The sequence below is a fragment of the Aricia agestis genome, chromosome 10 (assembly GCF_905147365.1).
Source record: "Aricia agestis chromosome 10, ilAriAges1.1, whole genome shotgun sequence".
NCBI lineage: Eukaryota > Metazoa > Arthropoda > Insecta > Lepidoptera > Lycaenidae > Aricia > Aricia agestis.
In genome coordinates, this window is record NC_056415.1 from 16,014,010 (window position 1) to 16,155,859 (window position 141,850).

At 38.2% G+C, this 141,850-nt stretch overlaps 4 protein-coding genes and 1 long non-coding RNA gene across 7 annotated transcripts; 3 read left to right on the plus strand and 2 right to left on the minus strand.

Annotated features, from left to right (window-relative positions):
* The first annotated feature begins 7,593 nt into the window (after positions 1-7,593).
* Positions 7,594-21,949, plus strand: LOC121730873 (LMBR1 domain-containing protein 2 homolog). 2 transcript variants are annotated; one of them, XM_042120078.1, is made up of 10 exons: positions 7,594-7,854; positions 8,033-8,211; positions 8,828-9,203; positions 10,321-10,491; positions 10,715-10,892; positions 12,190-12,371; positions 19,071-19,310; positions 19,526-19,724; positions 20,216-20,305; positions 20,798-21,949. In XM_042120078.1, exons 1-10 carry the CDS (start codon positions 7,681-7,683, stop codon positions 20,992-20,994), a joined length of 1,986 nt encoding a protein of 661 aa, XP_041976012.1. In that variant the 5' UTR covers positions 7,594-7,680; the 3' UTR covers positions 20,995-21,949. The 2 variants fall into 2 exon arrangements, with proteins under 2 accessions (XP_041976012.1, XP_041976013.1); XM_042120079.1 differs by having other exon boundaries at positions 20,831-21,949.
* Positions 21,950-25,200: 3,251 nt separating this feature from the next.
* On the minus strand, positions 25,201-66,734 carry LOC121730871 (proteasome-associated protein ECM29 homolog). The gene is made up of 37 exons (XM_042120073.1): positions 66,606-66,734; positions 66,407-66,525; positions 65,767-65,895; positions 65,331-65,449; positions 64,441-64,566; positions 63,895-64,006; positions 63,378-63,517; positions 60,388-60,484; positions 59,643-59,732; positions 58,650-58,735; positions 57,925-58,037; positions 56,854-57,012; positions 50,321-50,447; positions 49,664-49,780; positions 48,488-48,779; positions 47,290-47,464; positions 46,553-46,924; positions 45,856-46,196; positions 45,490-45,597; positions 45,242-45,355; positions 44,784-44,898; positions 44,313-44,496; positions 43,937-44,055; positions 43,582-43,751; positions 42,616-42,722; positions 40,603-40,732; positions 40,209-40,330; positions 39,537-39,753; positions 37,661-37,915; positions 34,780-34,969; positions 33,382-33,530; positions 32,874-33,016; positions 27,828-28,020; positions 27,201-27,333; positions 26,547-26,756; positions 25,663-25,734; positions 25,201-25,375 (listed from the first exon to the last, which is right to left on the minus strand). The coding sequence occupies exons 1-37, from the start codon at positions 66,655-66,657 to the stop codon at positions 25,248-25,250; spliced, it is 5,625 nt and encodes a 1,874-aa protein (XP_041976007.1). The 5' UTR covers positions 66,658-66,734; the 3' UTR covers positions 25,201-25,247.
* On the plus strand, positions 25,436-40,951 carry LOC121730883. Its single transcript, XR_006036158.1, has 3 exons — positions 25,436-25,447; positions 29,351-29,352; positions 40,867-40,951. It is a non-coding gene; the product is annotated as an uncharacterized LOC121730883 (long non-coding RNA).
* A 7,498-nt stretch (positions 66,735-74,232) lies between the features above and the next one.
* LOC121730875 (proton-coupled folate transporter-like) lies at positions 74,233-100,159 on the plus strand. 2 transcript variants are annotated; one of them, XM_042120081.1, is made up of 7 exons: positions 74,233-75,208; positions 75,475-75,634; positions 77,313-77,414; positions 84,974-85,111; positions 93,663-93,746; positions 97,014-97,170; positions 99,993-100,159. In XM_042120081.1, exons 1-7 carry the CDS (start codon positions 74,417-74,419, stop codon positions 100,069-100,071), a joined length of 1,512 nt encoding a protein of 503 aa, XP_041976015.1. In that variant the 5' UTR covers positions 74,233-74,416; the 3' UTR covers positions 100,072-100,159. The 2 variants fall into 2 exon arrangements, with proteins under 2 accessions (XP_041976015.1, XP_041976016.1); XM_042120082.1 differs by lacking the exon at positions 77,313-77,414.
* Positions 100,160-102,807: 2,648 nt separating this feature from the next.
* Positions 102,808-111,290, minus strand: LOC121731231 (cytochrome P450 4C1-like). Its single transcript, XM_042120587.1, has 8 exons — positions 111,219-111,290; positions 109,847-110,035; positions 107,694-107,887; positions 106,847-106,901; positions 106,006-106,201; positions 105,055-105,206; positions 104,193-104,378; positions 102,808-102,974 (listed from the first exon to the last, which is right to left on the minus strand). The coding sequence occupies exons 2-8, from the start codon at positions 109,953-109,955 to the stop codon at positions 102,808-102,810; spliced, it is 1,059 nt and encodes a 352-aa protein (XP_041976521.1). The 5' UTR covers positions 109,956-110,035; positions 111,219-111,290.
* Positions 111,291-141,850: the final 30,560 nt, after the last annotated feature.

Consider the following 141,850-nt stretch of genomic DNA (forward strand, 5'->3'; position numbering starts at 1 on the left):
ACGGTTCTCTGTGATTGGTTGGCTGTCAAAATTTGGACCAATCACAGAGCCGAACCGCGTCTTGAGACTAGGTCGCATCTTAAGTACTGACTAATGACTATTTATACCAGCCTTACACTCAAATTTACATAATAAAGCCGTTGACATATTTAATTGTCTTTTCTATAATTACACAAAATTGTGTACCAAATACATGCCTAAAGTATGCATGTATTCGGCTCACATATTTTTGTAGACTCGTGGACAAATTTTTTGACACAGTTATTCTTCCTTAGTTTTTATTATTCATAGCATCAAACTGCATATTATTTTTGTCCAGTACTTTACAAAGGTACTATCAGAGGAATTTATAGGCAAATGGCGGACCTACGTCGTTTGGTCGGATTATGTCAACCTCAACTGACAGATCTAACATTGACTTAACGTCTGACCAACTTATGTTGGTCCGTCATCTGCATAATATGAATAACTTTCCCTGATAGTACATTGGACGCTAGCCATGTCCCGACAGATGTAGGTATGTGTTGTTTAGTTAGTGTAGAGATTAAGCAACGTAATGCGTGAAAGCCGAGTTGGAATTAACTCTACTTACGGCCATTCCCAATATTTGATCTATCTCTGGTTTTGCCCTACTAGAGATAGGAATAGCTCACAATTGACATAAAATATATGTCTCTAATGTCTAATGTGAGCTATTCCTATCTCTAGTAGGGCAAAACCAGAGATAGATCAAATATTGGGAACGGCCGTTAGAGGATAAAATACTTAGGACAAATCCGATTTAAGCTGTAAATCAGCGATCGTGCCAATAAAATCTATCAGTATCTAGAATGCCGTCTATAAGTCATAAGTACGTCTCTTCTCTAGTCTATTGCGTAGCATTTTTACTGTGCTGTATTCCGTACGGCGTACCATTTTAAGGTTGCTGGGTTACTCCCTTCGGCGAACCGAAACGAATTCTCATAATTTGTTTCCTTCGTCCTGCAATAAAAAAACATCGTGTGAAGGTTTTTCCTTTGAGAGAAAAGCCTATGTTTACTGTCTATGCTGGTGCTGCCTCTAGCGTGAAAACATTGCAGTTATAAGTATAAGTACCTGGATGATCGAGCTTTGCTCGGTATAGCAAACACTCATTGACTTCGTGTTACTTAAAACGCCATCTGCTGGTCGTTAAAACAATTAGTTGCTCACAAAATGGTATAATTATTCGCCAATAGATGTCAGGAAGAGTCATATTTTTCAGTTTATCGATTATCGATAAAACACGAATAAAAAGACATTTTCTGAAAATGATTCCTAGCTGGATCGATTTATCGCCCCCGAAACCCCCTATATACTAAATTTCATGAAAATCGTTGGAGCCGAATCCGAGATTCCAATTATATACTTATATAATTGGAATCTCGGATTCGTCTCCATATATATATATATATATATATATATATATATATATATATATATATATATATATATATATATATATATATATATATATATATATATATATATATATATATATATATATATATATAGCAGCCGGCGACCGTCATAAAACAAAAGGGGGGCTCGCGGGGCGCAGCCCCACGCCAAAACAAAAAATTAATCCAGAATTTTTTGCTTATTCTCTGAGTGCTTACCAAAATTTAATGAAATATAGGTCACTCATTGCAGCATTGTTTTATTTTGCAATCATGGTCACCCTATAACTTACGTAGGAGTACGATGCGGCTAAACGTGGGCCGCCTTATTGAAGAACGTATCGCAATTACAATCCGGCTAAACGTCGACACGCCGCATTACAAAACGGCGCCGGTTTTTAAAACGGCTAGCCGTAATGTAATACGGCTAAATATACAATCCGCCTGCGACATATATACAAGAATTGCTCGTTTAAAGATATAAGATATCTAATAATTACTTATTATTATTATTTTACAAATTAATTAGATATATTTTATTAAAGGAGCCGCAAGCGTTATTATTGAGTCCTTTTTGTGAAACATCGCACCTGTCTCCTTGTCTTGGGAGGTCATTAGTATTGTGAGACCTAAATCACTGTGGATTTATACTATCATTCGAGGAAAAACCCCAAAAAAATCCCTCAGGAATCTCCACCATATTACCTAGTAATAAAGACGAGAATTGTATTCAACGATACCTCGAGATCATCAATCTTAGTTCAACGCCACAATGGTTTTTCTTCTGTTAAGATGTTCCCAAAATACTCGATAAGACAACAAATATTCTTCTGATGCGTTTTAAATCCAAGGATAACTGTGAGCAGACTCACCTTGGATTTAAAACGCGACAGCTTAGATAGGTCAATATTAATTAAAATCCAATAAATATTAACATTTTAAATATAACTAGAAGAAAACTAACTAATTAATAAATAGAAAGATGAAAAGTATGGAAACTATTTATATTATGCATAGAATATTTTTATTGTAACGCATAAAAATTTTGTTCCCATGCAATAAGACCTACCGTACCTAGTTAATATACTAGCTAACTAGTTAGGGCTCGCGTTGTCACATCTTGACTGACTGATGATAATCTATAATATAAAAATGAGTCGCAGAATGTGTTGCTAAGCGCAAAACTCGAGAACGGCTGAACGGATTGGGCTAATTTTAGTCTTAAAATATTCGTAGAAGTTCAGGGAAGGTTTTTAAGTGACACGAAGTTCACCGGGACAGCTAGTTATAAATAAAATTAACTATGTTAAAACTTAAAGCAGAAATCAATAGGCGTGATATATTTTCCGTAAAGTGTATACTTACCACAAAATTAAATTAAGAAATTTAAAAAAAAACCTTGCCAAAAACTTTAAAAATTAATTAAATAATATTCACCGACTTTAAGTTTAAATAATTCCAAAGAGTAAAGTAATATTTTAGTAGATTTTAGTCCATAAAATTGTTGTCACGGTGTGTCGGGGGACCGCCAAGTAAACTACGACAACAGCGACTTTTGGATTTTGTATCGCCGAGTCACTGATTCTTTCGATTCGGGTCGCTGTGAATTGACTCTTAATTAAAGTATAATGTAATGTGAATTCAAACATCTACATTAGCGGTCCCCCGACACACCTTGACAACATATAAATTCATAAGAGTAAAGTAATATTTTAGTCGATAAGGACTAAAATATTACTTTACTCTTATGAATTTTTTAAACTTAAAGTCAGTAAATATTATTTCATTAATTTTTAAAGTTTTTTGGCGGGGTTTTTTTAAATTTCTTAATTTAATTTAATTTTATGCTTTTTAAACTTGTGCAGATAATTATGTCCTCTTGGATGAGGCCGTCAATATGAGCCCAAACATGAAACCTTCACTTTGGGTTCATACAGAGCTCGGCTTCTATAGAATCCAGGTGACGCTGCAGCAGCAGCATGAAAATATTTACTTTTTATCTACGTCTTACTTGTTGTCGCAATTATAATGAGCCCAAACACGAAACCTCTGCTCTAAATTGGTGAGGAGTTGGGTATCCTATTGATTACCAGGTGATGCTGCAGCACCAGGTCAACTTTCTAATAATGTGTATAATATATTCATAAGTGTCATGAACCAGAATGCAAAATATAAAACCCATCAAACGACTGCAAGTTGCTAATCGGCCTATCACGAACCAGATAAACCGTGATATTTCAGCAATGAGCAGGCTGATGATGATGTACTATAGCTAAGAACACTTTCGATCATGTCAGCTTGCAAACAAAAATAACTAGATCAAAATCGGTCCACCCGTTTGGATGCTACGATGCCACAGACAGACAGACAGACCGACAGACAGACACGTCGAACTTATAACGACTTTTTGGTCGGGGGTTAAAAATGTAAAGGTTGTGGGATATACTATAGGGCTCGCTTTAGTCGCCCTGATTATTATAAAAATATTAACATGACTTAAAATATTAAGTTTCCCGTGCTCACATTTAAGTTGTTTTAAGAGCAGACTTTTATATATTATTAATTATTATGGAACAAGCATAAATCATTGTAATGTCATAATGTAATTCGTGTTAGACCGATAGAAGTATTGCAAATATGTAAATTTAATGAAAATAAAGATTTTTTGATTTTTTGATTTGATTTGATTTTGATATATCAAGTAAGTATTCTTAGCAAGTAGTAGGCATTTAAAACTAAAGCTAGTCTTGAAGCCTAACAATTATTTCGATTAGAAAGCCACTCAAAACTGTCTGGAAAGTTTCTTTGGAAAATATTCTTCGAGAAACCGACGTTTGGACAATGCAAAGCCGTCTGCCTCGTTATTTTCCGAGTATCAAGTTTAGAACAACAGGTAGAGTTGCATAGTCAGTAGTAAAATATTATACTTAGTTATGTGGTTGTTTAAATTATTTTTTATCCTACTACAGAGACTAGGTAATTTTTCTGTCTACGTTTGTATGTTTATTGTAATGCAAAAGTACTTGTAAGTAGTTACAATTTTACTGAACAAGGTTTCAATATCACCTCAACTGATCTAGAAAGACCGTTAGGGTGTTTAAATACGCGCCGCAGCGGCAGCGGCACCGTGTGTAAGATGTTTTTTTGGGCTACGGTCTTTTTGTGTCTTGAGTGAGTTGAGTGCACTCAGAGACGAATAATAATTCTGTAATTAATTGAAGATTTTGACACCAAGTATCTCCACACGAATATAAAAATTATAAGAGCTGTTTCATCTAGGTTCTAGTGTTTGTAATTTACAAGATCGAGTTTCGCCGCGCAAATTCTTATCGAGCTTTGAGTGCACAAAGTTTTCACTTGTAGATTGCAAAACTTGGCAGAGTAAAATTATGAAAATATGATATTATAGTCCATTTAAAACTACTTAAAAACACTTGTTTGCACGGAATTTCAGTTTTTCTTTCCAGATTTTATGCGCGTAAATAAAATTGTGTTGGCACTAATATAAAATATTTTATTATTATTTTTAAGAGTCCTGGTGCCATCGAAATTCTAAATTCTCATACAAACGTAATACCAAGATCATTTCCCATACGAGAATATTTGCCATATTTAAGTTATTATTCAGTAATTATATAACTCAAATATGGTAAATATTCTCTGGAATGGTAAATATTCTATGGAATGGGAAATGATCTTGGTATTACGTTTGTATGAGAATTTCGATGGCACCCGGACTCTTAGGTGGCATTCGTTAACCCGGCGACAGCCTGGTAGAAACTGCATGGTGGGTCACAAATCACAATTACCCAGGTTTTAAACCGTTGTTAATTTTTACCATTGCAACGACATTTAAAGCAAAATCTTTAACTTAAAGAATAGTTCTTAGTTTATAATATTTTGAAGAGACACGATAAAAATAGGTATTAAGTACCTACCTACCTATTTAATATTAGGTATAATGATGGTTTTTTTCCATTTAAAAAGACAGTGTAAAATCTAGGTACTTACTTACAGCAAAAAAATTAATATCTCGAAAAAGTGACACTTTGTATTTTACTTTTTAGATTAACAAACGTTAGATATTTTAAAATATTAGATAAGTATACGTAAAAATGATAAAGAATTTTAGGTTTAGTCACTATTTGAGAGGCATGGGTGGTATTCCTGTCTTTTATAGCAGGAAATATTATTCTTATTCTGGCATCGTTTACAAAAACTAGAAACTTTGGCAGGGAGCTCTTCTGATGTTTCTCCTGTAAACTACCTTATTCCTTTGCACATAGTATATCTTATTAGATGAACTACGTACGTACCATGTACGAGCCCTCAAGTGGTTATTTATTTTAAGATCAAACCCAAAAATAACGTAATATAATAATAAATAGGAATATATTACGTTTTGTCACCTCTCACGGAACTCTCTTAGAGCGTCCGTCGCCTAATATTAGGGTAGACCTTTGATTCGCACTTTTAGAGGGTGCAGGTTCGATCCCGGGTGGAGACCAATGAGACATTTTCTGATCTCAATTACATATTACGGACGCTCGTACGGTGAAGGAAAACATCGTGAGGAAACCCGCACATAGTTGGTCCCAGACGTATTGACTAGTTTTTTCCTCTGGACTAGGCCGACTATGTTGCGAGAATGCCGTATGTGCTTGGGCAACCATACGGACATTTAAAAATCTTGTCCCAGGCACTACAGTAGTTGAGGAGTGGTTACTTTGCTCTGAAAATAGGTACTGTATAAATCATCCACAAGTCACAACGGATGAAAAGGCCTAGTTTTTTTTGTCACCTCTTACTTCTTAGTACAATATACTTATTATATTAAACGAAATAATCAAATAGGTACCGTAATTTACTCAACGTCACATTAGCATGAAATGCCATCATGGAATGTATAGTTTGGTCATATTTACTCTTTTGTATGTTTAGGTCGACCTCCAACTAGGTGGGACGACGATCTCCGTTTAGTTGCAGGCCCATGTTGGATGCGAGTAGCAGGAGATCGGTCATCTTGGCGTTCATTGAGAGAGGCCTATGTCCAGCAGTGGACGACTTTATGCTGATATGATGATGTTTGACCACGTTTATCATCCAGTCCAGACGCACATCGTCTAAGCTGACTTAAGAAACAAGAGGGGCAGGGCTTTAACTGCAGCTACCTACTGAGAAGCGTGGCAACGTTACGCTATTATTTTCTTAAATACCTACATGAAACATCGCAGGTCATTATGACCCAACCTGATAGTCGCTGAGTTAAGTAATATTTTTTGGTTCCAAGGTTCCGAGTTGATTATCTTTATACTCTTTTGTATGTTTAGGTCGACCTCCAACTAGGTGGGACGACGATCTCCGTTTAGTTGCAGGCCCATGTTGGATGCGAGTAGCAGGAGATCGGTCATCTTGGCGTTCATTGAGAGAGGCCTATGTCCAGCAGTGGACGACTTTATGCTGATATGATGATGTTTGACCACGTTTATCATCCAGTCCAGACGCACATCGTCTAAGCTGACTTAAGAAACAAGAGGGGCAGGGCTTTAACTGCAGCTACCTACTGAGAAGCGTGGCAACGTTACGCTATTATTTTCTTAAATACCTACATGAAACATCGCAGGTCATTATGACCCAACCTGATAGTCGCTGAGTTAAGTAATATTTTTTGGTTCCAAGGTTCCGAGTTGATTATCAAGTATCTGGTCCAAAAATAATAAAATCCAAATCGTAAATAAGACCAGCATTGGTGTTTGTAGGTGCAGGTTTTGTATTGTTGTTGGATAATAATTTTATACATTGTCGGTTTTTGCCAGCAACTTTGAAATATAAAAAAAAGTCTTTGTCATTTTTGATACGTCAATGTCAATGTCAATTACGCCTGTCAAAATGATTCATAAAATCCAAATTGATTTTTGTGGTGATGCAGATGGTGAATTGTGAATAATTGCAACTTTATTGTACATAATTAATCTTCCGTTGTCATACACAAAGAGATATAAACAATGTCGTCATACCAGCCACGTTGTCCCTAAGATGTCTGAGAGCATTCCGAAGGAGAACATTGCGATTGAGTTTGATCCTATATTGCCAGAATCTGGTGTGTTGTTCTTCGAAGAATGTCCTTCGGAGTATGAGATTGATCGTCCAATAATACTCCCATTGAAGTCCTCAACACAAATTCGTTTTGAGCAGCTCCAAATAGAAGCAGAAAGAGTGTGGAAGGAGAAACAAAAATCTTCAAAGAAAAACAAATAACAAGATGGTTTACACGTTGTTTGCTATTGAGATAGTGGCGGCTGTCATATTGGCTGGAACGCTCCTGTATCGCTATGGAGACTGTTATAGAAACCACATCTTAGTGACAGTATCAGTATTAATAGCATGGTGCTTTTCATTTGTGATTATGTTTATTTTGCCTTTAGATGTGTCTTCGGTAAGTCTCACTTATCTTAGCTAAACATACTATACGAATATTTGCTCAAACAACTCAATATATCTTTCCGTTTATAGTGATATCTTTACAAATAACAATAATTGTAATTAAAGACTTGTAGACTTGCTAGTTATGCTGAATCAATATGCCCTTCCTCTAAAACAATCATTGTTTTCAGACCTTCTATAGACAATGCTTACAAAGTATTAACACCACAACAGTAGCAGCAGTCCAGAATAATGAATCAAGTACAATTGCACCGTCTAATCAATGCCAAAAACCCTGGAGCTATGTACCAGACTCAGTTTTCCCAAATTTATGGAGGATAGTGTATTGGACATCACAATGTCTCACTTGGTAAGTTTTGTTACTTTATTTACGTCTTTTAAAATGCCTTAAGCATATTTTGTAATCATTCATTGTACTCGTCTTTAAATTAATTGTTGGTAAGTAAATAAAAATAATATAATTTTAATACTTCTTATTATTTTATAATAAATAAAATAATTTAATACTGGGTGGGTTGCACTAGAGGCGTGGTTAAAGTTAAAGTTATGGGCAAAGTTATGGTTATAGTTAAGGCTAATTTAACTTTGACCACAGAATTTGACAGATGACAGACACAGACAGCTGGTCCGACAAGGCTTGAAATGAATGTGGGCAGGGGCGCTGCTGGTAAAGGAGAACTGTCAAAAATTGCGTTTTTGTATGATGACAGTGTTAGTACCTTTTTTCGCCACATGCATTTAAAGCCTTGTCAAGCTCTATGGTTATGGTTAAATATGGTGTCCATTTTTTACTTTAACCAAAGATTTGACATTTTTCATTGCAGTTAAAGTTACAGTTATAGTTAAAGTAAGTTGGTGCAACCCACCCTTAGTGTTACAAAATTAAATTCATATTGTTTTTTAAAATTTCATTTATTAAAAATGTAAAGCTGGTACAGAGTGTTTTAACTGTATTTTATTTTTAGGCTCATAATGCCAATGATGCAGTCCTATAGTAAAGCAGGGGATTTCACCGTGAAAGGAAAGTTGAAGTCTGCTGTAATCGACAACGCAATATACTATGGATCATATTTGTCCATATGTATAATTTTGTTAATATACATAACGCTAAAAGGTGTGTCCCTCGACGGGCCCAAAATCAAGGCTATTGCGTCCTCCGCAAGTAACACTTGGGGACTGTTCCTTCTCATATTGCTACTGGGATATTCTCTGGTAGAAGTACCGAGAAACCTTTGGAACAACTCAAAGAAGAATTACACTTTAACATACAGCTATTTTAAGATCGCTAAACTGAGTACGGACAAGTGTGAAGCCGAAGAAACTGTGGACGATATATTGGAGGTAATTGGATTATCTTTTCTTTGATGTTATTGTGATAAATATTATAGCCATCTTGTTTATCTCTTTGCCCTAAATGTGCTATCATTGATGATAAAGTCCATAAATTACGTAAGGTGGGAGAGGAGGTTCACATACTCAATAGACCATTTTTTTAATGAGGGGAAGATAAAATTACATACGATTTGAGGCAAAATCTTATGATATTTTAGCAAAAAGTGGAGGGTACAAAAAATCGCACCACATATTTTATGGATGCCCCCTAATGTTTTGTTATTTTGTATGATAGAATGTTAATTGATTATATAAATACTAACTTTACTGATAAGTATACCTATTATGTGGTTAGGCTTATAGTATGCATGTCTTTTTTTTTTTTTTCTTTCTCTGTCATTATTGTTGTGTGCTTTGTTCTATTGTAGTGTACTGTGAACTTTGTTGAATAAATGTTTATTATTATTATTATTATTATTAACATACAACTGCTTCTATTGCTCAGAACAAAACTTTCCATGTAACATAATATATTGTAACAACACATACAAATTACTTTTAAGTTGATAACATCACAGATCATATCAAATTGGTTATCATGTTTTGTTGTTTAACCGACGTCCAAAAAGGAGGAGGTTATAATGTTTGATAACTATCAGCATACACAGGAAGCAATTATCTAGCTATTAGATATGTATTAGGATGTAGATTATGTGATAGGGCCAGGGATCAACTACCCTGATGGCATTTTAAACACTTCATGGTGGTCTTGACTCAATCACTAAAGTTTATTTTCTATGTTAAAGGATGCACATAATGCCAGTTGATACAACTGGCTGTAAAGCTCTGATGAATGTCGGTCTGCTCCTGTCCCTAAATCACGAATCGTAGTAAAATCGTTGTTACAAATTAGTTTAAAAAAATATTTCACACATTGCCTTTTTACCTTTGCTATAAAGTTTCTTCTAATATATACAAAGCCAAATATAATGGTGACAAATTATGACAATGACAAATTATATTGATGATGATTATGTACTGTATGGGGTCCATATTAAATAAATAAATAAATAACCTACTAGGCTAACCTGCAGAGTATAATACATTTTAACAACTTAACTTTTAGAGTCTCAACTCAATAGCAGCGGCGGTGGGTCCCGGACACCCTCTACACAGACACGTGGACATCATCCTACAGAAACTGCCAGTGCAGCTGCGAGACAAGCTCAACCAGAAACAGCCCCCGGAGAGACCCACAGCGCCCAGCTTGAAGAGCTTGGTCAATTTGCATAAAAAGGTATATTATACTAGAAATTAGTATAAGTATATTCCTGCGATAAAAATAACTGTTAATAGTCTGTCTGTGACAAATTACAATAAAATTGGTCCAGTAGTTTTGGACCCTATTCTATGCAAACCAAAAAAATCCTCTTTGTAGTTCATATAAGTACATTAGTGTATGTGCGCAATACACTAGACATTTTCAGGTCCTTAAGTTGATAGTAATATCAAACTTTCAGACCATAAAATCCCTCCACGTACTCCAACGCACCCAGACACAATGGGGTCTGATGCTGGAGAGGATCTACCATCTGGAGGACGTGGCGAGCAACGCGCGGTCGCCCGAGCACCGCTTCCAGCGCACCTTCAACGCCCCCCGACCGCCGCTGATGAGGGTGCTGTACCCGCCGATTTTTGGTGAGACCGTAGTGGCGTACGCTTAAATGCTCCCCATACAGGTGCGTTATTATCGGTCGGCAATAACGCATGCGTTATGATGATAAACAAAAACTGAAACATCCACCTGCAGCTTTTTCTCTATTAGGTATGTCATTTTGTTATAGGTACCTACATCGATTTATTTGAAAGCGACCTCGGTGACCTTCAGTCTAGACGTGACTAATATGCTTAGGCGTTCACAGATCCTAATCATAATTACATACCCCGCATATTTGTTGCTTCGTTACAGAATATTTTTTCCTGAGGCCGTCGTAGCCAAAAAAGATACCTCTGAGCGCGCTATATCCATACTTCTATAGTTGAGAGCGCACCTGACCGTAACTTGACTACATACTTAAACCTAGATCTCAAAGTCTGTAAGGTCTAGAAAACTGATTTTTTGACACAAGTAACTTCAGTTCATGAAGAGTAAATGCTCAAGACGAAAACACGATTACTGAAAAAATGCTCGATAGTTTCTTTTTTACAAAAAACCTTGTTTTAGACATTTTTGCTTGGATCTTCGAAGTTTGCTGTCTTTTTCTTTAATATTTTTTAATATCTAAAAAGGCATTGATAAAACCTAAATTTGCTCAAAACACTTGCTCAAATTAAATTGAGTCAAAAAAACGAAACGCCCTAGATATATTCTTTGTCTTTAATTCAGTGCAAAAATTATCTGAAAATTCCAAATAATTTAGACATAGTATGTCAATTTCGTTAAAAGAAGAGATAACTTTGGGATTTTTTTCTATCGAGTGAAGTTCATGATATTGTGTAATGGAATATAAATTCCACTGTGTTAGATTCTTAACTAACACATATATTTTTTTCAGAATTTAAATTACTGTATTATTGTGTCTACTGTCACTTTTAAATCTTGAAAATCGTCCGTTTCTGGGAATACAGGGCCTTAATATTATAAATGCGAAAGTGTGTTTGTCTGCCTGTTACCTTGTCACGCTTATACTACTAAAACGATTTTAATGAGATTTGGTATGGGGATACTTTGAGTGTTTCGCAAATTTTTGTGTTTAAGTTTTCAAATTACATGTAGAAAAATGATACTTTTTAATAATAATAATATTTTTTATTATTATCATTATTTTTGTCGATCGTCCTGAGATCGCCTTTGGTTCTTATAAACTAGAAATATGTAGGTACGATGTCATTTTTTGTGGCACACCAACTACGGGCCACGGTACAGCAGTGTGCCGCGGCACACCTCTGCGGGACACTGGCCTATCGAATTAACCTATTCTTTAACCCGTTTCAGAATGGTACTGGGAGTGCCTCATCAAGCCGTACTTCCTGCGTTCGATGGCCGTGCTGACGTGTATAATGTCGGTGGCGGTGGTGTGGTCGGAGGTGACCTTCTTCGTCAAATCCCCCGTCCTGTCGATATTCGCGAACGTACTGATTGCGGCGAGGAACACGTATAACTATACGGCTATTGTGGTGAGTTTGTATTATTTTATGTATAGTTTATTTGTTCGCTGTTTCTATCAGAGATTAAAATCATGATAAGAGCCTGTTTCGCCACTTCCTGGTAAGTGCCGGATAGGTTATTCACAAGTTATCTGACAGTTAGAGTATTTAGTACTGAGTGATTATAAAAGAAAAAATGTGTGTATTTTTTTTTTAAAAAGATCAATATATATATATTGTTACGTGCTAGGGTTCGAGGATTTGGAGAGAAAGACCTGGTGACTCTCTTGAAGACTTTATTAACACTGCACTAAACACTAGGTCACAACACTTAGCACTAAGTCCAAACACTAATCACTAGGTCCAATCACTAAGCACTATCACTGTCCTAGGTCGTAGCCAAGTCGCAGGTTTCACTGGTTCACTCACTATTGATCACTTGATGTCGCCTTGAAGATCGCTCTGATTGAACTGAATTGCCGGGCCTGCCTTGCGGCTCTTTTTATATGGCGAGACGAATTCCAGAAATTTCCCGATTCACGTAAACAAGTAAACAACCGTGGGAAATTTCTAGTAGCCTCGGGCATGTGCCACAATAAAACTGCCGTCCTTGCGATAAGTGCAGTAAGTTGAATTTAATTTAGACCTTAGGGACTCAGTCATAAGGTCTAAATTCAAACACGCTAACAAATAAAGGGTAAACACGTAAACAAACATTGGACCTTTTTAGAAGGTTCGAGTATGTACTTGCGCACCACGTGTCCGTATACCATGTACCGTAACACTACTCCCCTCTTAGAGATGCTCGTCCCGAGCATCATTGTTACTGCCATGGTATCGCGCCAGACGGTCTATGTGTACCACTTTGAATGTCCCTCTTGGTTGCTTTTGAATCCTGTAAGTCACATCGTTCAATCGGGTAACCACTTTGTATGGGCCGTCCCACTTGGTCTGCAACTTTGGAGATTTGCCTTTTCGGCGAGTTGGGTTATGCAGCCACACCAGTGACCCTTCTTCGAAGCCGCTTGTATTCGATTTCCGGTCGTATCTGGTCTTCATGTTCTCACTTGACTGTAACCCATTTTCCCGAACCATGGCGTGTATATAGCGCATCTTTTCCCTTAAATCGCAGACATAATCTGGTACGGTCGTTGCTTCTTCCGGTGATCCTCCTGTCAAGAGGTCTACTGGTACTCGCAGTTCTCTACCGTAATTGACATACGCCGGGGTAGCTTTTATGCTCTCATGCTCGGCGGTACGGTACGACAGAAGGAAGAGCGGTATATACTTGTCCCAGTCCTTTTGTTTTTCATCTACCAATTTCGCCAAATGCCTCTCAAGGGTCTGGTTAAATCTCTCAACCATTCCATCAGACTGTGGATGGTACGCGGTGGTCCTCGTTTTATGCATTCCCAAAATTCTGCACACTTCCTGGAAGACCTGCGATTCGAAATTCCTGCCCTGATCGGAATGGATTTCTAGAGGCACACCAAAGCGAGATATTACTTCTTCGACTAGCTTAGAAGCAACTGTTGTAGCTTCCTGGTTTGGTATGGCGAACACTTCGGGCCATTTGGTGAAGTAATCCATGACAACCATGAAATACTTGTTTCCTGATTCCGTTACAGGAAATGGCCCAGCTACGTCAACTGCGATTCGTTCCCACGGTGCGCCAACGTTATACAAGCGCAGGCTCCCACGGCTCCTTGTCTGTGGTCCCTTCACTGCAGCGCAAGTAGTGCATTTGCGGCACCAATCCTGTACATCGTCTCGACAATGCAACCAGTAGAATCGTTCTCGCACTTTTGTTAACGTCCTCTTTACTCCTAGATGACCTCCTGATACGCCATCATGCATTTCACGGAGAACATCCGGTACTCTCGTTCTTGGGACAACTATCTGAAGATGGAACTCTCTGCCGTTGGTCTTCTCCCATTTCCGGTAGAGTATTCCGTTTTGAAGTATCAGACTGTCCCATTGCGCCCAGTACGCCTTAGTGACAGCGCCAGTGGGTGCTACCTCACTCCAGATTGGTTTTTCATCACGCCGTTTCTTCCATGTGATGATGTGCCGAAGATCGTCATCTGTTTCTTGAGCCTCCCTCATAGCATCATTCTCCCATGGGCCCAAAGGACTTGTTTTCGTTAACTTTAATGTTACTTCATTAGATTCCTGCTTAACACAATGTTTGCAGTCTTCTGAACACGGCCTTCGTGAGAGTGCGTCGGCATTCCCATGCGACTTTCCGCTGCGGTGTTCCGTCTTGAAGTCATACTCCTGGAGTTGTTCTATCCATCGAGCTACTTGGCCTTCTGGGTTCTTGAATTGTAGTAGCCACTTCAAGGCTGCGTGATCAGTTCGCAGTAGAAACTGTCTGCCGATGAGATACTTGCTGAAATGTTGTAGCGTCTTTACGACAGCCAAGAGTTCTCTTCTTGTCACACAGTAGTTTCTCTCTGGCTTAGATAAAGATTTGCTGAAATATGCAATTACAACTTCTCTTTCACCCTGTTTTTGAGATAACACCCCTCCAATGGCCGTGTTGCTTGCGTCCGTGTCGACTATAAACTGACCTTCAGGTTGTGGATACCCCAGGATTGGTGTTTCACACAGATGTTTCTTTAGTTTCTGAAAAGAATCTTCGGAAGTCTCGTCCCAAATAAACTGTCGTTTATCTTCTGTCAGCCGATGTAATGGCTTGGCTATCTCAGAGAATCCCTTAACAAAACGCCTGTAGTAGGAGCATAGGCCGAGAAATGCCCGCACTTCGGTTTTGTTCTTAGGGGTTGGCCAATTTTGGACTGCTTCTAGTTTCTCCGGGTCCGTCTGAATTCCATCACTGGAGATAACATGGCCGAGATAGTTCACCTTACTCCTAAATAAACGACACTTCTTCGGATTCAACTTTAACTTGGCCCCCTCTATTTTGGCGAAAACTCGTTCTAAGTTTCGCAAATGGTCCTCGAAGTCGCGGCCAACAATGATGACGTCGTCCAAATAGACTAAGCAAGCCTCTCCAACTAAGCCTGCCAGTACACACTCCATGAGTCGCTCAAATGTGGCAGGTGCGTTGCACAATCCAAAGGGCATGACGTTAAACTGCCATAGACCTTTACCGGTGGAGAACGCTGTCTTCTCCTTGTCTTTTGGATGAATTTCCACCTGCCAGTATCCAGATTTCAGGTCCAGGGTCGAGAACCATTTCATGCCACTCAAGGTATCCAGAGTGTCGTCGATTCGAGGTAATGGATAGCTGTCCTTCTTAGTGACATCATTGAGACGTCTGTAGTCCACACAAAATCTTGTGCTGCCATCTTTCTTCTTCACTAATACAACCGGTGAGCACCACGGACTTGCAGATGGTTCAATTATCTTATTCCTTCTCATGTCCTCCAAAAGGCCTTCAACTTCTTTTTCCTTTGCAATGGGTATTCGTCTTGCTCGTTGACGAATTGGGTTCTCGCTTCCGGTATCTATCCTGTGCTGAACCATCGACGTTCTTCCAAGGTCGCCTTCCTGACTGGAGAAGATTTTCGCGTGGCGTTGTAAAAACTTCTTAGCTTTCATGCTCTGCGAATAAGTCAGATTACTCTTGCAGTCATCGAGTAGCTCAGTCACTATTCCATAGTTGCTGGTGTTTGCTGAGTCTGAGCCTGTGATCGAACTACATTTTCTCATCCAGACAACTTCCTCGCACTTTCCAATGACGTCACCTTTGTTCAAGCAGATCTCGCGATCACCAAGATTCAAAACCCTGACCACAGCGTTACTGCTACCACTAACAAGGGTTCTCGCCGTCATTAGTTTTTGCGCTGATATCTTGGTAGGTAAGTCTTCGATCAACACGCATCTATTTAACTTCTTTTTTCCAGCTGGCGGTAGTTTCACCAGCACTCTAGCTTCCGCTCGTCCAGGTATTATGACTTTCTTTACACATTCAACTTTCCCGCAAGCGCCTCCAAGGATGAAAATTTCTTCTTCGCCACACTTGAACACTCCGTCGGCCACATTAATTCTGCAGTTGTGCTTCTTCATGAAATCCAAACCCAAGATGCAATCATCCATAATCTCAGCCACGATAACGTCATGAGGGTATGAGGATCCCCCTACATTAATCGTAACTGATATTTCTCCCAGGACGGGTATTGGCTGACCGGAGGCAGTAAGGAGCCGACAGTTAATTCTCCTCTCATGTCTTCTTGCGGCTTTTACCAGATTTGGGTTCACTATCGTTCTAGAGGCTCCTGTGTCTAGAGTCATTTTGCAATCCGTCCTGTTAATAGTCCCCTGAATCACAAGACTGTTCCCGCTGCATGCTTGGGAGATAACAGTTATCGGGGCTTTCTCCGTGTCAGCCAGCACTCGCCCCTTAGTCCTGGCTTTTATTCGTTTCCCTGATCCCGGGCAGGGAACGAGGCCCCTTGCTTTTGCAGCTCCTCCATTTGTTCCAGACGTTCCTCGAGCATTTTCATCCTTGCCATTTGGGTCTCTTTCTGCGGGCAGTTAAGCTGAAGATGGCCCCTCTCGCCGCACTTGTAGCACATGGCTCCAGAACTTCTCTTCGTAGGAGCCTTAACCTCCTTGACTTCCTCAGAGACCTCGCGGATCTTATATGTCTGCCGTATGTCACGCCGAACAGCCTCGACCTCTAAAGCATGCGCCAATGCTTCCTTAAGCGAGGTGTGGTGACGTAGCCTCACTGCAGCTCTGACCTCCAGGTCCCTGATTCCGTCGACAAATGCTTGCACAATATTCGTGTCGACCATCTTGGCGTCAGCTCCTGGGTGTGCCTTCTTGACGAGTTTTTCAATTTCCAACGCCCATTGTTGTAGTCCTTCTCCTGGGCGTTGGACTCTGTCACGCAGTTGGGCACGGAACACGTGCTCCAGGTGTCGCTCCCCGTATCTGGATTCAAGTGCCTCCATCAGGTCTTGAAACCCATTTCCTGTATGCGCTTCTAGGACCGACAAAGCTTGCCCTCTGAGCGCAACAGTGAGAGCGGTCAGGCGTTGTTCATCATTCCATCCGTTGGCAGAAGCAACAGTCTGGAATTGCTGACGATAAGCATTCCAAGAAGTAGTGCCGTCGTATGGTGGCACTTTAACTCTTGGTCCATGTGCCACTCCAGAATTTCCACTACACGTCGCGACTCCTGTGGTTTCCAGGCGCACTACTTTTTTCTGTAGTTCAGTGAGGCCGGTTTTCACATTTTCCACATCCACTCCCAACCCGGTAACGCGTTCGTCCATTACGTCGACGTCTTTACGAAGCTTAGTCACCGTGTCACTAACATCCTTTATAGCCAAAAGCGCTTTTTCTTGGAGGTCCTTTTGTTGCTCTTGTGACTCCTGCAAAGCGCCGAGTTTGCGTTCTTGTAACTCTTGCAAAGCGCCGAGCTTGCGATCATGTGACTCTTGTGACTCTTGCAACGCGCTGAGCTTACGGTCTTGTGCCTCTTGCAAAGCACCGAGCTTGCGGTCTTGTGCCTCTTGCAAAGCACCGAGGTTGCGGTCTTGTGCCTCTTGCAAAGCACCGAGCTTGCGGTCTTGTGCCTCTTGCAAAGCCTGAATCAACTCAATTATGCTTTCCAATTGAAGAGCCATTTGAGGGGCTGCAGAAGCTACGGGCGAGTCAAGGTGGGTAGAGCCAGTGGTCGTGTCTCGGTGGGCTGGGCCAGTGGGCGTGGCCAGAGTGGGCGTGGCCTGGTGGGCGGAGCCAGTGGGCGTGGCCACGCCCAAAGTGGGCGGAGCCTGGGGGGCGTGGCCTGTGGGCGGGTCCCGGTGGGCGGAGCCAGTGGGCGGGGCGTCACCCAAAGTGGGCGGAGCCTGGTGGGCGTGGTCAGTGGGCGGAGCCTGGTGGGTGGGGCCAGTGGGTGGGGCCTGTCCCTCAGTGGGCGGAGCTTGGCCCCCAGTGGGTGTGGTCTCCGCAACTCCTCTCTCGGAGTCAATGGCAGCAGCTCGCTGCGCCCTTGTCCTGACACTCCCCTTGAAGTCCTCTCTCGGAGTCAATGGCATCTCCAAATCCCACTTCTGACACCAGTTGTTACGTGCTAGGGTTCGAGGATTTGGAGAGAAAGACCTGGTGACTCTCTTGAAGACTTTATTAACACTGCACTAAACACTAGGTCACAACACTTAGCACTAAGTCCAAACACTAATCACTAGGTCCAATCACTAAGCACTATCACTGTCCTAGGTCGTAGCCAAGTCGCAGGTTTCACTGGTTCACTCACTATTGATCACTTGATGTCGCCTTGAAGATCGCTCTGATTGAACTGAATTGCCGGGCCTGCCTTGCGGCTCTTTTTATATGGCGAGACGAATTCCAGAAATTTCCCGATTCACGTAAACAAGTAAACAACCGTGGGAAATTTCTAGTAGCCTCGGGAATGTGCCACAATAAAACTGCCGTCCTTGCGATAAGTGCAGTAAGTTGAATTTAATTTAGACCTTAGGGACTCAGTCATAAGGTCTAAATTCAAACACGCTAACAAATAAAGGGTAAACACGTAAACAAACATTGGACCTTTTTAGAAGGTTCGAGTATGTACTTGCGCACCACGTGTCCGTATACCATGTACCGTAACAATATATATATATATATATATATCGAAATTTCGCTGAAAGTATTAATTGCACCCTGTACACTTTAATATTTTAATGTGAACTAAAATTGTCTCTTATTGTTCTTTGATAGACACACCATTATTTTAAACTTTTCAATTTCCAGACAATCTCCACCCTGACCATCGGCTACATGTTCTACTGCGCGTACTCCACCGTCCTCCGCATCCGGGTGTTAAACCTGTACTACCTGGCCCCTCACCACCAGACCAACGAGTACAGCCTCATCTTCAGCGGCATGATGGTCTGTCGGCTCACCCCGGCCATGTGCCTCAACTTCCTAAGTTTGGTGCACATGGACTCCCATATTATTAAGGAGAGGATCATGGAGACTTATTATACGCAGGTGAGTTATAGAATATGTAGAGATGACGTTGATCAATTTAATCACGCCTGATTCACAGTATGTGATTCGACAACTTTTCTGACAAGAGAAAATGTATCGTACTTGTCAATTGTTGAGTCTCAGCAGTAAAATAAAATAGCTTGCTATGAAGTTATTGATACAACAGCGATCTTAGTTTCTGCTCTCACTCATAATATATTATCAATTATCTCCAGATAATGGGCCACATGGACGTGCTCGGCATCATAGCGGAGGGCTTTAACCTGTACTTCCCGATGCTGGTGGTGCTGCTGTGCGCCGCTACCGCGCTGTCGCTCGGCAGCCGCCTGCTCTCCATGTGCGGCTTCCAGCAGTTCGCCGATGACGAGCTGGCTCTGGACCTCGTGGACGAGGGGAGAGAGATCGCCAAGAGAGGTGGGCGGTCATCCACGTTGAGTTGATGTTGTTCTTTGACAAAGGATGGTGGTGAAATTTATAGTATCAGAGAATTTGATTCATATAATGGCGGACCTATTAGGTCGGGTTCTGTCAAGCCCAGCGATTTCACGATTTACATTCTACCTATTTAAGTCTGTCACACAAAAATTATTTCTTGCCGTACGCCTGTACGGCTACGTGAGCGCGATAGCAATATTATACTTTAGCAATCTTATAACTATTTGTGGATCTCGCAGATATTAATTTATTTTAATATATAAACGGATACCGCAACAAATTAATAAAGGTCGATGCGCAATGCTACGTTGTGCGGCTCTGTCATTGCATCGACGCGTCACATTGCAATGTGAACTAAAAGATGCGATTGTCTAAAGGAAGCCTTTGTCCAGTTGGACCCTGTAGGAACTACATTGTCTGACAGTGTATGTTATTTAACTATCATTATTAAATCCCTTGTAACATTACAGAGAAGCGTAAACGTCAACGTGCGGAGGAGTCGCTGGCGCGGCGACGCGACTACAACGAGCGGTTCGCGCCGCACCGCGCCGACGACGGAGGTAACACCACACACAACATACATGATATATTTTGAGTACCAGCTACCTTATCACGTAAAAATAGAGATCAACAATCCCCTAGCAATAGTCGCGCGAGCGATTGCTGGGTGTCATGAATGTCACAAACAATGGTGTCATCAGTCATGTATAGTGATCGATTGCAATCGTATTGTTTTGGCTGATACGTGATACGATATTGCGATGTTGGAGCAATTATCGCGCAATAATTGCTATCGCATTGCTCTCGCAAGATACGGGGGCCGGTTGGTTCTCGAACTGGTGATGGTCAATAACTTAATTCAAATTCACTAACTAATCAAGGCCTATAATATGATCTTTTTCATATTTAATTTTAATATTTGTAAATGACTCGAGGGTAACTTATGTCTACATTAAACATTCAAATCTGTACTTTTCTTTCCCATCAATGTAATTAATATTTCCGTTACTAACCGTCAACTACAAGTTATTATGCATGGCGTCATTTTTCAGCCCGCACCGGGCTACTCAACGATGTGGACTCAGATCACTACGTGGCCAGCCCGCACAGAACCGCGCCCGCCCGGCTGACGGTCGACGACGGGGGTCTAGATAGATTTGGCGAGTCCACCCTGCCGTCTATACGGAGCGAGTTCGAGCGACGCGGCAAGATGACGATGCCGCCGAGAGGGCTCTTCGATGACGTATAAGCGTTTAGTTATCGCTAGTAACGATGGCGAAATTCGAAATGTCGCTAATTTTGAAGAAAAATTGTGACTTTAGTATCGCGATGTTTGACAAACATGACTTTTTGAAATGAACATCGCCTGCAGGGCCGGATTTATATTTTTTATGAGTGAAGGCCACTTTATTTCCGCTGGCCTATAGGGTTTATTTTTAAATCCAGGACTGTGCATAACTATAATGTTCGGGAAATCGATTAGATTCTGCCAGAGACCTTTATGTCAATTATTATCGTCCTTTCGTTGTCGAACTTCGTCGTCGTAATTATCGAATTCAACTTGGCGAAAGCTATTATTGTAAAATTTTATATATGTAAATTTTGTAAAAATGTATGCGAACGGTGTGTAGTGTGCGACTGAAATAACACATAATGTTTTATTCTGTAACTATTTACATGTTTTTATTATTTTGTCGTTTATGGCTCTGTTTCTTTTAACTATAAACAAAAAAAAAACTATATATAGTTATTCGGTAATATTTAAATTGCTAACATTATAACTGACAATAATGTTAAATTTTGTTTACTTACATGTAGATTCGGAAAGGCTTTAGAAATGTTATACTTTAGTTTTTATGCTAACTGGGATTAAAAAGCTGAATTTGTTTTATAAAATGGACTAGAAAACAAGCGGATGCATCGTTTGATGGTAAGCGGCCCATAGACAAAAATGCGTTTCCCAGTCCTTAAAATTATTATTGTCTTGCAAGCTTCATTCTACTCCAGTTTTCTGTAAGACTTTTATATTTAACCGGTCGAACCAATTCACTGTCTTGCAAATTTTTATACTAATCCAGTTTTCTGTAAGACCTTAACATTTAACCGGTCGAGCCAATTACCAACTAGTATATCCATATTATGTAATACCGAAAATGTATTGTGCATAATATTATTTTCCTAGTCAAACTAAATTGCAATATAAATATTATAACCTACTCTATAATAATTATTGGTCGGTTTTCTTAAGTTTTAATTAACTTGCCATAAATTATTTTACTTTGAACATCATCATATTTCCTTGTGATTATTTACCATTTGTTCATTTTTCATTCGTTTCATTATTATTAACTTTAAACGTTAAACGTAAGAGTTGAACATATTAAATTGTTTTTATGGTATGTTTATAGCTTTTAAAATTATTTAGTTATCTTTGAAAACATTGTGTGGATTATTTTTAATATTTTTGGATTGTTAACCAGTTATTTATACTAATGTGTATATTTATATAAGTAATCGTCATGTTGCTTATTTAACTAAGAGTACAATTCGTCCATTGAATTACATAATATCATTTAGTTGCAATACAGTCACAACTGAAGATCTCTTCATAGGTGCTTTGAAATTGAAAGCCAACATGAAATTAATGGCCTTTTTATTTCATAACCTTTAGTGCCTAAATAGTCATTTATACCACAACTTAAACAAATGCAATAGAACCACGTAGCTAATTTCTTTCATGATCATCTTACAATCTTAAGATGTTTTAGCACTTACCATTTCAATTTACAATAAAATGTTGTTAAACTTATGTTTAAGTACTTATATAAACTGGAATATTATAATTTTAAATTCTTGTGGTGTTTTACTAGATTGTAATATAGGCGCAGCTCAATTTAAGAGAGATCGGAATACTAAAAACGTCATACACGGCGAAGATACGAATGTTTTAAATCTTAAGATAAAATATTTCGTATGAACCGAAACACTTTAAAGTTAAAGCAGCTACACTTAACCTGCGGCCCGTCGAGATCTTATCAGTCATGGCTCGCATGAAGTTTTGAATTTCATGCCCACCGGCAAAATATTTCAAACTCTAGTCTAGCTAATTTTGAACAACTTTATTTTTTTAACCCTAAAACTTTTGGTTGCGGCGTCGAGCAACAAGACGTGTTTGGGGCCCGTATCAAAAAATATTAGTACCACTGCCAATGATATTCTACTTATACAGATATGTTACGTCCATACTATTTTCCAGCTTAAATCTCTTCCGAACAATTTTCAAATTCAAAACTGCAAACATTGACAAATTTGATAGATAAGTGAAACAAAAGATACGAAAAACCATTTACATAAAAGAGACAGTTCTATTTTTAAACGTCGAATCGTATCGCTGTCTCTTTCTTCGCCTGAGCTATGACGAAAATTCTATTTTTTTCAGATTGTTCGAAAAAACAATTGAAAATGTAAATAATCGAGGTATTTATTGCAATCAAGACATGTGGTAAGAGATTCCATGTGCTTTGTTTTCTTTCGAGTCATAATTGGTACATTTTCGAAACACGCACGACGTCATTTTCAATTTATTTAGGTAAGACAAGACGCGGCACGTTCGTGACAGCGCTCGATGCGCGAATCTTCACAACGCGCGCGGTAGTAACATAATATCTGCTTTGAGTTTTTCATCATTGACCACTGCTTTAAAGATATCATAAGGTTAAAAATCTTATCGTACCTTCGCTGTTTATGTGTTTTATTGTTCCTTTTATAAGCAAATGGCCTCTAACGTAGCATTTAATTATTCTGAGATTGTAGCAAATGTTTAGTAGTTAATTTAGTACAAATTGTGTTTTAAGATATAGAAAAATAGATGTATCTTGCGGTCTAAAGATAATTTAGTTGCTAAATTGTAAGAGCTTAGTAACGCTTCGAAATAAACAATAAAATGATATAGAAGACCTACCTACCTGTAGATAATATTCAAGAACAGTAAAACCATGTTATGAATGTTTTTCAGGACTTGTGATTTTTCGTTGATATTTTATCATTTTCTTAGCAAAGCAAAGAATATTTCTTACCGAGAACGTTCTTACACATTGATTTTACACTAGGTACTTTGTAGTAAATGTATAGAAACCTTTTTGTTTGTCACACCAAGTACTCTCGCGGAAAAAGCATTTTACCACGTTTAGACCTTATGACCATAGAAATTAGGTTCAAAATGGAACAAGCGGTTGACGCTAGTACGTAGTATAATTTATAATGTTATGACTAGCTAAGTAGTTAATACCTTGTTTGTACACTTTAAAATATTTATTTTGTTTTTTAAAACGTTCTAAATGTATTCTTGCCTATCTCAATGTCAATATTTTATGTTTTGTATTCAAAAACACTTTTATGTTTAAATAAACTTTGAAGAAATGCACTCTGTTTAAACATCTTCAAATTTTGTTTAGGTTTGTTTTGTTTTGTAGCCGCAATCAATCAAGTGTTCATACCATAACGTTAATATACCTAGCGGAATAGAGAAACAAATGCCTCCAGTCGGCACGTGCCGCACGTTGACAATTTAATCTCATAGAAATCATGTTCAATCATGTTTGTGTAAGTGTATACGTACACATATTTTTACACACAGATGAAACTAATTCGATTTCGTTTGACAGCTCGAGATTGTTGCTCTATTCCGCTAGGTATATTAACTTTATGGTTGATACGAATGTGTGGAATGGAAAAATACTTTTGCACTATTACACTAGACTAGTATACATATTTTATTATTGGCAACGGCTTTGTTTACTGTAACATTTGGCGTGCTTCAATATTATAATCACGTTATCATCATTCATCACCATTTCATCGCTTTTAATTTGTGTATATGAAGAATTTTAACACTTTTCTACCTAGAGTACTAGAACATTTGAAATGTAAATTGTTTTGTTTCATTCCAATAATTTATAAAATGTAATTAAAGCAATGTGATATATTTAGTGTTTAATTCAAACTTTTTTATTCTTCAGACTAACATTTGACTAGATGTGGCAGAGGTTGATGACATTCGCAGAGTTTTAATATTATTTTATCAGATTTTTTAAAACTTTCTTCCTGTCTAAACTCCCAAAGCTATAAATCTATATATCTAAGCTGTAATATAATCAGATAGCTGTAATATTTAACCCATCAATCCCCAAGCGGCACCCCGGCTGGCACACAACAATTGAAAACTATTGTTTTAATATTATTTTACCAGATTTTTTAAAACTTTCTTCCTGTCTAATCTCCCAAAGCTATAATATAATCAGATAGCTGAAATATTTAACCCATCAATCCCCAAGCGGCACCCGGCTGTCGCATAACAATTGAAAAACTATTGTGTCTGCGGTGTCCACGATCGAGGTAATAATATCATTATTATGATTCTCGCTATGGCCGATGAAGATTGCAAGTAAAAAACAAGTTAGTTACAAGTCTATATTAATAAATATGCTACAAAATGGTTACAGTTCATTTAAAATACTCTTTGACGCTTTCTATCTTCACCCTGAGTTCATGAGATGAGTCCTTCGAGAGGTCTTGGGAGTACTTCTGGTAAATGTCGCGCAGTTGGTTGTAGTCTTGCAGTTTGTTCATTTCTGTAAAATATAAACTTTAGATGCATGAATATAACTTAAACTAGTTATTCTTTTGTTAAGCGTAATATAATAGTTAGGTCTATTTCCTTTACGAAATAGCAAGGAAGACATTAAATACCAAAACGCCAAGCTCACATTTATAACTAAAACATAAAGTTTTATGTTTTAGTTATAAATATTTTTAAAAATAGGAATAAGATCTAGCTAAAGCACTTTCCTCCTTTTAAAACCACCCAATACTATTTTATTGAAACGCAGTGCTGAAATAAATAGGAATTATAACATACCTATCAGAGATTTGGCAAGTATTTCCAGTAGATTGAGCGCTACTTTCCTGTGTCTCACTTGATTACTGTTAACTGCAAACAAAACAATATTTTACAAAATAAAATAAGATGACAAACTAATGAAGAAACAGACAAAGATTTTTTTTAAGACAGTTTTCATCAATTCTATTGCAACATTAATGTAGCTTCTTAATTCGTTTGATCTAGTCCGTATAATTAATAATCCGCCAAGTGCGAGTCGGATTCGCGCACGAAGGGTTCCGTACCGTTATAGAAGAAAAATAGGCAAAAAATTGTATTTTTCTATGGGAGCCCCCCTTAATTTATTTTATTTTAATATTATTCTTAAATATTGAAGTAGACATATAATTAAGATCTTTGTAGAAATATCAAGTGCCTACCTGTTGCTAATATTGATATCGAACAAAAAAGGCCAAAAAAATCACGTTTGTTGTATGGGAGCCACCTTTAAATATTAATTTTATTTTGTTTTTAGTATTTGTTGTTATAGCGGCAACAGATATACATAATCTGTAAAAAAATCAGAACTCTAGCTATAGATGTTTTTGAGATACAGCCTGGAGAAAGACAGACGGACAGACAGACATCGAAGTCTCATAAATAGGGTCCCGTTTTCACCCTTTGGGTCCTTTCCCAACCCTAATACAAACTATGGAAAGGAGTAAAAAAAAAGAGTAAGAACCAGTCCACACGGCGCGTTGCGTCAGCGTTGCGTCGACGCAGCGCTGCCGTTGCGTTGTTTTACATACATCAAACGGCAGCGTTGCGTCGACGCAACGCGCCGTGTGGGCTGGCTCTAAGTGGGTAAAACACAGACACACCGACATTAATACTATTAGTATGTCGGAACGTGCAGTACTCACGCAGCGTGTAGTCCACTATAGCGGCGACGTGGTCGACCAGCGGCGCAAGGGGCGGGGCCGGCACGGGTGGCTCCGCCTCCATGGGCGTGGCGAGCGTCGCCAGCCGCGGCAGCACGCGCTCCGCCGCGCACAGTATAGCGAGCTGCAGCGGCCGCGAGCTGTTCGGTAGCGCGGTGCGGCAGTGAGAGAATAGCGTGTCTTGGTACTTCTCTGTGAAGAAAAGTAACTCAAATAAAATCCGTGATTTTTTTATGAAATAAGGGGGCAAACGAGCAAACGGGTCACCTGATGGAAAGCAACTTCCGTCGCCCATGAGTGTCCATGGGCATCAGAAGAGCTGCAAGTGCGTTGCCCATTCATGCCGAAGCATGGCTCTCCCACGTCTAAAAAATCGTGACACATGATAGCTATATCGTGACATATGACAGCAGTTTGACACGATAGACACTACAGTTCGACAAGGCTTTAAATGAATATGTCAATGATGTCAATGGGCACTGATGGTGAAGGAGAACTGTCAAAAATGACGTTTTTGTATGATAGAAGCGTTAGTTCCTTTTCTCACCACGCTCATAAACAGCCTTGTCGAACTGTAAGGCGGTACCTGGTGGCAAATGGAATATCAAACACCCTCATTGATTCGACGGGGCGTACCCTGTGTATCGCGGTTGGCTGGCCACGCCTTCCCGAGCAGCTCGTACGCGGCCTCCCGCAGCGCCGCGCGCTGCGTCCGCCGCTTCCGCGCGCTGTCGTTGTCCTCTTCATCTGAATCTTTGTCGTTCTCGTCCTGAAGACAAGATATTGGTTAATTGTGAAGTAAACATATTTTGTTAATAAAAAATATTTTTATGAAGATGAAGGCGATTATATTTAAAGTCTATAATAACTAGAAACGCAAATTATACAATATCTTAATCACTCATTGTTGCAATTACTTTATGCTTTCAAAGTCATTAAAATCGGATTAGTAGTTTGAGTAATAATATCAATTTTAGCCGAGTGAAAAAAGTTTATACTTTGATTTGTGTATTTGCTTAGCAGTTTTCCCCTTGTCGACTTTGGAAAAGTCGCTCGAAAGATAAAAACAATACATAGTATAGCTTATTCATTATTAGTAAGGGGGGTTAATATGTGATCGACCGTCACATAGTAAAATATCAGTTTTTCTCAGTCTCAGTGACAGCATGCTGGTGGTAGTGCGGGTCTCAGTTAGTAGGCAGTTGGTGATCTCTCCCTAGATCCTTAAGGATGTTTCGTCATTTACTAACCCATAAAACTAACCTTGGACAGTATATCCTTCACGATATCGTACACGCGGTCGAAGCGGTCCAGGTTGAGTGCAGCGAGTGTGTCGCCGAGCGCCGCGACCGCGTGCTGCCTGTATTGCGGGTCGCCTTTGCGGGCCTCAGTTAACAGGCAGTTGACGATGTCTTCTCCTAGTGCCGGAGATATTGGCGTCTCGCCGGGCTTCACCCTATAATAGTTAGGTTTTTTCTTAATATTAAAGTAATAACCGCGCACTATAAAACTTTGGAACAAACTGTCACCAGCAGTAAAAAAACCTGACTGCACGGTCAAGTAGAAATGCGAAAGAATAGAAACGCTGACAGATTTCCTTTGCTATTCCATAATTTTGTCTACTTTATACAGTAAAGTATGAACCTTTCTATGGTGGCCATGCTAAGCCTGCTGGTGGAAAATTGCGTCAATGATCCATCCTCTGTTCCGCTCCGCTGGCATAGGATGGGAGTACGAAGGCGTCGTTACGCGCACCTCCAAACTTCTGTCTAATCTGGGGCTCCGGGTCAGGATGGGAACCTGACCGGCTTAGCTAGTCCCTTATTTTGGAGGAAGTCCGGTCGTGGAGGGAGTCCTGTGTTGTTGTAGGACATATCCAGGACATCCCTCCGTATACGGCTGAAGACAAACCGCAGGTGGTTTTAGTGGGTAATAGTCTCACATACCCCCGGGGTGCTTCAGCTTAACTGAGGCACATACCCGACCCGGGGCACCCATGATGGGTTGCCCTGCCCATCAAAAAAAGGCCCACTCTGCTTTCACTACACTTGATTAAGCTTCATTTATGACACGATGAGTTTTCTCAAATCGACACTCGCGCATCAACGAAAAGGCGTTAAGAACGGCGATAGGGAGCGCCGGCGAAGGTATCATAGAGGGGCGGAAGGGAGATGAAATGGCGTTACTTATCTCTGTACATAACTCAACTATATTCGGTGGTTGTAAGTATAGTTTTAAGATTAAAAGTATGTGTTTAAAATGTTATAACTTTTTCATACCTATGAAATAAGTATGAAATAAATCGTCGTATCTATAAAAGTACACAACATTTCCCACAGCGAAATTGTCGTATCCTTGGGAATGTTGTATTTTAGGCGACAGAAATGTCGTAACTCATTGAAATCAAACTCAAGCGTTAAAAAAACTGTGTCGTACCTTTTTCTAATTTCTCACGCATTGCCGTATCTATCTTTTATCCAATGCAGTTTTTCGTCTAGTTACGACAATTTTTTTTAAGGTCTGTGCTGAAAGGGTATAAATCCATGGTCGTATTTTTACTAGAATTTATCGTAGAAAGACGAGATATAGACCATTCGACGCAGAATTTATTTTTATACAACAATCAATTAAAAAGTGATTTTGGCCAAAATTCAAGTTACGCCACTTCCGCTTTCACCCGTCGATATAATAATCACTTAGTTTCGTTCCACCTTGTGCACAATATAACAATGACCTCAGAACGAAGTCACTTACAAAAATACCACATTGCAATTATAAAGAAGAAGAAGTGACGACCGCAATAAAACATTACAACTAATATAACTGCACACGCAACACCGCTAGCGCGATGTAGCGAACGCACAGCGCCATCTGTGTTTGCGAGTTAGCAACACTACCGGGAAATGGAAGTATTTGTTGGAAGTAATAACTTTTAATTTAATGAAGAGTTTGACAAATAATATATGAGGCTTACGGCCAAAGGGCATTGAGTAACTTTGTATGGACCTGTGGCGTCATTTTTTTTTCCAGCGGCCATCTCTTCATCGCCAGAATCGTTACTTCAACTATCATTGCTAGTCTGTAGTTCATCATGGTTTTCATCAAGAATCGATTTTCGAGACGCGACTGTGTCAATTCTTCTTCTTCGCAGCTTGATATGATGAACATAATAATATGTCGATTCGTTGTTGAAGTGATGACTGATGACTTTGAGGGCAAAGAAAGTTGATGTGACTGTCTGACGGCAATTTTTTAGGGATCCGTAGTCAACAAGGAACCCTTATAGTTTCGGTCTGTCCCTCTGTCTGTCCGCGGTTTTTCTCTGAGACTATAAGGCCTACAAAGCTGCAATTCGACATGAATGTACATCTTAATGACACCGACAAAATGGTATATAAAATCTTTTTAAAAAAATGGTGCCTCCCATACACATCAAGCGGGGGTGATTTATTTTTTCCGCGTCCACCCCACCGTGTCTACCATAATATATTTCCCCTATCCAACAAGTTTTTTTAAAAATATGATGAGTATTCACAGACCATTTTCCTATTTAGGGATCCGTTTGTGAAATAATATGAAGTTTTAAAGTGGAAAAAATCCGGTGTCCTCCCTTCTACCAGCTAAACGATTGCTTCTAGAAATGTGCAAAAATTCACGGGGGACGAAACATGCTGAATTTAAAAGGAAAACTATCACGGCTAAGAAGACTTTTTGTTTTGTTGAGTTTTTGAGTTAAAGTCGATCAACTAAAAAAAATATTCGGCGAAGTATAAACTATAAAGGAACTTTTCAAATTTGAACGTGACTGAGATAATGTTGTTAGTTATAGTGTAAAACACATTAAAATGTATGTATTCATTGACCATACAAAAAATATCAAAAACTAGCGGTACTACGGAACTCTATAATATTGCGCGTGGCACGACACGCACTTGATTGGTTCTTTTTATACTTTTCCCCTTTTCGCCGAAAGCCTCCTGTCCTCTTAATATCTCCTGCTTTCTTCACGCTTGCAGAACGCTGTCCTGTATATACTTAATACTCTTAAAATAAAATGTTTACAGCCTAAGTTCCCTTATGAAGGAGGAAACTGGACTTTCACTAGAGTATACACTATTGAGTATCTAGTCATTTATTCTATTAAGTATATACTTAAAAACGTGCCTAACAAATCCATCTAAAAACCTTTTTGATTACTTTTAGAGTAATTGTTCTACAAATAATTTCAATTCCTAAAAAGTATTTGTGATAATAAGTCTATAGAATAATTGAACTACAGCAGCGCTTTTAACAGAGCAAATATAGTCTATAACAAATCAATTTGCTCTTAACTCAGTGTAATGAACTTATAAAGGTTTTAAAACAAGGAACACTAGATATTTTTTTCTATTAGAAACTTAGTTCTTATTCAAAACCATGTATAGAATGTCAATGTCTATGATGTCTATAAAAAAGCCATGATTAGTACTCCTAAAGAATAAATAGATTTAAGGCGTCTGAAGTGTGCTACTTGGGTATATTAGTAATAAAAATTGTTCTGAGTAATATCAGAGCTGAGCTATGATTATTTTGAGTATATTTATTTTTGCGCCTTATGTTCACAAAATCAATAGTTATTAACGTTACTTTATGGAGCTATCCTTAACAAACAGGTGTAGAAAGGGTATATTAATCTGTTGGATATATATATTTCTTACTAGCTATTGCCCACGACTTCGTCCGCGTCAAATATGAATAAATTTTCACACAGGGTTTAACTCTCGTCCGACTAAAATATAGCCAGACTTCAGACTATATTTCATTAGACAGTGGTTTTCAAAGGGCCGGATGCAATATTAGGCAATTATAATTATTGTTCTTGTGTATTAATGTGTTGTGACTTGTGGGTGGTAAAATGACTCTAGGGTGTTGTTCCCATAGTATAATGTCGATTATTTCCACTATTTAGCGAATTTTGTCCATAGTGCAGTATGAGTTATGACGCCGGACGCCACCTTTCGGCAGAATTTTCAGTCTAGCTTTTAATCTACTTCCCAGCTCATTATAGAAGTACAGCTGCAGGAATGTTTTATAGAATATTAACTACCGTATTTACTTATAAAAAAATCAAAACGGCCCTCTGTAAGAATTTCGAGAAAAAGTGGATTTGCATTTTTTTGCAAAATAAAATAAATATGTAGTTAAAAAACTCATTAACGGCGCATTTTCACTGGTCGATAGGGTCCGCATGCGGGGTGCGGGAAATTTCTGACACGCATGCCACGACCAATGAAAGTGCACAATCAGTTGTTATAGACTCCCCGTATGCTGTATACCGTACGAGTTAACGACTAATGAAAATGCGCCCTAAATGACGGCGCGTAGCTGTTGTATGTTGGTCTTTTAAAATGTACGAATGACTAAAAATAAAAATAAACGATGAAATGAAATGTACTTGTATCTATATATACAGGTTGTAACAAAACTTAGTGATAATACTTTAGTTAGAGTATATTATACTATGTGTCCCTTGTATAAGAGTTCACTGTGAAAGAAGTGTTGAAACAGGCCCTTAGTTTTGTTATACCCTGTATACTAACATTATCAAGCTGTAGTGTTTGTGTGTTTGCACTGCTTGTTCGATTTGAATTTTTTTGTGTTGGATAGTCCATATATCGAGAAAGGCTTTAAGCTAATAAATAATGCCGTTTTTTGCAACGATATCAAAATATTAATTCTATGGTTTTTTGTATTTTCCTGAGTATTCATGTTATGATTGAATTTACTTTTAGTTGAAAATACTAACTTAAAATGCCTAATATCTCGGCTCCGATATAGTCCCCCATAATTTACTCCCCTTGATATGTTCTTTTATATTATGCCGGTTTCGTGAGTGACTGCGAGATTTGAAAATTACGCCAATATTACCCAAACCCCTTTTAAATAATTACATTTACAGTTTGTGCGTTTTATGATGATATGCGTGACACATTATAATTGACAATAGTAGGGAAGTTACCTAACAAAAATTAATCGATAATTTAAAAATATCGAATCACTTCGTAAAGGAATTGCAATCGAAATTATCGATTTCGTACTGACATTTCAGTGGTGCCGGCGATTTAAGATGGCCGCCCTTTTTTATCGATTTGATTTCGATTCAACAGAGTCAATCTCTATTGACATATTACAAGTTCCGTTTCATGCATCTGACATTTTTCAAATGTTTTCGTAACAATAATTTTATACTCCTAGGACGACATAGGACGCTGCCGCCGGTAGGCCATGATGGCCCATACAGCCTATACATAAATCCAGAGTTGTACTCACGTGCACAGCGCTGCTAGCGCGGCCAGCACGTGCCGCTTGCCGTCGTAAGTGCGTCCGTGCGCCGCAGCAAGACACGCGCGCGCGAGCCCGTCCCGCGCCGTGCCCGCGCCCGCCGAGCACACGGTACGCACCGCGTTCGCTGCCTGCGTACGAATAATTGATTTATTTATATATTTATTTATTTATATATTTACTAGATGACGTCTGAAACTCCGTTGCGCCGAAACTCGTTTGTCACGCAGGAACCGTACATTTTTAAGTGATAAAAAGTATCCATAGGATCTTTCCCGGGACTCAAATTTTAGCCAAATCGGTTCAGCAGTTTGGGCGTAAAGAGGTAACAGACAAAAACACATCGTATCTACAATATTAACACCATGGTGACAAATAGAATATTAAAAACCCTCATTGTTGAAAATATTGTGAGTTAATCCCCTGTATATATTGTCCCTGTCCGGGCACAGGTGATATACATAATATATTGCTTTCTTATTTGAGAAGAACATACCTGTATCTTCTTAGTCCAGCTGTTGGATGCAAGTGCTGTCTCAATGTACTGTTGGATGGCTGTCAGGTGCTGCTGCACGCCTGTCTCGCGCGCCGGGCTGATGTCCGTCCACAGCTCCTCAAACATCTCCACTGTGGCCGCCTCAGCTTCTGTTGACAGAAAAGAATAGATTAAATGAAAAAGCAAGGTAAAACAATTTCTACAAGGTAGGAAAAAAGGTTAGATTTTTAAGGTTTTATTATTTTTCCATACATTTCTAAAACATATTAAACAATATACTAAAACACAACAATTTCCCCAAGTTTGCCATATTACTTTCCAGAAATGATCCCTTACCAGCAACACTATAAATTGATGCAATAATACAGAATGCTTTTTTGTGATGTTTTCTTACCTTCTACCCTCGTTAACTTTTTTCTCCCATGGTTTAGAGATTTTTCGTCATACAATAAAATGTTCAACTTTTCAAGCCCTTTCATTTTGTATATGTCTCAAAGTGCTACATTAGTGGGTACGAAGTGCCCCTCCTTCAAAATTGGTTGAGCGGTTTGGGCCATAAGGTTAATATACCTAGCGGAATAGAGAAACAAAGGCCTGAGCAAGAGAATGACACTATCAGTAACACTGCGTGGCAAAAAGAGACGTGTGATACATGACAGCAGCACTCTTTTTCTGACGTCCAGTCGGCACGTGCCGCACGTTGACAATTTCATCTCATAGAAATCAAGTTCAATCATGCTTGAACACAGATGAAATCAATTTCGGTTTCGTTTGACAGCTCGAGATTGTTGCTCTATTCCGCTAGGTATATTTACTTTATGGTCTACACATGATAATTCATGTAAAAAACACTCTAGGCCGAAACTTCTAGGCCGAAAGTCGCATAAAATAAAAATATGTATTTACATATAAATCTGGGCCCTACTTATTATAAACAATTTCTACAAGGTAACAAACAATATGCGGTAAATCCAGGAAAGGTTAGATTTTTAAGGGTTTTTTTTTTTATTTTTCCATACATTTCTTAAAAATATTAAACAATATACTAAAACACAACAATTTCCCCAAGTTTGCCATATATAATTACTTTCCAGAAATTATCCCTTACCAGCAACACTATAAATTGATGCAATAATACAGGGTGCTTTTTTGTAATTTTTTCTCACCGAAACCCTCCTTAACTTTTTTCTCCCATTGTTTACAGATTTTCCGTCATACAATAAAATGTTCAACTTTTCAAGCCCTTTCATTTGGTATATTATGTCTCAAAGTGCTAAATCAGTGGGTACGAAGTGTCCTTCTTTCAGCAAAATTGGTTGAGCGGTTTGGGCGTGAAGAGTTGTGGGCGCCATCTAGTTAATAATATTAGTATGGATGTTTTGTGTGTATGTTACTTACCGTCGTCTTTAGGCGCGTGCATGGCCAGAAACACGACAGGCGCTAGTATAGCCTCATTGTCTTTGATAATTTCTATCTTGGCCTTAGCGACCGCTTTCAGTGTGAGCGCTATAGCGGACCGGGACGCGTCGTCTTCCTTGGTTTCGTATAGTGTCCTTAACTTGTCCATTAGTTTCGTGGCTGTTAGCGGCTAAAAATATGACAAAATCGTTGATTGTCTTCATATTTGTGTCGTAATGATTTGATACTTTATAGTAGCTTAAGACCCAATTTCACCAACCTCTGTTTGTTAAATCCTAACAAGGCATTACTTAACGGACCTAGGAAAATTAAATAGACTGTTAAAATACTTATGTCCCACAGTAAAAATGCAACAGCGGATTAGTAAATGCTAAGTGAACAACGAGTGAATCGCTCTAACGCACTAAGTGAACATCGAAATCGCAGACATTTCTTACGCTATAATAGTTCTTCTTAATTTACCAGGTTAATAATTATTATCTGTCAAAGCTGAAAACATGAATCATAATACAAACTTTTATTTACATATTTCGGTTTGGTAATGTTGATACAAGTTAATATATTTGCAATGTCAAGGAAAATCCGGCTGAATTTTTGGCAAAGTGAAAATAAATAATTATTCATAACTATGAAAATAATTAATAATAAGGACGTGGCGGAAAGACTCAAAAGTCAAAACAGATTCTTTTATTGATATTGCATATTATTGTCTTTGAAAGTTGTTATTTTGACTCATATAACATCCTGTTAAATATTTAACGGACCTCCATAGCAGGAATTAAATTTAACGCCGTATTAGGTGATTTAACATGACATTAGGGCATGGTGGAACGCTCGATAGCTCTAACAGGCCATTAACTGATTTAACGAGCCATTATTTATTTAACATTGCTTGATGAAACTGGGTCTAAGACTCAATTTCACTAACGACAGTTAAAGTTCGAATTATTATCACGCTTCCTCTTTCGTTTTTCTTATTAATGAAAGAGACATGATATTTTTACAAACTGTTAACACTAACAGACGTTGGTAAAATTGGGCCTTAACTTGTTAAACACTAACGAAAACTTTTAATTGCCATGTGGCTGTTTAATTTGTATCTTACTGTTTTCTTTAAAATGCTTCAGCCTTCAAGTTTTTTTAGGGTTCCGTACCCAAAGGGTAAAAACGGGAGACTTCGTTGTCTGTCCGTCTGTCTGTCTATATATATATATATATATATATATATATATATATATATATATATATATATATATATAGTTCTGAAATTTTCACAGATTGTGTATATCTGTTGCCACCGTAACAACAAATACTAAAAACAAAATAAATTTAACATATAGGGGGGATCCCATACAACGAACGTGATTTTTTTGGCCTTTTTTGCTCGATATCCATAATGACAACAGGCAGACAGTTGAAATTTTCTCAGAATCCTCAATTATATATGTGTAGTTTAATAATTTATAATAAAATAAAAATTTGAGGGGGGCTCCCATACAAAAACACAACTTTTTTTTTTTTATGAAATAAGGGGGCAAACGAGCAAACGGGTCACCTGATGGAAAGCAACTTCCGTAGCCCATGGACACTCGCAGCATCAGAAGAGCTGCAGGTGCGTTGCCGGCCTTTGAAGAGGGAATAGGGTAATAGGGGAGGGTAGGGATGGGAAGGGAAGGGAATAGGGAAGGGTAGGAAAGGGAATAGGGTAGGGGATTGGGCCTCCGTTAAACTCACTCACTCGGCGAAACACAGCGCAAGCGCTGTTTCACGCCGGTTTTCTGTGAGAACGTGGTATTTCTCCGGTCGAGCCGAAGCATGGCTCTCCCACGTATATTTTTCCTTTTGGCCTATTTTTCTCCATATATCGGTACGGAACCCTTCGTGCGCGAGTCCGACTCGCATTTGGTCGATTTTTATATAAATATGATTTTCCCTGTGTAAATCAAAGATGCACAGTGTAAATCGACATAATTCTTGCACAATATTTTGTCGTTGTCTGTCAAAAAAACCTTTGTAATTTGTTTTGTAACATGTTCTGTCCTATTCTTCTGTCTTTTAAGTAACAAATTTTTGCACATAACAAGTACCAAAACATGTTACACAATATCTTTGAAAGCCTGCTTGATTTGTAATTTTTATACAAGGTGCAAAAATTTTTAATGTTAAAAGTTGGAACATTATTATTTTTCGATCAGCAACTTATTAACTTATTTTTATAATATTAAGGTGCGTCCACATTTGTATCATTTGCGCGATCAGATCTCCTTCGCGATCATCGCGCCGTATCAAGTATGCGTATCATAGTGTGGACGCCTATTAGATCATTCTGCCGATCATGCGCGTATTTGATACGACACGTATCAGATACGCGGTTAATAGCGATCGGGGCGTATCATGATACGCGTATCATTTTGATACGCTTCGATGATACGCGACGGAGATCTGATCGCGCAAATGATACAAATTTATACGTGGGAGAGCCATGCTTCGGCACGAATGGGCCGGCTAGACCGGATAAATACCACGTTCTCACAGAAAACCGGCGTGAAACAGCGCTTGCGCTTTGTTTCGCCGAGTGAGTGAGTTTACCGGAGGCCCAATCCCCTAACCCCTACCCTATTCCCTTCCCTACCCTCAACTATTCCCTTCCCTTCCCTTCCCTACCCTCCCCTATTGCCCTATTACCTCTTAAAAGGCCGGCAACGCACTTGCAGCTCTTCTGATGCTGCGAGTGTCCATGGGCGACGGAAGTTGCTTTCCATCAGGTGACCCGTTTGCTCGTTTGCCCCCTTATTTCATTAAAAAAAAAATGTGGACGAAGCCTTAATTGTGATCAGCAGAATAAAAATTATAATCTTACCTTAGCATAAGCAGTAATTTGTCCCAGAGCCTCTGCATAGTTTTTCCGCACCGTGGCGTTTCTATCAAAGACGCTGTTCAGTAATACAGGTAAAATCCTCCCCGCTATAGATACTAGGTCTGTTTTTAGGTAATGAGCAGCTAGCACTAGGAAATGCGCGCAGGCGACCTTAGTGCCTAGCTGAGGTGATTTGATGAGATCCAGAATTGTTGGCAACATTTCTTTCATCGCTTCGATGTCTATATACGGCATGCACTGAAAATAAAATAAGTTTTATTATTAAGAGCCATAATTAAATCAGAAAAAATTATATTAGCTCGTCTGTCAAACGCCCAAAATGGGCGGCCTCTAAAAAGTATTTTCGAAAATGGTTTGACAGTTCGTGACAGATGAAAGGATAAGCTTAATATCTTACGGCCGTTCCCAATATTTGATCTATCTCTGGTTTTGCCCTACTAGAGATAGGAATAGCTGACATTAGACATTAGAGACATAATATATTTTATGTCAATTGTGAGCTATTCCTATCTCTAGTAGGGCAAAACCAGAGATAGATCAAATATTAGGGACGGCCGTTAGACCACGATTTCGCTAGGGTGAATACAATATCTTACACGGGCACAAAACATTTTTCTGGATTAAAGTAGCCGTTAGTTATCCATCCTAAACTACGACCAAACCGAATTTAATGACGAATAGTCATAAAATTAAGTGTACGAATAGTAAAAACTATAAACTACAAAAAACTACAGTTCGTCAAAATGATAGTTTGTAAGATATTCCAGTTTCCCCTTGCGTAGTGTCCTAAGCGCTAGTTTCCTTTTATTCATATCTCTCAATCTTATCCTCAAAGACAGTGTCTGTTTTTTATCATTTCTCTTAATCTCTTACCTTGACGAAAGTATCGGTAGTATGATGATGTTCACACTACCAGCTCTCAAGCCATCGACCGCAGTTCGTACTGTACTCAGCCGGGCCGGTCTCTCCAGCTAATGTTTATAATATCTCTCAATATAAACCTTGACGACAATATATTTTATTTTATTTTATTAGGGTGGCTTACAGCTAGCTATAACACAGTATTGTATATGTGATAGTTTTCGAAAAGCCAATTACAAGCCTCCACAAGGAGCTCGTTAATGTAAATTAATAACAAAAAAGAGAAAGCAAGGTTAGTAAATACTTAAATACTAGATTGTAACTAAACTATTGTTGAAGGTGGTTAGTAGTAACAACATGCAAAATAATTTACAATAGGGGCAAACTGGCGTTGCATCTCAATGTCGATGATAACATTAGTACGAAGATCCAACGATTTGTAACTATAATAAATAATAATATTGTAATAAAAATAACAACAACAGCAATGGCCAGTTACGACTACACATAGCTGCAACAGTCACTGTTGATTTTTCAGAAAAACGGTATTAATAGATGCTAGGCTGCTAGTGAAAAGATCAAAGATTAGGATCTGATTAAGGTAATCTAATATGGTGATCTAATATAGGTAGTATGATGATGCTTGACAACCCCAGCTCGCGGGTCGGCGACTGCGGCACGCACGTCAGCTGACGGAGCCAGCGCTCTACTCAGCCGGGCCAGTTTTGCTGGCTCCAGCTCGCCAGCTGCGCCGTGTAATGCTGGCACCAGGCGCGACTATGTTTCGACCATTAGCTCACATTGACGACAGACAGTATCCGTAGTGTGATGATGTTTCACAACCCCCGCTCGCAGGTCATCGACCGCAGATCGTACGTCAGCTGACGGGGCCAGCGCTGTACTCAGCCGGGCCAGTCTTGCTGGTTCCAATTCGCCCGCCGCGCCCAATAGCGCTGGCGACTACAAGCTAATGTTTATAATTTCTCACAATATTTACCTTGACGACGGTATCAGTAGTATGGTGATGTTTCACAACCCCAGCTCTCAAGTCATCAACGGCAGCTCGCACGTCAGCTGACGGCGCCAGCGCTGTACTCAGCCGGGCTAGTCTTGCTGGCTCCAGCTCGCCCGCCGCGCCGAGTAATGCTGGTACAAGCCGCGCCGCCGCCCGCGCCGCACCGCCGACGGATACGATACGTGATACCGTCCATAAACTAATGAATGGAAGACATACCATTAATGAATAGATTTAGACTGGTTTCTATCCTAAAGGTGTGACCGCATTAGACGTACCTACACTGAATTGGAGAGACGCGACACGTCACGACCAATTATTATTCGTATGTAATATGGTTGGTATAAGGCGAGACACACTACGCGGCAGCAACGCTACGCGACACAAAACTTCAGTACCGAAAGTGTCACATCGCTTCGCTCAGTGTAGTGCCTATTTCGGTCTCGCCTAAATCATATAAGACTGTTTATGACGTGAGGATAAAATTAAAAAACTTACACCAACATAATATTATCACATATGAAACAGCTGTTTAATATCCAGGCTCTTAGGTTAAACGGTGACGCATGTAAATGCGTACATGTAAGCAAAATTACACGCCCGTAACGGATATATTTTTCAAGATAAGCAAAATGCATCCAATTTTATTCTCACCTTACACTTCGCACTTCTTTAACGACGTTGGTAATGCCGTTGTCTAGTAAAACAGGCATAATGGCCTCTATGATCTCTTTGCCGTCCTTCCCTGAATTTGTATCACACGCTTGGACGCAGAGCTGTAAATGTAAACATAATTTAAATGCGAAAAATGGTTTTACTCATATGCAACGGTTGACTGTTGCAGTTTTCTTTTCTCAGAACATACAGCCTCATACATTAAGTCCAAGTAATCACAGTCCTCGCCTTTTAAAAGTGGTTATTTTACTGCGATTCTAGTGTCAATATTAGACATTGTCGTTTTGCTGTTTGCCAGCTGCGGTAACGAGTCGTGCAGGCTCCTCCCCCCTCCCCCTCTATACAACACATCAGTTCAGTGTGTCGAGCTCACCTTGGCGAGCACATGCGCGGTGTTGGTGGCGGCGAGTCGCGTTCCCTCGTGCACGTCGTCCATCACACGGAACAGCTCCGCCCACATCGTCGCCAGCTGCGGTAACGAGTCGTGTAGACTCTTCGCTCCCCTATAAACGTGGATATATAGACACATAAATTTGAAAATAATTTTGTAGGCAAACAACCGCTTATTCAGTATCAAAAAGTAACATTTTCCAATCCAATTTATCTATATAAACAAAAATATCATGTTTTGCTGGAGTGTGCTCAGACTGCAGAGCTAAGATCAAGGCTCTTAGGTGACTTTGGCTGCCTGCACAATGGACGGATCAATAGTGTACTTTCGGAGTCATTGTCCCCAGAGGCAATAAAATTATATAGTTATTTGGATCTGTCCCTTATGTAGGAAACACTGTATTCACCTATGAGGCTGACATTAACACTGAGTCTTAAAAGCCTCTGTAAAATAAGATTTAAAAAAATATATTTTGTTAGTCTCACTTAAACTCGAGAAGGGCTGAACCGATTTGACTGATTCGAGTTTTGAAATATTCATGGAACTCCAGGGAAGGTTTATATTAAGAGGAAAGTAATAAGAAGTTCACCGAGTCATCTAGTTATAAAATACTAGCTGTTGCCCGCGACTTCGTCCGCGTGGACTTCAGTTTATAGCGCGCGGTGTCAATAAAATTGGTGTCAAAAGCTTTTTAAAACCCTGGTACCCCTTCAATCAAAATACCCAAAACAGCCGTGTAGTGTGCACATAATATGTTTTTTTTTTTGAATTAAACTTTTTTATACCTTTTAAAGCTTATTTAGCTTTACACAACTTAACTGCATAATGCATTACACAACTTTAGCTTTGCCCAATAGCCAATACCCATAGGCCATTAAACTATTTAGGGCGGATTCGACCAAACTGGAGTAAAATTTTACTCGAGTATAACTGTCTCCTAATCTAAGAGTAAGCTGGTTTTGCGTTTTTCCAACTTCTAATCCAAGAATGAGGTAACGGGAGTAAATAATTAAACGGGCTATTTTGGTGGAATAAATATTAAACTGAGAATAGTTGCTGAGAACTGAGAATAACAGGGTTCACCTGTCACGGTCGGTGTCATTGTGAACTATAATTGACATTTTATTTCATACTCTTTGATGCTCTTTGAGTAACTTGGTAAAATGCAAACGATTATACCCTAGAGTAAATTAAAGGAGTAAAATTATTCTCATGATAGTTATACTCTTGTAACTTCAAGTTTGGTCGAATCGGGCCTTAGTATTTATTATTGGTAGACAGTTGTTTCTGATTTCTATGTTGGTGGTGAGTTATTTAATAACATGTATAACAATCGAAAGAATCGAAAATATTAACTCAACATGGTACCACCTCTTATAGGAATACATATGAGCAAGCGATAGCGCGATCTAGGCGACTCTTGGCGCCATCTATTCCAGTTTTTGGAACTAACTTAATTTGAACAAATTTACGCATAAACAACCCCTTACAACCCCTTTTTCCTGTAAGAAGTAGCCTATGTCCTTTCTCAGGCTTTAGACTATCTGTGTACAACATTTCATTACAATCGGTTCAGTAGTTTTGGTGCTGTTGTTTTTGAATTTGATATCTAATCTAAGTTGGTAGGTGAGTTCTTAGTTAATGACGTGTAAAACAATCGAAAGAATCGAAAAACTTAGTTAGATATGGTACCACCTCTTATAGAAATACGCATGAGCAAGCAATAGCGCGATCTAGGGGACTCTTGGTGCCATCTAATTTAAGTTTTTGGAACTAACTTAATTTGACCAAATTTACGCATTTTCACCCCCTTACAACCCCCTTTTCCAGTTAAAAGTAGCCTATGTCCTTTCTCAGGCTTTAGACTATCTGTGTACAACATTTCATTACAATCGGTTCAGTAGTTTTGGCGTGAAAGCGAGACAGACAGACAGACAGAGATACTTTCGCATTTATAATATTAGTATGGATTTATAATCAACGAAGATGCCTTACTTCAGGAGATCAGCTAGCGCATTACAACACGACATGCGCACGCGCCACTGGTTGGCTGTCAGGTTCGCGACCAAATCGTTCAGGATCTCCTTGTGATATTTGTGGACCTGGTACAAGATATTTCATTATAAATTGTATTGCATTACGATTGTAACATACATTACTTTCTGTGTTGCTTTAACTTTTTATTATAAACTTACATATCATGTGTACGCGGAAGTTCGCATATGCGTGTGCGTGGTTGCGTGGAGCGTTTATTTTTAGGACCAAAAACGAAAAAAAACACCAAAAGCGTTACGCTTATTATGCCACGCCGGTGATTGTATGTGTGTATGCATTCTGTTGCGTGCATGTAAATGTATACGCCCATATGTGCAGTTGTGTTCATATACGTCCATGTCAAAGCGACGTACTTATTCATGTGAGTATGCATGTATATTGAGTGCTTGCGTGTCCATATGTGCGTATACGTGCCGTCTGCTGCGTACTAGGCACTAGCGCGTGTCAGCCGGGCTAGCACGGCCACCAGTAGAAATGCGAAATTATGGACAAACTGTGGACATAAACTTATGGTCCGTTCCGATTTTTACCGCGGCTAATCGCGACCGACAAAAATTCAATTAAAATGCCACTTTATGACCGACTATAATATTTGTCATAAAGTAAGATATATTATTTGAATTTTTAGGACTATAGTCTGTCATAAAGTGGCATTTTAATTGAATTTTTCGGAACGAAAAAAGATCGGAACTTCACCTTAAGTTTATCTCCACAGTTTGTCTATACTTTCGCATTTTACTGGTGGCCGTGTTAGCTCGGCAGATCAAGGTCATGGAGTTATATTGTATGTGCGGCGTGCGGTAGGGTCGGTAATTTAGCGGACAGCTATACGTCAATTTATAGGATCTTGCGTGCTAGTTCATGTAAGTATGCGTATATGTTGCGTGCTTTTGTGCGTATACATACCGTCTGCTGCGTATTAGGCACTAGCGCGTGCCATATCGCAGTCATAGAGTTGTGTATGCGCGGCGTGGGATCGAACCGGTAGCGATAGAGGCGAGGCACTATAGCGGGTAACTGAGCGGTCAGCGACGCCCCCGCCTGCGAGGCTATGGATTGGAAACCGAATGCCGCACCTGGAATTACGAATATTGTCTTAACGTGTTGTCCGCAAGTTACGATACTTTGCAGGAAATGCTTGATATACAAGCACAAAACGTTGTATTGCTTATTTACTTTTGTTTAACTTTTTATTAGAACAGGGGTAAAATAATATATTTCGTAAGTACCAAATTATGTTCTAATGACGTCATAGCCTCACCTCTCTTTGAATTCCAAACTGAGTTGTGATGCGCCAAATGCATGAATTTATATAGCAGGTCTGGCTGGTTCAGATCTGATGCTAACGAACATAGTTCTTTATAAGTAGATAAGTTGCCCCTGTAATAAAAGTTATAAACAATAAATACAATACAAATACAATGATAAGGCGTCATTCATAATTGTTACTTAATTTAGACGTACGTGTCACAAGAAATGGAGGAACACAATATCAATAAATCCGTGAAAGAGTTGAAGAGACAAGTACAATAAATACACAATGTAACGTGTACAATAAGTACATATTCGTTATTGGCCCATCGGTGATAATGGCCCGCGACCTAGCTACGTTTTTAAGTAGTAAAGCTAATATTTACCCAGTTGGTGCTGTCCCCAGCTGTCCCTCTTCGAATATCTTCGTATCCTCAGTCACTTTGGCTACAGATCGTTTACCACTGGTCAGCTGTTCTATGATCTGATCTACTAGCGCTTGTTTCGAGCTAGCGGCGGAGTTTTGGTACACTAAACTTAGGCCTTTGCTAGCTACGTCTTGGACTATATCTGTGAAAGAAATTAATAGTTTGTAGGGTGATAAAGATAGTTTGATAAAAAGTTGAAATATAGCAAACATTGATCTCCTTCTCATTCTACATGAGAATGAGATGGACAGCAATATTTAACCACTTGCATCACGTTATGTGAGATATTATGCTTTTATAAAATTAAGCACGTATTTTATGTTTACCTTAATCAATTAAATACAGAGAAATCAATATTGACACAGAATATACCATTAATATAATATCAGCTTATCATAGGAAAGTTTGTTTTTCTACAAAATAACTTACCACTATTTTCAGATAGGTAGTCCATAAAGGTATCTTGCAACAGCTGTAAAGACTTCTTAATCGGTTCTCTTTCGGGGCAGTTTTTAAGCAACGCAAGCAGCCATATACTTGTTGCCTGAAAAATTGGTAAGATCAATAAACTTATTATAAATCGAATAAACGCAAATATCAACAATAAATGGAAGTTTGTGCGCTCACTTAAATATACACGCGTTTTAAGCGCAGAGGTAAAGTTTTTTTTGTGTTTATATAGATAAGCGATAAATAAGGGTGCGATGGAAAAGTATTTGTAAGAACTTTTTTCGGTCGGAAAAATGATCGCGCGGCAAAAATCCGTAGTGCGCGCTAGCTCTTAGAGTAAATGAGATAAGTAGCGATCGGTCAATATAGGAATATCCGTGTTCTCCGTATGACTTATGGACCCTATTGTAGGTATAAGTGTATACGCAGCGACAAACCTGTCTAGAGTGTGGATGGGGATGTTTGCCGATCTGCAATAACTGCTCCAGCAGCCACTGTAGCAATTCGTCGTTTTCCTTCAACGCCTCTGCGTCTTTCACTTTGGCCTTATCCTGGAAAATTTTCATTTACGGTAATCGTGTTATAAATCTCCATTGTTTTGTCATATTTTAATTTCTCTTTCAAAGTATTGAATTTAAATTATTAATCTCGCTGATTGCAAAAATGTAGCTAAACGATACTTTACCTCTAACGGTAACTCTGTCCACAAATCTCTGTTTTCATTGGAATTGACGCCTTCAACACACAGAACTAAAGATTCGCCGATTTGCAAGTGAATCTCAAACTCTTTGCTCTGGAAAATAAAAATTGAAAACATCAAAAAACCAGTATGTACTATTATATTATTATCGTAACAGAAATTGTTCATCTTTTCATATCGATTATAAAATATATTATTATGTTATATCATGATAATTTTCTTCTCCTCTTGCTAATATGTATATTTTTATTATGATTTTAATAAACAAATCACATTTTGTCTTCCGCGTACGGCACTTTTTTGGTTTCCTATAATAGACAATCGAAACAAAATACCACGATTGTTACTAACATTTTTGGCCATCTGCAAGAAGCCTTTAACAATCTGCTTCGCGAAACTCAACCTTTCTCCGCAGCACATCAATCCCAGCGTATACAACGCTCTCTCCTTCAGCTTAGACGGCAGTTTAGCGTTGCTAACTATCCTGAACAGTTTGTCTGCGACTCCGAACTTGGTGATTTCGTCCTCTAAGTTCTCTTGTTTGTTGATATCAAAGGGATTCTCCTGGTCTAGGAGTGATTTCTGCTTGGATGATACGTCAGGTAGAGGTAAAGCGTGGCATCGAACTAGCAATGATATTGCCGAGCACGACGTGTTGACTAGTAACGTTTGAGAGTTGGACAGGAAATTCGCTGAAAATTAAGGAAAAATAAATTGTTGAATCATTAAAAATGTTTAGCTAAGGCAGTACAAAACATGTTTATACAGGATGTAACAAAAATAAGTGATAATACTTTAGGTTGTGTACGTGTTCCTTGTAGTAGTGTAAAAATTGGTATTTCGCGCTGCTACTTTCACAGTGAACTCTCTACAAGGAACACGTACACACCCTAAAGTATTATCACTTATTTTTGTTACATCCTGTATATTTCACAATAACATTAATAGATTCAAGAAAGCGACGAAAAATATTTAGATTCATACTCCATTTATTTTTATCTTTCTCCTCTCTCTCTCAAACAACCATTTTAATAATATAACAACTTACCTAAACATAGCACACCATCTCTATACGGCTGCCAATCATTCGCTTCGAATTTACCAAACTTCCCCTGCTTTGCTAACACGATACACCTCTCACAGAGATGCGCAAACGCAGATATATATCCGCATTGGCTCTCCAAATTCTTATTACTTCGTCCCTGTACCACGAACTCGGTAATCTCGCGATCTATCGAATTCTTATCGCTCGTATGTACGGTGAGTATCGCGTACACTGTCGCTGCGATGTCTCGAATGTCCTCCTTGGTGGAAGTCGTAAAGAGGTTGCGTAGGAACGGCAGTAGGGACGTATACTTGGCGGCCATCTTGTCGGGTACGCAGCCGATTATGTCCAGGAAACACGTTAGCGGCATCACACCTGAAAATAAAATATAATAATTATATTTAATCACTATCAACTGAAAAATATATCTCTATAGCATTCGAAATTTCTTCTTCACTTACTGCTTTACTGCTATATAAATGAGGATAGCTGTTAGGAAATGAGCTATTTAGACTGTGGAACGGCATCCATGCTTATTGCTTATATTATACAAAATGCGAAAGTGTAACAGTATGTCTGTTTGTTACGACTTCACACTTAAACTGCTGGTCTGTATTAGATGAAATTTCGTATAGAGTAAGATTGTGGCCCGGGAAGAACACATAGTATCGTTTATATTCCGGAAAACGTACGGTTCCTCGCGATATACCATGTTGCAGGCAACATATTGTTATTCATACCTGGACTGGCACTCAACAGTGTCGTAATCATCGTCATATATCTGTCCAACGCCTCGGTCTCTAGCAAGCTCTCCCGCAGGTATTTCGCTAGTAAGGGTGAGGTTGCATTGGGATGGTCGGAACAGTCCTTGAGATTCGCGTCCCGGTTGAGACACATACGTAGATAGCGAAGCATCTGAAAGCATTAATTTATGTAACTAAACTACGATTTATACTTATTACTTGTTCGTCATAAACTCATAAGTCATGAACTCATGACTTATAAGTATTGTTAAAAATATTTGTCATATTTATTGTATATTTATTACTCGGCAAAAAAGTGTAGAGTATGGGACACGAACATTATCGAGTAGAGAGACGAGACAGAGCATTTGGCCAATCAAATTGACCGAGAGCACTGTCCCGCTACTGCCTCGCCTCTTTAAGGTCGCAGCACACATATCAACTCGGAAAAAGATCGGCACCGTATCGCCTCGAGCCGTTCAATATTGTTTGTATGAAACTCTCTACTGCAACGCACACTAAGCGGAACCGTAACGTGATTACGTTACGGTTCCGCTTAGTGTGCGTTGCAGTAGGAAGTTTCAACTCTGATGCGTTTATCGCTTGGAAATCCCGGTTCGGAGCTCCGGAGGATCCGAACCGGGATGCGACGCGTGGACGGTTCGTCATCCACCCGCTCACGGCTCGTCGTCCACCCGCTCACGGCTCGTCGTCCACCCGCTTACAGCTCGTCGTCCACCTGCTTACGGCTCGTCGTCCACCCGCTCACGGCTCGTCGTCCACCCGCTTACGGCTCGTCGTCCACCCGCTTACGGCTCGTCGTCCCCGTGCTCTCTCCGTACTCAAGCTTACGTTTCTTCGTCCACTCTTGCCCCTTTCCCCTTCCCCGAGTAGTAAGCGAGGCGTCGCCTAGCCGTAGTCGAGTTGACGTGCAGGCGCTACTGATACGCTTTGGATACGTGCATACGTTAGGTTGACGCCTGGTTGACGGCGAGGCGAAAGGCGATACGGTGACGATCCCTTTCCGAGTTGATAATATGTGTGCTGTGACCCTTACTCAGTAGGTGTAATCAAGGCCTTATTCATATTTCCACACACAGAATTTAAAGGTGGACCAAACGTTTAAGCAGTCTATCTTTATCTTCCCAGCATATTAGAAATATGAGTGAGAGAGGTAAGTGTTCGTAGCACTTACCTCTTGATAAGTCTGTGGATGGAACTGCAACACTTGGTTGCTGATAACGAATCTATGTTTGGCGTTGGAGCCTTTCTTCCGTTTCTGCATCTGTTCCCAAATGTAGTTTATCATCTCCTTGAATTGTGGCACGGTGAGAGTATCTTTTTCGTCCTTGTCTCTCTTATTGTTATCGTCTTCTATGATTGTTGTCGTCTCTTTCGGACTGACGTTGTTGACTGCGTCCTCAATCTCATTTGGTCGTGACGTACCGTACAAACATTTTAATGCTTCAGATGAAATGTCGTCTTGGCTATAAAAAAGAAATAATTATTTTAAATGATAACGACATACAAAAGTAAAATTTTAGAAAAGAGTGCGTGACAACGCAGTATCGCATTGGGTGCACGTAAAACGCGGTTGTATATGATGCTGGCAATTCACATGGCTATTTGTATTTGCTATTGGCTATTTGATGTAATTGGTAATATTATTGACGAATACGCAACCAGCAAATAAAGGCAAATACGACCTTCCACACATAGCTATCAAATAGCAAACTTACAAACATTCGATTCAGAATTTATAAATCAGGTTTGTGTTCACCAATACAATGTCCGATGTCAGTTATAGATTTCGAATATTTATTACAAAAAATTGGACCACTAATCTCCAAACAGGATACAAAATGTTGTTTTCCGCTGTTTTCCGCTCACGATACAATACTGAAAACGACTGAAAATTTGCAAAGATATTACGCTGAGTATTCATGGTATTCTGTCTTTGTCATCATATTGTGACGTTTTCAATATGCCAGGTCTAGTTTTATAGCTATTATTATTGTATAGCTTCCCTCTGTCATTACATACACCTGTCTCCGCTGGCCAGCAGCAGCAGGTATCGAGCGTATCCAGGCGGGAACACGGCGGCGGCGTACCGCGTCGCCACGTAGCGTATCATAGACTCCTCGCTGTGCATAATATAGCTAGTAGTACAACATAATCCCTCTCTGTCACTACATATATACATACCTGTCTCCGCTGGCCAGCAGCAGCAGGTATCGAGCGGGCACGTAGCCAGGCGGGAACACGGCGGCGGCGTACCGCGTCGCCACGTAGCGTATCATAGACTCCTCGCTGTGCATAATATAGCTAGTAGTACAACATAATCCCTCTCTGTCACTACATATATACATACCTGTCTCCGCTGGCCAGCAGCAGCAGGTATCGAGCGGGCACGTAGCCAGGCGGGAACACGGCGGCGGCGTACCGCGTCGCCACGTAGCGTATCATAGACTCCTCGCTGTGCATGTAGCTGGAAAGGTAAAAGCATTACTATTAGATAAAAATGATTTTTTTTTATTTACCACTTTTGTTTCAGGCTACAAATGCCCATATGCCTTAAAGAAAATGTACGCAAAACGAGTCCGCAAGTGCCATCATACTTGCGTGCATGTACGTTTATGCGTCTATACTCGTTTACGTATAAAAAGCATAAGCGTTTGTAGTTGTTTGTGTTATATGAACTTTGTGTCATCGAAGATTGATAGTAATCGTAGAATGCCTTACTAAATAATAAAAAGCAGCTATTTGCTTAGAAGTTTCTAAGTAATTTAACACCGGCGAAACTAACCTAAAGTACATATGGTCACTCAACGCACTTTATTTATATTTCTTATCCACGGCATTTCAAGAGTCTAGTTATTAAAAATAAGGGAGATCGCACAAAAAGTCTGTCGTCTGCGATCTCCCTAAATGGCTACTAAACAACACCCCCTCGAGTCTTGAGTTAACCCTAAAAATACAGTGTTCCCGAGGGAAACTGTATTAACCCGCAAAAGCTATAACAACTCACTGGTCGAGCAGCGCGAATAACGCTAGCGCCTGCGGCTCGTCGAAGGGGCTTGTCTTCATCTTCTTACATTCAGAGCTCTCGTCCACCTCCATAGCCTGAGATGACCCCGACTCGCTTATAGCATTATCTATACACGAAACATAAGGATATCTTTAATATATTGTAGGTAAATATAAACCTAACGTCTATTTAGATGCGTCGTCATGGTGAGAAGTCACATCTCAAAGCTAAAGGTACAATTCCGTGCATCGCGACAGTCGGCCGCGCGCGGCCTACGACTGTCGTCGGCCGCTCGCGACAATAGTCATTGTATGAAAATGTACAATGACTATTGTCGCGAGCGGCCGACGACAGTCGTAGGTGGCGCGCGGCTTACGACTGTCGCGATGCACGGAATTGTACATTTACACTCACTCGACTGAGTCAAAGTAAGGACGTTTACCCATTCCACCGCGCGTAACGTATCACAGTTATCACACATTATAAGATTGGTATCTTTGATACGACATCGTAAGTCTCAAGAATCAACCTCTAAAATAAAAATAAACGATTATTTTAGAGGTTGATTCCCTTATCTAGACAACTAACAATATATACTAATATTATAAGTACGCTGTCAGTCAGTACGCTGGCAACCCCGGCATAGTGTGCATTACGCTCCACAATCTACTATTCTAATTAATATTAAAAAAGTGCAATAGTTCATTTTACGTAACGCTAAAGTGAAGATAGAAGTGACAACGACGTGTGATTTTGTTTTTCACCACTAATTTCAACTAGAAAAGTTGTGAGCAACAGTTATAAAATATTACTTGTAATATTTTTGTACCCTTCGTGTCTTCAACCTGTGTTGCTGTCATTCAGCAAATGTCAAAAATTACCCACATCTGTCAAGATCTCTTGTGTCAAAATCAAGTGACAGGCAGTAAAACGACTGTGACATTTTAATAGTGTTGCCTGGTGCAAAGAATTTCTTCTAAAATTGGTAAAAAATAATTTTAGTGGGTATATATTGTTAAATTGTTTAATTCTTAATCTACATTTAAATAAAATAAATAAAAAGACAAATCAATTAATTAAACGAAAATGAAGTATGTGATTCTTCTTTCACTGATGGGGTTTTCTGCCATGGCTGCAGGCGTAACATGGATTTCTCCTGTGCCGCTATATCGGAATCAGGCTACCGCAAACTCGGGGCTGAGAGAAGATCTCTATGGAGATGTCCTCAGTGTAAGCTGTCGTCGAGTCCGCACCCTAAGTCACCCGCGGCGGCTGAAAATGTCACTCTTGAAATGATCTTGTTGGAGTTACGCGAAGTGAAGTCTCAGCTCAGCAAATTGCCCGAACTTCTCCAAGATATAAAGTTGATAAAAACTGACATCTCTGACCTGAAAGCTTCATGTGATTTCAATAGTTCAAGAATAGAGAACTTGGAGACCAAGGTTTTAAGTATTGAAAAACAAGTCCTAGAACCCCAGAAGATGGAGTCATGCTTCTCGAGAGACTTGGCACTACTCAAAAAAGACAACATAAATCGGGAGCAATGGTCCCGGATGAATAATGTGGAGATAAAGGGAGTGCCGACTAAGCAGAATGAAAATCTTTTTAACATTCTCGATTCCTTATCTAAAGTTGTGGGATACTCGATCCCTAAAACTCAAATCAACTACATAGCTCGGGTTCCATCACATGGCTCAAAGCAAAAGTCAATCATCGTGAGCTTCATTAATAGGTACATTAAAGAGTTCATTGCTGCATCGCGAGCTCGTAAGCAAATTAATCTCCGAGATGTTGGGCTTGGTGAAGAGGACAGACGTATTTATATAAATGATCATCTAGTTCCCGATATTAAGAAGCTGTTAACTAGAGTTAAAGAATTTTCTAAGCAAAAGGAATACCAATATGTCTGGGTAAAGTTTTGCAAAATTCACATCCGGAAAAATGATAAAAGCCCGGTCCATGTTATCTCGAACGAGGTGGATTTAAGCAAAATAGCTTAGTATGCATTTCGCATTGTATATTTAGGTTTCCTTTATTATTTAATAAGTTAACGCTTAACTGCTTTGTCATTTATTGCTTGGACTCATGCATTTGTACCTTTATTGCTTCTTTTCATTTTTTACACGCATTATATTATTACATCTTGCTTTTGAAAAATGTAGTAAGCTACCTTAAAAGGTGTTGGTGGAGGCATTATTTATATTACCCACACTCCCACTCGCTTGGGCGCATGATTTATTTGATTAGCGCATATTATTCTGATATATTTTTTCAATGCATTGCTTTATTAATAACAATGCATGTTATTTTTGATTCGTATAATATTTGTTTGCTTTTTTGTTAATAATATTTTTATCTACTATTATAGATCTCTGGAATACTATAATATTTCTTTAATTCACAATTGCTCAATACAGAAATGTAACGATTTTATTGCCATTTATTTGACTTTATTAATTATTATTATTATTTTAAAGGGACAATATTATGTTTTTATCGGAATCTCTACTATACATTTCCTCAGCTTTACTATCATATTATTACTATATCATTATTGATAATAATTTACAAATGAATTCTAAAATAAGCATCTATTATCAGAACGCGCGCGGACTGCGTACAAAAACGGACTGCTTCAAAAGAAATGTATACCTCAATTCATACGATATAATTTCAATTACAGAGACCTGGCTACTTGATGGCATACATGATCAAGAACTTTTTGATAGTAGATACGTTGTCTGGCGGCGTGACAGAAATTATTCCTCAATCAACCAAACTTTGGGTGGCGGTGTTCTTTTGGCGGTCAGGCGAGAGTTCACCGCGATAGGAAGACCAGAATGGCATACGTCGGCTGAAGACCTCTGGGTTACAATCTCTCCAACAAAGGGGTCCATATTTAAGGCTCACATTTGTACAATCTACTTGTGTAAACAAAATGAGGGATACAGCGCTGGGGAGCAGCTGGATAATTTCTCAAATATTTTTTTTGATATAGTCAACTCATGTCCTAATGATAACTTCATCGTATTAGGAGATTTCAACCTCCCGTTTATTGAGTGGCATCCTCAGGGAACTCATTTCACATCAAGCGGTTCATCACTCACTAGGAGCCATATTAATTTTATTGATACCCTTGCTCAATGTAACCTTTCGCAACGCTGTCAGGTTCGCAATCATAGCAATCGGTTTTTGGATTTAATTTTCTCGAACTGTGACGTTGCTGTTCATGCCTGTGATGATCCACTGGTACCTGAGGACATACGCCACCACCGGTCGCTTTGTATTTACCTCGAGCAGAGCTCAGTTAGTGATTTGGACACAAAAAGAAGAGAAAAATACTATTACAGAAGAGGTAATTTTGATGCAATTAACAATGATTTATGCTCAATAAACTGGCAGGAACACCTAAATAATAACCCTCTGAAAGATGCTGTCGATTATTTTTATGAAAAACTATATGACCTTCGAGGTTTGCACATACCGTATAAAGTTACTACTGCAAATAGTTATCCCCCATGGTACAGCCCAGCTCTTAGGAAGGTCTTAAAAGAAAAACATAAATACCACCGCAAATATAAGATTTATGGCAATAATAGTGATTACCTCTCTTCCTCACACCTAAGAAAAAGAGCCAAATCCCTAGAGCGCTCTTGTTATGAGCAATATATAAATAAAACTGAAAATTCCCTTGTTAGTAACCCTAAGGTTTTTTGGTCATACATCAAAAATAATTCCAAAACCTCATCATCTTTTCCCTCCTCGATGAACTATGATGGAGAGATAGCTACCTCAGGAGATGAAATTTGTGATCTTTTTGCTTCGTATTTCCAGGCAAATTTTCTTAACTCCAATTCCCCAAGTAATAATTTTCATTTTGAAGCACCATCTAATCACGATTCAATTGGAAATATTCGTGTAGACCCCAAAAATGTATGTATACTTTTAAAATCAGTAAATTTGAATAAGGGCGCCGGGCCTGATAACATACCTCCCCTATATATAGTCAAGTGTGCAACGGGTTTGGTAACTCCCTTGTCAATATTGTTCTCGCGGTCTCTGAGTGAAGGTTGTGTCCCAAATATTTGGAAGTCTGCGTTTATCACGCCGGTGCATAAGGCTGGTGACAAGGCTTGTGTAAAAAACTATAGACCAATATCTAAGCTGTGTATCTTTGCAAAAATCTTTGAACGCATTGTGTATAACGCGATATACCCAGCACTAAGATATTGGTTTACCTCTGAGCAACATGGCTTTCTGAAGTCTAGGTCCACAACATCTAATCTATTACTTGCTTATGATTATATTAGCTCAAATATGGATTTTGGCGCTCAAGTAGATGTAATTTTCACTGACTTTTCAAAGGCCTTTGATCGCATTGATCACTCCATTCTTCTCCAAAAGCTACTTCATGCGGGAATCCACGGAAATCTATACCGATGGTTCACTTCATACATCAGCAATAGGTCACAAGCTGTTGCTATCAATGGCTACTTGTCAAGATGGTCATTGGTACCATCTGGAGTCCCACAAAGTTCACTTTTGGGACCTTTGCTATTTGCAATATTCGTAAATGATGTCTACACTTGTTTCCACTATTCGAAGTTTCTTCTGTATGCGGATGACAAAAAAATAATGAAGAATGTCAGCTCAACCCTAGACTGTCACCTATTACAAGAAGACCTGAACAGGTTCAGTGATTACTGCATTATGAATAAGCTGGACCTAAATGTATCAAAATGTTATGCAGTAACATTCAGCCGTAAATCTAATCTAATAAGTTACAATTATAAGTTGAAAAACAAAGAAATAGTACTTAAAAATTCTATGAAAGATCTCGGAATCATAGTGGACTCAAAATTATTATTTGATGAACATGTAAATTATATAGTAAATAAAGCCTCTAAAGCTCTTGGATTTGTGATCAGATCCAGTTCAAATTTTAAATCTATTAAGGCTATTAAAATATTATACTGCTCCTATGTACGAAGTATCCTTGAGTATGGGTCGGAGGTTTGGACTCCTTCCTATGACATTTATAAAAATAGAATAGAGTCAATCCAGAGACGCTTCCTAAGGTTTCTTCAATTTAAGTCCTATCTAAACCTTCCTAACAAGATGTAATAAATTTCATTTCCTGCCCTTATATCATCGCAGAGACATTTCCGATTTGGTTTATTTAAGTAAAATTATGAACGACATTATTGATGCTCCAGATCTATTATCTAAATTCAATTTCAATGTCCCCAGAAGATACTTTCGCAATTACGTACCGTTCCATGTCCCACCCTATAAAACATTCTACCGCCGCAACTCATTTGTCTGTAGAGCTAGCGCACGTTTTAATAATTTTTATTTAGATAATAATATTGACGACATTTTTAAAATAAAAACATCTGAAATCTGTAAGCTTTTATCAAATGCCTAGTTTAAAAATAAAAAATGAAAATTGTTACATACTTTGTATTGAGTAATAATTTCAATTACCTGTTATTGTGTTTTGTGAGTGCTGTGGTGTATTATTTCTTAAGTTTTGTAATATTCTTACTGATATTGACTGTTGTTTCTTAATTTGTTTACCTATACTTTTCATGTGGAGTCACTTGACTCATAGCTTATGTTATACTTTACGTCTTACCTTTACTTGCGAAAACTTTATAATTGGCTTTATGTTTTCTATTATAATTGTACTCTTACTGTATTTTCTGCAAGCTGTAAGTTTTCCGAATAAAATAAAATAAAGCGGAAGAGTTTGTTAGTTTGTTTGTTTGAACGCGCTAATCTCAGGTCCGATTTGAAAAATTATTTCAATGTTATATAGCCCATTTATCGAGGAAGGCTATAGGCTATATATTTTTTCACGCTAATACTAATAGGAGAATAAAGGAAGGAGAAGAAATGAAGGAAAGTTTGCAAAAAACGGGAGGAAATTATTTGAAAGGGCTTATTTGAACGCGCTAATCTCAGGAACTACTGGTCCGTTTTGAAAAATTATTTTAGTGTTAAGTAGCCCATTTATCGAGGAAGGCTATAAGCTATATTTTATCACGTTAAGACTAATAAGAGCGAAGAAATAGAGGAAAATGTGGAAAAAACGGGGGAAATTATTTGAAAGGGCTTATTTGAACGCACTAATCTCAGGAATTACTGGTCCAATTTGAAAAATTATTTCGGTGTTAGAAAGCCTATTTATAGAGAAAGGGTATATTTTATCACGCTAAGACTCATAGGAGCTAAAAAATAGAGGAAAATGTGAAAAAAACGGAAGAAATTATTTAATGTTATTTAGCACACACGAAGAATAGACCACGTGAAAGGACATAGGTTTCTTATTTGCGGAAAAATGTACGGTTACCGTAACATCCCTAAATTACACGGGCAAAGCCGCGCGGAACATCTAGTTAAATATACATTAGTAGTCCTTTATTTTATTATTTTTTTGGTAAAACCTCTAAATTTAATTTATTTTTATAATTTAAAAATATGACCTTTGTAAATGGTTGTAACATATAAGCAGTTACGGGACATCTTACCCGTGCTAGCAGATATCTTGTAAGCCACAGCCATCTCTAGCAGGGCGTCTCGCAGCGCCGTTCTCATCTCGGGCACCGCTTCTGGTATTTTCTTCACCAGTTCTTCCAGTAATGCGAACTGGCCCTTGAAGGATTCAGGACACTTCATCGCCAGCCTTCCTGTTTATACATAAATGTAAAAAAACTAAATATTTGCTTTGAAATAGAGACATATGGTCACGTTATAGAGACGCATATCAAATTATTGATCGTTTGCGTGTGAAAGAGACAAGAGCTTATACGTCAATGGTTGAAGTAAAATACTGAACTGTGACGTCATAATTTACGTCATAAATTCATAAGAATATGTTTTCAACTAATAGAATCGCTTCATATTTTAACTGATCTCACTCAACGCTGCGATTCTATTGGACCTTAAAAATTCCTCACAACGCCTCAACTTCGGTAAAAACGCAGCCTTAAGGCGATCGCACATTTCTCAGCACGCACGCGCCGTAAGCGCCGCATTTTAGAATTCGTTGTATGAAAGGATGTAAAACCTCGCACATTCGTCCGCACCATACGCGCCGCATTTTATGTACTATGTGATATGTTCGACGCATACGGCGCGTACGGTGGTGACAATAGTGTTAATATACCTAGCGGAATAGAAAAACAAAGACCTGATCAAGAGAGATGTCACTATCAGTAACACTGCGTGGTAAAAAGAGACGTGTGATACATGACAGCAGCACTCTTTTTTTGACGTCCAGTCGGCACGTGCCGCACGTTGACAATTTAATCCCATAGAAATCATGTTCAATCATGCTTGTGTAAGTGTATACTATACACTTACACAAGCATGATTGAACATGTGTTCGTATACACTGTATACGAACACATATTTTTACACACAGATGAAATCAATTTCGGTTTCGTTTGACAGCTCGAGATTGTTGCTCTATTCCGCTAGGTATTTATGGTGCTTTAGTCAGCACCATAAAGAGGCACTTTATGGTGCTGACAAATGTGAGATCAACTTTGAGTCAATGGCTCAGTAATAAATTTCCTCCCTCAAACCATCGGACTCACCTAAACACATGTACGCCTTGGGCTGGTGTTCCGCGTGCTCCTCCGACCTGATGACCTTCAGTAAGCCCTGCAGGAACACCGCAGCCACTTTCCGCAGTGATGCTTCCACGCCGCTGTTGACAGATATAGGTCAGTCCCACAAGGATCTTTTGACACTTGAAATAATATGACACTTGAAATTGTCATTTAGTCACAATGTCACAATTATATGCAGTAACGCACACGACGCACAGCGCAGACGTGTGCATTACTGCATATAATTGCATAAGTTCTATTTCCACAGACTAAAAAGTGCGTCACAGATAGTCTGTAGTCTGCGTGCGCCCTGAGTTGATACGGCACTAGGCAACACTACGATGCAGCGAAGCGACGCGACTATACACTCCATAGCATAATGGCTCATACGATTTCATTAAAAAAAACGTATGTGTGGGTATGTGCGAGTGCGCGCATGCGTATGTGTTTACGTACGTGCGTGCGTGCGTGCTTGCGTGCATGCGTGTGTGTGTGTGAAAGTGCTATAAGATTTCATACAAAAAAATGTATGTGTGTGTATGTGCGAGTGCGCGCGTGCGTACGTGTTTGCGTACGTGCATGCGTGTGTGTGTGAAAGTGCTATAAGAATTTTAGTTAAAACGAACACACATCAGTGCTAGTGCTACAACTGTTTCTTCCGAAACACTCTTATCGCGAGATAAAAACATCTCGTGTAGACGAGAACTCACTTGTTGATGACATTGAGCAGGAACATGAGCGACATGTTGCGGAGCCGCGAGTTCGTGTTCGGATCAAACAGCGACGAGAATACCACCTGAAAACAAACAAAACTTAAGACTTAAATATTTCAAGCTATTGCATAGCTTTTATCGCGTGCTTTGAGCGCGGCGACCGAATCAAGAAATTCCGTAACGAAAATAAACCTGCACCGGTCGCTGTGGCGTTGCCGTGCATCGTCTAACGTCGTTTCAGTTCGGCAGATTTCGGCATGGTGTTAGTGTGTGTACGACCAGACGTATGCGAATTATAATTGCATAACTTGTTAAAAAATGCTATGCAATAGCTTTACCGCGGCAGTCCCCGAGTGCCACAAGTATTTTTTTTTTAATTCTAAAGGTTCGTTGTCTACGCCAATCTTCAGTATGCCAGACAAAGATAAGTAGACCTTGTAGTGTTTAAATAATTTTTAAAACGTTATTTTAAGGCATCCATTACACGCTCATACTAGCGACAGTCAAGTCCGTCAATCTTGGACAATGAAAAGGATCAAGGTATTAGACTTTCACTCAATTCTCTTCAGTTTTATGTCAGTCAAAGCCAAAATTTTCAAAGGAATACGTTTCTAATTCTTTTCCTATTTTGTCAGATGTGACACTTACTCAAAAGTCATGATTGATGTTTGCATGACGAAAAACCAAAATATCCAAATAACGATCAATCAATTTCATGCAACCATCAGTCACTGCATTTCACGACAGGTTATGCATCAGTCACAGTCATGACTGTGGTAAAACTGACAGTTTTACCACAGTCATGATAGTGTAATGTTTGCATAATGAGGGCTTAATGTGTCACAGTTGACAGTAATGGGATTGATAAGATAGTGTTATTGGTGAATTGATTCCGATGTTCACTTATTGTAAGACAAACAAAACGCTAATAGACTATAAAGGTGTAACCATTTGCGAAAAAAAAAATATTGAGAAATATTTTTAACTTACTTGTACACAGTGCGGGAACATTATAGCGGGGCCGGTCGCTTTGTTCAAGTACTGTATCAGCTTCAGCCGAAGTCTCGTGCACGCTGGCACCTGGAACACATTACGCTAAAATTATTACATTCAATCATTCGATACCTATTTTTGTGGGAGAGCCATGCTTCGGCACGAATGGGCCGGCTCGACCGGAGAAATACCACGTTCTCACAGAAAACCGGCGTGAAACAGCGCTTGCGCTGTGTTTCGCCGAGTGAGTGAGTTTACCGGAGGCCCAATCCCCTACCCTATTCCCTTTTCTACCCTCCACTATTCCCTTCCCTTCCCATCCCTACCCTATTCCCTCTTAAAAGGCCGGCAACGCACCTGCAGCTCTTCTGATGCTGCGAGTGTCCATGGGCGACGGAAGTTGCTTTCCATCTGGTGACCCGTTTGCTCGTTTGCCCCCTTATTCCATAAAAAAATTTTTTTTCATTCCGTCAGGTAAAGGCCGTACACAATTTTTAGATCGCTCTGTAAAATAGAAGGATGCATAGTTAGATCCTAAGGGACGTTTACATTCATACACATGCGCCTATTACCCACTTTTGACGAGCAATCGTAAGCTTGTGCGTGGCCTATACGTGCGATGACAATATTTCGCGCCTATTACTCCAGCAGATTTGCCTTGAACTTGAATCCTGCACGCGGCCTATACACGATAGCTATATTGTATGCAAGTGAATAAGCATACCTAGTCTTTCTATCTCACCTTACGATCATCAGGTTGCACCTTCATGCCGCCCCACGTGCCGAGGTAGAGCGCGTACAGCGGCGACACAACGGCCGGCTGCGACCAGTCTACTGAACTGAAATAACATACTTACATTATAAACTTATAAACTTAACTAAATAACGCCCGCAATTCCGTTACGCTAAAATTCGTTTATCACGCGGGAACCGCACATTTTTCCGGGACAAAAAGTATTCTATGGATGTGACATTGAAACTCCTTTAGGTGCGTTGAGAGTGTTGAGACTTGAGAATGAAAGGAAAAACTTTTTACTTAGATAAAAAATAGTATAACTAAACATGTATCCGTACATTTCCCTGTAAAATTTTAATAGTAATCGAACTATCCAAATTATTTTTTGATTGAGTCCCTGTAAGTCCTATAAAACTCAAAACATTTAATAGCAAAATTTTCATAAATATTATATTTGCATGTTCCCTATTAGTATTGCAGCGACATTCGAGGTGTCGGAATAATTCCTATAAACAATTACTGTTGACTCTAAAACGGGGACTGTTAGGTTAGGTTATCCACGTTAACCGCGGCACTCGGCAGCCGTTACCAACAGCTGTATGATGACGCGAATGTCGTTTTGAGTACTATCAGAGAAGTTGATTCATAGAGAGATGGCAGACCTACGTAAATTGGTCGCACACGACCAATTTCACAGATCACGACTTACATATTAGAAGTGCTCCAAAAGTGATAATGCGCATAGGAATTTTCGCCATTGTTCGGCAAAGATCGTTTTTCCCAAGCGTCGGAAGAAACATTTTAGTGCGCATGTCCAAATAATGTAATGCCATGGCAACTTATTGGTGGTACCGTACCGACTATACGATATTTACTTCTATTTCTTTTGAACAAGGTGCAAAATGCAAGTGCATTGTTTGGGGCTCTTACGTTTCATAGATTCGAATGTTTTCGTGATTACAACAATCCGGGAGATGACAACTTTAAAAAAAATTGTTGTTGTTGCGCTTCATTTGTTTACAATAATACCCGTAAATTAATATTTTATTCACTATTATGCCATAGAATGAGTTTAAAGTTATTTTAAAATTTAAATACTGAATTCAAAATATGTCACAAAAACGCGGCATTATAGTCACGTGATCACGTGTGAGTTGTGACGTCATCGTTCATGAAATAAAACAACCATAGACAGAGCAAAAGTGAGCAAGTGCTTATCCTAACAACTGTCAATTTTGTTTGATACTGAACGATGACGTCACTGCTTCAGATTGGCGTTTCCAATCACGTGAGTTACAATTAATAAATCCATTTTTTTTTTCAATGTAAAATAAAATAAATCAATAATTATTTTTTCGTTTTTTGTATTGTTTTAGAGTTTTTATCAATAAATCTATAAAATTCAATAATTATTTTAAAATTTTAAACTCTCGGATTAGCGAAGATTTGTATGCGCATTACTAATTTGGGAGTACTGTACATTGAATTGACATAATTCAACCAAATGACGTAAGTCCGTCAACTGCCTATTATAGTTTGTCCGTTTTATGATGATATGCGTGACACATTATAATTGACAATAGTAGGTAAGTTACCTAACAAAAATTAATCGATGGAATTGCAATCAAAATTATAGATTTCGTACTGACATTTCAGTGGTGCCGGGCGCCGGCGATTTAAGGCGAGGATAAACAATTTGTTATTCCGAGACTTCCGGTTTACTTAGTTCCAATATAATAACGAAGTTTTAAAAAATATGAGGTATAAAGCACAATATTTAAAATACCTTAAACCATAAACATTTTAATAAAACTTAATACTTTGGCTGTAATTAATTTACAAACTCACCTCCGATAAAAATCTATTTCATCGAAATATAAGTATTAACTAGGATAATGGGCATTGTCCAAAAAAAATCACATGTACTTTTTATATTTTTTTTCGTTAAAATAGGGTATTTTAAGAATATAAATTAAATAATTTTGAAATGCATTGGCTAGTTTTTTCTCAATAAATTTTTAAAGTTTCGCTCTGACGTCATCATCGGCGGCTAGTTGACCTCTGTAATGTTTTAAATTTCCTTTTAATCTTATTTATAATGGCTGGTTCGTCAAATGCAAGTTCTCATTAAGTGAAAGCTGATACGAGAAGCTTACCAAAAGTTCGAAACATAATGTTGGTCGAATTTATTGCTAATTTAACGCCATTGAAGGTCAAACTAAGGTTAAACATATTTGTTCAAAAATATAAGTAACTAATGGGTATTTTTTTCTTTTATATACAGAAAAACGATCACTGACCTTATTCCTCGAAATGTTTTTGTAATGAGCAAAATTAAAAAAAAATGGACAATCCCCATTATGCATTTTATTTGAATAAATTTTTAGTAAATCTATTTTCTAACAAAATTCTTTAACCGAACAATTTTGTTTCTTAATGTTTATTTCCAAAGATATTTAAAAAAAACATGAAAAATAGAGAAGATCCGCTCGAGTGACTACAGTTTTATGCTAAGCTAAAATGAATCTTATTGCGATGCGTTTACGCTTGGTCTTTGGTTGTGTGCAAAGTTATCGTTTTGGATTGAGATTAATCCCCGCCTTAAGATGGCCGCCCTTTTTATCGATTTGATTTCGATTCAACAGAGTCAATCTCTATTGACATAAGTTCCGTTTCATGCATCTAACTTTTTTCAAATGTTTTCGTTACAATAATTTTATACTCCTATTTCACAGTTAATATTTATAATTTTATATTAATAAGTTAGCATTTAGCAACTTTTCATTTACAATTATATGAAACATTTGTTTTTGTAGATGAATATAATTTATTACATTTAGTTTTTTTTGTTTTCTTGTAAAAAAACCCGTAGCAAGGAATATGAAAACTGTCACCCATATCATCTTAAAACGCACTATCTATGATCAATTTCTTCGACTTTCGACAACGCATGGTGTCACTGAGATCGAAACGAGATTCTAAGCAAGCATAATTACCTGTTAACTCTAATAAGCGGGCTGTTGGCGTGATTGGCGACGCTGAACCTCGAGTCTGCAGCCGCTACGACCAGCGGCAGTAAAGTGTCGCCCGCGGTGAAGATGTCGTTGCTTATGAAGTTCACGATGGATAGCTTTATCTGAAATGTGTGTTTGAATGAGTTGTATATAATACTTTAGGGTGTTTATGTTTTCTGTGTAGAAACCGCTGTGAAATTTCTACACTAAAATAAAAAATAAAATACTTTTGTGTGGGAAAAGATATAACGCTAGTGCGCTTGCCCATACAAGTCACAAAAAATGCTTTTTTTATCGCTGCTACCTTCAGAGTGAACAATAATCTAGAGTGTTTATTTTTTAAATAAATACATTCTTCCACTAAATCTACACACTAATCTTACATACTTTCAAAAAAGTGAAAAAATCCAAAAAAATTTTCACTTTTAGATTTTTGTTATTAAAATAGTCTTCAATAGCATTTATAATATTGCTTACAAATTATAGTCAGAGAACTTACCTCTTCCAATTGATTTGCATTAATCTGGTTCTTGTCCACTATCCTCTTGTAGGACTTGAGACTCATACCAGGGGGCACTTGGAAATCACTATCTCCCGAACTTGGTAATGCTCTAAAATGTTGAACGATTTTTAAAGCGGTCATACTTAATGTGATATAAAAATTAAAATGTGAAAGGTTTAGTTCAATTTTACATATTTTCGTTAAAAATAAGGGACTAAATATTTTGTGCATGTAATACCATCTAAGATGGACAACAATGTAAATGATTATAATTAATTAGCTAGAAGCCGAGATTTGTGAAGGCTGGCGTCGTTTTTCTATGTGGTAATAATCATTAAGGCATTTTTTATTTTAATAGTAACCAAAACCTTGACTGACCGATGATAACACACTACATATAAATAAAAATTACTATGTTAAAGCACAATTCAATAGGCATGATAGTTTTTCCATAAAGTGTAGGTACCACAAGGGTGCTCAGGTTGTGGGATATAGTAGGGCTCTCTTCGCTCGCCCTGATAATAATTACTATGAACAACTTACCTATAAGGCAGTAGAAGCACATCAGTTGCGAACTTCAATATCATGGCCGACAGTTTGGGCTTGGCTTTCAAGCTTAGAGAATCTCCTTTAATCTCTCTGAGCAGCGGCATCACTAACATCAATATCCTGAAAATAAAATTTGATTTAAACAGTTATTTGGAAAAGGGATAAAATTATCCTTTGTGAAGTCATCACTCATCACCCGTGCCCAGTGCCCAGTGCATGGCAATCAGTTTATGTTATAACTATACATATTTTTCGCCTAAACTCTGACGCCCGCAACTCTGTTGCACCCAAATTCGTTCAACCCGTACGGAACCATAATCCCATAAATTTTTCCGGGATTATGGTTCCGTACGGGTACAGTATTCTATGTCCTTTCCCGGGACTCAAAATGTCTCCATACAAATTTCAGCAAAATCGGTTCAGCGGTTTGGGCGTGGGCGTGGGTATTAGTATTAGTATGGATATAATATTAATCACAAAATAGTACATTATACTAGGTTTCACAAGAATTTTAAAACCAAAATTGACATGCATAAAAATATTTGTATGCTTGCAGTATACAGTGTAACAAAACTAAGTGATAATACTTTAGGGTGTGTATGTAATCCTTTGTAAAGAGTTCACTGTGAATTGTGAAAGTAGCAGCGCTGAAAGACCAAACTTTTTTTCACTTTTGTATGGGCAAGCTCCCCAGCATCATGAGTTTCCCCATACAAAAGTGAAACAAATATTTGGTCTTTCAACACTGCTACTTTCACAGTGAACTCGAGCTACAAGGAACACATAGTCGTACAGACTCTAAAGTTTTATCACTTAGTGTTGTTACACCCTGTATATTTTTAGAAGAGTTTTTAGTGCATATTTTAAATTTTTACTCAACATACCCATCTTGATGTCCCTGAGGTTTGTTCTCAATGGCCTCCAACAGTGAAGGAGCCAGCGCCAGCTGACGGTCGCGGGGAAGACGAGGGAAACCCATTGTGATGTATATTATTGTGAAGTTCTAGAACCAAATAAATAAAATCTATATTGGCCAGATATAGAGGATTTTAGCAACTTAAGTCAGTGGCATATTTCTTGTCTTTAACTTGTGCTCGTAATGAACAACAACAGTGAAAGATTGATTTACTATACTGTTTCCAAAACAGAACACTAAAAGAAAATATAAAATTGAATCTATACCCTTAACCTTTATTTGTAATTTGAGGCAATATAATTACATTATTTTTAACTTGGCCATTTCTAAAAACGCAAACTTGTGTCTGAGGCCAAGATCCACTATGGGTCACTGAGCCATCATAGTAAGTACTTATTACTTACGATAATAAAACTGTTGGCTGCCGGGTCCTTGTATAGCTGTAGCAGTGTATCCACGGGCAGCTGGACATCGGACCTGCACTTCACTCTCTTGTTCACATGCACTAACAGCTCCATAACCTTGGTTCTAATCTGTAATAACCATTACATATAACTGATGGTATAAATTATGTTGTAAGGGTCATTATGACGTAGGAATGTGTAGAGTGCACAGTTCACACTCATACAATGCTTCTTTAGAGTTTAAAGTCAGTATGTCTTATATATGTCAATATATTGTACTAGCTACTAAGTATTACACTGTGTAGAGTTTTAATATAGAATTATCTGAGCCTATGAACTTTTATTATAGTCACCTTAGGACATACTCAACAATATATTGTAAACTGTCTTCAAACCTATGGTGCATAAAAAAATAAGTCACAGAACTTCATAGTTCATATTAAATGATGTCAATATGTAGATGTGATTTTGTGTATAAGCCTTGTCTACAGCCAGGGTCATGTCCAGGAAGAATTTGTTTTTAAGGTATATTGCTTCATTATGATTTGACTATGAGGATAGTCTAATGCAAATTGCAAAAAAATTTATGGTTTCAGTAACAGGCGGCCCAATATGCAACAAAAACAATATGCCAACACACCTGTTCATGAGGAGAGGATAATTTTAGTATAACTGGTGGAAGAAATTTATTCAAGCAGTTTTCGAGTTGATCATCACTGTCGGCGTTTCCTAAGCGTAAGAACACTCTATCTAGGAGAACTGTAAAACAAAATAAATCCATATTCAAGCATCAGCGGCACATAAACATTAAAAGTTATATATTTTATCTCTGTACTTACGAGAATCATTAGAGTAATCATTACTATTGTCTGATATGTCCATCTCAGACATTTTTGGATATTTATTATGTTCTTTTCTTTATTAATTCAAAAGTTTCATGCACAGAAATCGTTGTACACAAATCTAGAATGACAGACAAGATTTCATATTTTGCGAATGACATTGACATTAGAGTATTGTCAATATGTTTTTTTTACGTAACTGAACATGATATGCTATGATATTATATTATTATGACCAAATCTCTTAAGAATATTATTTATTAATCTGTATTATATAATAATGTATATAATAAAAATGGAAGATCTACCAATTTTTACTTCAGTCTACCTATCTATAAGCACTACTAATATTATATAAAATTCTGTGCTATAAGTACCGTACCTACCTATTTTTTAACTACCTACTACTATAAAAGACGATGGGCAAAAATGTATGGAACCTGGGACCATCCACCAATGGCATTTGCCAGCCAACCTTTTCCCAATTGATACAAAATAGTCATTAACTTTATTTACCGATTCCTTAGGATAACGAGAATTTAGTAGGTAAGATGCATGCTGTTTACATTTACTTGTATAAGTTAAGTTTTTTATAGTATCCCACAATTTCTTATTGTTGTTTTTAGCATTATCTAGTAAGTTTGTTTCATAGTCTCTCTTTATCTTTTTTAATAAATTATTGCAGAAATTTCTGTATCTTGTGTAGGTAATTTTAACCCTTAGCTGGTATCGCGGGTCAAATTCGACCCAGACGCAAACATTTTTTGTTATTACTCTTCTAATGTTTATGGTACAAGTGCGCGCTTCTACGTATTATCAGTACGTCGCAAGCTGCGGCGGGGGGCGGACGTGCAGCGCGACCACCATCATAGGAGCTGAGGTATGGAGCCGGCCGGGTCACATTTGACCCACGACACCAAATACGTAACTTTTTTCACTGAGTGTAATTTTTAAACTTTTTGGTTTTAGTGAATATTTCAACAACAATGGAAGGATTTTTGAACGATAAACAAATTGAGGAGTTGTTGCACGACGTGAGTGATGATTCGGAGTCAGAAAATATTCAAGGGAGCTCAAATATAGGTCTACTTTGTGACGATGAAGTTATCAGCGATCGAGACAGTCCTGAACCTGTTACTTGCTCAGAAGACAGTGTCATTGAAGAAAGCTCTGATAGTGAAAACGAAAGGGAGAGCACTAGAAACGGATATACGAGAAGTGAAGAGGAAGAACAAGGAGAGGAAGAGGAAGAAAGCACAGGTGATGACGGTGAGGAACGGACACGTCATTATCGAGGTAAAAATCGTTATAAATGGTCTAAAACAGCGCCAAGTAGATCCCGAACGAGGAGGCATAACATAATTACACACCTTCCTGGCTTAGTAGGGCCAGCTCGTGAAAAAAGAAATATGTCAGAGTTGGAGTCATGGAAGTTGTTAGTAACAAATGAGAAGGTTGAAATTATAATCCTACATACAAACAAAAAAATTTCGGAGTTTAGGGAAACTCATTCAAGTACTGGAGCTCATACAAATTATATAGAAAAGACTGAAATAAACGCTTTTTTGGGTCTTACCATTTTAGCCGGAGTTTTCAAATCTGGCCACGAAGATCTTGAAGGGTTATGGAACTCAGATGGTACAGGAAGAGACATTTTCAGAGCAACTATGTCCCTAAAAAGATATCTTTTTATTTCATCAGCTTTACGATTTGATGACGTTGAAACGAGAATCGCAAGAAAAGCGAACGATAGAGCTGCACTAATATCTGAAATATTCAATTTGTTTATAAATAACTGTCAAAAATGTTATAGTTGCTCTGAATATATAACTATAGATGAAATGTTGTGTCCGTTTCGAGGGAGATGCTTATTTAGAGTATATATTAAATCAAAACCTGCCAAATATGGAATCAAAATTTTATGCCTTTGCGATTCTAAAACTCATTATTTATACAATGCTTTTATATATACTGGAAAATCAGAATCTAGAAGAACTGATCTATCTATACCTACACGCACAGTTTTGGACCTAGTCGAACCTTTGAAGAATTCTAACAGGAATATTACAGCTGATAATTGGTTTTCCTCGATCGGATTAGTTGATAAACTTAGAGAAGTGGGGTTAACGTACGTTGGAACATTGCGTAAAAATAAACGCGAAATCCCACCTGAATTCTTGCCCCACAAAACACGTCCTGTAGGTTCCAGTTTGTTCGGTTTCACGAATGATAAAACTCTTTGCTCCTTTGTCCCTAAAAAGAGCCAAAGTGTAATCATGATTTCATCTATGCACCACGATGAATCCGTCGACACTGAAAGTGGCAAACCAGAAATAATTCAATTTTATAATGGTACCAAAGGGGGTGTGGATTCATTGGACCAAAAATGTGCAAATTACTCGGTAGCTAGAAGAACTCAGAGATGGCCATGTGTAATTTTTTGGGCAATATTGAATATTTCGGCAGCTAATGGATTTGTACTTTGGAAAGCCTCGAACCCTGAAAAACGTATGAAAAGGAACAAGTATATGAAAAAAATTGGTTTAGATCTGGCAACACCATTTATATTGCAACGGAAAACAGGATACGCTAATTTTTCCACGGATCTAAAAAGAAGGATTGACACAATTTTGGAACAAATTCAAGACCAGCCGGAAAATCAATCCCAAAGTCAAGAATCAGTTGCATCGACTTCTTCACTCGCTTCAAATTCAATCCGGAAAAGGGCCAGATGCTACCTATGTGATTGGAAAAACGACCGTAAACATTCTCTAAAATGTTATAAATGTTTACATTTTATTTGTAAGACACATTCCGTCCAAAATATACTGTGTACTACTTGCCGAAAAGTATAAGACTGAAATATGACGTCGTATTATTGGTTAGTTTTAAGCTGTTAGTTTTTGATTGTCATTTTTTAAATTGTTAGCTGATCTCAAGAGAATTATACTTTTTTGTTATTTAGAGGATATAGAAAGTGCCATTCATTTATTTTTGTTTAAGTTTTTCTAGATTTTTTTTTTTTTTTCATTTAAAATAGACTCTTACCAAGAAGTGCCAAAAACTAAGGTCAGTTACAAATTCATATGAAACTAAAAAACTATTTTATATTCTAAAATTACACTAAGATATTTTTGTAAAAAATAAGTGTTTTATTTGATATAATCCCTATTTACATAAATAAAACAAAAATGTATACATACTACAGCAGATTTTTTGGTATGGGTAAAATTTGACCCACGATGCCAGTAGTGTTGCCAAAAGTAGCGACACCAGCCAAGGGTTAAGAATGTTGTTGTTTGGATTTTGTCTCAATCTATCATGGAGCCTATCACGGTGTCTAATTAATTCTAATTAAATTTTATAAGAGTACTTACTTACTTAATTTTATTTCTAAACTAGCTGTTACCCGCGACTTCATTCGCGTCAACAAAACGTGATAAGTTGGATAACAAAGACAGAAAATTTTCTACTCTATTACAAAGACAGCAGCAGCCTGTCTGTATGTCCGTCTCTAGGCTGTATCTCAAGAACCGCGCCAGCTAGATAGTTGACATTTTCATAAACTACGTTTTTCTATTGCCACTAAAACTTCATTATAAAGAAAGTAACATAAATATTTGAGGGAAGCTTCAATACAATCAATGCCTTTATTCACGGATTTTTATGCACTTTTCACCAATCGACATAATGATTCCTCGGGAGGTTCAGGCATATTTTGTGCAATATTTTTTACTTAAATGCATGTGCATTTGAGTAAAAAATATTAACATTTGTCAGAGGTGTCGATGCTGCCTAAGTCCTATGAGATGTGACATAACAAAATAATACAGGGAGGAAATATTCCCCTTTTCTAGATCTACAAAAAAAAAACGATCGCTATAGAATATTATTTCTTTCTTTGTAGGTGAACTTGCTATGATTATTATAGACTAGCTGTTGCCCGCGACTTCGTCCGCGTTAATATAGTAGATCACGTCCCAAGTATTATTTATTGTACAAAAATATTCAATGTACAGCATTGACTTTCCTACGATTTTATTATATATAGATGTTCCGCGCGGCTTCGCTTCCGTAATTTAGGAATTTCACGCGACCGTACATTTTTCCGCAAAAAAATAGCCTATGTCCCTTAACGTGGTATATTCTTCATGTTTGCCAAATAACATAAAAATTGCTCCAGTAGTTCTTAAGAATCTTAAGATAATAAGCAATTTCATATAATTTCCCCCGTTTCTCCACATTTTCCTCTATTTCTTCGCTGCTATTAGTCGTAGAACAATAAAATTTAACCTATGGCCTTCCTCGATCAATGGGCTATCTAACACTGAAATAATTTTTCAAATCGGACCAGTAGTTCCTGAGATTAGCGCGTTGAAATAAGCCCTTTCAAATAATTTCTTCCCGTTTTCTCCACATTTTCCTCTATTTCTTCGTTTCTATTAATCTTAGCGTAATAAAATATAGCTTATAGCCTTCCTCGGTAAATGGGCTATCTAACACTGAAAGAATTTTTCAAATCGGACCAGTAGTTCCTGAGATTAGCGCGTTCAAACAAACAAACAAACTAACAAACTCTGCAAAATTATAATATTATAGTATAGATGAGAAATTTTAAATCTTATTTAGCCCCCCAATTACACAACTTTACCCATAAACTATTTATCATTGATAGGTTTAAGGTTACGTCACTGTATATAATATAAAGTACTGACTTATTAAATAACGTATATTAGAATTAACAATCGAAAAAATCGAAAGTCGAGTGAATAATGATACCACCTCTTATAGAAAGATGTTGGGCAAGCGTTAGCGCGATGTAAGAGACGCACGGCGCCATCTAGTATGAATTTTTGGAACTAACTTAATTTGAACAAATTTTCGTATTTTCACCCCCTTACAACCCTTTTTTCCAGTAAAAAAATAGCCTATGTCCTTTCTCAAGCTTTAGACTATCTGTATACAAAATTTCATTACAATCGGTTCGGTAGTTTTGGCGTGAAAGCGAGACAGACAGACAGACAGACAGACAGAGATACTTTCGCATTTATAATATTAGTAAGTATAGATTTCAGAAAATTGATTATTGTATAATGCGGTAAATTGCACATAGAACTTACGCTGCCGCTGAACTTAGCTGGTACCGACTAAAAAAATATGAAGATTGATCAAAGACATAGTTCAGGTGTCTACGTGTGTCCCAAAAAAGATCCAGGAGTTCCAATCAGATCACCACTTTCGTAAGCATGGTACCAAATTCAGGTTATACCCTATACAGCAACAAAAGAATTTTGAAAATCAGTCAACAAACGGAGGAATAATAATAAAGGCACGCGTTTTGAAGTAAAATACTATGGGAAATGCCGTTAATAAGGTAATAATGTGACGATGCATGGCATAATTATAGTGATGATGATGATGAATAATATAATTGATACATCATATTAGGTAATATGCTTTTAGTTGTTGACACAACACCGAAATTCCCGAACATATTATATCAGTCTATAAGTATTCAATAGTTCTAAACAGCACCTTCGGAACCAGTACTTCAGTGCAAAATCTTATTTTTTGGTAGTGTATGCTTATAGTCCTTCTCAAAAAATTAAAATCACGCTATGTTTCCATATAAATTTCAAGGAGTCCCCTCGATTTCTCATGGATTACATTATCACTCACCACTTTTATGAACATGGTATCTAATTTGGACCATATCTTATGCAACAACAGAAGAATTTTGAAAATCGGTCCACAAACGGCGGAGTAAAAATACATAGGTAAAACATAAAAAAAGTAAAAAATATCCTCCTCCTTTTTGGAAGTCGGTTAAAAAGTAGCCTGAGTTACTCCTTGTTAGGTACATCAGCTATCTGCCAATAAAAGTCCCGTTAAAATCGGTCCAGCCATTTCGGAGATTAGCGGGAACAAACAGACAGACATACAGACAGACAAAAATTCTAAAAATTGTTATTTTGGTGTATGTACCGTCTAAATATTCATATTATGCATGTAGTAAAAAACGGTTATTTCAATATTACAAACAGACACTCCAATTTTATTTATATGTACCTATAGATATACAATAATTATGATTATACGAGTACTTTAGTTACAATAAAAATACAACTACTTATAAATTAATTAATTAATATATATTTTATACGTGGGAGAGCCATGCTTCGGCACGAATGGGTCGGCTCGACCGGAGAAATACCACGTTCTCACAGAAAACCGGCGTGAAACAGCGCTAGCGCTGTGTTTCGCCGAGTGAGTGAGTTTACCGGAGGCCCAATCCCCTACCCTATTCCCTTCCCTACCCTATCCAATTCCCTTCCCATCCCTACCCTCCCCTATTACCCTATTCCCTCTTAAAAGGCCGGCAACGCACTTGCAGCTCTTCTGATGCTGCGAGTGTCCATGGGCGACGGAAGTTGCTTTCCATCAGGTGACCCGTTTGCTCGTTTGCCCCCTTATTTCATAAAAAAAAAATATAAACATTAAACACTATAATTTATAAGTAAAAAATCAAATCTAAATCGGAGGCTGCGGGCAAAGTACCTACCAATTAGGCTGGCGCGGGCGGCATTACCTCGCTGAACGCTAATTTTATACTTAATTATTTTTTTTATTTTTTTATTTATAATTATAATTATTAAAATAAGTATAAGATGAGGAACACAATTTTATGGCTATGTTTGATTTTATGGTTGTGGCTATATCTGGTTGATTCTTATTCTCATTTTTAATTAATCAAAGGCAAAACCATGAAAACTCGACTAACAGAACAAACTTATTCATATCCATGTCAGAAATACATATACTAAAAAAGACCTTAAAATCATTTTTTACGAGTATCTAACATACAGAGTGTTCATAATGTTTTCAAACTTAAATAACATTATTAGTACTTCAGAATTCTCTAATTAAATAACTCCTGTCGCAAGTTGGTAAGTACTAATGATTTAAGATTTTATAAGTTAATTCTAATATTATGTAATAATTCTTGAAAGCTTATGAAACAAAAAATACATTTAAGGCGGGGATTGATCTCAATCAAAAACGATAACCTTGCACACAACCAAAGACCAAGCGTATACGCATCGCAATAAGATTCATTTTAGCTTAGCATAAAACTATAGGTTCTCGGGCGAATCTTCTCTATTTTTCATGTTTTTTTTTAAATATCTTTGGAAATAAATATTGAGAAACAAAATTGTTCGGTTAAAGAATTTTTAATATAGATTTACTAACAATTTATTCAAATAAAATGTACAATTATCCTAGTTAATACTTATATTTCGATGAAATAGAGTTTTTTCGGAGGTAAGTTTGTATATTAATTACAGCCAAAGTATTACGTTTTATTAAAATTTTTATGGTTTAAGGTATTTTGAATATTGTGCTTTATATCTCATATTTTTAATACTTCGTTATTATATTGGAACTAGGTAAACCGGGAGTCACGGAATAACAAATTGGGGTTTATCCCCGCCTTAAGTACGGAAAGAAATAATTATTCCTATATATTTTATGACACCCTGTGCTTAAAAGCGACAATATCATGCTAATAGAATGGAATACATTATACACTCTGTTATAACTTAGTTATATTATATTTATTTGTGCCAATAGGAATGCCATAACACGTCATTTTCTGTAGTAACGGTTTGCCATTTGATAGCTGTATAATGGGTAGAGCAAATGTGTCCGTGTTTGTGATGAAATTATAATAAGTAAATGTAAGTAGGTACTAATAAGGATAAGAAATTAGAAGTATGCAATAACAAGAGTGACAGTGGAAATAGGAAATGGAAAACACGACGCAAACCAGCGAAGACATCGAGCAGTCCGTTCCTCTCAAAGATGGGAAAGAAAAACCCCTCTCGGTGTGCCAAAAGTTAAAAGTCGCCAAGGATAATGTGACAGTCGAGCCGGTTCTGTTCTCCTTCATGATAGCCAGCATGATATCGGTGGTGGGCTTCGCGAACTTGAACCTGGATAAAGCCTGCCGAGTGAACCTGGGTTACAATGACAGCGTCTGCACGGCTCTGATGCTGAGGCAGCGGGAAAAACTCGGTGATGCCGAAGTTAGTGTGCAGAAGCTGGTAGCGTCAGTGGAGGCATGGCGGGGAGTCATAGCCACTGTGTTCCCCATCATCACCATGATATTCCTCGGGGCCTGGAGCGACAAGATGGGCAAGCGCAAAGTGTGCATGCTGCTCCCGATTGGAGGGGAACTCGCGAGTTCTGTCATGAATATCATCAGCACCTACTTCTTCCACATCCCGGTGGAGTTGACGACATTCTTTTCGGCTATCTGCATCGCGATCGGCGGTTCCTGGCACGTTATGTACCTCGGAACGTACAGCTACGTGGCTGATATCACCTCGGAGAGTTCAAGGACGTTCAGGATAGGGTTGCTTACGTTGTGTCTGTCTGTGTCCATCCCCATTGGAATGGGGGTGAGCGGCTTTATTCTCCGACACACGGGATACTATGGAGTGTTTGGCATAACGACGACCTTGCATATATTGAATTTCCTCTACGTTTGGTTCCGTATCAAAGAGAACGGACGAGAAAATAATTCAAATAAGTCCAAGGTAATTCGGCAAACTTGTTTTATACCCTGAACATAAAATTAGCATAAAATTATAATACCATCATATACCATCGTTGATCCATATAAAGTACGATATTTTTAATACTAAAATATTATTGTATGATAGTGATTATTATAAAGCATCACTAAAATTGAAACCCCCACCACTATATTGAAAAATTTAATCTTTAGGAGCGAAGAGAGTTTTTGTGGGTATCACTCTGTAATAATTATTCTGTTTCACCATCAGAATATTTTCTTTTACAGAAAAGTGGGTCAGGCTGCGTGAGATTTCTTACAGAATTTTTTAACTGGCAAAGTGTTAAAGATTTGTTGCAATTACTTTTGAAAAGGCGTCCGAACAATCGACGAATGAAGTTAGGTCTGGTCATCATAGCATCGTGCTTGCTCAACGGACCAATCTGGGGTAAGTTCGTGTCTAAAATTAGTAGCATTACTAGATAAATTTGTTGCTACATTTTTAAAACTCCTTAAAAGGTGAACTGATCCAAAAAATCAAACATCGTCCTTCTCTCTTCACACTCACGCCCGTCTTTCATATGCCAGGTGAAAAAGGACGACGCGGAATCATCGCCAAGTTAGTTTTACTTGAATAAAAGACGTGATTATGAATAAAGTATTTTGAGCAAATCTAGGTTATATCAATGCCTTTTTAGATATTAAAAAATATTAAAGAAAAGACAGCAAACTTCGCAGATCCAAGCAAAAATGTGTCTAAAACAAGTTTTTTTGTAAAAAAGAAACTATCGAGCATTTTTTTCAGTAATCGTGTTTTTGTCTTGAGCAAATAATCTTCATGAACTGAAGTTACATGTGTAAAAAATCAGTTTTCTAGAACTTACAGATTTTGAGATCTTGGTATGTAGTCAATTTAGGGTCAGGTGCATTCTTAAGAATGTTTATACTTTATACGGTCGAGCGTTTTCATCGAAACGGCTACACGCAAAGCTACAAAATGGATCTTTCCAAAAATAACAGGGCCTGTTTCACCACTTCCTGTTAACCCTCCGTGCACCACGTGGGGTCTGACAAACCCCAGACGTACAAAAATTTTCATAACTTTTTACAAATTCGTGTGATTTTTTTGGACGCTTTAAGTAGCTGGAGTTTAGACGTTGCTTTACCGTTTGGCGTGGTTTAGTGTTTGCGTTGCCGATGTAATGAACAGACATGCACAAAGTGCGCTGGGGTCCCACAAACCCCACGTAGTTCACGACGTCGTCGAAAAGTTGTATAGACATAGTATTATGAAATGTGAAAAAAATCTATTTTACACGGATATTTCAATTCATTTCGGTTTTAAGGACAAATAAATTATAATTTTGATAGAAGAAGATTTGAAAAATCTCAAAGATAATCTGCGGATACTTTAATAAATACTTTCACAAATTTTTTGGCGAAGCAGTCCCAGGACCACCAAAAAAATTACCAAGATTAATATAGAGGTGCTCAAATTGCAACAGGAAGATAAATGTTTAACTCCAGTACGATTGTGATCACAATAATATACCTATTTGCTAACAAAAACCGTGCTGACTTTTGTGTGAAAAATGTACTGATTTCAACCTGTCTAATTATCATGCAAACTGACTATATTAAGTTTATATTATTAAATTTGTATTGCCTTATAATGTAAATTTTAAAGTTTTAAGCAATATGGGAAATAATTGGTAACTTTTTATTCATAGAAGTGAACCCGAATTGGTGACTATGTTTTACTTAGTAAAATATTACTACATTTTCATTTTTGGCTGTAAAGTATTTAAAATCAGAATTATTTCACTTGACATCGTTTTATTTTACACTAAAATAGACCAGAAATATTTATTTCAAATAAAATAAACGAATAAATACAAATTACGTATTCCTTGCCCAGATAAGTCTTGGGGTTTGACAAACCCCACGTGGTGCACGGTGTAACTTTTATCCACGTGGTGCACGGAGGGTTAAAGTGCCGGATAGGCTATCCACAACTTCTTTGACAGATTCTCCATACTCTAACTGTCAAGTTAAATGGTGGATAGCCTATTCGGCACTTAACAGGAAGTGGTGAAACAGGCCCTTTATGATTTTTTTTATTACAGGTGAAATATCAATCGTTTACATCATGTGTCGATATCGGTTCAACTGGGATGAAATTAAATATGGCGTCTTCGCCTCATACAACTTTGTCGTACATACCATTGGTAGGTAATGAACGTGTAACTTTTTTAGGTTCCATATTATAATATTATGTATTTCAAATAAAGGCTGGCAGGCAGGTGCGTTGCCAACTCTTCCGAGTAATAATTCTGATGTAGTTGCTTAATGCTTTATATCAGGTGACCCGTTTGATTCTTTGCCTACTAATTTTATAAAAAAGTAAAGCCAGAATCGGCTTGACTGGATCAATACAACGGTCTTACAGAAAACCAGCATGAAAAACGCTTAATATGTAGTTTTTTGCCAAATAACCAATGAACCAAACCGCGGATTATAACCAATCTTTAGGCTTTAAATATTTTTTGCTATATCTATACTATAATATTATACGAGGGCTGCTATTTATGTATCCGGAACTGGCCACTTACAAGAACAATATTTAAAAAGTAATTACAACATTTGAAAATAGAACTCTTTGGTTGAAGAATACATTTTGTTTCATGTGACTGTCAATTATTTTTCCATTGTGGCGTCATTTTGAAAATTGCGTGTCTTCATTTGCCATGGATTTAACGCGTGAACATTTTCGTGCAATGATTTACTACGATTTTCGGCGTGGGCTAAATCAACAACAGTGCTTTATTCAACTCACCGCAACTTTTGGAGATGAAGCACCATCAAAAACCACTGTTTATCACTGGTACAGTGAGTTTAATCGTGGGCGGTCTATGCTCACGGATGAAAATAAAGAAGGTCGCCCAAAAACAGCTGTTGTCCCACAAAATATAGATGCTGTGCGGGAACTAATAATGCGTGATCGTCATGTTACATATCGCGAGATAGAGGCGTCCTTAGGCATAAGTATGACGAGCATACATAAGATATTACACGAACATTTGGCTGTAAAAAAAATATGTTCGCGTTGGATTCCGCACAACTTGACAATCGATCAAAAACGGGCTCGTGTCGATTGGTGCAAAAAAATGATAAAAAAATACAACCGTGGTACGTCAAAAGCCGTTTATAATATCTACACAGGTGATGAATCTTGGATCTATGCATATGACCCCGAAACTAAACAACAGTCAACGGTGTGGGTGTTCCAAGATGAGCCGAAACCAACAAAAGTTACTCGTGCAAAAAGTACTTTGAAGCAAATGGTCGCCTGTTTTTTTGGAATTAATGGACATGTGGCTACAGTGCCATTAGAGAATCGTAAAACGGTTAATTCTGAATGGTATACGACCATTTGTTCACCAGAAGTCTTTGAAGAAATAAGAAAGGACAACCGACAACGCAGAATCATATTACATCACGACAATGCTAGCTGTCACACCTCAGCTGAAACAACTCAGTTTTTGGAGGGTCAAAAGATCGAATTGACTGGTCATCCGCCGTACAGCCCTGATTTGGCACCTAACGATTTCTTTTTATTTCCATACGCGAAGAACAAATTACGTGGTCAACGTTTTTCGAGCCGCGAAGAGGCTGTTGATGCGTTCAAAATGCACGTTTTGGAGATACCTCAATCAGAATGGAAAAAGTGCTATGAAAATTGGTTCCAGCGTATGCAAAAGTGTGTCGATCATCGCGGCGAATATTTTGAAAAGCAATAAAACCATATTAAATGATATATGTTTGTTTCTTTTTTTAATTCCGGATACATAAATAGCAGCCCTCGTAAGGAGGTAAACTTTGTTTTTTTTTTTTTTTTTTTTTTTTTAAAGAAGGCAGGTCACTGTAGCCCTGACGTCACTGCGACCCATGAGGATCTATTGTGACTCCTTCGCACTAGAGTATCATCCCCAACCCTATACTGCTCATAAATTGAACGATATGGTTGGGGTTGGTGCCACGAATTTCCTCTGTGGACGAGTATTCGTGGCGACCAAGGTGCCTGTTCCTGCTCTGTAGTAGAGCAGGGCAGTCGAGGAGAAGGTGAATAGGTGTTTCATCCTCCTCCTCACAGAATCTGCAAGTCATTATGCTACAAATACCCATTCTGTTTAGGTGTTTGTTGAGCTTGCAGTGCCCAGTTAGGCTTCTGGTAAGGATTTTTAATTGGTTCCTACCCAAGGTGAGCACTAATTCTGATTGTTTCTTGTTGAAGTCAGGAATTAGTGCCTTGGAGTGTTCAAGGCCAGGGGTCTCAGCCCACTGCTTCCTGCATAGTCTGTGACCCCATTCCACAGAATGGTTCTGGACCATATATGAGACTCTCGGCCCCAAGCCTAGCCAGCTCGTCAGCGGTTTCATTGCCGGGGACGTTGCTGTGGCCCGGGACCCATACTAGGCGGATGTTGTTGTTCCTTCCCAGCATGTTTAACGTCTCAATGCATTCCAGAACTAATTTGGACGAGACTTCTGCGGCAGTCAGTGCTTTAAGTGCAGCTTGACTATCGGAGAAGATAAAAACGTTTTTATTAACTAGGGCCATCTCCAGGCTTTCTAGTGAACAACCGAGGATAGCGAAGACTTCAGCCTGAAACACGGTCGCAAGCTCCCCCAAACAGGCGTATTTGCCTTTTGGTGGCCTGCCTCCGTAGATTCCGGCTCCCGCACGGTTGTCTTTCCTTGATCCATCCGTGAACCAAACTATGTCGCTAGGGCGGACATCGATTGGATTTTTCCTTTCCCAGTCCTCCCTGGAAGGTATAAAAACCTGGTACTGCTTCGAAAAGCTATACACCTTGATCATGGCATCTGATGGCATGGCCATGATAGGTGATTCACTGAGAGACTGTTCCAGCTGTCGAAATGGGGTGGAGACCCAATTCGTCCCACCCGCCGTCCTGGCCCTGAGAGCCACCTTTTTGGCCTCCATCTGAACAAGCAGAGGAAGCGGAGTTAAGTTGATCAGGGCCTCGAGGGAAGCGGTGGGTGTTGACGAGAGTGCACCCGTGATTATTAGACATGCCAGTCTCTGTACGCTGTTTAGTCTTTTGTGACAGTTTACTTGTTCAGCCTTTTTATGCCACACTGCGCAGCCATATGTGGTAATCGGTCTCACTACGGCTGTATATAGCCATAGCATTGCCTTCGGCCGAATACCCCATTTAGAGCTGACAAGCTTCCAACAGGAACCCAGAGCACATCTAGCCTTTTTCGTAATATACTCGATGTGCTTATTCCAAGTGAGTCCTTTGTCTAGGATTACTCCTAGATATTTGACATCACCCGCAAACTTAATAGTTTTCCCAAAGAGTGTTGGGGGTCTTAGTCCCTCCAACTTCCTCTTTTTGGTGAAAGGTATCAAGACCGTCTTATCAGCATTTACTGTTAGCTTGACCCTTTGGCACCAATTCTCGACGACTCTTAGTGCTGACTGCATCAACCCAGCGACCACCGATGCGCATTTTCCCACCACCATAATCGCCAGGTCGTCAGCGTACCCTTGAGCGTAGTAACCTATGAGGTTCAGTTCCCTTAGTAGCTCATCCACTACCAGGGACCATTCCAGGGGTGACAGCACACCTCCTTGTGGGCAACCTTGTGTCAGCCTGATTTTGAGTGTCAGGTCCATAATAGTCGATGAGGCTACCCTATTGTCGAGCGTGGCTTTGATCCATTTCCTAGTTGTTGGATCTATATTCTTTGAAGCCAGGCCATTTGTGATAGAGCCGGTTGAAGTGTTGTCGAATGCGCCTTCAATATCGAGAAAGACACATAACGCAATCTCTTTATCTTCAATTGCTCTATCAATCCGATCTACCAAGTCCATTAGGGCCGTCTCGGTAGATTTGCCTTTTTGGTAGGCATGTTGTCTTTCATGCAGCGGCATTTTAGTGAGATAGGTGTCCCTTATGTGTAGGTTGACCACCTTCTCCATTGTTTTAAGCATGAAAGAAGTGAGGCTAATTGGTCTGTATGACTTTGGTAGAGCTTTGTCTCTGTCCCCACTTTTGGGTATGTAGGACACCCTTACCTTTGTCCATGCCAATGGGATGTAGCCCCACGCAAAACTTGCTCTGAATATTTTCAGTAGCATAGGAAGGATAATGTCCTTGCCCTGCTGTAGGAGGGCCGGAAATATATTATCCTCGCCGCCGGTCTTGTAAGGCTTGAAACTGTCAATTGCCCAAGTGACTCGGTCAGGCTTAAAGATCACGGAAGCTCTTCTCCAATCGTCAACTGATGGTCTCGTTTTAATAATCGTATGAGAGAAGGCTTCGTGATTTTCGAGATGGATACTGTTGGGGAAGTGAACGTCGGCTAGTAATCTTAGCGTTTCTTCCGCCGTTTTAGTGTAAGTACCATCTGGCCTTTTCAGAGTGCTGGGATGAGAGCTAGGGGCCTTAGATATGACTTTATATAGTCTGGAGGTTTGCGAGGTGTTATTCACTTCCTCACAGAACCTTGCCCAAGAGCGTCTTTTGGCCTTCCTTAGCTCCCTATTAAACGTCGTCAGGGCGGTTCTGTATGCGTCCCAGTTCCCGTCTCTTTTGGCTCTGTTAAACAGAGCTCGAGTCTCTTTCCTGAGTTGCGCCAGAGTACCATTCCACCAAGGTACATTACGTTTATTTGACGTTTTCTTAACAGGACAGCTTCTGAGGTAAGCATCATTCAAGCTATGCTCCAGCTCTCCCACCGTTAGTTCCAGTTGTTCTACGGTCTTGACAGCTTTGTTGACTGCTGCGAGGTTTAACTGCAATTCCTCTCTGAATACACTCCAGTTTGTGGCCTTAGGATTCCTATAAGTTACCTCTTTCCCAGGCATACTGTCATGTATATCAAACCTAATGTAACAGTGATCGGACAGTGAGTTATCGTCCGATACATGCCAGTTACAGGCGCGATGTCGTATAGGGCCTGTGCATACTGTTATGTCAAGGACCTCCTGTCTCAGTGGGTTGATAAACGTTGGTTTAGTACCCTGATTCAAAGTGTGGAGGTTATTAGTAAGTAAGAAGTCAAATAGTTTCTCACCTCTGAAGTTTACGTCGGTGCTGCCCCAACTTGTATGATGTGAGTTGCAATCACTTCCCAGGATAAGTTGGATGCGCTGATTCTCGACGTAGTCTATTATCGGTGATAGCTGCGTAGTGGGGTCTTGAGTGTCTCCAGGTAGATAGGCGGAGCAAACCATCAGTTTGCCTGCAGTCCCTCCGGGCTCCTCAATATACGCAGCTACAGTGTCATCTGTACACAGGCAAGAGACACACAAAAATTTCATCCTCTTGCTGAAGAGGATGCAGGATCTGGGCCTCTGGCCATGCTGAAAATAAAGTACGTTACCTGCCAGTCCAAGGCCCATCACCGTGTTCCCGTTGACCCACGGTTCTTGGATTAAAGCAATGTCGAGCGCCTCCCGGATGAACTTCTGACAGAGTACATCTGTGGCAGCCTTCGCGTGTCGTAAGTTGACTTGTATTACTTTAATCATTTTTTTTTTTTTTTTTTTTTTTTTTTTTTTTTTTTTTTTTTTGTGTAGTGTTACTGTGAAGTGTAGCTGTAGAGTGTTAAAGTGAGTATATGTGGATGGATGTGTGTGTGTGTTTAGTCTGTGTGGTGCAGGTTAGGTAGTCGGAGCAGGGGGTTTCGCGCCACTTTGCGACTTGAGTGCTCCTGCGCTAATGAGGGCAGCTGTGCTGGCTTCCTCACAGCGCAGGCGCCCCCAGAGCCACCACGTCCGCGTCCGCGTCCACCACGGGACTGTCCAGGCCTACCCCTACTCGCAGTTGCCACTTTCAAGGGAACTTGAGGTCTGGGATTGGTCTGAGCAGCCGGGCGTCCGCCTCCCCTGCTGGTGTGCACGTGCAAGTTTTGTGCTTGCACGTGTAGGGTGTTGGGCTGAGCAGTAACAGTGGCAGATAATGTGCCGCTGCTGCTAGCTTGGGGCGGCGCCGTGCCTCTATAGCCTATAGGCTTAATAAGAGGTGCTGGCCGCCATCCTTTATGTGAGGTGTGGGGCTGGGAAGTTGAGCCCAGCAGAGGTGTTGCCGTCACTTCGTCAGACCCTACAGGGTTTGACAGGAGTGCCGGTTTTGGTCCCTTCAAGCGAAGCTGAACCCGGTTAAACCCGAAGTAGAGCTGAAAATCCCGCTCGGAAAGTAGCTTGACCGCAGATTCGTCGAAGGAAAAGGTAAAAGTTTGACCCTTTCCATCGGCTTTCCTGCTGACCACTTTCCAAAGCCGGATTCCCATACCTCCATTCTGCGAGGTCAGTCGCTTGATGATTCCTACCTCGTCCACCTCTAGGTCAGGAACCCACGCCGTAGCGTAACGGGGCTTAGGCAGCTCCGCCTCGTCAACGACGCGGAGGGCTGCTCCATCCCAGGGATGGATCATGTCTATCAGCCGCGCCAGCCACTGCTTGGAGGCAGCGTCGACGCAGGTGAAGACAAGTCCACCCGATCTGTGGACGCATCCTATTAGCTTAGGTCCCTCTCCCTCCGGTTGATCGTCGATGACTCGAAGAATGCATTTCTTCAACCCCTCGGCGTTCTCCTGTGAGAGAGGTCCCCCAGCATCGAGGATGCCCACACGAATGGCACTCGCCGCCTCACTGAAACTCGGCTTGGGCGCCTGAGCACTGGTGTGCTTGGCTGCCTTCGTCGGTCTTTCCTGTGAGTTGGCGGTGTCAGAGAGCTGCCGTTTGGAGCTCGAACGCTTCTCCAACTCCTCGGCATACTCTTGTTTGTTTGTTTGTTAACATAAACTTTGTTTGTTTGTTTGTTTAATTGTAATGAACAGGCTCAAAAACTACTGGACCGATTTTAAAAATTCTTTCACTATTCGAAAGCTACATTATTTACGAGTAACATAGGCTACTTTTTATTTTGGAGAATATAGGGTTCCGTAAGATATTTCAGTTTTTCGGAAACAACCAGAAAATTTACTTATTTTGCATACGCTGCCTAAACTATAAAAGATAGAACTATACAATGTTCTAAGTAAATGTAGATCTTATAAATATCTACAAAAATGTCCGCGACACAATATACCTATCTATGTCAAGTGAGGCACAAAAACCATTTTTTTATTTAAAAATCTTGATTTAAACGCATTTATTTTACTCATGCTAATGATCCTTATCAAAATAAATAATTTCATCACTAAGTACAGATTATGAATATTATATTTGCTTTTTGAATGATTAAAATTGGACGTTTGGTTTAGAAGTTATGGCGAAATTAAAATATTGCGATTTACGCCCGTTTCGAAGTGGGCGCTACCAATGCCACAGAATAGATAATAGTACAAGTACCAATGCAGGTTGCTTATTCAATTAAATACTTTAAATACAGCAAAATGCTTATTCAATTAAATACTTTAAATACATTATTGATTATAGCCCTTTACAGCATAATTATTACGATTTTAATTTTAAATGAATATTTTCGAAGATAGGTATTACAGATTTAAAAATTGCGGGACGTAAGTAGCTTTTGCGGCAGTACCGACCAATGCGGGCCACGGGTAGTTATGAATATAAATTATTTAAAATCAAACTACTGAATCGATTTTAAGCATTTTTTCAGTGACTTAGGCCATAATTTATTTTATACCCGTGCGAAGCCGAGGCGGGTCGCTAGTTATTATATAAGTTCGAAATTTACAACTTAATCATTATGAAAAAACTGAGATCAAAATGCTGTTTCAGGTACCCTGTTCGCGATGAGTTTATTCGCAAAGAAACTCAAAATGGACGATTCCTCCCTGGGGATCATTGCAACGCTAAGCAGAATATTGGGAGCTCTTGTGTGGGCTTTGGCGAGGAACGACTTGGAAATCTATTTAGGTAGTATGACTACTAAGTGTAAGTGTGGCCTGTGGGCTCCGTGCGAGTTACTTAGTACTTACGCCGGTTGTTCTCGCCGGGTTAGTTCCCGAACCGGTGACACCATGTAGACTTTTGAAAATATTTATTTTAAATTTATTCAGAAATAAAACAATTTAGATTTGATTTTGAGTATGTAGCTGTATAATATTACAAGGATAAAGCCAAGGTATTTTACTGAGCTTTAGGTTGGGTTGCACCAACTAACTATAACTGTACTTAACTTTAACTATAACTACAGTGCAAAATGTCAAATCTTTGGTTAAAGTTAAATATGACGTCCAAGGACACCTCCGCCAATACGTATATCTGATATGTTTTACAGTGTTATATTTTTTCTGACGATTTTTACGGATAATTCAATTTTTATACCCTCAATCCCGTTACCTGTAGCCTCAATAAAAAAATAAACGCATCAGACATCTGTGAATTTCTCCAGTTAAAGTTAAGGTTAAAGTTAAAGCTAAAGGACGCCATATTTAACTCATAACTTTAACTTTAACCACGCCTCTGGTGCAACCCAACCTTAGTGTTGTGAATATTGTGGAGTTAGGGTGTATGATGTTAAAAGTTTCACTTTATTTTGAACCAAAAGTTGCAATAAATTTGCGACATTGTTTGAATACAGTTTTAACAGTTTATCATCCCAACTCGCATAGCTGGGCACCGTTAATCAAATAGTTAACTTCGTTAATCGTTAATCCGTTAAAAAAAATGTTAGCTTCGTTAAACGTTAAAGCGTTGCATTTTCCTTCAGTCCTTCAGTCTCCTTCAGTCCGAAATGTGTGCCTTACGCTCTGGAGTAAAGGTTGAATTTGTTACTTATATTCAATTTTGTGGTACTTGAAATATTATGTATTTTGAAACAACATTAAGTATATTTTTTTATATTAAAATCGCTTTGAAATATACCAAATAAATAAGGACATAACGTGATGACTGATGATATTTTATGGTGTTGTGTGTATATTGTATCCATATACAACCATGTGAGTTGTGACATTGGTGACCCTGTCATGGTAGTGATGATGATGATGATGAATGTAATTTGCATAGTAGCATATGCTTTCAGTTCTTAAAACAACGCCTAAACTCCCAAACTTGTATCTATAAGGAATCCGGAGTTCTCTTAGTATCTTCGGAACCATAGTATACCTTGGTGCAAAATCTTGCGTTTTGGTAGCATATGCTTAGGATACTTCTCATAAAATCAAAATCACCATAAGTTTCCATATAAATTTTGAGGAGTTCCCTCGATTACTCATCAATCCTCAATCATCAGATCACCACTTTTATGAAAATGGGACCAAATTGGAGTGAAACCTAATATAACAAAACAAAAATTTTGAAAATCGGTTCACAAACGGCGGAGTCGTGGTCGAACATACAAAAATAAAAAAAAATTAAAAAAAATATCCACAGCCGAATATACAACCTCCTCGTTTTTTGGAAGTCGGTTAAAAATTCAGCAAGATATTATGACAATTCAAATATCTCATAAAAAAGACCTGCCCGAAACGCTCCATACAAATTGCTACGAAAGTATGACGTCAGTCTTTCGTAGTTTGTACGCATCGGGAGACAATTTTGATCGACAGGTATATTAAATATTGCGTTTATGAAAGTGGTTTCATAACAAAAGTTGCTTTTAATTGCATAAGTTATCGAATTGTATACAAATATTAAGAAATTTAATTGAAAAAAAATTCGACTTGAATATCCAACTTTGAAGGCGCATAACAAAAAAAAATACAAATGCTATCAAGCTGAAATTTTGGGAACACTTATTTTTTACCGTGACTTCTTTATTTTATTAACAAAATTCGCTAATCTTTGACCTTGTCATCATCCCTATTATATTATCATTGTGTTAGTGTACATATACAAAACCTGTTGGTTTAGGTTCTGGAAGTTAACAGGTTAGGGACAAAACAAAATAATTTTATAATTATTGTATTCTACCCGACTAAATTACACTGCACTCTTCTTTCAACATGCAAATATGATTTATAATAACATTAAACAAATTACTATTAACTCTATTAGCACCGGCGCTGTGTAATGATATGATAAAACGAAACAAATCTTTTCTCACTCGCACGCGCCTGAAAATGTATCTAGTATTGTTTTTGTTTCACTCGCTGTTTTGCCGTGCCGCGGCCGGCGCCGCGTTGCCCACCCGCCCGGCACTTGTCGTTTCATACTATTACTGTCTGAACCTGAGAATGCCGCGTCCTGCTCTAACAACGTCATTTCACGTTTATTAGAGTAGGACGCAACATTCTCGTACAGGGGCGGATCTTGAATTTGTGGGGCCCTGGGCTAATACTGCTTAGGGGCCCTACCTAATTACTCAAATAATTGCCATTTTGACAAGAAACTGTTTTCTGTAGTGCTGTAGGTATATCTATATTAGGTATATATTAGCTGTTGCCCGCGACTTCGTCCGCGTTAGCATAGTAGATCGCATCCCAAGTACTTATTATATTTTATTGTACAAAAATATCCAATATACAGAATTGACTTTCCTACGATTTTATTATATATAGATGTTCCGCGCGTAATCGCGCTTCTCTTGCGTAATTTAGGAATTTCACGCAACCGTACATTTTGCAGCAAAAAATAGCCTATGTCCCTTCACGTGGTCTATTCTTCATGTTTGCCAAATAACATAAAAATTGTTCCAGTAGTTCATAAGATAATAAGAAATTCCATATAATTTCCCCCGTTTTTTTCCACATTTTTATCTATTTCTTCGCTCTTATTAGTCATAGCGTGATAAAATATAGCCTATAGCCTTCCTCGATAAATGGGCTATCTAACACTGAATTTTTTTTTTAATTGGACCTAGGACCTAGTTCCTGAGATAAGCGCGTTCAAATAAGCCCTTTCATATAATTTCTCACGTTTTTTCCACATTTTTCTCTATTTCTTAGTTTCTATTAGTCTTAGCGTGATAAAATATAGCTTATAGCCTACCCCGATAAATGGGCTATCTAACATTGAAAGAATTTTTCAAATCGGATAAGTAGTTCCTGAGATTAGCGCGTTCATATAAGCCCTCTCATATAATTTCCCCCGTTTTTTCCACATTTTCCTCTATTTCTTCGCTCCTATTAGTCTTAGCGTGATAAAATATAGCCTACAGCCTACCTCAATAAATGAGCTATCTAACATTGAAAGAATTTATCAAATCGGATTAGTAGTTCCTGAGATTAGCACGTTCAAATAGGCCCTTTCATATAATTTCCCCCGTTTTTTCCACATTTTCCTCTATTTGTTCACTCTTATTAGTCTTAGCGGGATAAAAAATAGCTTATAACCTTCTTTGACTAATGGGCTATATAACACTGAAAGAATTTTTCAAATCGGACCAGTAGTTCCTGAGATTAGCGTGTTCAAATAAGCCCTTTCAAATAATTTCCCCCCGTTTTTTCCACATTTTCCTCTATTTCTTCGCTCCTATTATACTTAGCGTGATAAAATATAGCCTATAGCCTTTCTCGATAAATGGGCTATCCAACAGTAAAATAATTTTTCAAATCGGACCAGTAGTTCCTGAGATTAGCGCGTTCAAACAAACAAACAAACTCTTCCCAATTATAATATTATAGTACTCGTATAGATTAAAATATTAGTATAGATTACGAGTAATATTATAAAGCGGAAGAGTGTGTTAGTTTGTTTTCTTGTTTGTTTGAACGCGCTAATCTCAGGAACTACTGGTTCAATTTGAAAAATTATTTCAGTCTTAGATAGCTCATTTATCGAGGAAGGCTACAGGCTATATCTTATTACGCTCCGACTAATAAAAGCGAAGAAAGAGAGGAAAATGTTGAAAAAACGGGAGGAAATTATTTGAAAGGGCTTATTTGAACGCGCTAATCTCAGGAACTACTGGTCCGATTTGAAAAATTCTTTTACTGTTGGAAAGCCCATTTATCGAGAAAGGCTATAGGCTATATTTTATCACGCTAAGTATAATAGGAGCGAAGAAATAGAGGAAAATGTGGAAAAAACGGGGGGAAATTATTTGAAAGGGCTTATTTGAACACGCTAATCTCAGAAACTACTGGTCCGATTTGAAAAATTCTTTCAGTGTTAGATATTCCATTTATTGCAAAAGCCTATAAGCTATATTTAATAATAATAATAATAATAATAATAATTTTATTCAAACATAAATACTGCACACACTAAAGCAAAAAAAAAAAAGCAAACAATAAACCAAAAGAAAAAATAAGTAAAACAAACAACAAACTACAAAAAAAATATGGCATCATTAGGCAGTGCATTGTATAATGCCGAAAAGGATACCCACTCAGGTGTATTACCACGGCGCAGAACACTGCACCGCGGTACCTGATCTTCCGTGGTTCCTATACATATTACGCCTGACGCACGACAGATTCAACATAAATAATAATAATAATAATATATAATAACACTATACATAATATAATAATACAATAAAATAATAAAACATCATTTAGAATACTTAAATAAGAGTACGGTAGCTGTTATATACGATACGGCACGGCATAACACCCGCACCTGTGACGCAACGACATTCCAGCTTCAGGAGATAAGTGCCTATTTCCCGCGCTTCAGTGCCTGAAACGAAGTTGTACGGGGAACACGCGCAGGTGTGCGCTCGCGCCGACCGCCTGTGACCTACATATTTTTTTTTTTTTTTTTTTTTTTCGAAAGGGTCTAAGCTACTGGTCTGGTTAAGACCATGGTAGTTTAATCGTGGCTATAACTAGTCTGTTGCTAGTTGGTTTGGAAATAAACAATGAGGGGGGCCTGGCCCCCTCCCCTAAAGTCACACGTGTGACATTCTAGACGGGCAATATTGGGGAGAGCTACGAAAATAAGCTATTTTTATCTGACGTGGGGACACGGGTCCCCCCTGCTCTTAAGGGGTCCGACCCCTTACTCACTCTCAGACGAGTGAGGCTGCTCGCGCGCGGTAGCACAAACTAGCTGCGTACGAGTTATCGCGGTAGATGAGCTCAAGTTGAGCTAAATTAGCTGTTGAGCTTATGTTATTGCTTAAAAGAGGGCCGTCCCTCTCCCCTTCCGAGTCCGGTTGGGGTGACATACGCGTGTATGTTCTAATGTCAAAGTAATTGGTAGAGCTCTCTACGACAATGTCGCGGTCGCGGTCATGATTTAGGTGTGTTCCTATACTATCCGCATGCGAACTCGACCTACATAATTATGTAGGTCAAGTTCATAGCAACTACCGAGTATAGTGCTATCAATAAATAATTAAATATATACATATAAGACAAAGGGACTATTATGAAATTTAATACTTATAGTACGGATTATACTGTAAAAAGAGTATGGTAAGTGTATATTACATCAATATATTATATATTATTAGTGACATGAAATATACTACTTTATTTATTCTGTTTACTCTGTTTATATAAATAATAGAACTATTAGTGTACATTCAGTCAACATTTTCAATTCCTTTCAGGGACCGAAAGTTATGTGAACCCATTCTCAGTAACCAGCAACAACATAAAATATAAGTATATTATTTTGATGCCAAATTTTAAGCCGGTACACGGTACACCTGGCAAGCATCTTCGAACTTCCTATATCTCTATTTTGTTACGCTACAAAGGAGGAGCGAAGAAATAGAGGGAAATGTGGAAAAAACGGGGGAAATTATTTGAAAGGGCTCATCTCACGACCTACTGGAGGAATTTTTCTGTTATTCGGCCCACGTAAATTAGATATTTCACAGACAAATTTGTCCACAAAAAATAGCATATGATCCTTCACGTGGTCTACTTCTTATCTGTGCCAAATAACAGAAAAATTGCTGCTCCAGTAGTTCGTGAGATAAGCCCATACAAATAATTTCCCCCGTCTTTCCATAATTTTCTCTATTTCTTACCTCCTATTAGTCTTAGATTAATAAAATATAGCTTATAACCTTCCTCGATAAATGGCCTATCCAACACTGGAAGGATTTTTCAAATCGGACCAGTAGTTCCTGAGATTAGCGCGTTCAAATAAGCCCTGTCAAATAATTTATCCCCGTTTTTTTCTACATTTACCTCTATTTCTTCGCTCCTATTAGTCTTAGCGTGATAAAATATAGCCTATAGCCTTCCTCGATAAATGGGCTATCTAAGACTGAAAGAATTTTTCAAATCGGACCAGTAGTTCCTGAGATAAGCACTTTCAAACAAACAAGAAAACAAACTTACACACTCTTCCGCTTTATAATATTAATCTATACTAATATTATAATTGGGAAGAGTTTGTTTGTTTGTTTAAACGCGCTAATCTCAGGAACTACTGGTCCGATTTGAAAGATTCTTTTACTGTTGGATAGCCCATTTATGGAGGAAGGCTATAGGCTATATTTTATCACGTTAAGACTATTAGCACAGAATAGATAATAGTACAAGTACAGAAGTCTCACTGCTTTGATGTTCACAAATGCCGCTGATTTATGTGCCTACATAAGTATTATTAACAACGGACCGCATGCGAGCAGCCGACATTGAGCTCTCTGGCGCCGCGCGAAGGTCGACTTTATTTCACACCTTGTCACGTGTGTTGTTGACTATAAATGATTTTCTTTTGATGTAGGTAATTAGGTATGTATTATATTATTATGTATAATGTAAGTATATGCAGCTACCACCTACCACCTATTTTAAATAAGCATATTTATTATAATTAATTATTAATTATAAAACATTTGTGTGTATATTTAATAATATTATTATTGTCATAGATTTAGGTGCCATGACAGTAGATAATATATAAATTTGCCTTTTTTTTCATTGTCCCAACAATCGGCTGCAATGCAGTATTTTTTTTGATAAATTTTGTCAATTAAAATATGACACTGCGTAAGAGACGCGCGCGTGCGCCACGAGTCAGTTCGCGGCAACCATTGAATCGTCCCGACGTCGGAGAGTCTCGTATGTACTTGTAGCTCGGCGGCGGAACGGCGGAGTGACACCCCCCTGCTAATAGTCGCGAAGAAATAGAGGAAAGTATGGAAAAAACGGTGGAAATTATTTGAAAGGGCTTATTTGAAAGCGCTAATCTCAGGAATTACTGGTCCGATTTGAAAAATTCTTTCAGTGTTAGATAGTTCATTTATCGAGAAAGGCTATAGGCAATATTTTATTATACTAAGACTAATAGGAGCAAAGAAATAGAGGAAAATGTGGAAAAAAAAGGGGGAAATTATTTGAAAGGGCTTATCTCACGAACTACTGGAGCAATTTTTCTGTTATTTCGCACAGATAAGAAGTAGACCACGTGAAAGGATCATAGGCTATTTTTTGTGGACTAATTTGTCTGCGAAATACCTAATTTACGCTGGCGAAGCCGCGCGGAACGTTATATTTCGCGTGGTCACGACATCACGCGTAAACGGCTGGACCCATTTTGCTGAAATTTGGTATAAAGATACTTTGAGTCCCGAAAAAGAACATAGGATACATTTTGTCCCGGAAAAATGTATGGTTATTGCACAATATACTTTTATGATTTGCGCGTAAACTATTCAATCTATTTTGATGGAGTTTGGTATGGAGATTGGAGATACTTTGAGTCTCGAGAAAGGACAAGGAATACTAATTTTGTCCCGGAAAATGTACGGTTCCCGCACAATAAACTTTTATGATTATCGCCTAAACTATTCAAACTAACTTGATGAAATTTGGTATGGCAATACTTTCAGTCTCGGGAAAGGGCAAGGGATACTTTTTGTCTCGGAAAATATACGGTTCCCACTTCCCACACAATAAACTTTTATGATTCTCGCCTAAACTATTTGATTTATTTTGATGAAATTTGACATGGAAATTGGAGATACTAATTTGAATCTGGGACAAGGAATGTTTTTTGTCCCGGAAAAAATTGCGGTTCCCACAGAATATACTTTTCTGATTTGCGCGTAAACGATTCAATCGATGTACGGGAACAACTGCAGCTATAAAGTCCACGCGGACGAAGTCGCCTAGTTCTAGATAATTATTGTTATTGACAATATCGTCTACTGGTTTCAGTTCGGTTGGGGGCCCTCTGTATTCGCGGGGCCCTGGGCTGCAGCCCAAAAAGCCATATAGTAGATCCGCCCCTGTTCTCGTACGATTGTTTGAGTCTCAAAATTGTTTCGTGGTACGGGTCCTGTTTTCGCGCTGCGCCGCGGTGCCGTGCGGTGAATAGTAGGCATTGGATTAACGATTAACGGACTTCTGCATATTAACGGAAGTTAACGAGTCGGTTAATATTTTTAAAAGTTAACTTAAAAGTTAATCCGTTAATCAAAACTGTTAACTTCGTTAATTAACGATTAACGGATTAACGAGTTAATGCCCAGCTATGCCAACTCGTATGACCTAACAACCCAAGTAACCGCGACTGAAACTCCATAGTTTCTGATCGTTCTTAACTCTATAAATATAGGGTCACACACAGACATTTTATAGAATGACGAGAGTCTGTCATTTTAAATTTTCAGCTCCCGTGGCGGAATTTTTCGACGGTATGATGATTATTGCACTCCGAGCTATGGCATCTAAATTTGTAACCAGCCAGGAATTGGGTAAGATTTTTGTTACTATATTAACTTTATCTTGGACTTTTATGTCCATGAATGGTGTGGATTTTATACTTTGGGATCCGGAAAAGAATTTAACACAGTTTTTAATACTGTAAAAACAACGGTTTTACGATTTCAGTGCGGGCGAGTTGCGATCTAGTTGTAAATGATATAATAGACGTGGGAGAGCCATGCTTCGGCACGAATGGGCCGGCTCGACCAGAGAAATACCACGTTCTCACAGAAAACCGGCGTGAAATTTCGCCGAGTGAGTGAGTTTACCGGAGGTCCAATCCCCTACCCTATTCCCTTCCCTACCCTCCCCTATTCCCTTCCCTACCCTCCCCTATTCCCTTCCCTCCCCTATTTCCTTCCCTTCCCTTCCCTACCCTCCCCTATTTCCTTCCCTTCCCTACCCTCCCGTATTACCCTATTCCCTCTTAAAAGACCGGCAACGCACCTGCAGCTCTTCCGATGCTGCGAGTGTCCATGGGCGACGGAAGTTGCTTTCCATCAGGTGACCCGTATGCTCGTTTGCCCCCTTATTTCATAAAAAAAAAGTACCTGGATGACCGAGCTTTGCTCGGTATAGCAAACTGTTACTTGTGTTACTTAATAACGCCATCTGCTGGTCGTTAAAACAATTAGTTGCTCTCATAATAGTATTATTATTCGCCAATAGATGTCAGGAAGAGTCATATTTTTCAGTTTATCGATTATCGATAAAACACGAATAAAAAGACATTTTCTGAAAATGATTCCTAGCTAGATCGATTTATCGCCCCCGAAACCCCCTATACTAAATTTCATGAAAATCGTAAAATCGTTGGAGCCGATTCCGAGATTCCAATTATATATATATACTAGCTGTTGCCCGCGACTTCGTCCGCGTGGACTTCAGTTTATAGCGCGCGATGTTTACAAAATTGGTGTCAAAAGCTTTTATAAAAAAACCCTGGTACCCATTAAATCAATACAGCTGTGCAGTGTGCAAATAATAAGTACTTCATTTTTGTATGTTAAACTTTATATATTATGCCAAATTTTAAAGCTTATTTAGCCCCCCAATTACACAACTTTACCCATAAACTATTTATCATTGATAGGTTTAGCCCCAATTTCACCAACGTCTGTTAGTGTTAACAGCTTGTTAAAATATCCTGTCTTCTCTTTCATTCATATGAAAAACGAAATAGCTAACGTGATACTAATTCGAGCATTAACTTTAACAGTCGTTGGTGAAATTTGGTATTAAGGTTACGTCACTGCCTGCACAGATAAAGTACTGAGTTATTTAATACCGTAGAATAGATATAACAATCGAAAAAAATCGAGACTTAAATGTAAGATGATACCACCTCTTATAGAAAGACTTTTGAGCAAGCGTCAGTGCGATGTAGAAGACGCACGGCGCCATCTATTATGAATTTTTTGAACAAATTTACGACCCTTACAACCCTTTTTTCCAGTAAAAAAGTAGCCTATGTCCTTTCTCAGGCTTTAGACTATCAGTATACAAAATTTCATTACAATCGGTTCGGTAGTTTTGGCGTTTGGCGTGAAAGCGAGACTGACAGACAGAGATACTTTCGCATTCATAATATTAGTACAGATTATGTGCACACTGCACAGCTGTTTTTGGGTATTTTGATTAATTAAGAGGATTCCACACCGCCCTTTTTTCCATACAAACGTTGTCCCCTGTTTCCTCCCTGGATAATGCTAGTAGAGTTATATTTTTTTTCCTGAATATCTACGGCCACTAATACAATGTCCCTATGTTTTATTTTTTTTTTCATAATTTAATTATTAAATAAGATATGAACGTTCAAAAACCCAAAAAAATGGCCAGATTTTCCACTGTGTTCAAACGTCCAGAAAACAGATTTGGCTAGATTATACAAAAAAAGCAAAACATAGGAACACAGCTCAAGCCTTTTTTTAATCTTTAATGAAAAAAGTACTTAAATCGGTTAAGTTTTGGAGAAGGAATCAGGGGACAACGAATCGTTGATTTTCTGGATTTTCTGCAGTTGTCTCTATCGCGTTCTGCGGTATAGGCTTGAGGTAAGGGAGACAGCTATAGATATTACACGTACTTTTTTTTCATTTCTCTAGCCGCTGTTGTATCCTCTTAAGGGCCGCGCTACACCGGAATGGCAGCGGCGAGGCGAGCACTTTCAGCGCTGCCATTCCGGTGTAGCGCGCTGCGCGGCTCTAAGAGGGGTACCACTTACCAGGGTTTTAAAAAGTTTTTAAATTTGACACAAATTTTGTTGACACCGCGCGCTATAAACTAAAGTCCACGCGGACGAAGTCGCGGGCATACTTAGATATACTATATATAGGCGGAGATACTTTCGCAGTATATTTCGCAGTATTTATAAGTCGCGGGCAACAGCTAGTTATGAATAAAAACAATCATATATAATAAAGTAGGTATGATTAGTTCTGTTATAATAATGAAGTAAAAAAATAAAGCGCCATCTGTTTTCATATATTAGAATTAAAATGTTGATTGCATTAATATATTTTCTGGATGGAATATAGGCCAACACAACACACTCGAACTCCTTAGAAATGCAGTAGGAGTTCTATAAGATAAGATAGATTGATTATTATTATAGCAAGTGATAACATTATTAAACATAATATTCTAACGTATTAAAAACTATAAACAAAAACATAACAACTAATAAGTATGATTAGTTCTATGTTACAACGAAGTTAAAAAAAGCGCCATCTGTTGAATCGTATTAGAACTAAAATGTTCATTGCATCGCGTCGATATATTTCTGGATTTTTTATAATATTATACATAAAATATATTTAAGATTTTTGAAATATTATTTTAATACACATCCAAGACCCAGGAACATTGAAAACTTTTTGTTCCGCCTGCGGGACTCGAACCCAGGACCCCCGGGATGAGCGCTGGCCACGCGCAATGCGAAGTAATTTTCATCGATATTTTCATGGAAATAAGATATTTTCCCACATCAAAATGTAGCCTATGTCCTTTCTCAGACTCTAGAATAACTGTGTACAAAATTTCATTGCAATCGGTTCAGTAGTTTTGGCGTGAAAGCGAGACAGACAGACAGACAGACAGACAGACAGACAGACAGAGATACTTTCGCATTTATAATATTAGTATAGATATATATAAGAATTGCTCGTTTAAAGATATAAGATATGAATTGCCGCCATTGGTTTGTGGTGGTACTTGGTAGTGCCCGACAAAAACGGGAACCTCTTTCTCTTCTTCAGGCAAAGTGTTCTCTCTGTTCGGCGTGCTGGAGGTGGTAATGATGCTGGTGCTGTCGCCGGTGTACTCGCGCGTGTACATCGCGACCCTGGCCGTGCTGCCCGGCGCCGCGTACTTCATCACCGCGCTCGCCGGTCTACCCGCCGTCTTTATATTCATGTGAGTTTTTTTATAGACTAGGAGACGAGTAGTAGGTACCATCTTATGGCAAGCGATTGCCGCAATATCAAAGACTTTGTATAAGTGTGTTTAAAATAAAGAGACACAGAATTTCATAATAATATGAAACAAATTACATTTTGTATGAAGTTTTGCATCTCAATTCACTTCTGAATTTGTTTTAACAACATCTGATATCGCGCAATATTTATCACAGCACTGGGGGATACATCGCTCATCCAATACCATTTGCAATAAACTTTAATTTAAAATTGAGTGGACCGTATTATGGGAAATAGATAGAAAGGAAATAGCAGTTTATCTACACCAGGTTTGGTGATGGTCTTTTTAGGGTTCCGTACCCAAAGGGTGAAAACGGGACCCTATTCATGAGACTTCGATGTCTGTCTGTCCGTCTGTCTGTCCGTCTGTCTGTCCGTCTGTCTGTCCGTCTGTCTGTCTCCAGGCTGTATCTGAAGGACTGCTATAGCTAGAGTTCTGAAATTTTCACAGATTGTGTATATCTGTTGCAGCTATAACAACAAATACTAAAAACAAAATAAAATCAAAAAATCAAAATCAAAATTGTTTTATTTCTGAATAAATTTAAAATAAATGTTTTCAGAAATTTCAATTTTCACTGATCCCAAGACTTCGTGTCGTAGGGCTAGGGTGCCGCACATGCACACACACATACACACTTACTTGCACACAAACACACACACACATACATTATATTAATATAATTAATTAGCTAAGACAAAAATATTTTACATTTTATTAAAACCACAATACTGGGAGTTGACTAGCTTATTAAATAGTAACCATGTCAAGACCTTATTGTGTCGATAATAACGATGACGGTCTTCTAATTTTTAATGAAATAGTTTTTATTATAATGTTAAATACATAGCACTACAATTTGACAAACAATGTAATACCTGTTACTGGCCATACTAAGTGTCACATGTTTAGTGTTAAGCTCCAAATTGTAATACGCTGTTGGTATTCAATAAAGAAAATAAATAAATAAATAAAAAGAAAGTCCTACATGATGCCTACCACCGGTTCGGGAACTAACCCGGCGAGAAGAACCGGCGTAAGAAACTCGCACGGGGCCCACTTTTTTACCAAAAAAAGTGAGAAAAAAATTAATCTTTTAAAATAAAGTTTACAATTTTGTAACTAAATATTATATACAATATCCACATACATAATTGTAAGTCCTATAATAATGAAGAAGTAGCCTTGCAAGAAGCCATCCTACTCCCAAGGTGTGCCATCGTTTATGAAATCATTGACCTTATAATAGGCTTTGGCACACAAACGTTCTTTAACTACTTTTTTAAATTTATTAATGGAAAGATTTTGAACGTTTTCTGGGATTTTGTTGTAAAGGCGTATACATTGACCTTTAAAAGATTTACTGACTTTACTAAGTCTGATCACCGGCATATCTAGCTTGTGCTTATTTCTAGTATTCCTAGAGTGAATGTCACTTTTAACTTTAAATTTACTTATATTTTTTCTAACATATATTACATTATCCAAAATGTATTGAGAAGCAACAGTTAGAATACCAATTTCTTTAAATTTATCTCTCAGAGATTCTACAGCAGACATTTTATAAATAGAACGTATGGCTCGCTTCTGCAGCACAAATATTGTATTAATGTCGGCAGCGTTTCCCCATAAAAGGATTCCATATGACATCCTACTATGAAAATAACTAAAATATACTAATCGTGCCGTATCTTCGTCAGAAATTTCCCTAATTTTTCTGACTGCATATGCTGCAGAACTGAGCCTACCTGCAAGATTAACAATGTGAGGACCCCACTGTAATTTACTATCAAGTGTAATACCTAAGAATACAGTGTTGTCTACCAAATTCATCTTCTCATCATTTAATACTACATTGGTTTGGACTTGCCTAACATTGGGCAAAGTAAACTTTATACATTTTGTTTTACTAGAATTTAAAAGTAAGTTATTAACATTAAACCAATGTACTATTTTTGAGAGAGCACTGTTTACCTCGTCGTAGTTCGACTGTTGTCGCTTCACTTTAAAAATAAGTGAAGTGTCATCAGCAAAAAGCACTATCTCATTATTATTATCCTTAACTAGATAAGGTAAGTCATTTATATAGATGAGAAAAAGAAATGGGCCTAATATAGATCCCTGTGGGACACCTAATTCTATTTTGGTTCCTTTGGATAATATTTATATTTAAAGGGGCCTCCCATACAACAAACGTGATTTTTTTGGCCTTTTTGCTCGATATCAATAATGGCAACAGGTAGGCACTTGATATTTTCACAAAGGCCTTAATTATATGTCTACTTCAATATTTAAGAATAATATTAAAATAATATAAAAAATTAATAATAATCCCATACAAAAACACAATTTTTGGTCTATGTTTGCTCTATAACAGTAGGTGTTTCGTCTCGTAGGGAACGATATGGAATTTCCAAAAGAAACTTGAAAAAATGAATTTAGAAGATATAATCTGAATAATTACAATATTTAACTTGTGTTGAAGCGAAAGTCGCAGTTAAAAGTATGACAAAACAAAATAATTTTCTATCGTCAATTCTACAATAATTATTCACGTAAAAATATCTTAAATAATCAAACGCCTGATAGATAAAAATAGCAAACTAACTATCGGGCGTGAACAGTAGGTACGGAACCCTTCGTGCGCGAGTCCGACTCGCACTTGGCCGATTTTTTTCATTATTGGTAATGAAATTCGGGCTCATTCAGACGTGATCCATGGACAACGTAATAAAATGACGTAATTTGTGATGTTTCAGATGGTTCCATCGCGAGTACAAAAGAGAACTACGAGACGCAGCTCTGAGCCTGGATTGTACTGAGGAAGTAATAAAATGATGAAGATGATGATGATGATCTTAAATCTTGTTGTTCCCTAGTAATATCCATACTTATATTGAAAATGCGAAAGTTTGCCTGCCTGTCTGTCTGTTTACTGTTGCCTCTTCACGTCCTAACCGATAAACCGATTTTGCTATTTGGTATGGAGTATGGACACACTTTGAGTACCAGTAGTGCTAGCAGGGCGACCAGCGGAAATGCGAAAGTATGGACAAACTGTGGAAATAAACCTAAGGTGCCGTTCCGATCTTTTTTCGTTCCGAAAAATTCAATTAAAATGCCACTTTACGACAGACTATATAGTCAGAAACTGTGGAGATAAACTTAAGGTGCCGTTCCGATCTTTTTTAGTTCGGAATAATTCAATTAAAAAGCCACTTTATGACAGACTATAGTTCTAAAAATAGTTCTAAAAATTCAAATAATATCCTACATTATGACATATACTATAGTGTGTCATAAAGTGGCATTTTAATTGAATTTTTCGGAACGAAAAAAGATCGGAACGGCACCTTAGCTTTATTTCCACAGTTTGTCCATACTTTCGCATTTCCGCTGGTCGCCGTGCTAGCACTACTGGAAAGGACATAGGATACTTTTTATCGCGGAAAATGTAAAATAAAAATATCGCGCAACGGAGTTCGGGTGTCATCTAGTTACAAATAAGTATACTCAAGGCGAGGTAAAACCCCATTTTGTTATTTCTTGACACCCGATTTACCTAGTTCCAATATAATAATGAAATGTAAAAAAAATATGAAATATAGAGCACAATATTTAAAAGGATTTAAGCCATAAGTAAACATTTTAATAAAAAATAATACTTTCGCTGTAATTAATTTACAAACTCACCTCCGTCAAAACTCTTTGTCATCGAAATATAAGTACTTAAGTACTTATTAACAATAATAACTTACATTTTATTTTAATAAATTGTTAATGAATCTAGTTTAAAAAGGTCTGAACCGAACAATCTTTTTTCTTAATATTTATTTAGAAAGAGATTAAAAAAAAACATGAAAAATAGAGTCTTTTCTATAAACTACAATTTTATGCTAAGCTAGAATAATTAATCTTATTGCGATGCGTACACGCTTGGTCTTTGGTTGTGTGTAAGGTTATTGTTTTTGTCGAATTTACTTAAATTCGAATACAAAAATTCCTGTCTTTTGATATCGTATTGAAAGATTTAGGTTCTGAGAAAGTGAAGTACCATTTGAGTCTCACATGCCACATGTTAACATTGCTGTCAAGAAATTGTGTGAAGTATAATAAACGACTAATAATTCTTAAAACAAGGGTACACAATGTTACCAAAGCCATAAAACTATAATTTATTATGGGCTGCTTTTAGTTTAAATGGTCAGGTTCACATTTGGCATGGGAACGTTTTTTGTTCACCCTGCAGGCTTTAGTCTTTACACTTCTCTCCAGTGTTGCCGTTTTGGCATTTTTAATGCTAAATTTGGCATATTTTCACCTCATTTAGCATGTTAATTTTGAACTTAGCATTTTGCATTATTTTAGCATTTTTTCAACATTGTCTAGGGCAACACTTTAAAAATGGGGAATTCCTGACCCGACCCACCATCGTTCAGATTTTAATACCTAGGCACATTGATTTAATTTACACAAAAATTACAACTATGGAGAAAGTCGGCGTGGGTCGCTGAAGCCCGGAATCCGGATGGACGCAAGTCACCAAGTGGTCAACACATGTCGCCCGAATACCCGTTAGGTGTCGAGGCTTGGCCCTTGGGCAATCTCAATAGTCGATTGTTAATTGTTTATGTTTATTGTTTTGTTCAAACGTTCGTTCGCGGTTCGGTCAGTGACAGTCGACAGACACATGTCATGTCTATCCTTTGTCTTCCACACTCCAATGCAAAAGTGGAGAGAGTGTTTAGTCAAATGAATGTAGTGAAAACTAAACTGAGGAATCGGATGTCGTTGACGACACTTAACTCAATTATGTATGTCAGATATGGACTCCGAAGATCAGGCAAATGTTGCAATTCTTATAATATTCCTGACGACGTACTGAAACATATTAAAGGTATTAAAGAGCATGCAGCGACTGATGACAGTGGCCCATCAACGTCACAACAAGAACAAGACGAACAAGTTGATGACCTGCAAATATACTTCGAAATAAATGACTAAGATTTAGATTTTTGAGGTATTAATACTTTACCTTCAGGTATTTTTCAAAATAGTAGATACATATATTGTTTTTTAATTAATAAATACTTTAAATCAAATTTGCATTTTATTTAGCACTTTTTAAACTGTATTTAGCATTTTCTAGCATTTTTCGGGCGAAAAGTTAGCATTTTTCTAAAATATAAAACGGCAACACTGCTTCTCTCCTTTACTCCTCGGAGTATAGACGTGCCTTACCGAATGCGCTTAACCTAAATAAAGCGCAATATAAAAGTAAATTTCTTTTATTTAATCTATCCACGACCTCACAGTCTAAGTCAATAAGACTCAGTTTTGAATTGGGATAAGACCTCGCCTCGCCTTTTTTAAGTCTCACTAAAATTCGAGAACGACTGAAGTACTGAACCAATTTTGCTAATTTTAGTCTTGAAATATTCGTCGAAGTCCAGGGAAGGTTTTACAGTAGAAAATACGAATTTAGCGGGTCATCTATTATAATATTATTATTATTAATAAGTTACACAAGTACATAAGTCTAGATACACTAGGTAGTCTGCAATCTGCATCAGTTTAGCTTCTACTGACAAGCTCGATATGATCATCAACGGGCCTCTGGGCAATTTCGTACTTGGTAGCTATACAAGGCACGGGGCCGGCCGCCGGTGTGCCCACCACCTTATACTTCCGCAGTATCGAGCACAGACCTATTTTGATTATGTTCTGTGCGAACTTGTAACCTGAAAGAGGCAACTATAAATTAATATTAACGTTAATAAATACATTAGATACATTGTTTTTGTGTTATACTTACTTATTATATTATTGACAGTTGTTGTTAGTACACGTAAGTATATTTAAGTCGAACCAAAAGTCGAACAGATATCGATGTGGCAGAAAATATGAAAAGAGTCACAATATGTTAAATACAAAATATGATATGTTATTGTCTCATGCTAATGGACCACATTACACAGTATAGCAATATTAGATGTCATATTGCTATACTGTGACATTACTATAAGATCCAAATTTTTAAAAATCTATATTTAAGTAAAAAATTAATTTTAAATTTTATTTTAGACTCGTCGAGGACAGCTGAATCGATTTGGCTAAATTTTGTCTTAAAATATTTATGGAAGATCAGAGAAGGTTTATACCTAAAAAAAACACTCCCCTTGATTGATTTTTGAGGGAAGGTTTTAGGTTTATCTAATATATAAAATTCTCGTGTCACAATGTTAGATAGCGTACTTCTCCGAAACGGATTTTATATGCATATTCAGTGGGTCTGAAAATCGGCTACTGGGTTCTTTTTATATTGATAAGTGCATTTGTTGAATTATAAATAGTAAATTATTACAACTCGAGACTGACGGCGACCATTGTTTGTGCGACGGGATAGCGATGGACGTTGCCATGGTGACACGTATTTAGTCACTTCAATAAAATAATACGGGTGAAATACCTACTTTATATGGCAAAGAAACGTTTGCCGGGACAGCTAGTATTATATAAGTACTTATTATATTATAAAAATATTATATGAACCTTAGCTTTAGTTTAGGCTTCTTACAGACGTACGGAACTGTTTTTGCCGTCGCGTCGCGCGCGTCGACGCGTACCGTCAACAAGTGCCATTCGTCTGTAAGTAGCCTTACGGCCGTTCCCAATATTTGATCTAACTCTGGTTTTGCCCTACTAGAGATAGGAATAGCTCACATAAACATTAGAGACATATATTTTATGTCAATTGTGAGATATTCCTATCTCTAGTAGGGCAAAATCAGAGATAGATCAAATATTGGGAACGGCCGTTAGAGGAGTGATTTTCTTGGACCGCAGTTTAAAAAACATTGTTATTATGGTCCAAAACTTAGAAGTAAGTATCCAATCCAATCCAGTAATATATATGTCCATCTCTAGTCTATTCTCTAACTCATATTCTTCTCACTCACCGGGGCAACTCCGCGGTCCATAGCTGAAGGGTTTATAGGCAATATCCGGAACAGTCGCCAGTCGCTCCGGCAGGAACCGCTCCGGGTCGAAGTGATCTGCATCAGGACCCCAGTACTTCGGATCCCGGAGCACGCTGTATATTGCTATACCGATGCCCGCTCCAGCTGGTATCACTCTCCCGGATGCTGATTAAAATATAAATACAGCCTTCTTATTTCGGCACTAAGTACATATTAATATAGGCGAACGCGTTCAACGTTTAACTCAATTTATGGGACTCGTACACATCCTAAAGCATTATTACTTAGTTTTATTACACCTTGTATATCTCCAGAGTTCCCTGTGAACTTTTTTAAAACAAACTTTTTTTTCAACTTTTGTATCGGACAATAATTCGTGAATCATGACGCAAACTTTTTTAGATATGATATTGAATGTACTGTCACTTCTTGGTGGAAATTCATCTTCAATTAAATAAGTATACACTTTCCTTGCACTTATTCCGATTTTTTCGAAACCGGTCGTGTATTTCACAATTTTGTAATAAATATCTTAAAATAAAGTGGAATAAGTGCAAGGAAAGTGTATAATTATTTAATTGCAAACTTTTTTAACTTCATGGTAATAAGCAGACTAGCTAAAAGCCGAGCTTCGTGAGGGCTCGCGTTTTTACACCATAACTGACTGATGGCAACACATCTACATATAAATAAAAATTACTATATTAAAGCACAAATCAATAGGCGTGATAGTTTTTCCGTAAAGTGTACCACAAAATGTACAGGTTGTGGGATATACTAGGGCTCGCTTCGCTCACGCTGATAATGTTTTAGAATACTTTAAAATATGCAGTTTACTCACGTAGTTTTGTATCAGTATGCGCTTTCCGTAAAACGAAAGGTACGATTGAGAAAATCCGCAGCGATTCCTTTATAACCATATCCAGGTAGGGCGTCCTCGTCAAGTCCTCTTTCACAAATGATCGGTCTGAATCGCCGAAAACATTTTGTAGCCTAAATAAATGTTTAATTAATATACAATTTATGTACTTACAACTCGGGCGAATTAACATGACACCTGGTTCAATTGACGTTTCTCTTAAGTACTGAGTGCAAAAAAAGTTTTTTTATTTTAAGTTATTTCAAAAAAAAAATTACGTTACCGTAACTAGTTATTTTTATAGGGCTACACTAACCACAGTATTAACCAAGTACGAGTTGGACTCGCCCAAGGGTTCCCCAGCAGGAATACGAGGTTTATGGATGCGTCCGATAATTTGTATCTAGCTTCATATTAATATATTCCGTGAGTAGCTAATTCATACCACAGACGCACGGCAATGTTCAAACGTTAATACGAATAACAAAAACTTAACAAATTTAACGTTCAAACGTAACAACTAACAAATAACACAACAAAACTCAACAAAAATCCAAAAACAATAACCATTAACTACTAACAAATAACTCCGAAACGCAAACTCAATAACACACGTGTAACGGTAACAGATATTATGCTAACGCTACTGGACGCGTACGACGAGAGCGGGGTGCTGCGCGGGGAAGCGAGGGAGGGGTAAAATTTAAGCCAGGTGTCAAGTTAACTCGCCCGAGTTGTACAGTTAAAAAAAAATGCAGCGTAAAACTAGAATTGTTTTCTTTTTTTGCTTTAAATTATTTTCTCTTTGTTTTGGACCAATTTAAAACATATACGGTGGAAATAGTGCAAGAACATAGTGTTTTATTATTGTTAAACATCTACCAAGAACCAGTACCTATATAGTATTATCAATATTATAGTATAAATACTCACTCTTCGAATGCTTTGTCTTGTACGGACGGATACATAGCTAGAAGCTTCAAAGTAAAGAAAATGGCTAAGCCACACTCGTCCGATGCGGCGAACATGATCGCTATTTCCTCAGAAATCTCCTTTTTACTCAATTTACTGTTAATCAAATTATCAAACAAGCCAGGTTTTAATTTTTCGTTATCTCCGGCAACATTATCTGTGAAACATAGAAATAATAGGATACATTACTGCAAGGTTTTTACGCGAGAGACAGCACCAGCATAGACAGTAAACTAAGGGTGGGTTGCACCAACTTACTTTAACTAAAACTGTAACTTTAACTATAACTTAAACTACAATGCAAAATGTCAAATCTTAAAAATGGACGCCATAAAGACGCCATATTTAACTATAATCATAGAGCTCGACAAGGCTTTAAATAAAAAAAGTAACTAACGCTGTCATCATACAAAAACGCCATTTTTGACAGTTCTCCTTTACCAGCAGCGCCCCGCCCACGTTTTTATAAAGCCTTGTCGGACCAGCGACGTCTCCTGTCAAAATCTGTGGTCAAAGTTAAGCTTAAAGTTAAATTAGCCTTAACTATAACCATAACTTTGACCATAACTTTAACTTTAACCACGCCTCTGGTGCAACCCAACCTAAAAGTTTAGTTTGACGTTTGACAACGTTTGCTATGATTCGGCTACATGTCGGATTTCGGTCGGACAACTTAGGTGCTGTATGTGCTAATCTAGTAGGGCCCTCTGCTCCGACATTCGCGTAATATTCCCTAATAATAGTTTAATGTTAAGTAGGTCTTAAGTCATTCTTCATTAAAGCAGTTATCATTTCATCTTACTTTTCGTTTGTTGTGAAGTGAAGTTTGCCAATTTGTTTCTTCTCATTTCTTGTGCCTGCAACAAAGAAATATATTCTCTTATTCTCCTCATATTGTATAAAAAATATTTTTAATGTAGGCATTCTAGAAATATTATTCTTAAAAACACAAAGCAAACCACTGAGGTAGTAAGTACTGCGTACTACTTACTATGTCAGTGTTTTTGACAGTTCTTCTTCACCAACAGCGCCCCCGCCCACGTTCATTTAAAGCCTTGTCTGTAACTGTCACTATAACCACGCCTCTGGTGCAACCCACCCTAAAGGGTGAAGCCAAACGAGCGTAATTTGTGAGTTGTGAGTCGCAGAATTTCGGCTGGCAGAAATTCTACTGCATTCAGTTTCATACAAAAGTCTTGTTTGATTCACACGAGCGCAGTTTTGTGAGTCATGATTTGTATGAAAAGATATTTACGCGACCGAAATTCTGCGACTCACAAGTCAAAAATTACGCTCGTTTGGCTTCACCCTTTTATACATAAACAATTACACAGCTGCTTTGCATTATTTACTTAATTATATTATTATTATCTTTCAATACGTGGTTGATCACTGGTTGTATCATCGGAGAAATTTCTTCATAGGCATGCAGTCTACGTTGTATGGTCGGGTCAATTTGAATCGTGATCTATCGTCTGGATTTGAAATAACTTTTCCAAATTACGTAGATCCGCCATTTGCCTATTTCCAGCTGTTCGTTTCGTATACTTTTTTCGCTCTACGGTTTTTAAATACCTACGTAAAAATCTATCTTTTTTAAAAGAATTTGAATAAGTTTTTGAAATACAAGTAACAAGAGATTTATTTACCCTATACACGTATGTATGTAGTGAAGCCAACAGCTTGTCCATTTCTCTGTGGTTGCTGGACAGCCTGTGCAGCAAGTCTGTCTGCATCCACAGGCTGGTCCACCTCTGGACTACCAGTCGAAGGCACGACACGTAGTTGAAACACATCTGCACCGAGCTATATTCGTCTCTTAATTCTTCGATGTCTGCTGCTCCTGTTTAAAAGAGGATAATTCATAATCTGACGCTGACTCACTCACTGACGCCAGAAACCGGGAAAAGAGATATGAAACATAATAATATTATGGTGGTTTGACGTACGTATACAACTAAGGGTCAATTCAGACCGCAACGCGACGAGGTGCGGCGCGTCATAAATTTGTATGGATTTGACAGATTTCAATAATTACGTGATAGCCAATGATGAAATACTCAAACCAGATATGTTACTACCGCACGCGTTGTGAAGCTTCAAATACGGCCCAATTGGGTCGTCTGTTGTTTAGTCTGCATCGAGCACAGTCACGAACGTGCCGCGTCTTGTCTTACCTAAATAAATTGAAAATGACGTCGTGCGTGTTTCGAAAATGTACCAATTATGACTCGAAAGTAAACAAAACACATGGAATCTCTTACCACATGTCTTGATTGCAATAAATACCTCGATTATTTACATTTTCAATTATTTTTTCGAACAATCTGGAAAAATCGAATTTTTGTCATAACTCAGGCGAAGAAAGAGACAGCGATACGATTCGACGTTTAAAAATAGTCTCTTTTATGTAAATGGTTTTTCGTATCTTTTATTTCACTTATCTGTCAAATTTATCAATGTCTGCAATTTTGAATTTGAAAATTGTTCGGAAGAGATTTAAGCCGGAAAATAGTATGGTGAACAGACGCTCGTGGCTCGCCTCGTCCCTCGCGGCGCTCGCGTTCGGAGCGGTTTTTGGGGCACGAGTCAAAGGACCTCGCGTCGCACGCGAGTGGGTTTTTCATTCGCACAATGTCTCACATTTGCCCTCCCGCTTTATTCTGGCTTCTACATCGTGCCACGCAGGTTATGTTTAGTTTTAAATACGCAAAAACAAAAACGCATCGTATAATGGATTGGTCGCAAGACGAAACATTTAAGTTCATAGAACTATTTCAAAAAGAACGAATAATTTGGGACCCTAAACATAAATGCCACAAGAACAGCCAAAAAGTTAGCTTCCTTTTATTTAAATTAGTGACGTAGCAGTATAAGCCCAGTACGCACGTTTGTGCGTACTGGGCTTATACAAGTTTTTGTTGCTGCTAAAACTTCGACGTCCTCCATTGTTGCTAGCTCAAAGACGACTGAACTTGGCACGCGAGTGTAAACAGGCAACTTATTAACCATCGATCAATACGAGCCTCGCACGAGGGACGAGGCGAGGGACGAAGCGCGAGTGTAAAGGCCGTATGAGACGTCTTGCGAATCTGTCAAATCCATATAAATTTATAGCCCATTTACATTCGCGTACGAGTCGCGAGGCAACGGACGAGGCGAGGGGCGAGGTGCGACTGTGAACAGATGCTCGTGGCTCGCCTCGTCCCTCGTCTCGTCCCTTGCGGCGCTCACGTCCGGAGCGGTTTTTGGGGCACGAGTCAAAGGACCTCGCGTCGCACGCGAGTGCGATAAGCCCACAAACTTGTTGCTGCTAAAACTTCGACGTCCTCCATTGTTGCTAGCTCAAAGACGACTGAACTCGGCACGCGAGTGTAAACAGGCAACTTATTAACCATCGATCAACACGAGCCTCGCACGAGGGACGAGGCGAGCCACGAGGCGAGGGACGAAGCGCGAGTGTAAAGGCCGTATTAGAAATACGCGTTGCGTTGCGGTCTGAATCAACCCTAAGGCCGGCCATAGACGGACCGCATCTTGCAGTCGAAACCGATTACAAAATGCGGTCGCCGCACGGCGATCTGCAGTTCTCATACTAAATTCATGTTCGCAATACACGGACCGCTCGAGCAGTTCTCGAGCGGTCAGTGCAAACTTCAACGCGACTGCTCTGGACCAGTCGTTCCTGAGTCTCGACTGCAGCTTGTGTTCCGTCTATCGCCAGTGAGTATAACAACGCCATTGAATAGCGATTATATAGGTAGGTAGTAATAACAGAGGCCTCAAATCTTGCAGTACTTACCAATAATATTGTCAAAACAGAACCCTCCTAAGATATGTTCAATGCGGAAGGGTCCTTTGCCAACATACGGTGCGAGAGTCTCCGTCAGCCAGACACTCTGTCGCCACATGGAGTCAGTGTAGATGGACAACTTCTCCGGAGTGTAGGACGGCAAGAATACCTGCCTACGAACTTTACCCACGGCATACTCTGCAAATAATGTAAATCTAAAATTTGTTTCTGGAAACCTTTTGGCTTGATCATTTTAGCTATAACCTTGTCTTTTAAAGTGCTTGTTACTGCTGGTTTTTCAAGCGACTTAAATAAATTGATTGATGTTGTCGTCTTCACGACGTAATATAAGATAAAATCAGCCAAGTGCGAGTCAGACTCGCGCACGAAGGGTTCCGTACCATTATGGTAGCAAAATTAGGCCAAAAATTGTGTTTTTGTCCATACAAAAAAATTAATAATAAAATAAAAAATTAAGGGTGGCTGCTAATTTGCTGTTAATTTTTTATTTTATTTTAACATTATTATAAAATAATAAAGTACACATATAACTAAGGATTTTGTGAAAAATTCAAGTACCTACCTGTTGCCATTATTGATATAGAGGAAAAAAAAGCCAAAAAATCACGTTTTTTGTATGGGAGCTCCCCTTAAATATTGATTTTATTTTGTTTTTAGTATTTATTGTTATGGCGGCAATAGATATACACAATCTGTGAAAGTTTTGGAGTTACAGCCTGGAGACAGACAGACGTGAGACAGACAGTCGGACAAGTCAACGAAGTCTTAGTAATAGGGTCCCCTTCGATTAATGATTGGTCTCCGCGAAGACCTTCCTTCGAGAAGGGTAGTGGGGATAGTAGTAGTAGCGGGGCTCGATAGGGTATAAAAGGCGATGATTTGGCCGGTGGCGGCAATCGACGGACGTTGTTCGTAGAGTCCACATCCTGAGGATGCTCCGGTGTTGGGGCGAAACCCGCGACGAGTTTTTCAACCCGTATGGTGGTGAGGGGCCTTGCACGGATTTGCCAACATTATTGCTTTTGTGGTGGTGGTGTTTGCAGGTTCTTGCATGCGAGTGTAAGCATAGGCAGAGTGGGAGAGGAGGGAGGTGCTGTACGCATGCCTATGCGTACACTCACTCAGTTACTTAAAGGTTGAGGTTTATTTCGCGGAATATATCTGTAGACTTTGAGCGCGGCGACCGAATCAAAAAAATCCGTAACGTAAAAAATCTACAACCCCCACTCCGACTGTTGCCAGAGTTTGGCACGGTGTTTGCGTGCGTGAGACTAGACGTATGCGAACGTATGCATAAGTTGATAAAATATTCTATGCAATAGGTTTACCGCGACATTCCCCGGGTGCCACACGTATTTACCTGTATTAAACACACTTGCTTGGCCAGAAATAGGTTGTAAAAACTTGTAAATGTTATCCTTGTCTAAACAATGTTTGAAGACTTCGGCGGCGTCTGTAGCATCTGTTAACGCTGGAACATAAAAGCATAATTATTATTTTACTAGCTGTTGCCCGCGACGTCGGCCGCGTGGACTTCAGTTTATAGCGCACGGTGTCAATAAAATTGGTGTCTAAAGCTTTTTAAAACCCTGGTACCCCTTAAATCAAAATACCCAAAACAGCCGTGTAGTGTGCACATAATATGATTTTTTTTAAATTAAACTTTTTTATACCTTTTAAAGCTTATTTAGCGTTACACAACTTAGCTGCATAATGCATTACACAACTTTAGCTTTGCCCAATAGCCAATACTCATAGGCCATAAACTATTTAGTATTTATTATTGGTAGACTGTTGTTTCTGATTTCTATGTTGGTACGTGAGTTATTAATAACATGTATAACAATCGAAAGAATCAAAATATCAGCTCAACATGGTACCACCTCTTATAGAAATACATATGAGCAAGCGATAGCGCGATCTAGGCGCCTCTTGGCGCCATCTTTTCCAGTTTTTGGAACTAACTTAATTTGAACAAATTTACGCATAAAGACCCCCTTTTTCCAGTAAGAAGTAGCCTATGTCCTTTCTCAGGCTTTAGACTATCTGTGTATAAAATTTCATTACTATCGGTTCAGTAGTTTTGGCGCTGTTGTTTTTGAATTTGATATCTAATCTAAGTTGGTAGGTGAGTTCTTAGTTAATAACGTGTATAACAACCGAAAGAATCGAAAAACTTAGCTTTTTTTTTTGTTTTTTTCGAATGGATCTATGCTAATGGCCCTGTGAGAGAGGGCTAGCTTCATCGGGAAGGAGACTGCCGTTGAAAAACTTAGCTTAACATAGTACCTCTCATGAGCAAGCAATAGCGCGATCTAGGGGACTCTTGGTGCCATCTATTTTGAGTTTTTGGAACTAACTTAATTTGACCAAATTTACGCATTTTCACCCCCTTACCCTTTTCCAGTTAAAAAGTAGCCTATGTCCTTTCTCAGGCTTTAGACTATCTGTGTACAAAATTTCATTACAATCGGTTCAGTAGTTTTGGCGTGAAAGCGAGACAGACAGACAGACAGAGATACTTTCGCATTTATAATATTAAGTATAGATTTATATATTTTTATGCTTTGCCTATCATAATTTCAAAATTCCCATATTTTTTATTATTAGCCATTCAAGCTCGTTTAACAGTGTATCAATGATATTGAATTAAATGTACTGTTACTTGGTGGAGAAAACTCATGTTTCACACCAATAATAATTATTATTTCTCTTGTTCATCCACATAATAGATTATCACATTTTTTACAACTTTCAATTTTTAACAGTTTTGATAAAATAAAATCATCCTTGTGTATCTTCTCAGTATTTGCAACCGTTGGCTTATCAATATTTTCCGAGCGAAGTAACATACAGACACACTTTTGCATTTATCTAAGTATATAATATTATAAGTACATAATATAATATTATAATATATAATACATTGATATTATATATATTATATACTAGCTGTTGCCCGCGACTTCGTCCGCGTGGACTTTAGTTTATAGCGCGCGGTGTCAACAAAATTTGTGTCAAAAGCTTTTATAAAAAAAACCCTGGTACTCCTTAAATCAATACAGCTGTGCAGTGTGCACACAATAAGTATTTCATTTTTTTATATTAAACTTTATATTTTATGCCAAATTTTAAAGCTTATTTAGCCCCCCAATTACACAACTTTACCCATAAACTATTTATCATTGATAGGTTTAAGGTTACGTCACTGCACAGTTACGTAACCTTAAACCATACACTAAAATGTTCATTGCATCGATATATTTCTGGATTTTTTATAATATTATACATAAAATATATTTAAGTAAAAAATAAAACGCCATCTGTTTTCATATATTAGAATTAAAATGTTGATTGCATTGATATATTTTCTGGATGGAATATAGGCCAACACGGTACACTCGAACTCCTTTATTTTAGAGCGCCATCTGTTGTCAACTTCTCACATATATAAATCAAATCAAATCAAATCAAAATTGTTTTATTTCTGAATAAATTTAAAATAAATGTTTTCAGAAAGTCCTACATGATGCCTACCACCGGTTCGGGAACTAACCCGGCGAGAAGAACCGGCGTAAGAAACTCGCACGGGGCCCACTTTTTTACCAAAAAAAGTGAGAAAAAAATTAATCTTTTAAAATAAAGTTTACAATTTTGTAACTAAATATTATATACAATATCCACATACATAATTGTAAGTCCTATAATAATGAAGAAGTAGCCTTGCAAGAAGCCATCCTACTCCCAAGGTGTGCCATCGTTTATGAAATCATTGACCTTATAATAGGCTTTGGCACACAAACGTTCTTTAACTACTTTTTTAAATTTATTAATGGAAAGATTTTGAACGTTTTCTGGGATTTTGTTGTAAAGGCGTATACATTGACCTTTAAAAGATTTACTGACTTTACTAAGTCTGATCACCGGCATATCTAGCTTGTGCTTATTTCTAGTATTCCTAGAGTGAATGTCACTTTTAACTTTAAATTTACTTATATTTTTTCTAACATATATTACATTATCCAAAATGTATTGAGAAGCAACAGTTAGAATACCAATTTCTTTAAATTTATCTCTCAGAGATTCTAAAGCAGACATTTTATAAATAGAACGTATGGCTCGCTTCTGCAGCACAAATATTGTATTAATGTCGGCAGCGTTTCCCCATAAAAGGATTCCATATGACATCCTACTATGAAAATAACTAAAATATACTAATCGTGCCGTATCTTCGTCAGAAATTTCCCTAATTTTTCTGACTGCATATGCTGCAGAACTAAGCCTACCTGCAAGATTAACAATGTGAGGACCCCACTGTAATTTACTATCAAGTGTAATACCTAAGAATACAGTGTTGTCTACCAAATTCATCTTCTCATCATTTAATACTACATTGGTTTGGACTTGCCTAACATTGGGCAAAGTAAACTTTATACATTTTGTTTTACTAGAATTTAAAAGTAAGTTATTAACATTAAACCAATGTACTATTTTTGAGAGAGCACTGTTTACCTCATCGTAGTTCGACTGTTGTCGCTTCACTTTAAAAATAAGTGAAGTGTCATCAGCAAAAAGCACTATCTCATTATTATTATCCTTAACTAGATAAGGTAAGTCATTTATATAGATGAGAAAAAGAAATGGGCCTAATATAGATCCCTGTGGGACACCTAATTCTATTTTGGTTCCTTTGGACCTTTTACTATTAACCTCAACCCTTTGAGTCCTATTTTTAAGGTAAGAAGTCAAAAGGCTGAGAGCAGAGTCTTTAATTCCGTAGTGGCGCAATTTCCTGATCAATGTAGCATGCTCAACACAATCGAAGGCTTTGGAGAGATCGCAAAAAACACCTAAGGCATCCTGCGACTCCTCCCAAGCCTCAAAAATACTGCAAAGGAGTCCTATACCAGCATCCGTTGTGGATCGACCCTTAGTAAATCCGTATTGATTATCATGTAATAAATTATTAGAATTAAAATGTACTAGTAATTGTTTTAAAATAATTTTTTCAAATATTTTACTAAAGGTCGGTAGAATTGATATAGGCCTGAAATTCGTGGGATCCGATTTAGTTCCGGCTTTGAATAAAGGAACAATCTTGCTATGCTTCATTAAGTCAGGAAAAACACCATTTTTTATACAGTCATTGAAAATCATTGCTAAATGAGGAGCTACGATGTCAATTATTGATTTAATAATTTTTGTGGACATGCCCCAGAGATCAGCAGTATTTTTGATACTCAACAATTTAAAGGTATCAATAATATCTCTGGGGTTAATTTCTCTAAACTTAAAATTGACATCACATTCCTTTACATTGTCTCTGAGTAGCTTTTCGGCAGCTTCAGACGAAGAATTTAAATTTTTTGTCGTTGAGACCGGAATGTCAGCAAAAAACTTTTCAAAGACCGTCGCAACTTCTTGATCATTAGTAATCTTTTTATTTTCAAAGTATAGTTCAAAATCAGAGCTACGACAGGTGACATTTCCAGTCTCACCCGCTATTACCTGCCATGTTGTTTTGATTTTATTTTTAGAGTTTTTAATTTTATTTTTTATATATAGGGCTTTAGCAGCTTTACAAACTTTTCTGAAGGTTTTTGAGTAGTTTCTAACATATGCTTTAAATACTTCACTATTGTTAATACACCTTTCATCATATAAGTCATATAATCTTTTCCTACTTATTTTTATTCCTTTTGTTGCCCAATTAATAAATTTAGTTTTTTTATTACTGTTTCTAACCGTTTTAGAAGTAAATATTGAATTAAATTGAGTTCTTATCACCTTAAATAATTTATTAAAAGCTTCATCAGAGCTATGTGAGCTGTCCAATAAATGGATATTTGAATTTAATTTACTTCTAAATTGCTCAATACGTTTTGTGGTCACAGGAATAAACACAAGATTTTTCTTCGCATCACTGTCACATTTGATATTAAAAGAGGCTATTTGTCCACAGTGATCAGAACTTAGCTTATTAATTATTTCTTTTTTGTCTGGAATAAGATTAGTAAATATATTGTCAATACAAGTGGCTGTAGTCTCACAGACCCTTGTTGGTTCCTGAAACAAACTGTAAAGGTTATACGATTGAAATAAAGATGTGAATCTAACAGTAGTTGAGGTTAAATCTAATAAATTAATGTTAAAATCGCCACATATAATAACCTTTTTGTTAGATGCACATATTTTTGACAAAATTTGTTCCATAGTTACTTCAAAAGATTCGTATAACCCTGATGGAGGCCTGTATACGCTTACAATTATTAGATGGTTCAGCTCTATGCAGGCCACTTCTATTATTCGTTCAGTAGAGAGACTCACAATATCCTTACGTTCCTTAAATTTAAAATTGTTTCTGATTAATATTAAAGAGCCGCCTCTAATGGCATTTTCTCTACTGAACGAACTTGCTATCTGGTGATCATTGAAGTTGAAAATGAGTTCATGTGATCTAAACCAATGTTCAGATATACACATAATATCAATGTTAAATTCCTTCAAAAATAACTCAATTTCAAGTTCTTTACCTACCATACCTTGTAAATTCTGATGCACCAGATTAATTAAATTACAATTATTTTCACTTACTATATTTGAATCTATTAAATCGGTAGGATTTTGACTATTTAAAGGTAATTTATTTCTGCAAGAGATTTCCTCCATTGTCTTATTATCTAATTTAAAGAAATATTTGGAACATATTCCAATTCGTTCAAAATATGACTAATATTCTGCTCAATAAAAGCAGTAGTCGAGGAAGCCAAATACTTGGCTGATTTTATAAACAAAAAGTTAAATAGCAACTTGGCTATACGTCTTTTATAAAAATGAGATAAGAAGTACTTATCTCTTTTCATAGTAGATAATTTCAAATCTAAATTATTAATATCTACAACCTGACATTGTGTATGCGAGTCATTTAAAATAATACAATTATTATTTACAGCTGTATACATTAGGCTATTCAGCTGATACCTGGAAATGTTTTCTTTATTATATCTCTTTGGCAACATTTGAATGTAGGGAAAAGTAAACAATATGACTTTTGTAACATTTTTTATATTAAATAATTTGTCCAAATATTCAGTCATCTGTTTTTTGTTTAATTTTCCTCTCCTCCCAACTAAAAGTATTAATGTAGTATTCGGACAATATGTCATAGTTAAAGCCCTTTTTAAAATTTCAGTGTAAGAAGCTCCGGGCATACAAAAATTAGAAAAAGATTGTCCAATACACATTCTATTCAAATATACACCTAAATCCTTACCTAACTCGTCACTGACTAAAGTAATGTTTGTTGGGCATTCCGTATGTACCTTCTGACTGGAGCATATATCTGCAATATTATTTAAAACGGAATGATCAGCTTTATCTGAGGAACCGTTGATTCTCAATAAAGAATAAACCCGCTCCTCATTGTAATGAGTCACTTCGAGCAGATCATTCATTGCTGATATATGCCCCTGCATTTCTTGCTGTGACAACTCATATTTCTTTTTCAAATTGTCTAAAGAGTCTAGAAGTATTGAAATCTCTGCTTGTAGGTTGCATACATCGGCCTCATAGCTACACTTAATTTGCTCTAAGTCAATTTTACAATTTAGCAAATTATTATTCAAAATTTGGTTTTCTTTAACAACCTTTGATAAATTATTTAAACATTTTTTATTTTTCAGTGACAGTTTACAATAATTCTTGATGCACTTTCTGATTCTAATATATTTCTTTAATTTTTTCCTACTATTCATTTCACACAGTGGCAATGAATCATCATATAGGTATTACAAATGCAGTAGGAGTTCTATAAGATAAGATAGATTGATTATTATTGTACCAAGTGATTATATTATGAAGCATAATATTCTAACGTATTGAAAACTATAAACAAAAACATACTATATAACTAATAAGTAGGATTAGTTCTATGTTACAATGAAGTAAAAATAAAACGCCATCTGTTGAATCGTATTAGAACTAAAATGTTCATTGCATCGATATATTTCTGGATTTTTTATAATATTATACATAAAATATATTTGAGATTTTTGAAATTTTATTTTAATACACATCCAAGACCCAGGAACATTGAAAACTTTTTGTTCCGCCTGCGGGACTCGAACCCAGGACCTCTGGGATGAGCGCTGGCCACGCGCAATGCGAATTCATTTTCATCGATATTTTCATGGAAATAAGATATTTTCCCACATCAAAATGTAGCCTATGTCCTTTCTCAGACTCTAGAATAACTGTGTACAAAATTTCATTGCAATCGGTTCAGTAGTTTTGGCGTGAAAGCGAGACAGACAGACAGACAGACAGAGATACTTTCGCATTTATAATATTAGTATGGATCAATGTGTAATGTGTCGAGCTAGCGAACGGTCGTGCTCCACGTTACACACGCCGCAAATATTATTAACTAGCTGTTGCCCGCGACTTCGTCTGCGTGGACTTCAGTTATAGCGCGCGATGTCAAGAAAATTGGTGTCAAAAGCTTTTATAAAAAAAACCTTGGTACCCCTTGAATCAAAACAGCTGTGCAGTGTGCACATAATATTTCATTTTTTTAAATTAAACTTTATATATTATGCCAAATTTTAAAGCTTATTTAGCCCCCCAATTACACAACTTTACCAATAAACTATTTATCATTGATAGGTTTAAGGTTACGTCACTGCACAGTTACGTAACCTTAAACCATACACTAAAATGTTCATTGCATCGATATATTTCTGGATTTTTTATAATATTATACATAAAATATATTTAAGTAAAAAATAAAACGCCATCTGTTTTCATATATTAGAATTAAAATGTTGATTGCATTGATATATTTTCTGGATGGAATATAGGCCAACACGGTACACTCGAACTCCTTTATTTTAGAGCGCCATCTGTTGTCAACTTCTCACATATATAGGTATTAGAAATGCAGTAGGAGTTCTATAAGATAAGATAGATTGATTATTATTGTACCAAGTGATTATATTATGAAGCATAATATTCTAACGTATTGAAAACTATAAACAAAAACATACTATATAACTAATAAGTAGGATTAGTTCTATGTTACAATGAAGTAAAAATAAAACGCCATCTGTTGAATCGTATTAGAACTAAAATGTTCATTGCATCGATATATTTCTGGATTTTTTATAATATTATACATAAAATATATTTGAGATTTTTGAAATTTTATTTTAATACACATCCAAGACCCAGGAACATTGAAAACTTTTTGTTCCGCCTGCGGGACTCGAACCCAGGACCTCTGGGATGAGCGCTGGCCACGCGCAATGCGAATTCATTTTCATCGATATTTTCATGGAAATAAGATATTTTCCCACATCAAAATGTAGCCTATGTCCTTTCTCAGACTCTAGAATAACTGTGTACAAAATTTCATTGCAATCGGTTCAGTAGTTTTGGCGTGAAAGCGAGACAGACAGACAGACAGACAGAGATACTTTCGCATTTATAATATTAGTATGGATCAATGTGTAATGTGTCGAGCTAGCGAACGGTCGTGCTCCACGTTACACACGCCGCAAATATTATTAACTAGCTGTTGCCCGCGACTTCGTCTGCGTGGACTTCAGTTATAGCGCGCGATGTCAAGAAAATTGGTGTCAAAAGCTTTTATAAAAAAAACCTTGGTACCCCTTGAATCAAAACAGCTGTGCAGTGTGCACATAATATTTCATTTTTTTAAATTAAACTTTATATATTATGCCAAATTTTAAAGCTTATTTATAGCCCCCCAATTACACAACTTTACCAATAAACTATTTATCATTGATAGGTTTAAGGTTACGTCACCCTATGTAATATAATGTACTGGCTTATTAAATAACGAAAAAAAAATAACAGTCGAAAAAAATCGAAATTCGAATGTATAATGATATCACCTCTTATAGAAAGATGTTGGGCAAGCGTTAGCGCGATGTAAGAGACGCACGGCGCCATCTAGTATAAATTTTTGGAACTAACTTAATTTGAACAAATTTTCGTATTTTCACCCCCTTACAACCCTTTTTTCCAGTTAAAAAGTAGCCTATGTCCTTTCTCAGACTTTAGACTATCTGTATACAAAATTTCATTACAATCGGTTTGGTAGTTTTGGCGTGAAAGCGAGACAGACAGACAGACAGACAGACAGACAGACAGACAGACAGACAGAGATACTTTCGCATTTATAATATTAGTATAGATTAATATTTTCGCGAATCGCGCGGCACATTGCCGCTGCACGTGACCATGGCGATCGTAGCCAACGAGTTGCTGGCGTTTATCCAGCACGCCATCGACACCATGGACGAGGTCAGCATCATGCAGATCTGCAAGTCCTCCTTCACCAGTGAGGAGATTTGCAAGGGGAAGCAGCTGCTGTATGAGACGCTCGGCCAGAGCGCGAACATGCCGTCGCGACGAAGAGACGGAACCGAAAGGAGCGTGCAGGACATCATCTCCCTGCTGAAGCAGACTGATCCAGATGAGGTACCGGCTTTTGTGGCTAAAGAGCTGCACAAGCTGCCGCCCGTCACGTTGGACCACGTCGACGTCGTCAGCCTACTGAAGGACATCAGGTTCCTGAAGGAGGAGCTGACCGGAGTTCGAGGTAGATTGCAGGCGTCAGAAGCTATCATTAGTGATCTACGTAATGAATTATCACAAGTAAAAAGTAATAATTCATTATGTAGGTCACCAGCTGACGCCGCATTCGTCACTCATCGCCGAGGCGCACAAGCGATCACGTTTAGCCCGTCAGCATTATCGGACGGGTCAACGAACGCCGCCGCTGCCGCCCCCGCCCACGCTCCCCTCCCGGTTGCGCCGACGCCGAGTCCATAGGCGACTCAGCAAAACTACGCGACTGTTGCTGGTCGCCCCGCGCCTCCACCGCGGGCGCATAAAAATGGGGAAAATGAGAGCCGTAAGGCTTCGGAGAGTCGCAAGACTACGGAGAGCCTCAAGGCTACGAAGAGCCGCAAGGCTAAGTCTTCTCGACCTGGCAAGGACGAGAGCAGGAGGTGCGATGAGGAGGGCTTCATACTGGTGGAGAGAAGGAAGAAGAAGCCCGCCGCCCGCAACCATCGCGGCACCGCGCCATATGTACCTGAGCTGCGTCTGCGGAGCGAGGTCCCCGCGACGCCCCTGTACATATCCCGCCTGCACTGGTCCATGGAGGTCGAAGACGTGAGGGTCGAGCGTCTGCAGTCTCGCCACAAGGTCAACTTCAGTTCCTTTGTGGTGAGAGTACCGACGCATCTTCTCCCGACCTTTGAGCGGAGGAATTCTGGCCGACTGATGTGGTTTACCGAAGGTTCCGGGGGAGACTCCGGAATGAAGCGCGCGTCACGTCGCCGTTAATTCGTGATAATGTGTAGTTGTTAAGTTTATATAATTTTTGTGTATGTCAGTCATTAAGGTATATATTGTATGGGCCTACGTAGCCTGATTTAAATAAATAAAAAATATACTTGACTGACTGACTGACTGACATAGTGATCTATCAACGCACAGCCCAAACTACTGGACGGATCGGGCTGAAAATTGGCATGCAGGTAGAGTTATGACGTAGGCATCCGCTAAGAAAGGACTTTGATTAATTCTACTCCCGGGGGGATAAAACACGGGATGAAAGTTTGTATTTAATAATACTGCGTTACAAACGAAAAACAATTTTTAGTACTCTATTTGAAATGTCTTTTTTTGTATTTACCTTCTATTAACATTGCATACAAATTTTCTTTTGATCACGTCTCAGTTTTTTTCTATTGTATGAAAATATATACTTTCCACGCGGCTCCGCCAGCGTAACAAAGAGATTTCGTAGGAACCGCACATTTTTCTGGAAAAAAGTTGCCTATCTCCTTTCCAGTAGTTTTCTCTATATTATGTATGACAAATAAAATAAAAAATCGATTCAGTAAGTCGTTCAAAATATAATTTAGTATTTGCCCTTTTTTCATACTTTCTCTCTCTCTTTTATTCCTGATTCTTCATTTATTTTGGCAGCAGGTTGATGTTATACAAGATGTTAGTGTAAACACCGCTATCCTTGAAACCGTCAAATGAGCCCGTCAAAATGAACAACTTTTTCCATGAGAACAATGCTGGGAAATCAAAAAAATCCGTCTTCATATCCATTCAAAATTGCCGATCCGGGCATAACAAAACAAAATAAAAAGTACAAAACATCGAAAACGGTAACTGTTTTTTTTTACGTATAAACTTACTAGTACACTTAGTACAGCTGGAAATAATAACTGGCATGTACCTCGAAAACTAAACGTGCTGGATACCACATATATTTGGGACATTTAATCTCTGACTCATCCCCTATTCATTCCACCTAACGCCTCCGTAGTCTAGTGGTATAATGTCGGCTGTTCACTCTCGCCGAGAGCTCTCGGGCGAGAGTCTCATGCGAGAGCCCCTTGCCCGAGTGCGATCATGTACATTCTCGCTTAGTTCAATCGCATTTATGAACTCAGAGAAGATGGACCATTATTTTTCTCTATGAGATGGACGAAAACACTTCTCTTGCAGCTGCCGTAGCTCTCTGTGCTATGAGCTATTATAAATAATTAGTAATTACCAAATATTTACACAATAAAAAATTAAAAAATGGCGAAAACATATCTACGATCAATGATCATTGATCACCATTCACCATGCATCGAAAGATATTATCATTGTAATCCAAAGATCTATAATCATATTTAATTTTATTTGTCACAGATAACTACTGATAATGACGTTTATTATTGTTATTTTTCTGTTCTGCACTGTCTAGCGGCGCGACTAGTAGTGGAGAACTCGAGAGTGTACAGTAATGCGCTCGCTTTCCTCGCGAGACCCTTTGTCTCGGGTGCAAAATACCGACACCGGACCGAGAGGGTCCGAGACAGGCGAGACGAGGCGAGCGCACCCATTTACACTCTCGCACTCGGGCCGCCTCGCTGTGTCTCGGCGAGAGTGTACAGCCGACATAAGAGCGCGGCTCTTGACTCGGAGGTCGTGGGTTCGATTCCCGGGTTGGAACCATGTTATTTCCAAGTTTGGCTAGGACAATGGAGCCTGATCACCTGATTGTCTTACAAGTAAGATGATCCATACGTCGGATGGGCATGTAAAAATTCGGTTCTGCGCCTGATCTCTCGCCGGTCGTGTCGGTATTCCGTCCCACTGTTATGAGAGTAAAGGAATAGAGAGTGCTCTTGTGTACTGCGCACACACTTGCGCACTATAAAAATTACTCCTGCGTAGCTGTCCTGGTTTCAATGAAACCGGCCACCGTCACCGAAACCGGTGTGGGAGCTATTATTATTCCACCTAACAGTTAAGTGGGTACCAAAATCGTGAAACTGCCGCGAACAAAAGCTAGTAATATGTATATGAACGCGAAAGTGTGTCTTTCTGTCTATCTGTCATTTATAACATAATATATTATGAATGCGAAAGGGTTATCTGTCTGTCTGTCTGTTACCTCTTCACGCCCAAACTGCCGAACCGATGTTGCTGAAATTTGGTATGGAGATTTAAGTCCAGGGAAAGGACATAGGATACTTGTCCCGGAAAAAATTACGGTTCCCGCGCGCGAATATCTAGTAATAATTATTATCTTACCCAAGAAACAATTATTTAGTCCACAGAGTCTGCTGACGCCGCCCAGCTTGGCCGTGGTATTGGCTAACTCTACCAGAGCCGATAGAAGATCTGTAAAGAGCAGAAATTTAAAAACGTGTAATATTATACATATATATTGTTTACTATTTATTTATCTAATATCTGATCATAATATTTTACTATTAAGCTCGCAATAATATAGTATTAATTGCTACGAATACTTACTTCAATTATTATAAATAAGAAAGTAAGTAAGTTTTATCTGCCTTACGAAAATTGGTATAAAGTTATGTTGAGTCCCGAGAAAAGAAATAGGATAATTTAAAAAAAAATTACGGTTCGGAAGATGCGGGATACTAGCACCAAATACTCGTAGTTACAATACCTTCCGAGTTGCAAACGAAGCGATAAAACGGTCCAACCACAGGCAGCTCAGTGAAACATGCTGGGTACTGTGTAACCCCCTTGTAAAGGCGACTGCTTCGGACTCTCAACTCGTAGACAAACACACAAACTAACATACAAACACAAATAATATACAAATACATGGCTAACTACTGCCTTTATCTTTAAGTAATGATTTGACAATAACGAATGAAGCTGTGATTGTCTTTAAGTATATTTATGTTCCGAGGCAGAGCTGGATTTTATGTAATACGAGTACTAAACCTGTTGCCTTTGACTTTAGCCTTGAAAAATATTTATCACAAATCGTAATTTTGCCGCAATAACTATTCTTCGGCGTGGCTTAGGTACTGTGTAAACTGTGTGCATGGGTTAATCCAACATTCGAGTAAAATCAACAGCTAAACGAGAGTTATGATTAGTTATCCACTATTTCGAGATGCATGCCACTACAGGACACAGTTAATTACTTTAAGGTGACGCCGCGTTAAAGTAAAAAACCGTGTTGGATATGTTTTAGATTGCTTGTTTTCTGTGATGGGCCGGCCCGGCCTCTCATAGAAAACAAGAAATTAAACAGCAAGAAATGGAAAGGGCATAAGCGACAAAATGGTTTTTGTCGCGTAATTTAAAAACCATAAATATATAAGTAATTATAGGCAAATTAAAGTGTATGCTTGAACCAATCTATGTACAAATTTTGGAAGCTTAAATCATTCTCCTCTGTTGGCAAAATAAGAATCCCTTTTTTACAGAGGTCTTATTCAAACTCAAACTTTTTATTCTGAATAAATTTTTGCAAATGTTCTCTGAACGTCTACAAGATGCTATCAATAATATATCAATATATAAATATTGATTGATTATTGTGTGTTATAAAAGTTGACCAATCGTGTTATGCTATGATAATGGGTAATTCAAAGACAAAGACATGATGAACACTGACAATGAACTTTAATTTCTTAGCTTTAGTCATTGCTGAGAAAAATCGATATCGCTACAGCCAAATTACGAGTATCAAGGCGTCGCCTTAACAGAGGTGTCCTGCCGTAGAATTTGGCACAACTGCGATCATCTTGTTTGTAATACGAGTATATGTTAGAAAAAATATAAATAAATTTAAAGTTAAAAGTGACATTCACTGTAGAAACACTAGAAATAAGCACAAGCTGGACATGCCAGTGATCAGACTTAGTAAAGTCACGAGAATTTTATATATTAGACATCATTTGTTTTTGTAGGCAATTAATTATACAGATACGAAATGATAAAGGTTTCCGCATCCCAACTTCTATTTCATCAGGTAGGTATGTTACTGCGGCAAAATTACGATTTCCGATAAATATTTTTCATGGCTAAAGTCACAGGCAACATTTAGTATTAAACATAAAATCCAGTTCTACCTCGAAACACAAATTTAAAAAAATATTAAATTAAGAAATTAAATAAAACCCCGCCAAAGAAATTTAAAAAAGTAATGAAATAATATTTACTGCCTTTAAGTTCAAATAATTCCTAACTTGTGTAAAGTAATACTTTAGTCCATAATTATTGTTGTCACGGTGTGTCGGGGGACCGCCAAGTAAACTACAACCTACAACCGCCAAGTCGCTGATTATCTCGATTCAGTTCACTGTGAATTGATCCTTAAACTATAATGTTATGTAAAATCAAACATCTACATTAGCGGTCCCCCGACACACCTTGACAACAATTATGGACAAAAATATTACTTTACACAAGTTAGGAATTATTTGAACTTAAAGGCAGTAAATATTATTTCATTACTTTTTTAAATTTCTTTGGCGGGGGTTTTTTTAATTTCTTAATTTAATATTTTTTCATACTTTTTAAACTTGTGTTGGTTATAGTGCAGAATAATTCCAATCAACAGAATCATATTCTCATGATTACCATCTATCAATGTCCTTTTCGATGAGGCCGTTAATATGGGCCCAAACATGAAACCTCCACTTTGGGTTCATACGAAGCTCGGTTCCAATAGAATCCAGGTGATGCTGCATGCAAATATTTATTGTTTATTTACTTGTTACTGGTTGTCGCAATTAAAATGAGCCCAAACACGAAACCTCTGCTCTAAGTTGGCGAGGAGTTGGATATCCTATTGATTACCAGGTGATGCTGCAGCACCACGTCAACTTTCCATTATTATGTGTATACGTATATTGTATATTTACAAATGTCACGAACTGGAATGAAATATAAAACTAATCAAACGACTACAAGTTGCTAACGGCCTTTCATGAACCAGATAAACCCTGATTGTCCAGCACTGAGCAGGCTGATGAAATATATTTTACGAGACTCGTAAATATATTTATAACATTCTATTAAAAACCGGCCAAGTGCGAGTTGGACTCGCCCATGAAGGGTTCCGCACTGTAGCAATAAGGTTTATTTTTATGAAATTAAGAGGTTTTTGATTTATTTTCATATTTCAGTTGATTTAATGAAAGTTAAATTAAGGTTTACCATTTATGACGTATAAAAATAATCGGCCAAGTGCGTATCGGACTGGCGCACGAAGGGTTCCGTACCGTTATAGAGAAAAAATAGGCCAAAAATTGTGTTTTTTGTATGGGAGCCGCCTTAATTATTTTTTTTATTTAAATATTATTATTAATTATTAAAAAACACATAATATTTAAGGTCTTTATGAAAATTTCAAGTGCCTACCTCTTATCATTATTGATTACGAGCAAAAAATGCCAAAAAAATCACGTTTATTATATGGGATTAATATTATTTTGTTTTTAGTATTTGTTGTTATAGCGGCAATGATATACACAATCTGTGAAAATTTCAGAAGTCTAGCTAAAGCGGTTCTTGAGATACAGCCTGGCGATAGACAGACAGACAGACGGACAGACAACGAAGTCTTATTAATAGGGTCTCGTTTTTACCCTTTGGGTACGGAACCCTAAAACTACTGGCTAGATCTCGTTCGAACCAATTTTTGTTGGTAGTTTTTGTACTAATGTACATCATATATTTTTTTTAGACTTATCATGACCCCTACTTTAGAAGTTAGAGGGGGTGGGACATACATTTTACCTCTTTGGAAGAGTGTCTCTCGCAAACTATTCAGGTTAGAAAAAAATGATATCAGAAACCTCAATATGATTCTTGAAAACCTATTCATAGATACCCTCATAGGTTAGATGATTTTTTTTAGTTTCAGTTGTATCTATGGGGACCCCTAAAATTTGTAATAATGTTTCCATTTTTGTATCAAATCTTAAAGCCGTTCCCAGAGTACATCTACTTACCAAGTTTCAATAGTATAGCTCTTATAGTTTCGGAGAAAAGTGGCTGTGACATACGGACGGGCAGACATACCGACAGACAGGCATGACGAATCTATAAAGGTTCCGTTTTTTGCCATTTGGCTACGGAACCCTAAAAAGCGGACTCAAAAACAAGGAGTGGATGACTTTACTCCCTACTGGCCGGTTTATAATATTTTATTTTATTCTAATCCAGTAATCCAATTCAGCGATTTGTCTCGATTCCAATCTAGACAGAATTTCTGCCGGAATAATGTAAATGGCCACCGGAAATCGGAATGCACTGGAATGCAAATCAACAATTTAAACAGACCATTTTTTGACCTTGCCAGCGAAATCAAGGAAGGGCAAAGCAATTTTGTGCGTTTCAGCTATAAAGTTAATATACCTAGCGGAATATATTAACTTTATGGTTTCAGCACACTTTCAGTATAATTGGCAGACAAAATCGGGGATCAACCACAAACTTGATACCTTTTCGTATACAAGTCTGAAGCCTCTCCGGAAGTCGCTTCGCGGAACACTTGGAATGTCTCCAGGGACCTCCAGTGGTCCGCGGACCACCGGTTAAGAACCACTGGTTTAGACAGACAGATACAATTTTACATTTTAGATACCAGTATAAACTAAAAATATATTAATGGGTCTTGTTCTACTATCGCATAGGTACCTTGGATAATAGATTTTTTGTAACTCATCAATCTGTACTTCTGTAAGTTATTCCCACAGTTTATAATTTAAGCCAAAAATTCATTATTTAAACATTGTAGTCAATGTATGTAAGTTTATACTAAAATATAATATTATAACATTTTCGTGTCACTGTGTTTGTCGCCGAACTTTTGCAAAACGGCTGGCCGGTTTTCTTAAAAATTTGCGAAATTATCGTTTTGCTGTGCGTCTTATAATAAGAGTAATTAAATACCACCCACTGAGTTATGAGAGAAGGAAGGAAAGAAGAGAGAGTGCACTTGCTTCTTCGGCAATCGGCATACTGGAGCTCAAAGAATTCCTGTGTGATTTATAATGTCGATATTATAGGTGGATGCTTTTTATGAATGCGAAATAGTTATAACAATAAGGACCAGTGGCGGGGCAAGACCTAATTTTTATGTGGGCACAATATATCTTGCGAGGCCCCCTAACCTGATGGTTTTTTTTTTTTTTATTAAATAAGGGGGCAAACGAGCAAACGGGTCACCTGATGGTAAGCAACTACCGTCGCCCATGGACACTCGCAACATCAGAAGAGCTGCAGGTGCGTTGCCGGCCTTTTAAGAGGGTATACGCTCTTTTCTTGAAGGTTTGCAGGTCGTATCGGTCCGGAAATACTGCTGGTGACAGCCCATTCCAGACTTTTACAGTGCGCGGCAGAAAGTTACGCGAAAAACGCACTGTGGAAGACTGCCACTCATCAAGGTGATGAGGATGGTATGTTTTTCGCGTGGGACGATAGCGAAAAGTTGCAGGTGGTATGATTCCGAACAATTCCTCAGAGCACTTACGAGACGAACCTGATGGATGACGCAAAAGGACGGATATTTGTTTAGAGAAAGAATTTTCTCTAAACAAATATCCGTCCTTTTGCGTCATCCATCAGGTTCGTCTCGTAAAACCTTTAAAAAAACTCGTGGTCCAAAGGGGGTGCGAGGCCCCTTAGACAGCGAGGCCGTGGGCGGTCGCCCACCGGCCATGGTAATTTTAAAGTCAAACTTTACGGATCTAAATTACTAGCATCGTTAGAGCACATAGGTAGAATAATATGTGCTCGACCGAAGGCAGTATGTTGGATAAACCACTCATCATGTTCTCTGGGAGAGTTTTTTCTGACAAGACGAAAGAACTACAATGCTAGACAACCTATAGTGTAAATCTGATGTCGCATGCTACATAATATATACTACTAGCTGTTGCCCGCGACTTCGTCCGCGTGGACTTCAGTTTATAGCGCGCGATGTCAACAAAATTGGTGTCAAAAGCTTTTATAAAAAAACCCTGGTACCCCTTAAATCAATAGAGCTGTACAGTGTGCACACAATAAGTATTTCATTTTTTTATATTAAACTTTATATTTTATGCCAAATTTTAAAGCTTATTTAGCCCTCCAATTACACAACTTTACCCATAAACTATTTATCATTGATAGATTTAAGGTTACGTCACTGCACAGATAAAGTACTGAGTTATTTAATACCGTAGAATAGATATAACAATCGAAAAAAATCGAAACTTAAATGTAAGATGATACCACGTCTTATAGGAAGACTTTTGAGCAAGCGTCAGCGCGATGTAGAAGACGCACGGCGCCATTTATTATGAATTGTTGGAACTAACTTAATTTGAACAAATTTACGCATTTTCACCCCCTTACAACCCTTTTTTCCAGTAAAAAAGTAGCCTATGTCCTTTCTCAGGCTTTAGACTATCTGTATACAAAATTTCATTACAATCGGTTCGGTAGTTTTGGCGTTTGGCGTGAAAGCGAGACTGACAGACAGACAGACAGACAGACAGAGATACTTTCGCATTTATAATATTAGTATAGATTATGTGCACACTAGGGTTGTTGACGAAGTGATTATGAGGAAGAGGAGGAGGAAGAGGAATTTTCACGCGCAAATTTAGAGGATGCGGATGAGGAAGAGGATATTTTTGAGGAAGAGGATGCGGATGAGGAAGCGGAAGAGGAAGCGGATGAGGAAGAGGATGATAGGAAATTATAAATACTAGCGGACCCAACCCAAAAGTCTTTGTCCTGTCTGTACATAACTAGGTACATTACACAAAAATTAATTAAAAGGGCATTTTCCAGTGGACCAAACTATGAATCTAAATCATTCTCAAAACACACACACTAAAGAATCATCAAAATCCGTCCCACAATTAAGGAGGAGTTCAGTAACTAGTCTAAGAAAATTAGTTTCAAAATCGACGATCAGACCGAATAATTCGTCTAGTTTTGAAAGTTGGTACAGTTGTTCCTAAAGGTGTCCAGATGAATATACTAAAAGTCCCCGAGGGTGGGACAAGAGCCGGCGGTGGGGAAGGGGGGGAAAGGTCTCTTTTTCAAGGTTTTTGCTTGTGACTCGAAAATTATTTAAAATATCTCTTTAGTGACTTCTACCTTAATTATCTACATAACTATAAATTACGTCCAAACTGTACGATCAAACGATCATTACTTTAGGAAATACAGAGTATTAAAAGGGTACGCTCGCACTGTTTTTCCATACAAACGTATTCCTCAATTTACTCCCTGGACAATGCGTTTAGACAAATGATTTTTATACAATAAGTACTATGATCTGATAAAGCTACGTTGGATTTTTTCTAAATTTACTAATAAATAAAAAATAATGCCCCGTACCCCGCCAATCGATCGACCATAAAATAAATTTGAAAGATGTTTACGATAAATTAAAACCGGCCAAGTGCGAGTCGGACTCGCGCACCGAGGGTTCCGTACAAACCTGCAAGGTTTACAAAGTTCGTTCATTACGACAATCGAGTCATAACTATGGTATTTTTATAGAATTTTTTTTTTCACGGGTTAAAGGCAATTAGATCTAAGTATTTGATATGAATTTCAACTTGATAGCTCTACGCGTTCATGTGGAAAAAAGTAATAAGTTTATATTTATTAAAAAATATATATTTTGTAATGTAACTAAAAATTTAAGGTTTTCGGAATTTTTCCTTTATGTGTGCTATAAAACGTTGCTTCATGCCAAATTTCAAGATTCTAGGTCGACTGGAAGTACCCTTTAGGTTTTGATTCCCTTGCGAGTACTTGCGAGTTTCAAAATATGCAGCTTAAATTGCTGTTTCTTTTGATTGCGTTGACATAGAAGTTTGATTTTGTTACAGCTTAAAGGTATTATAGACCTGAGTATTTGGTATGAATTTCAATTTAATACCTCTACGCGTTTATGAGGAAATGGGTAGTAAGTTTAAAATTATTAAAAAAAAATATATTATGTGATGTAACTAAAAATTTATGGTTTTCGTAATTTTTCCTTTATCTATGCTATAAGACGTTGCTTCGTACCAAATTTCAAGATTCTGAGTTCACGGGAAGCACCCTGTAGGTTTTGATTCCCTTGCAAGTGTCGAAAATTTGCGGCATAAACGGCTGTATCTTTTGATTGCGTTGGCTTAGAAGTTTGATTTTTTCACAGCTTCAAGGGACAGTAGACCTGAGTAATTGATATAAATTTCAGCTTCATACCTCCACGCGTTCCTGAGAAAAAGGGTCTTGACAGACGGACGGACGGACAGACGGACAACAAAGTGATCCTATAAGGGTTCCGTTTTTTCCTTTTGAGGTACGGAACCCTAAAAACGTAGTGGTATAGACTCATTCTTCCTGAAGATATTTAAAAAGAATAAATTTAGATAGGATCAACTTTGAAGGAAGAATCACGGGAATACGTTACCTCGATTAACTGTACCTAGAGACAGATACAGTAAATCGGCGTAACGTAGTCCCCTGATTCCACCGCGCGCCGGCTCTTGTCCCACCCTCGGAGACTTTTAGTATATTCATCTGGACACCTTTAGGAACAACTGTACCAACTTTCAAAACTACACGAATTATTCGGTCTGAATTCCTTAATTTTCCCAAGCTAAACATACACAACAACGCACACAAAAAAAAAGATGAGTGAATGATACAATTCTCTGGCTCTGGCGTGTGCGTTGCCATGATTGGATTCGCGACGCGCATGCGCAGTGAAATTCCTCATAAATTCCTCTTAAATTTTGAGGAAGCGATAGCGGAAGAGGATTTTTTAATTTTTATTTATGAGGATGCGGTAACGGTTGAGGAACCCAAAATATTGCGGAACTTCCTCATTATGAGGAAGCGGAAGAGGAATCCTCAGCAACCCTAGTGCACACTGCACAGCTGTTTTTGGGTATTTTGATTAATCAAGGGCCGCGTTACACCGGAATGGCAGCGGCGAGGCGAGCACTTTCAGCGCTGCCATTCCGGTGTAGCGCGGCCCTAAGAGGGGTACCACTTACCAGGGTTTTAAAAAGTTTTTAAATTTGACACAAATTTTGTTGACACCGCGCGCTATAAAGTAAAGTCCACGCGGACGAAGTCGCGGGCAACAGCTAGTACATAAAATATGTTTAAGATTTTTGAAATTTTATTTTAATACACATCCAAGACCCAGGAACATTGAAAACTTTTTGTTCCGCCTGCGGGACTCGAACCCAGGACCCCCAGGATGAGCGCTGGCCACGCGCAATGCGAATTCATTTTCATCGATATTTTCATGGAAATAAGATATTTTCCCACATCAAAATGTAGCCTATGTCCTTTCTCAGACTCTAGAATAACTGTATACAAAATTTCATTGCAATCGGTTCAGTAGTTTTAGCGTGAAAGCAAGACAGACAGACAGACAGACAGAGATACTTTCGCATTTATAATATTAGTATAGATTGTATAACTGGAGCTGAGCAATTTTAGTTGCCCGTATAATGGTGCACTTATAAGGGCAACTAAAATTGCTCAACTCTAGTCAATTCTCGTCAACTTTGACGTCACGACTACATCAAGTAATTTGCGGCAACAAGCAGCAATATTGCGCAATACAATATTGATTGATGTGGCCATCGAATATTTGAGCGATATGACATAATAAAATTGCTCCATAGACCATATTGCTCCACTAATTGCTCCAGATCGCTCCATGCATTCGTGTCGCCGAGCAAATTTTTGCCCGTGTAAGCGCATCTTAAGCGCACCATAAAATTTATAACTTTCGTTTAGCTGACAATTTTACGTGAATAACGCCCACACCTCCACAGTCAATAATATAATATGATTGTACGCAGAAGAACAGGATAGTTTTATTGCGGCAAAATGTACGATTTCCGAAAAATATTTTTCAAGGTTAAAGTCACGGGCAACATTTAGTATTTATTACCGTCTATTACTAAGTAATTACAAAAAATCCAGCTCTACCTAGGAACATAAATATAAAAACAATTTACACAGCTTCACTCGTTATTTTCAAATCATTGCTTAAAGATAAAGGCAGTAGTTAGCCATGTATTTGTATATTATTTGTGTTTGTATGTTAGTTTGTGTGTTTGTCTACGAGTTGAAAGTCCGAAGCAGTCGCCTTTACAAGGGGGTTATACAGTACCCAGCATGTTTCACTGAGCTGCCTGTGGTTGGACCGTTTTATCGCTTCGTTTGCAACTCGGAAGGTATTGTAACTACGAGTACTTATTTGGTACTAGTACCCCGCATCACTCCGTGATAAAATTATCCTATTTCTTTTCTCGGGACTCAAAATAACTTTATACCAATTTTCATCACAATCAGTTCAGCGGCTTAAACGAAAAAAGATAATAGACAGGTAGATACACAGACTTACTTTCTCATTTATAATTATTTAAGTATGTACTCGTAGCTAATAAATCTAGCTATTAATACATATATTATTGTGAGCACTCTGAGCTCCCCTATAACTATTAAGTAGTTATAGGGGAGCTCAGAGTGCTACTCGAGCGTCATGGAGACCTAGTAGGTTTTTAGATTAGGAAAAACTGAACATTTTTATATTTTAAAATGTCCCAGTGTACAGGCTTACCATTATACCTTTAGTGCTTTTTGCTGTGCTTTTGTGGAAGCTTAATTGGGATATCCCCATTCTTAATCTGGCAGATCTGATGACATTTCAATACTTGACAATAGCTTTTTTTCTCACGTGGTGAGAAATTGATTTCTATAACATGATGACTAGACACAATATGTGGAAAGCCGTCGCGAAATCCCCTCTTGGGCTCCTCTACTATAATTAAAGACTAATGTAAATATTATGTAATCTAATATATAAATACTAGCTGTCCCGGCAAACGTTTCTTTGCCATATCATAAAGTATTTCGCCCGTATTATTTTATCGAAGTGACTAAATAAGTATGTCACCATGGCAACGTCCATCGCTATCCCGTCGCACAAACAATGGTCGCCGTCAGTCTCGAGTTGTAATAATTTACTATTATTTATTCAACAAATGCACTTATAAATAAAAAAGTACCCAGTAGCTAGCCAGTAGCCGATTCTCAGACCCACTGAATATGCATATAAAATTTGGTTAAAATCAGTAAAGCCGTTTCGGAGGAGTGCGCGGCCTAACATTGTGACACGAGAATTTTATATACAGTGTGTTTGTGTAAACACCGCTATCCTTGAAGCCATCAAATGAGACTGTCAAAATGAACAACTTTTTCTATGAGAACAATGCTGGGAACTCAAAAATTCCATCTTCATACCCATACAAATTGCCGATCCGGGCATCCGTATGGGTATGAAGACGGCATTTTTTTTTTGAGTTCCCAGCATTGTTCTCATAGAAACAGTTGTTTATTTTGACGGTCTCATTTGATGGTTTCAAGGATAACGGTGTTTACACAAACACACTGTATAAGATAAGTCGGGTTTTCCTTCCTGACGCTATAACTGCAGAACGCACGAACCGATTTCCACGGTTTTGCATTCGTTGGAAAGGTCTTCGGCTCCGTGAGGTCTGTAGAAAAAAAAGAAAAAAAAAACTTGTAGAGAAAAGCAGGAAAACAGGGAAAATCATTGTATGGCAAAACAATGTTAGCCGGGACAGCTAGTAATACCTAATACCTATTATGATCAGATAAATCAATAGTATACAGCATGTACAATATTAATTAATATTTCACTTTTTTTTATTTCTTCTAACAGATCTTATGTCGGCTTTGGTAGAGTTAGCCAATACCACGGTCAAGCTGGGCGGCATCAGCAGACTCTGTGGACTAAATAATTGTTTCTTGGGTATGATAATAATTATATAATATAATACTAGACGAAAATTCGTATATCGCGCGTGTACCGTACATTTTTCGGGGACAAGTGTCCTTCTTAAAGTATCTCCATACCAAATTTCAGCAACGTCGATTCGGCAGTTTGGGCATGAAGAGGTAACAGACAGACAGACAGATAGACACACCTTCGCTTAATTATGTTATAAATGACAGATAGACAGTAAGACACACTTTCGCATTTATAATATAACTAGCTGTCTCGGTGAACTTCGTGTCACTTTAAAACCTTCCCTGGACTTTTACGAATATTTTAAGACTAAAATTAGCCCAATCCGTTCAGCCGTTTTCGAGTTTTAGCGTTACTAACACAATTAAAATCCATTTTTATATATATAGATACCTACCTATTATGCGAAAGTGTGTCTGTATGTCACTTCGCTCGGAAAATATTGATAAAGTAACGGTTGCAAAGGCCTAGGAGGTACGCGAAGATGATTTGATTAAAACTAGTACTTAAAAGTTTAAAGTAAAAAAAATGTGATATATTATGTGGATTAAGTGCATGAAAAAGATATAATTATTGGTGTGCAACACAAAGTAACAGCACATTCAATATCATAGATCAAAGCGCACGGAAGTGCGCAGGCCTAGTTCCAGCAGGCCGCGGGCATGCCGTGCACGATTCACGCTAACCGTTTCGACGCACTTTTGACCCTCCTGTATCTCAGTGCCTATTGCGAGAGCAATTAAGATAAAATTATACCCATATACTAGTACTTAAGCAGTATACCAAATTTCATAGATATAGGTTCTTTAGAGTTTAGATCCTCGGGGCGGTGGTGTGGGGACACCGCCGCCCATTGCACCGAGTCCTAGAGAGAGAGCCGCGATGCGCAAGGTGTTCCTGCCCATCGCGGCCCCCCGAGTAGCGGGGTGGTGTCGGGTCTGTAGATGATCGCTGGTAGAGATGCGGTAGGTTCTATCGTACCCGCAAATCAATAAAAGTAATAAAAAGAGTAGAAATCCAATCCATCCATCCATCCAATGCCAAGTTCAGATGCACTTCATCGATCGTATTCATCTTCTTCAACAGCCTTATACATAAATATCTGCCATAACCGTTTGGCCAGATTTTAGAAAGATGTAGTGAACGACACCGGCACTAGTCCACCAAACACTCACAAGTAACTTTTTCTGAGTAAATTTTCGCTTTTTCAGGCAGGATTTGGCTGATTCTCCAGGGGACAGCCATTGCGACGAACGCTTCTGATTATCGTAAAGGATCCATTTTTAATCACAAGTAATAATCCGATTTAAAATTCCTTCATTATAGTATCGGTTGAACAGTCGACGCGTGTTTTCTGCTTTGCTTCACTCAATTCATGAGGTACCCACCTGTTAAGTTTTTTTATCTTCCCGATTTGCTTCAAGTGGATGAATGCAGTTTTATCACTTACATCGAAGCCTGCTGCTAACTCTGAAGTGGTTTATGATGGATCCGCTTCCACAATAGCCTTTAATTCTTCATTATCTATTTTGGTCTCGGGTCGTCCACGGGGCTTGTTCTGAAGGTCGCCAGAACGTAAACATTGGAACCAAAACCGTACCGTGTTTTCTTTTGCGACACCAGCGCCATACACATTCTTCGAGCTGTTTCTGCAGCACTCTTGCCACGGTAAAACTCATATTCGTAAATAAAGCGATATTTCAATTTTTCCATTATGCGATATTCAGAACGACTCGAAAGAAAAAATTAACAAGAAGAAACAAATGAATGACTGTTCTGGAAACTCAAGTGTACCAAATAAATGAATACATAAATTTGAATTTGGAATTCTTAACCTAAGAGGATTACCGGTCACCCCGCTCAGTACTGTAAGTACTGAGCGGGGTGACTGGAATTAAAGTACGGTGGAGTGCATGAGACGTTTATTGCAATCAATTGTTAGTACGTGACTGACTAGCCAACAACACAAAATATAACATTTAAAATATAACATAGTATAATAATATATAGACAATATAAGGTAACATACAGTAGGACAATGTCGATAGACAGTGTCGCTACAATATTCCCCCCTTTAAAAAAAAAAAAAAAAAATGACAATTTAAAATTAACCCCATAAAATTACAACATAACAACTACATCGTGCGGTAGGTCTCAATGCGACCACCGGGTAAGCTACTTACAACTAATACAACTCATATCATAGATAACAATATTATAATGTTTACACTCAGATGCATTACACATTACAATGCAATGAACACGGTATGCAATTACATGTAAGCCGTTTGCGAGGGTTGCTGACAAGATTTATCAGCTGGAACAACGGACACAACCGACAACATCTCCTTCCTAGCCCACTTTTTAACACTTTTATTGCACTTATTCATCACAAAATATGCGCCAATCAACAACAGGATAACCACAACACTAGTAATGACGATGCCGTAAACTTCCATTTTCCTTTCCATGGAAGATGTACTGGCGCCGTTAGCACCATTTTGGGCTATTACAATTTCCTCCTGTTTACTATAGCTTTTGCCCATCTTGTCGAACTCAAAAGTATATAGTTAAATTTGCGAAAGTATATTCAAAAATGTAAAATTTAATTTCAAAACGTCGATATTTAATACTTAAAATTGTAAACTTGCAACCTACTTTACAACTTCCTAAAACTGGTTACCTATTCAAAGCTATGTCAAGCGTTACTATAACTCGCTGCTAGCTTAATAAGTTACAATACCACAAGCATACAATTAATATGTCGCCATATACATTAATCTATCGCCTCGCAAACGCTTCGCTAACTGTATGTTACTACTTAATAAAATCTTACAGGGCGTTTAATCGAACGTCCGTAACTCGACGTACGCGCCGTAAGCATTTTTGCGGGTTCGACGACCGGCTCATTCTTAGGCTCTACATACACTTTATCGCGCGACTCCGATTGTTGCTCTGTACAAGAGTCGGAAGTCGCTTCACGCAAAACATATGCAGGCTTAAGACGATCTATGGAAATCGTTGCTTTTCTCCCAGGCAACTGTACGACGTAAACCTTTGGACGCCTTTGAATAACACGATACGGACCATCGTAAGGCGTCTTCAAAGGTTTACGTACCGTATCATCACGAACAAAAACATAATCTACCTTATCTAAATCTGGGTGCACAAAAAGTGTGCGTGCGTCCTTATGTGTCGCTGGCTTGGGCTTCAAATTACTTATTATACTACGTAATCTCTCTACATATTGACTATAATCTAAAATTTTAAAACTATTTTCGGCGTAAAAATCTCCGGGTAAGCGCAACGTAGTGCCGTAAGTCATCTGCGCTGCACTTACGCCGGTATCCGACCTAGTAGCCGTACGTAAACCTAACATCACAATTGGCAATTCCTCTACCCAAGAATTAGAGCTCAACCTAGCCATAAGGGCTGCTTTCAGGGAACGGTGAAATCGCTCTACCATACCGTTAGCCTGAGCATGATAAGGCGTAGTGCGAATTTTGACTATACCTAAAAGTCGCATAAGTTCTTTAAAAAGGGAACTCTCGAATTGTCTGCCCTGGTCACTCGTAAGCTTAGCAGGACAACCAAAACGTGATATCCACCCCTCGACAAAAACTCTAGCCACCGTTTCTGCACTAATATCTTTAACTGGATACGCCTCCGGCCAGCCAGTTTGCCTATCTACGATGGTGACTAAATACCTATAGTCATTAGAGGTAATGTTAAGAGGACCGACTAAGTCCAAATGTACATGAGTGAAACGATCAGCAAACGGGAAATTACCTAATTCTGACTTATTATGCCTTCCGACTTTTGCACGCTGACAATTCACACATTCCTTTGCCCATTTACCAATATCCGAATTCATACCTTCCCAAAAAAATCTATCCTTAATTAACTTTTTGGAAGTTCTAATTCCCGGATGACTCAAATTATGTACCGAATCAAAAGCTTGTTTTCTAAATGGCCCTGGAATGTATGGTCTAATTTTATCTGTAGACGTTTCACACACTACAGGTACATCGCTTCCAGTTAACATTATCTCCTTAAATATCAAATTACATTCATTATTACGAAAAGAACGTTCACGAAACCGCGCTAACTGCTCATCGTCACGTTGCGCTTTCGCAATCGCAACGTAATCTAAAACCATGAGACCTGTAATTGTATCAACGTGAACGCGCGATAATGCATCGGCAACAATATTCATGTCGCCCTCGATGTGGCGTATTTCTGTGGAATATTCACTAATGTAAAGTAATTGTCTAATTCTACGGGGTAATTCATTGCTACTATTAACTTTTTTAAAAGCAAATGTCAACGGCTTATGATCGGTATAAATAATAAGGTGACGACCTTCAATTAAATTTCTGAAATATTTAATAGCCAAATAAATGCCTAACAGTTCTCTATCGTACGTACTATATTTAGTCTGAGCCGATGACATTTTCTTTGAAAAATACGCTAGCGGAACCCATTTCTTATCAATGCACTGCTGCAACACTGCTCCCACACACGTGCTCGACGCGTCGGTCATAAGCGCTAAAGGAGTATCGTGTTTCGGGTACGTTAGGGTTGCCGCGTTCTGCAAACTAGATTTACAACGTAAAAATGCCTCACTCGATTTTTCTGTCCAGACTATTTTAGTTTTATCGCGCTTTCTAGAGTTCTTTAAATACTGATTTAAATGTTCCTGATATTCAACGGCCTTAGGCAGATGCAACCTATAAAAATTAATCATTCCCAAAAAACGTCGGAGTTGCTCAACCGTTTCAGGTTTGGGATAACTATTTATTGCTTCCACTTTCTCCGGTAGAGGCCGAATACCTTCTACAGAAACTTCAAAACCTAAAAAGTCAATTTTCGATTTTCCGAAAATGCATTTGTCTAAATTTATAGTTATTCCAAACTCGTTTAAACGTTTGAACACCTCCCTTAAATGTTGTTTATGCTGCATATCATCATCACTAAATATCAAAATATCATCAATATAGCAATAAATAAAATCTAACCCTGCCAACACTGAGTGATTCATAAACCTTTGGAATGTTTGAGCTGCGTTTCTTAACCCAAAAGTCATGCGCGGGAACTCAAACAATCCAAACGGCGTTATGATCGCGGTCTTCTCTACATCGCTAGGGTTGACACTAATGAAATGGTATGCTCGGCAAATATCGAGGCGAGTGAACACTTTCTTATCGGCTAACAAATAAGTGAAATCGTGCAAACGGGGTATAGGGTATCGGTCTGCTTTTGTTATGGCATTAAGAGCCCTATAATCCCCACATAATCGCATGTTGCCATTTTTCTTTAAAACTACATGGAGCGGGCTCGCCCACGCGCTCTTGGACGGCCTACAAATACCTAACTCCTGCATACACATAAGTTCATCTCTTACCTTAGTGTAGCGATGCGGAGGTAGAGGCCTGGCCCGAGCGTGGACCGGCGGGCCGCTGGTCTCGATGTGATGGAATACGCTATGTTTGGGCGGTTCCTTAAATGAAACCGGCTTCGTAATATCTGAGAACTCACTTAAAATGCTAGCATACGGACAATTTATATCTACGGTCTTAATAGATAAATCCTTACTACTAATTACATTCGCCGACACTTTTAAACTAGTAATTTCATCGATTAAACGACGAGCACTTAAATCAACTAGTAACTTAAAGTTCGATAAAAAATCAGCGCCTAAAATAGGCTGTCGCACATTTGCGATAACGAATGTCCACCTGAAAGCACGACGTAATCCTAAGTCTAATATTAAACTTTTTGTACCGAAAGTTTTAATTTTAGTCCCGTTAGCCGCATACAAAGTATAGTCAGTACACTCAGCATTACTAAAGTTTTTAATCACCTTGTCGGCGGGAAGCACAGAAATATTTGCTCCAGTGTCCACAAGAAAACGTAAACCACTGCACAGTGTGATAAAAACCTCGATTTTGTTTCACAACGTTTTTCTTTCAAAATACTATAGTTAATAGCTATATAAACATTAGAGTAAAACTCCGAGATCGATATTCTTTGTAGTTATTTTTTTAAAGAGTGTCAAAGTTGGCGTTTTTCCGGGTAAAAAATTTGCATAAAAATTAATAAAAAAAAAACTAATCAAGTAAAATTAATTTTGTTTATACCAATTAAACAAGCACTTAATACTTGACTTTTTCTCCGAATTTGGTTAACCTACTGTGATCAAGTAGGCAGATATTTATTTATTTAGTAATTTTAGTTTTTTATTTTTTATTTCGCGATTAGATCGAATTAGAAAAAGTTTTAAGCATGAAACGATAGTGTGAGTAATCCTTTATCAATGTTATCAAAAATCACACTCTAATAACCTCTGTGTCAGAAGTAATATCCAATTCAATTTTTTTTTTATAAAAATTCGGATTTTTTATACCTAGGGTTGTCACTAAAGTTGATATTTTATTTTCCCCGACTACATCAGAAGGTGATTACTGATTAGATACTGTTTGAGCATATAAAATCATTAATTTACGTCATATTTTTTCACTTTTTAGATTTTTTATTATTAGACCTACCTAAACGTGATCCTGATATTTATTGTATAGGATATCGATTGCGAATTTGCGTATCAACCGGATAAATCAAACAAGAGACCTTTAGTGACAACCTTAGGTACAAAAAATCCGAATTTTTATTAAAAAAAATTTAAATACGATATAACTTCTGATACAGAGGTTATTAGAGTGTGATTTTTGATAACATTGATAAAGGATTACTCACACTATCGTTTCATGCTTAAAACTTTTTCTAATTCGATCTAATCGCGAAATTTAAAATAAAAAACT

Bases quoted from the DNA above. Each gene is read 5' to 3' on its own strand.
- LOC121730873 (XM_042120078.1), top strand. From the start codon at position 7,681: ATGGTTTACACGTTGTTTGCTATTGAGATAGTGGCGGCTGTCATATTG. The intron at 10,492-10,714 runs GTATATTATACT...TCAAACTTTCAG, and splicing joins TGGTCAATTTGCATAAAAAG to ACCATAAAATCCCTCCACGT. The intron at 19,725-20,215 runs GTGGGCGGTCAT...GTAACATTACAG, and splicing joins GAGAGAGATCGCCAAGAGAG to AGAAGCGTAAACGTCAACGT.
- LOC121730871 (XM_042120073.1), bottom strand. From the start codon at position 66,657: ATGTCTGAGATGGACATATCAGACAATAGTAATGATTACTCTAATGAT. The intron at 58,736-59,642 runs GTAAGTTAAAAA...GTTTGTTTTCAG, and splicing joins TGTTCCCGCACTGTGTACAA to GTGGTATTCTCGTCGCTGTT. The intron at 40,733-42,615 runs GTAAGGCATCTT...CCACGTTTATAG, and splicing joins GCGCTAGCTGATCTCCTGAA to GGGAGCGAAGAGTCTACACG.
- LOC121730875 (XM_042120081.1), top strand. From the start codon at position 74,417: ATGGAAAACACGACGCAAACCAGCGAAGACATCGAGCAGTCCGTTCCT. The intron at 85,112-93,662 runs GTAGTATGACTA...TTAAATTTTCAG, and splicing joins CGACTTGGAAATCTATTTAG to CTCCCGTGGCGGAATTTTTC. The intron at 93,747-97,013 runs GTAAGATTTTTG...TCTCTTCTTCAG, and splicing joins TGTAACCAGCCAGGAATTGG to GCAAAGTGTTCTCTCTGTTC.
- LOC121731231 (XM_042120587.1), bottom strand. From the start codon at position 109,955: ATGTGGCGACAGAGTGTCTGGCTGACGGAGACTCTCGCACCGTATGTT. The intron at 105,207-106,005 runs GTGAGTATTTAT...ACATTTATTTAG, and splicing joins CAAGACAAAGCATTCGAAGA to GCTACAAAATGTTTTCGGCG. The intron at 102,975-104,192 runs GTGAGTGAGAAG...TGCCTCTTTCAG, and splicing joins TGGACCGCGGAGTTGCCCCG to GTTACAAGTTCGCACAGAAC.